Source organism: Lichenostomus cassidix, chromosome 1Ab (assembly GCF_008360975.1).
Source record: "Lichenostomus cassidix isolate B80296 chromosome 1Ab, HeHo_3.0, whole genome shotgun sequence".
In the NCBI taxonomy this organism is placed as follows: Eukaryota; Metazoa; Chordata; class Aves; order Passeriformes; family Meliphagidae; genus Lichenostomus; species Lichenostomus cassidix.
In genome coordinates, this window is record NC_139481.1 from 3058891 (window position 1) to 3184041 (window position 125151).

Consider the following 125151-nt stretch of genomic DNA (forward strand, 5'->3'; position numbering starts at 1 on the left):
CAGCTGTTTGAAGGGACAAACACTCCAGTTCTGGATGGGAGGAAAAGGAAACAGAGGCAGCAGAGTGGTTGTGAGGAGCCAAGGCAGCTTTTCTCCCTGCCTTGTCAAAATGTGATTTACAGGCACACCTCCTTCACTCTGCACATCCTGTGGCCACAAATCTCTCCTGTTCATTGGGAAGGCAATATGTGGGCTGCCTCCCCTAGAAATTAATATGTGGGCTGCCTCCTCTAGAAAAAGCTTCTTTCAACTGAGACACTTCCCAGCTCATTTTAATAAATCATGGCTATAATTACATGCTTTTCTGCTGCATATTTCTGCAATAAAATCTGAATCATTCACTTGCTGGCCTTCTTTGCCATCCAGCTATCATTTTTTGTCTTCCTTCTGAAGCTGCTTGTCCTGCCTGGTTGTTCAAAGAATGCCAATTGCTTTGAACCCTTAATCTAATTCAGATGTTTTTTCCTCATCTTCAGAGCCTCTCCTCCTTCTGTCCATCCCAACAATCCCACTGGTGCCTCCAGGCTCTTTCTGCCATCACTGGGTGCCCTGAGCCAGAAATTCACACTATATTCTATATTCACACTATATTCTATATTCACAGATATTCTGCTGTTGTCCTTCACGGGCTACTTGATGCCCTTAATTCAAGATGAAACCAAAGGATGATGCAGTTTGCAGAAGAATTTAGAAAATCCCTCTGGGAAGCTTTAGCAAGGACTAAATTAAGGAATTAAGGTGCCTTTTTATCTCCACCTTCTGTCCCAGAAATGAGAATTATTAGCATAGCCCAAAGCATGAAGGGCATCATGAAATCTGGGGGAAAAAGTTGCATTTTCCTGTGACCTTAACTCAGTCACACAGGTCAGGCAGCAACAACGAGCTGCTTAAAATAACTTCTAAGCTGAGCTTCCCTGGGTTTGTCCACAGGGGAAAAAAAAAAAGAAAAGGAAAACACCAAACAGCTATATTTCCTCTTCAGAGCTGCTTATTCATTCCAATAAAAAGACAACAGCTAAGCAGCAACAAGCAAGAGCTGAAGAGGAGATAATGCAAGCAGCTTTCTCCAAGGAAAAAACACATGAGCATAAATTTCATCTTCATGAAAACAAAGTTTTTCTCTCCCCAGAGCAGTTCAGTGACCAGGTTTTTGCTGGTCAGATGGGAAATGGGAAATCTCCTCCCCTAAATTGGGGCTGCAATGACCCCAAAGCCCTTGCAGGACCTGTCAGGATTATGGGGAGACTTTGGAATTTCCCGGTTTTGTGGGACAGGAGAATTCTGCTGTCACAAAGCCCCATGAGCTCCTGTCCTGGGATTTAATATACAGGAGTGGAAGGTTTCTGCTGACTTCTGAGTCTTTAATATTCACTTACAGCAGAAAACAGGACTTCTGCTGGAGTCAGGATCAAGAAATTTCGCTCCACTATTTACCCTCCAGTGTTCCAGCAGAATAATCCTTTAGCACCTGGCAGTTTCCTTGGGGTTCCTTGGCTCTGTTGGCACATAATCAGAGCATCTCCCTCGCTTTCCAAAGAGCATTTCTTTCTCTCCAGAGGGCAAACTAACCTGTTCATTTCTTCATTTTCACCCAGTGAGCCATTGAGCCCAGGGAAGAGTCTGTGAGGTGGAAACTCACTGAAGTGCTGGCAGCTATTCCTGCCTGAAGGGTTTGCTGTGTCCCACCTTAGCTGCTGGGCCCACTTTATGTTTTGGATGAGAATTACACCATGCAGGTGCTGTTGGCTTGTTGTCCTCGGGACTGAAAAATAATCAGATTGGCCAGAGAGAAATGGCAAATATTGGCTCGTCAGGCATTTCTCCTCCTCAGCTCCACAATTCCTTTCATTACCAATAAATAAATAATTTTTTAAAAATTAAAAAATAATTTTTTAAAAATATATATAAAAAATAGTGCCAAAATGGGAAAGTAAGCCCTTGTTCCTCCTTCATGCACAGTGAACACGATTTCACTTACCTGCCAAATCCATACAAATACAGATCCCTGTAAGTGTTTTTCCCTCCAGAGTGCAAAGCCACTCACTTTGCCTGGCCTTTGCCACCCAGAAGGATGCAGAGCAAGTGGCAGAGGCTCCATAAAATACAAGTTTTGCCTCACTCTGGAACAGGCACAGCAAGAAGAGCCGGGGAGGAAGAAAGAGCCAATTTGTCTCCTGTCAAATCCCAGGCTGTGCTCTCAGCAATGTGATCAGATCTGGGGCTGGAGGATCAGATTTGGCAGTTCCAATAGAGTCCATCTGCCAGCACTGTAATTGTAAACACAGCCAACATCTGAATACAATAATAATGATGATAAAAAAGTGATGTCACCACAGCCCACACCCACAGGGACAGCTCATTTTTGCTTTGGCTTCAGGAGAAAGCATGATGAGGATGTTTGGGCCAACAGCTTCATTTCAGACAGTGTTTCTGATAATTCTGTCACCACGTTTGTCTCTGGAAAATATTAAACATAAGGGCTCCTTCCTAGATGATCTGCCAGCAGCTTGTTTTTCTCATTTCACCATAAATCTCTTTTATATATACATTGCAAATCGACTGATGCCACACACAGAGCCTGATTTCCCAGAGTTGTACTAGCTTTAGGGTCTTGTAATTCCACAGACTTCAGTGAGTTTTACCAAAATAAAGTTGATTCCTAAACAGAAAGGATATACTATGGATATATTATAATTATATAATATATATAAAAATATAATTATGTAGTTATAAAATTATGAAATATATAATCTATATAAAATATATAATTATATTATGGATATATTATGGACTCACACACATTACTGATGCATCCAACCAGAAATGTTGGTTCAGACAGACACCTGGCACAGATGAGAATTAAATTCACCTCCTACTCCCTTTCACCAGCCTCTGATTTCAGTTGCTTGCAACTCTCAGACATTCAGTGCTCAGGCAGAAATTTCCCCTCTGATATGCTTGCCTCAGGCTAAATATTCTTCAGAGTTCCAGCAAAATTAGCCCAGCCATTTGGAGGATGAATTTCGGGAAAATCACAGTGTTTCACTCATATCAAGAAAGGCTCTGCCTGCCTTGGTTAGAAGTTCTCGAGCTTCAAAACAAGGCTTTCAGACACTGAAGGAAGTTGTGTGGCTTTTTATTTGCTTGAGGGTTTTTTTTGTTTGTTTGGGTTTTGGTTTTTTTTGTTTGGTTTGGGGTTTGTTCTGTTTTTATTTTAATCAACAGCTACCAGCAATGCCAAAAAATCCCTTCTATTGTCTTTGCTTAGGCAAAGCTGCATTAACTTCAGCTGCTCATCTCTAAGGAAATACAGAAAATGCTGCAGAATTATGTACTTCATACATAAACAATCTGTAGAAAACAAAAAAGCAGTGAAATTTAGGCAGGATCAGGCCTTGGGAGTGAAAAGATCTAACTTTAAAGTGAAAAGCCCAGCACCAGTTTAAAGCAGGACCAAAGACCAAGCAGGGATTGTCTGTGATTCTGTGCTGCTGGGGATCACTGTGGCTTCAGACAGAGCAGCAAGAAGCACAGATGTCACCTCTTGGTGACATTTGATAGTGCAGAGAGAGGGAAAAAACCACCTGCACAAGGAAAAGAGTGATGGAGAGGAGCTGAGGCAGGAGGGATGTCTGTGGATCTGATCTTTAAGAATTTTTAGTTTCTATTCCTCATGGATCTGTGGCTTTGGTGTAGTTCTGGGCTTCATATAAAATGCTAAAAAACTCTATTCCCAACATTTTAGCCAAAACAATTCCTCTGAGTGGAAATTCAAGACTTTTGCTACCTCAGAGCCCCAAAATATGTAAACAGTGAACTGGGGGAGCAAACTTAGGGTAACTGACATCATCAGCTGAGGGTGTAAATGGAGAATTAAGACACAATATGCTAAGAGGACAGAACTCAAAAAACATGAAGAGCTCATGACTCAGTGTCCATTTTGGGTGAAGCCTCACTAGGGACCTCTGTTTGCCCTGAATGTACCTAAAGGCTTTAATAAATTAGTCTGTTTTTATTCTCCTAACCCTGTCTGGCCTCTGGTTCAGGTCAGCCCAGCTAAGGCATCAGATCCACTCTTTCCCAGCAGCTAAACCAAAGCTGATCTGCAGAACTCCCTAGCAGGGCAGGTGATCCACCTTCTCCTCTCAGCTGGCCACGAAGAGCAGCAATTCCCAAACCCTGCAGCCCAGTGGTTCACTATAAACCCAAACACACCCTCTGCTCTTCAAACAGGACATTCCACCTTGGCTTACATTCCATTTGTTTAGCTCACCTCGTGCAGAGGAGCTGCTGGCCACTCACTGCAGCCCCTGACAGACGTGGGCTGCAGACCACCCTGCCTGAGAAAACAACTTTGCAGTGCTCTGGCTGCACACTCTGAGCTCCAGTGGAGGTTTCTGCTGGATAGTGTAAATATCTCAGCCATTTTGCTGGCCCCTGGCAGGGGACATATGGTTCCATATGCTGGGAAAGCTGGTTTTTTGGTTCAATCTGCTCCTAAAATTAAGTGGAGGGATTTATACACAAAGCGATGTTAAAAAAATATTAAGGTTGCAGAATCAAGCAGTTGAAAGCCAGGAACTGGCTGACAGTGCTTTGGTCACACAGAAGAGATCTAAATAAATGTGTTTTGATAGCCAGAAAATGTTCTCTGTAAGACAGGCTGGATAAATAGAAATAAAAGGATGAGGCTGGTTTGTTTGGGAACTTGTTAAATCATAATCATCTTTCCAGGCTGTTTCCTCCTCTCCTCCCTAAACTTCTGCCAAATTGCAGCTAGGTTTAGCATGAAGATTTCACAAAAGGTTAATCTCAGCACTTGAGAAGTGAGCAAACTTTGGGCTTCAGAGGTGTTTTCCTTAGATCATTTTGAAGAATGATAATGGTGCAAATTGAGTGCCTTAAATTTACCACACCAAAAAGCTACAGCACTACATCATTCTTCCTGTAATTTTTCTTCCTCTGCAAAGAAGACATAAATCCCTGTGGTGGGTCTGATACACTGTTAGACTTATCAAGGTGAAATCTGATTTCAGCAAGAGGAGGAGGAAAAAAATAGATTTTGGAAGGAATGTGTTTAGGGTTTGCAAACAACCCCACATCCCACTTCCACCCAAAAAGAAGGAGATGGAGGCACTGCTGAGAGCCATCAGAGCTCAGCCTACAAAATCTGGTGACACTTTTCACCCAGATCCTCTCGAGGGGGTGAGCAGGATTTCCAAATCCCAGCCTGGTTAGAAACTTGGAGAGGAAATGAGTGCAGGAGCAGCACAGGTTAAACCTAAAAGGACCAAACTGCAGGACAGCACAGCTTGAGGCAGGGTGGAGGGAGAAGAGAGAGGGTGATTAGTGAAGGATTTAGAGTGGGAAGAAGTCTCAGTGCTACCTGTCAAGTTCTGTCTCTCACCAGTAGAAAATGATGGTTTTTTTCCTCAGGAGCATTTTCCCCAGACAGCAGTGCAGGCAAGATGATAGCTCTGGAGAAAGGCCAGCAGAGTTCAAAGCCCCTAGCTGGAAACCAAAGCAATGCTGACAAGCATTGAGGGGAGATTTATGAGGTCCTGATTGCTAAAAGCATATGTTTGGGATCCAAAAAAGGAACAATTATGCCACCCACACGGTTTGTTCTTTTCTTCTCGGAGGAGTTTGGGTCTGACATGTTGAGATGTAAAACAACCTGAGCACATTTCAGACAGGATTTATGGCATTCCCAGAGTGACAGTTAGTGCCATGGCTTGCAGTTGAGCATTCCATCCAACAAGCCAGCTGTCCCTATAAATGGCACTATTTGGGCTCCAACTTGGTTTTCCTATAACTCAAAGGAACTCCAGTTCTTTCAGCTCCTGATTGTTTATAAGGATGTTTCATGGCACACACACTGAAAAAGTTTTGGTGTTTGAAGGTATCCATTATTGAATACTGCAAAGGAGAGGGAAACTAAACCTGTGCCTGTCACTTCATGCCATCAAACCTAATTAAAAATTGAGCCTTTTGGGAATGACAAATTGACAAATTGCTGACATACAGGATGAAAATCATTTTGATGGCCAGCTGAAATCTGCCTGATATGATCTTCCTAACACCATCACCATTAAATAAAAATTAATATTTTTTTAAATCACGTGTACATCACTCTTGAAGATCACGGGATGAAAAATTACACATTAGCATAACTGTTATCCTCAGGCACAACTGTTAATGGGAAACACGTTTTGCATTTTGTCACAGGTTTATAAATGGTTGTACTCCACTCTTGGATGTTTTTCCTCTGTGGTTGACTCTCCCTGTGCAGAACAGTCCTGCAGGCAGAAATTGCAGAAATGAGTTCTTGCCTGACACAGGCGAGATGAGTTACCTCCTTTGTGCAGCCATTACCTGAACATGTGGGAAGAACAGAGCAGAGATTTCTAGAAGCACAGGAAATCTAATATATAACACAAAAATGTCCCGTGCTAACAATGCTCCTGAGGACAAACCCTTCTGCTGAAAGTCAGATTGCTGTAGATGAAACATCACCTCCTTCCCACAAGTGCAAGGAACAGCACATAAAAATATAAAGCTATTATATATCAAAGGCTGCAAATCAACTTGGCAACTCTTACAACCAAGGCTTGGCCATTCTGAATAAAGGCATTCTGTCATTCCCTGAATTAAATTTAAACAGGACCCAGTGTAAAATCAAAGTAGGAACAGGAGGAAAAAGTGTCCTAGGGTACTGAGAAAGGCCTGTCAGAAAGCTGCCAAAAGGGATGATTGATATAAGTAAAAGCACCAGAAAGCATTAGAGTATTTAGAGGTCTAGGATCTTCTCCTTTCACATACTCCTTCCTTGGGTGCTCAGCTGGCCTAGGGGATCGAGGTGATGGCTGTTGGGATTGTGAGCCTGACTGCCACACAGAATGTCAGCAGAAACCCAAAAACACATTCAAGAGAAAAACAAATCCTTCTTATCCTAAAACCATTAAATCTCTAAATGCTGTTCACCTATAGAATGGTACAGCTGAGGCCAACGTGGAGCAAAACACCAAGACAGAAATATGTAATAAAACTATAGAACTGTCTTTTACTATCAGCTTTTCTGGATTAAAAGCAGCACTTCAACACCATCAGAGAGATTGCACCAATTTGAATAATCACACCTCACAGAGAGCTTTTAGTACTACAAAACTTCGAGCCATAAAATAAATAAACAAAGGAGATTCTTTCAGTGTCACTCCTGTCTCCCTCCTGCTTTCTGGCTCCGGCAGCAAGTCAGGCACATGGTGAAAAAAATATTTCAAGCCAGTGGGTGGCACTCAGCACTACATGCTGGATGTGTTGCTGATAGTTTGAATATATCAGATATTTTTAGGCACTGCAAGCAAGGCAATCAAGTATTGTAATCAAGAGCATACAGAAGCTCAGCTCCATCAGCTCAGTCAGGATTTCAAGGATTCAGGTTTTGCAGCTCTCTCAGTTGATGTGCTGGGATGATACAGGAGTTGCTCCTTGCTTTGGTTTAGCCATTTTCAGCAGAATTTCACAGCCATTTTCGGCAAAATCGTCTTCCTGAGAACTCCCCACTGTGCTCAGCTTAGCAGTTATTTCAATAATATCAGCTTTCTGCCAGGAAATAGAAACTGTGGCTCTAGGTGGAGATATTCAGAGTTACCTGCCGCGGTGAAAATCCCTGGGCTCCGGCGGGTCACAGCGTTTGGGAAATGACACAGAGGTGTTAGAGGGAGGAAGATTACAGAGCAGAGATGTTTTGAAAGGGAGGCAGGAGGGAGGAAGCCTGGGATGCGCTCAGCACCGCGGACAGCAGCCTGGCAGATCAGCCCTGCCCGGGAGTGTCCGGAGATCACCTCCCCTCCTTCCTTCCCTACCTTCCTCCTTCCTTTCCTCTTTCCTTTCCTTTCCTCTTTCCTTTCCTCTTTCCTTTCCCCTTTCCTTTCCTTTCCCCCTCTTTGACTTTTCAGTACATTCCCAAAGAGACAATACATTACACAAATTAACATGACACCGATTATATATTCTAGGAAGCTATTCAGTTTGTATCTGCACCTCTCCTGCAGGGATCTTTGCAGAGTGAGGTCTGATGGCAGAACTGGAGACTGGCAGGCTGTGCATGTCTGTGCTGTTCTGAGCAGTTTCAGGGTCAGCAGTGTGCCTATGCTTTCCCTGACAGTAACACAAAGTAAATTCCTTTCACAGCCCTCAAAAGTCACTATTTCCCTGTCTAGCCTTTTCTCCCTCACCAACATGCTTTGTCTTCTTGGAAAAGAACACGTGGCTCACCACCCATCTCCTTGAAACCTCCAGAGGTCCCTCCATTCACCTGGTTCCCCCTGCTCAGATCTTTTGTCAGAGAGGTACTTCTTTCCTCCTGGAATAATCAGCCACCTGCTTCCCTCAGCAAGCAGCACATCCCAGACACCTGCTGACAGTTCCAGTCCAAACAGCCACTGGTTTCTCCTGCAGCTTCTCCCTTTACACCTTCCTTTCTGTTTGTGATCCACAGAACTCTCCAGTTCATGCTTCAGCTTTTGGCTGCTCTGGGGAAGTGATTTACCCCTGTGATTGGAGCCAAAGCTCCCTGAAACAAGCTGGAGTTAGACACTGCATGCTAGTGGGACTCATGCCTAATGCTTATTGCTTTTGCTGCTCATTTCCTTTCAAAAGCAAAGGCTAATTATCTTCTGCTTGAAGCAGAGCCACTTCATTCCAGATTATTGCCATTATCACCTTTGGAACAAGTCAAGCACCTGCCCTGCTAATGATCTGTGCCCTCACAGGCCAACTGAGCTATTCTGCTACCCTGGAATTCCCCCTGCCCATCCTACAGAAAAAGCAGGACTGGCTGGATAAAACCCTGAGCCATGTTCTCTGATCTCCAAGCTGACTGTGCTTTGGGCAGCAGATTGACTAGGAACCTCCTAAGCTCCCTTCTAACCTGAACTAAATTCTGATTCTAAATCTTCAAGAAGGGATAGTAAAAAAAATCAACAGAAAATCCAGCTCTGTACCATAGTCCTTTGAGGGCTACATTTCCTTTTTTTAGGGCTTTCCTCTAGTTCTAAAAGATAGATCTGGAGCTCAACACCTTCAGTGACTCAGAATGAGAACCTTACATACCTTCAGGTGCTTCTTTTCCAGATTTCCAAACTCTTCCTGCCTTTTTTTCAAGGTCCTACACAACTCTGGTGTTCATAATTATCTTCCAGAGCACTGATGAAATGCTGACTTGAAAGCCCCCCAAGTTTCCTGAAGGCTGAAATATCATTTACTAGGGTTAGAGAACCCACTGTGAAAAGCACCATTAAAAAGCACCAAAAGGTCATGATAAATGGTGCAATTAAGGCAACATAACACACTTTAAATCAGAAGAGCTACAGCTCAGCTCCTGGGCAAGGCAAGTTTATAATTTACCATGGCAAGACAAAGCAAATGCATCAAATTAGTCATGTTTCAGAACCTCTCTTATGCACAAACATCAGCAAAACTGACAACACACTTGCACAAGACCAGCAAACAAGAAGTGGAGACTTTTCTTCTCTAATTACTCTAGGTTACAATCCCCTTGAGTGTTTCTCTTTCCCCTCAAAACAAACCCACTGGGGTTGCACTCTCATCAGCAGAATTCCCCACCCAGCAGGGATGGATCATTTCCCTGAGTTTGCTTCAGAAGGAAGGAGGATTTGCTAGAGGATGACTTCGAGCATCTCATGCCTTAGGAGACAACTCTGGCCATCCCTCACCCTTCTACAAAAACCTAACAAGATAAGCCTCATAATCTAAATTAGGTGCCTCAAATCAGGTACTGTGCTTATTTTTTTTTCCTTATCTCCCCATTAGCATTCCATATCCTGGTGCTCATCTGTATACCTTCAAAGGTCCACAGTTGCTGCTTTTTGCCCTCTATTTTTTCTTCAACCAAAAGGGGGATATTATTAAAATATATATATAATTTTGTATAATATATAAAATTATAATATATATATACATAATAAATATAATATATAAAAATATAAAAATTATAAAAATACTATATGACATTTAAAAATTAGGAAAATGCCGTTGGTACAAAGTTGTGTTGTGAAATAGAAACCATTCACAGAAGGATGAAATGCTTCTCCATGCTTTAATACAACTTCAAAAACTCTTTAGATTATGAATTGTTAGCCTACTGTCAGGCAATCTCCTGCAGAGGAATAAATCACGGGCTCAGGTGTCCCAAAACACAAGTGACCTTGAATGAAAGCCACAAAAATGGCAACAAAACAAACTAGCACACCTCCTTTGACATTAAGTAGCTGCTGCTGTATTTTCCTGCAGCAATACTGTCACGAAGTAAAATCCAGAGTTAAAAGTCAGCTACAGCTCCATACCCAAATCAAAAGTAGAAGCAAATTAAATCTTCCCCTGCTCAAAACTGGAACAGAGCAAAATTATGAATATATAAATTAGGTATTTAACAGTTTATAAACAAAGCAATACTCTTTTTTTCTTGTCATAGTTAGTCTTGGAAGTGTTTGCTTTGTGGTTTCTGTATCTTTTCCAACCTGCAGTACAGTTACAGAATTTCATTATATCAGGATTTGGGCCTTGATTTGGTAACTTGGCCCTGAAGTCAAGTTTTGAGTCAAGTTCTCCTGCATAATTAATCCAGCAGTTTGGAATTAAAGGATTAGCTAATCAAATTGTTTCCTCCTGAAACTGGACAAAAATTGCTCAAAATGTATTTGAAAGCATTTTGCACAAAACTGTATCTGAAGAAAGAAAGAGAATAGTAAGAGAATCTCCTGATCCATGATTTGTGGGAATATCTATGGACAGAAAAATCTAGAAAAATCTATCATTCCACAATCCAGCAGATCACAGCCACAAACCCCCACGAGGTGTGAGAGGAAGACAGAGGAATCCAGAATCACAGTGAAGTGAGAAGATTTTTGCATTTACAAAAAGCAGAAGCTGAAGATCTCAGGCAAGATCCTGACACCCTGGAAGATCACTGCACTGTGAAGCTGCAGGACAGACAGCAAATCGAGAGGCTAACAAAGGCTAATCAGAGCAGACAGAGACAAACACAGCACTCCTTCTGCAGCCAGGCATGATTTGCAACCACAAACAGCTGCTGCTGTGGGTTTTCAGGACGTGTGTTTGATTAGAATATCAATCAGCAAGTGATAGAAAAAACCTCATTAAACAAAAAAAATCAAATGAGCCTTCCCAAGACTTAGGAAGATGCAACCACAGTAAGTGAGGCAGCCTGAGACTGTGCAGAATTCCCTTGGTGACAGAACAGGCAGCCAGGAAAGTTCCTTTAGAGCCTCCAGCCTGGTGGCTCAGACAGCCCTGGGCTCCAAATACTTCCAGATCAGAGCAGCACAACAGGAAAGTTCATTTGCAACCTCTTTCCCTTGGTCCTACCTTTGTGTGACCAGTAAGCCTTTTGATTAACAATGCAATTAGATAAATATTCTCTAACTGAACATCTGGGGTAGCCACTCTTCTCTGCAGTGATTCCCATGCTTGCTGCCCCAGTGAAATCAATATTTGGGGTATTTCTTGTGCACAGACTCTCTCTTGGCCAGGCTGGCTTTTTGTTTTCCTTCCACCACAATGGTGCAGACAGATCCTGTCAGTTTTTCTTCAAAAGAGCAATATAAATGGAGCTAATCACGCTGCTCACCCTGAGCACAATGACGATCTTGTCACACAAAGCAGATTCCATGTCTCTGTTGAATCTCACCTCATGCTGACACATTTCTGAGCAGTCTACACATAGCAAAGGATGGTGAGAACAGGTTCAGTTCAGAGCACAGTCAGAGGCACTGCAGTGCTCTCCAGTTACTCTCCTTGCTCAGTTTTGTTTAACCCTCTGCATCTCCAGGAGGATCCTGGTGGCAGAAAGAACACCAGACTCAGGTAAGCTCTCTCTCTGTGAGGACACAGATCTTCCACAGCACAGCCAAAACTGCTGCTGAGGGCCAAGGATGAGCCCCAGACTGTGCCCAAATCCCTACAAAAAAGTGTAGCCATTTGGCCTCATTCCCACATTCTGCACAACAACCTCCCAGGGCAGGCAGCTGCGAGGGATGTTGTGTAAAAAGGACAGTTTGGAGTATTTATATTTAATAGAAACTGCTTCAGGCACCCTTAGCTGTTGTAGTTGCACATTGTGCCCTACAAGGTGCTGAGAGATAGAAGGCCAATGTGTTTAATAAAAAAGGAAAAAAAACATTATTTATATACTGATATGACCTTTCCATACTCTGTATTTTGCTCGGAATCTCATTTATGTGACTGTGGAGAGTTTTCCTGATGTGCACACAATACCATGTAGCTTGAGCTTTGCCAGAAAAAAAAAATCAGCAGAAAACTGCATGAGGTTGGTTGGAGTCCCAGTTATTTAATCAAACAGGTAATTAAATTACTTAAATTATTCATTTAACATACCTGGCAACAAGAGAAAGCAAACAGTGATCCTATTTCACCCTTGCTGGGGACCAAATGAAACAAATTACCATTTAAAGAGACTGGGAGTTAGAATTCAGGTTAAGAATGTGATTCTAGTTAAAAAATCAACACTGTCAGAGGGCAGCAGGCAGCATTGCAGCCAAATATTTACTTCGGTAACAAATACACTCTTCAGAGGCTGTTAGAAGTGGAAATCACAACCTCCAACCTCACAGCCAACCCAGCATGTTTGTCAATACCTACAGAGGGGATCCCAATCCAAACCTTCACATATCATACAGATGATTCTGCCAGTCATCTGCAGCTCTCTTCCAATCCATCAGGTTCACTTCAAAGCCTCGAGGGGAATTAGCAATTGGGATGTCATTCAGCACCTCGCCGAGAACCAATTTTTTTCTTCAAGAGAGCTTGTCATACCAAGCAACCCACACAAAATACAATTAAACAATGTCACTGCTAGACAGATTAAAATTGCAGCTCAGAAGTGGAACTCGCTGCTACTGAGCAATTTCATAAATTAAGGATGTTCTGGCAGAGCTTCTGTGGAAGGTACTAGCAGTGATCCAACCACCAGGACCCAGCAAATTGCATGGGTAAAATCCTAGCTCCTTTAGAGCCAACAGCCAAACTCCCAGGCACCTCTGCAGAGCCAGAATTTTAATTTCTCATGCCAGCTGCAACACACTGCTCTGCCTTTGGGCAAGCCACACTAATTCAGCCTCCCTAGTTAAAAAATGTGGACCAGTGACCAGTGCTTTTGGAGAGACAGAGTGTGGAGGATACACAGCAGTGAGCAGAGAGTAAAGAGCAAACATTATCCATCAAACAGGTTAATTCAGCAACTCACCATCACAGAAATACTCCACTGATACAAACAGCAGGCTTGCAGCTCCAGCTGGATTCATTTCTTGTCCTGTGGAGGTTTGGTGAAAGTATCTTTTTCATGAATTCCATGCACAGAGGACTGGCCCAAACTCTGGTGCAGATGATTGTCTTCACTGGCTTGGTATTTTGAGAATTGTGTTTGGATGTTGTGCATCAAACATCAGTTATGTTCTTTCACAGCCAATGTGTGTAAGTGAACAGTTGCTTTCACGAGTCAGGGATTAACAAACACACAAATGCTACACAAATGCACATATTAACTCTGCATAACACACACATTTGTTTAAAATTAATTCTCGGATGTTCTTGCAAAAAAATGTTTTATGGCTGTATGAAGAGCAGCTATAAAATGAGATTTGGCTCCTTGGTAGGTGGCATGTTACATTTTTTTAAGAAACATTATTCTTCCCATATAAATGCACAACAGATGTAACATTCGACCTAAGCAATAAGATTTATTACTGTTTTTAAAGCAAATTCAGCACAGCTTTGGAGAACACTGTACAGAATTCTTTAAGCTTGGAAGAGGTTCTTCTTGTCATCAATGCATGCTTTGCATTTGTCAATTCCTGCCCTCAAAGCCAACCCACAGTTTAGTTATTTCAGGTTTTTGTACAAAGGTGATGATCCTGCAATTCAATCTGCTAATGTAGCACCCAGCAGGCTCCCTCCAGTCACAGCAGCCATGGGCTCATCTCTTTGCTTTTAATATCAAAAGAAATCTGCATGGCCTCTTTGGTGTCTTTCTGAGCCCCAAAACATTTCATGTGATTTCTGTCAGGCGTTATTCCAACAGCACATGCAATCAAAAACAAGTGTCACACAAGTGTTTGGCAATGAAAAATAAACATTACAGCTGGGATCAAAGAATGTGTCTTGCTCATATTGTCTTGCATTAATTTTTTTTTGCCTCATGCACTTTTATATAAATATTTATTGGTTTGTACTTTCTTCAGAGGCTATAGTTCTTCTGTTTCCTAAAAATAACCTGCTTATGCATAGTCTTCTCTCTACACATCATGTAAAGAGAATTCTAGCATTAATACACCACTTTCACCTCGTTTTTCTGATATGAACAACTTGCAAACAAAATCGTTTTCTGATCTCAAGTCCAAAGGAACTTGAACTTGCACCAAATTTGGGGCTGCCCAAGCACGTTCTCTTCCCAAATGTAGGCATGAGACAGAGTTCTTGGATGCTTGTCCAAAAGATCTAGGTAACACTGGGAATGCTGCAAAGTGCCAATATTAAGGAATAAATCAGAGAGAGGCTCATCAAACCACAGGCATAAGGCTTTTGAAGTTCTGTACCATCTGTGTTGTCAAATGAGAGTATTCTACAGAGAGAAATGCAACTGATGAATTGCATTGCTTCAAGAAAAAGAGATTTTATAAAAACTGTTGAAGGTTTACCTTTTCAGGTATTTTGAAAACTCCCTGGAATATCCAATTACATTGTAGTTGACAAAAAAAAGAAAAGGAGGGAAGAAAAAGAAAAGTTTCTGGAAACAGGACAGTTAATCATTCATGTTGTCTAACTAAAATCTCAAGACAGACTCTTGCTTTGTAGTAAGAAAAAAAAAATCTCTACTGTCCTACCATCTCTCCTCTCCAATGCAAGATGGAATCTAAAGTCACAAACTGCCAGGCAAAGGGCAAATCCCAAAGCAGAGCATTTCATGGCTCCCTGACACCCCACAGGCAGCCTTGTTCCCTAAAGCAAAGAATCTCACAGTATCATTTTGTGTAACATTCTTTACATATTCTGCCTTACACTCCCAAAGCACATTCATTTCAGTCAGATTGTGCACATGTGGGTTTTAGGGGATTGTTGAGGTTTGGGGTTTTTTAACTTTTTCCTCAGCTTGATATTCTGCACTCTTCCTGGAGCTGGCTATTGTGATTAAAGACTCTGCTTTGTAATGAAAGCAAACCAAGTACTTCAATGCTGAAAAAGAGAGAGCAAAAAGAAGCAGCCAAAACATGTAGTGATTGTTATTTTCCTTTCACGAGTGACAAAACAGCATATGCAGTTCAATACTCAGGATCAGTTAATTTTATCTCGAAAAGCAGCTTTGTAAGTTCACATTTGCTATGATTATAAACCCCATAACACTGATTTCCTGTGTAAAGCCACTGTGGTGCCCATTGGATCATCCTGACACTTTGGGAATGTGGGCACAGGGCAACACAGGTCACCAGTTATCAGCCTTTGTTTTATTTTGCAATACATTCATGATTCTCAGTCCTTCCAATGGCAAGTTGGAATGGCAAAATCAGATTCTCAGTCCTTCCAATGGCAAACACATCATGCTTGGTTGGCAGTGCTGGTATCTGACATTCCATGATTCCCTTGGCTTCAAAGTGAGACAGTAAATGCACATTTGTGTTACTCTCCCTTTAATGTAGTACAAAGCTGGACACAGCTCAGAAAGAAACACCTAAAATCCATTACCTAGTTATGATCATGTACAAACGGGTATTTATCGTGTTAAAAGAGAACCACATGTTAAAGTGGAGGCTAGAGCCCAATAAATCTTTTGGGATGAAAACCCTTTTCAAAAAAAAAGGAATACAATAATTAACATTTGCTTTTGCCAGTAGAAACATTTGCTCATTAATCTTCTGGGAAGGGAAAGGCATTTAACCTTTTTTTTTACATGCCATTCCCTCAGACATCTCTGACCCCACTGCAAAACAGACAACAAAGATTCCCAACTCCACGCTGCTGATTCAACTCTTTGTACAAAACATCTGGATGAAATTTTCTTAGCAGTTGATTTGAAAAGTATACAAGAAGCAGAACTAGGGAGCAGCCACAGTTCAGCTGAGTGACACCAAGATGATGCTGTGCAAAAAGCAGATTTTACCTTGAACACATCAACTCCTAAATATTAGCCTGTGACTGTGCAAGCAACCTCATTAGTGGAAGAAAAATAATTCCATCTTCTCCTCTGCATGTCAGTGTAGAGAAGGCAAATGGGCTTTAAAAGAAACCCAACTTGACAATCTTGTTTCTTTTAATAAAATAATAAAGGGCTTAAACAGTTTACCTGCCTGGTACTTAACTTCAATTGACAGGTAAGAGAGAAGGTGCCCATGCCCTGAACTTCCAAACCCCTTTTCTTAGATTTGTGAAGGATTTCAAAACTTCTGTGTTTTCTGATAAACTCCTCAACAAATTGGAGGTAATGCTTTCCTACTTACTGTCTCAGTCAATAGTCAAAGTGATCTGCAATTTTCCTAACCTGACATTTAAAATAAAGGATATTTATTTTAAATATCCTGGCCCTCTGCTGCTTGAGCTTAAAGAGTCTGTCCAATGCAGCTCAGCAGATTGTTCCCTTTTGGAAATAGACACCCTGGAATTCTCAAAGTTTTCAGCATGTTCAACAGGCCTAAAAGTGAGACATTTTCACTGCTGCTACTAACTAAGTAGCATCAGTGAAAAACCTACAGGAACCAGGGCAATGTTGCTCTGTAGCTGCTGGGGAAAGGAGGGAAAAAAAAAATTTAAAAAAATGAAAGGAAGCAGAGAACAGCCTTAGAGTTTGACACAAAGGTGCAGGAAACAGGAAAGCACAGGGAACCTTCTGCTCCACAGCTGCCAGGCTAGGACAATTCCAGAAGGAAAAGGCAGAAAACTTCTGGCCTTTTCCAGAAGCCAAGGCACAGAGTGCTTCAGATTTACCAGACTCAACTAGAATTACAAAAATCAAAGCTCCAGCACTGCACAGGGCCAGCAGTCTAATTTACTGCAGTTGTGGAAAATTTGATTGGGGTATGGGAGAGATTTTGACTTTTAAACAAATAGATTATCAGTAAAGAAATAGATTATCAGTATGTGTTTAAGATTGCTTGGTAAATATTTCTAAATCATAAAGAAATTAACACAGAGAGACAAAATGTGGTCTAAATGTTTTATCTCCAATCCAAACTTCACATTCTAAAGCACCCCTACTGCTTTTTGCTACAGCTCTGTGATCCCAACAGACCTAAAGGAGAGGCATCTATTCCAATTAGTACTGCTAGCACTGCCTCTCTAAATGAATTTATCCCCAAACATCTCGTTCTACAGAACCCTCTGGGCTGGAAAAGACTTCTAAAATCATCAGGACAACTGTTAACCCCGAGTTCACTGCTAAACTCTGTCCCTAAGTGCCACATCCATGTGTTTTTAACACTTCCAGGGGTGTTGATTCCACCACTTCCCTAGGCAACCTGTTCCAATGTGCGACCATTCCCTCCAGTGAGGAAATTTTTCCTAATATCTGGCAAAACCAGTCCTCAAAATTGAGGAAAAGATCTGTCAGATAAAGGAATTTCAGCATGGGACAAGAATAACCACCTGCAATGCAGACCAGAAATACAATCACAGAAGAAGTAAGTTTGAAGCTGTTCTTCTTCTACCAAAATAAATAAAATATTGGAAACATTTTGTACCATGTTATTCAGTACTACCACTGGAATGGTCATGAATGAATAAAACCAGAAGAGATTATCCCACACATAATCCAAAATTCATCAATAATAGCAGAAATAAGTTGCCATGTAGAACATCTACATGAGAGGGCCACAGCAGTTGTCCAGGCAGGAGCTAATATTGATGTAGATTTAACCACCTGCCAGGCAAGCCATTGTAACTCCATGAGTTGAATTCATATCTAAGAGAAATAATTCAAGACCACTGCATCAAGGGAAAATCTGCCATTCTGTTAAGACCTTTTGACATAACCAGTGTGTGTTTTGCGACTCCAACACCTTCCTCTACTCATTTGGTCTGCACCCAACAGGGAAGGTGGGATGATATTCTGAATCCAGCAATTTGTATGCAACCAACAGACAATTGAACCCAGCAGTAAAAAGCAGGTGATTGGAAAACATGGAACCAAGGCTTACAGTGTATCAAGAAATGTCCTTACACTTAAAAAATTATAATGCACTCCAAAATCCATTTGTTCAGGCAATCCATGTACAACAGAAGGCACTGTTATCCATATGAATCTATCAATTCTGCACAGCAAAAACCTGAGAAGTGCAACTCAATTAGATGCAGCCTGGCCCCTCCTAGCCATTCAGGTTCCTCGAGGACAAACGTTTCCTTTCAGTCCATCAAATTATAAAAACACCACAAGAATTTGTACATTACAGTAGCTGGTTAGAAAGAGCATTCTGGTGGGGGAAGCACACTGCCATTTTCCAGAAAACCTTCAGCAGCATTGAATCACCCTCCCCTATCACTCAGAAGTCACGATGATTTCAAGAAAATGTAATGATGAGATCCTTCCCATTGACCTTTGTCAATCCTTCAGTTGCCACCAGGAGTACTTCCAGCAAAGTTAAATGCTGTGATCAGTCCTTTGTTGTCAAATGTGTAGCCACTTTGTTGTTCTATTGTCTTAGTCTCTAGAATTCAAAGGAAAAGGATATGAAAAACAGTCTACAGAGAACACCTTTGTCGAGAGAATACAGCTCAGCTAAGAATGCAAAGTTATGGAAAAAACTCCCAGCTGAATAAAAATTTCATTCCCTAAATGCAGTGACAGGAATAAATTATACTCAGATTTTCTGTAAAGGCATAAATGTGCACACCTCTACAACAGAGGTGAGAAAATAAGCCTTTACAGAATCAGTCTGTGTTACACTGTTCTGCATTCTTTCTGATTAAATCTGAATTTATTTTCCACTATGCAAGCTTTCTATAGATCTAAAACCTCACACTGACTGCAAAGGCAATGAGAGTGGTTAAAAAGTTACAAAACTGTTAAAACATCATAATTGATAGCAACCTTCATCAAATGCCTGGCTGGCAGGTAGATATTGCCTTAATCTGTCCTTCATTTTAAATGTTAGATTATACAAAACCAGTCCATACCCTGTTCAAACAGCAGCACAAGTCAACGAGAAGTCAATTAATCAGAAGCAACAGTAAACTTACTCTGAATAACACACACTTCCAGGCAAGGAATAATGTAATCATGATATCCTGCTCACGCTTCCTGGAAAATGTTAATTAGCACAGAGGTTGTTGTTACAGTTTGGAAACATTTCCAACATTTCTGCAACAGAACTGGGCCAGGGAAGCGACTGACCTGCGGCGGTTCTGCGGTGCTCTGCTAATGTGTAGATCTCCTGCAGCTGTTTCTTCTGATCCTCGCTCAGGGGGGCAGTCAGGGAGTGGTACCAGGCTGCATCACGGCTCTGCACCGCTGCCAGGACAGGGCAAGGACAGAAAAGGGACAAAAAAATGAACACACGAGTGAATTTCAGAATTTCAATTTCAGAATAGCAAAGCGAAACGCGCGGAATTTCTGGTTGGTTTTAAAGCAGAATCTGCGCTGCAAAACGTTGATCAGTATTCCTGTTGGTTTTCTTTTGCACAGAATTCCCACTCTAACAGAGGTAATCCATTTTTGGGGAACTTAATTACATGCTCTGCTTTCTGAAACAGAAAGTTAGCCATGTGGCCATTATTCATGACAATGCGAATTGAAAATTCTCATTTAAAACTCGTGAAAACTAAAAGCAAGAGGATTAGTCAAACAGGAAAGGGAGAAAATAATTTCTCCATTAACATCTAGAAGGTGACAAATATTTCTCTATATAGGAGTCTCTATTGACCAAGCCCCATTTATTTAGGCTGTGATTGAAAAATTCTGAGGGAGAACGTGAAGAGAATTAAGCTCTGGCTGTATTTCTTGCCATTTGTTTTTTGCAGCACCAGTAAGCCAAAAAATCTTGGGACTAACATCATAAAGCAAGATCACATTTTCCAGTTTCAGTAATCTTAACTATCACTTGTAACAAAGAAAAGGGTTTTTCCCAGTGATGGCCATAAACACCTAGAAGTAATTTAATCATGTTACATCATTCTGCCAACCAGCAAACACCTACTTAGAAGTGCTTGTGTGAAAAACTGGTATTCATCAACACCATTCTCCAGGTCAAGAGGTGTGCTGAACCCTTCAAGAGCAGTCTCTTCCAATGCATCTTCATCCCAGTCGTCATCATCATCATCATCTTCATCCTCTTCCTCTCCACCTCCAGCACTGCCACCTCCTCCTCCAGCATGGTTCTCCTGCATTGCCTGGCTCACCTCATTCGTCTCATCCTCATCACTTGGGATCTCTTCTGCAAAAGCATTGATATGTTTTTGTAAAACAAAGTTTAAAAACTGTAAGGAAAGAATGATTTATGAATTAAAAACAATTCGTAGATCTAGGTTTTTGCTTGACATCCTTCCCCCAAAATCTTCAAAGTTTTGGGAAATGAAGCTGTTGAAACATTTCCTACGTTTAAGATCAGTTAAACTTTTGTTTCTACGCAGACCTGAGGAATGTGAAACTGCCATCTTTTTTCTTCTTTCATTTATGCAGTCATTGTGCAATTACAGGATCCAAAAATTTGGAGGAAATCTCTTCCATGAAGTGGTCCATCCCTCTGCTTTTTAAATTGCAGACAGAGACTTGCACAGAATTCACAAATGAACAAAAAACCATGAGAAAACCATCTGTAGACCAATTGTCTGCCTGCTCTTCTTCAGAGTGTTCCCTCATTTGAACAACTTAAACCAACATGTTAAGTGGTGTTACCTTCTACTCTGCTTATGAAATTATGACCTCCTGAGTTAGGTGCAACTACAACCTGCAATTCTAAATACTTTCTTACTTAAGGAAAAATATTTCTGACTTATAATCAGAAAAAATTAAAAAAAAAAAAAAATTAAAAAAACTTCAATTCCAAACGTGCAGCTCCTCCTGTGTTAGTTTAGAAAGAATAAAGATGAATAAACATGCAGTGAGCAGGGACTGAATCACAGGACAGAGATTTGAAAATTCCTGTGCTCTTTCCATACTGTATTCCTATGTATTGAGAAGAATTCTGTGATTCCATTACAGAACAATCATGTGTGAAATTCGAGTGGATTACATAATCTGCTTACATCCAATCTAATTTTCAGACCTCAAAACATTTATCTCCTACTCCTTGCCAAACAGATTTGCCTGCAATGCTGAGCATAATTCCCTCCCCACAATCCCTTCTGTAAAGCATTTTTTGATGTTTTTTCTCTTCTGGCATACACAGAGGTTAGAGGTCTGTCTGCTCAAGGAACCTCAGATGTCTCAAACCCCACTTTGCAGAACAACTTTGCATTTGGACCAAGAAGATCTGCCAGGATCTCCTTCAAAATTCAACCAAGAAGGTCTTTCAAACAGTTGGGTACTACAAATAGATTGTTTCCAGGAAATAAGAATATATCCAGTGGAGTCCTGGCAAATTCCTGCTGCCTGTGAGAGGACAGAGCATATTTACCTGCAAATTACTCTTAAACCAACACTACCCTTCCACAAAATGTTAGATGTTAACACCTTGAAACGTTTTGACCACACTTTGGGAGGAAAAATCAACTCCTAAGATGGTATTTCAAGCAGCCAGTAAGCCGAGTTATATTTTCAGCAGACTAACGAGTCTTAAAAACAAACTGCAATTTCTTACCCCCTTTAAATTAAATCCAGACAAAATCCACAATGTGAAAAGGGGAGATTTTACCATTATCTTCTGCAAAGTGTTTTTCATCTTTAGCATGCTCCTCGTGTTCTGTGAGCTCTCGGGAGGCGCAGACTTGCTTTAAGCCCAGGAAGAGGAGGAGGATTGAAGGAACAATCTGGGCAGCCACAGCATCCACTGCAGGGGGTCGGTTCTGCAATTCCATTAGGATGCTCAGTCCTATTATACACATCTTTCTGTCGTGGAGGCTGAAAAAAGACACAATAGACAGATTTTCACTGCAAGGATATACAGAGAACATTAAAATCTTGGTGCTGGACGTGGCAGAAGATAATTTCTCAGAGGCTATGTTCAAAGTCTATGTTTAAAACTCCTACCCAAACTATTTTCTTTTTCCTCAATGCAAGTTTCCCACTGGAAAGTACTCATCCAGCAACAACTAAACATCTTTCAAGCACAGGTCAAACTCCTGGAGCAACTTTTTCTGATTACCACATGCAAAATTTGTAATGCTAAATAAATACTGATTAATAATTATGTGGAATATCTTGTCTTTAATAAAGCATTTGATACAGATTATCATTATTAAATAGGATGGAAAATTAATTTGCTGTGGCTTTGATAGCAGTACTGTTTCAGGGATGGAAATTGGCAAAAAGACTATTAATGAAGAGCAATGATAAGAAGGAATGCATTGAATTGCAGGGTGCATTTATGGAGTGCCCCAGGGATAGCTGAAGTTAAATTATTGGAAGTCCATCAGAATGGCTGTATTAGACATATTTCAATATACAATTTCTAATGCTAACTTGAGACACATTGCTAACCCTGGTGAACGCAGAGAAATAATTTCATCTTATCAAGAATAACTGGCAGAATACTCAAACTGGGAACTTGCAAAGGAGTAGACCTCCAGTAAAACAAATAAACTGAAGATAATTGAAGTGAAAGAAATTCACTTCAATTTTATGTGACCATAGTCAGGAAACGAGGTAAGAACCTATGCTCTTAAACATAAGAATTGATTTGCACTTCCAGAAACAGAAATTTCTGCAAACAAGATGGAAAAAAAAATCTCTAACTGCCTCTGCAGATACTCTCTGGTTCTCCTTTACTGGAAACATCAGAAGTATTCAACTTGGAGCTCATATTTCAGTATTCTGCTGTTTGGGGCTTGAGAGGAGCTTGTTTTGTTTGAACTCTTCAATTTGCTGCTGACAGCTTCTGTGCAAGCCTTCTGCAGGACAAGTAGTGCCAGCAGGACCTAGAGAAACCAAACTCCTCCAGAGCTGGTAGAAATTGGCCATTCTCTAACCTCTTGGGATATTTCTATTACTGAATCAGTTTTACTTTGGAATGAAGAGAATACAAGTTGAGAGAGAAATAAGATTGCACCAATAAGATTGCAATAAAGCTAACAGGGGGACAACCAGCTCGATCCACCACTTCAAAAATTGCTATGAAAATATAATTTTTACATGCTCACCATTTCATTACCAAAGCTCCTACACAACATGCTACTGAACTATTATATTCTTGAAGTAACACAAGTGATCCTGCATTACAGCTTTACTAAACTTCAACAAGGTTGGAGCTCCTGAGGGATTTCATGACACCTCCCACGTTGTTAGTCCTGTTAGGATTTACCCAAGTGATTCATTCTCAAGAGTAGCTGACAACAAAAATAAATTATATATGACCATGCAGAACATGATGATCACAGCAGACCTTCCAAGAAAAACAAAGTCAACCAGCATATCAAATGACAAATTTTGTTGAAAAATGCTTGAAAAATGTGCCAAAGTGCAAGCAGGAGAGGAGCATTCCTGTAACCATAATCCTTTCTTTTCAGATGGAATGGGGCACAAAACAGGGCAGACCAGCCAGCCAGGGAGACTGAGATGGAGGAACAGGGCCTGCTTTCACAAAAAAAAAAACCCCATAAATCCCTTACTCCTCTCAGCTGCAATGACTTAGTCCTGCAAGTTGAAAACAAAGTGTTCATTCCAAACCATTTGCACTCATGCTGACACTTTGCAGACCAAAAGCCAAGCTAAAGATAATGCTGCCTACAAATGGAGCATTGCTGTTATCTGGAGAGTTGTACAAAAGAATAAACTTTCTCTACCTCCTCTTTTGCCAGCACTGTCATCCAAGTGTGACCAAAGCTCTGTAATCTTATGCACAAGATTTCTATCCTGCATTTTCACTGCAATTTCATTTCATGAAATTTTTTCAAGACTCAAATGTAAAAAAAAGCCATTTCAGTCACATGGAGCAGAGTAGCTAAAGACTCTTTTTTATTTTTTATCATACATTTGAAAAAGCTACCATTGCTCAATGCCAATTGCAAAATGCAACAGTAAAATGTAAAAAAAAATCTTTGTAATTAATGGCTTAGCTTCATACTAAATTCTCTTTTTGGGACAGCAAATCAAAGCCCTGCTGTTTGAAAGGGAGTCATTACTGGGAAGCAGCCCAAATGACCAAAACCCACAGTGTATTTGTCATGCTCCACTTTAAAGCTGCTGAACAGAGAAGTTGCAGGAATGAACACATGTCTTCAGAATATGCATGTTATTAGAAGGCCCTGCAGGACAGCAGAAATTCAGGCATTGAGCCATCTTTAGTGAACCTGAGCCAGAAGGAGACTTTTCTTTCACCTGCCAGCAGAGACAAACAGCAGGAAAAGCATCTGCCTTGTCTGGAGTTCAATATTCTCCTATGCCCCAGCAGTATTCAGCACCCACAGGACTGAACAAGAGAAACAGTTTTATGTATTTTCATAATGGCAAAGAATGCCTTCAGGACCACTGCTCTGCTATCAAAAGGCTCATTATTTCAGCACCCTTCCATCTGCTCAAGGGAGCCTGGATGTGATTCTCCTCAGCAATTTGCGCTTGGAGATCTGTACTTATTTGCTCAGAAGCACACAATCGTCCTCCCTAACAATCAGGGACTCTGCTTATTCCTCACTGGTTTCTCAAGCCTGGAGTGCTCAACACACAACACACAGCACTGCAATGCACAACTCCAAGCCAAGGCTATTTTTAACAAGCTGTGTGTGGTCTGCATAAGCTGCAGGACCTCTGCTTGCTAACACACTTTCCTCTAATACAACACAAAGGATTTTGAAAACTTTTGTATTTTAAACCAAGCTGAATGTGTTTCAGAGAAAAATCACTAAGCCTTTTCTTTTACTCGTTTGCTGTGCTCCTTTATGTGAGAATCAAGTTTCTTTGTATTACATCAAGCCAGTTCCTGGACAAACTGCAAATAATTAGCCATTTCCTTCTAGTTGTAAAGTTACAACCAACACAAGACTGGGGTTTTATATACAACTCTGAGAAACCTAGGTTTTTAACTGTTTAAGCTCCTATCAAATATATAACCCTATTCAGCTTCTAAAACACCAAAATCATTTATTGAGGGTTTTTTTGAGGCAAGTCAGATTTTCCTTTCACACTAGTTACCACAGAAGGATTTTTAGCATGACAATAAGCATAAATCAAGCAGAAGTCTCACCCAAACTTCAGCTGTCAGGAAAAAGGTAGAAAGCAGTAAGGAAAACAAATGTTTCTGCAAAAGGCTTTTCAGTGTGAAGTTATTGTAGAAAACATTTAGAAACAAATACAATATCCTGTACTATATGAGCACTATCAACATACAACCAGATATGTGATATCCACCCTGACATACTGACCAAGAAAGGGTTTCAAGAATGCCAGATTTTGTTTGCATTTGTCTTTTCCTGTTCAGTAACACCTCTGAATATGGAGCTCCTGTTCAGATGATACCCTTAAGAGTATTAAGGAAACAAATGGTGTCCTAGAAGCAGAGCTGTCCTGAGGAAAAGGAAGGAAGTCCCTTAGAGCATAAAATTCTATAGCAAAAGCTCTATCCTACACCTGGAAGCCACATTCTGAGGACATGGCACAGAAGGAAGAGTGACTTTTAGGCTTAAGCAATATTACAGATAATTATTTCACTGCTGGTAGCAGCAGATCAAAGAGAGAGATTTTTAATCTTCTGCTGCCATTCAAGTGCAGTCTGGGCAGAATGGTAGGCATGACAACCACGTGTTGAACTTTTCATTTTCACAGGCTTTGTCAACTTTTGTCTCAGCTCCAAATACAAGTTTATTTGAACAGCAGTTTCAGTAGCTGATGCTTTCTGAAAAGCAACACAGAAGAGCTGAAAATTAAGCTGTAGCTCACAGTACTGAAGACTGCAGCCTAGCCAGACCCTCAACAACAACAAAACAAAACTCAAGCAGGAAGGAGAGGTAGCTGTTAACTACATCTGACTGCCTGCTTTGCCCTGAAGTGGATCGAAATCTCACAGTCAGACACCACATCTCAGCTGAGAGGCAAGCACTGGACTTCACCTCAGCTCAGCATCAAGCTGCTGCTTTGCTAGGTGATGACAGGCTTTGTTCCCCTTCATTAACTTTACAAATGTTCAGCTCCTGCCTCAGTGCACACCAGTGCAGCACAAACACACTCAGGGGAGGTCAGAGTGACATTTCAGTCCAGGAGTGTGCTAAGGAGTCAATGGCACAATGATAAATATGCAAGTTGATTGTGAAAATCAATTTAAAATCAGAGCGTGGGATTCGCTGGACAGAGTATGTTTTTTTTTAAATTAAATGGAGCTGTTAAAAATAACTTATAAAATATAGAACAGGAAGTATGTATACAGTGTTTCAGATAAAAGGTTAACATGTTGAAAACTTGCTGGTCAGCTCCAAATATTGTAAAAAAAAAAAGAAAAAGAAACTCAATACTTGCCCAAAAAAACAGTCTGTGTCATTCATCCACTGGTTGATGAACTGTGCAGTGATGGGCTCAGGGTTGTGTGGAAATCTGATGTTCTCCAAGGTGTGCAGAAGTAGGTCAGGATTGTAGTAGAGTGCAGCTATGGCAACTTGCAGACACATGGTACGGAGCTCACTCGTTTTAACCCCTCGAGTCAAACGCTCCAGAACTGCCTCCACAAAGAGGGGAATACACTGGGCAGCAGGAAAAAGGAAAAGGGGAAAAAAAAATAAAATAGTCATTAGACACGTGCCAGATTATAGAAAATTAATAGAAATTTTTATAGAAATTATAGAAAATTTTTATAGAAATTATAGAAAATTTATAGAAATTTTTTCTATAAAAAATTTAAATACTAAAAAAAAGCCTCCAATCATATGCTTAAAAATTTTCCCCAAAACAGCTCTTCCCTGAGCTAAAAATTGCAATGTTATTCTGAGCACAGAGCAGGGTATTTGGGGCCATTGGTGGAATTTGTTCTAGCATGTATAAATCCTTTAGGAAAAAACTCAAAGGCATTCTCATCTTTAAAGAAAGATATCAAACAATTTCAAAACTAACAGGCATTAAATATTAAATTACCTGAATCCATAATGTAAGTTTTTCCTAATAAATGTAAAATGATGTTAAATTTCTCATTAAAGTTTGAAATGAGTGAGTTGATTCAGATAAAAGCAAGCATGCACAAATTTCTAAACAATGAAAGAAACATCTACTAAATTCTCCAACTCCAACTGTTTCTCTCAGGAATCACCAATCACTAGAAAGCAATAAAAGGGAAAAGCTGTTCAATAAATCTCACCTGGTCAATACCCCGTCCTTTGCACTGAAGAACAATCACTTCTAGCAGTTTGGCTGCATGGCACTCTGCATCTTCTCCTGCATCTCCTGTCAGTACCTAACGACCAGAATGACAATTTAATTTCTCAGTAGTCACTGACAGCACTGAGAGCAAGTGCTCCTGTACCTGCACACATCCAAAAATCTCTCCACAGCATGTATCTATCTATTCATGTTAAATTTTGTGAGGAGTTAAGACACATAATTCATCTCTACATGACATAAACAAGGATAAGTAGCTGTAGGTGAATTTTTAAATGTAGAGAAATTGCTGTAGTTCTTAAAGAATGTTATATTCTTTACATGTCCTCACTTTCCCTTTTTTAGACAGAAATGTCACCTATAAGGATCACTGATGTTTTCCCCATTCTGTTTCCATTTTTTCACTTCAATTCTAATGGTCACTGGCAGACTAACAGCCTGGCAAAGTGAAGTGCTATGTCTGGGCTAGTTTCTGATTCAGAACAAGATGTGTGCAGTCACTCTGTGCTTAGGCACATAAATATGAAACTGAGTGGTTCCTCCCAGTACTCTCCAACCCCATGCTCACTGGCAATCAAACCTGACAAAGAAGCAAAATCCTCACATTCAAATACATAATTTTTTTACAAATAAGCAGGTAGCTAGATGCCTAAAACTCTACAATGCCCCAAATCTGAGGAGGACTGCAGCATGAGCTCATCTTTTATTATACATGAGAGACTCAGCATAAAAGAGAAACAAGATAAATGTAGGAAGAACTTCAAATGAGTTCACACCTTAGCTGACAAGCAGAGAGTCCAACTGCAGGATACACAACCCAAGGAAATCAGGCTTCATTAATTCCTCTACCTCCCAAAATAGCTCTCCATAGGAGAGAGTCAAGATGAAGAGCAACTTTCTCCCACACAGATCTTTGCATGGAATTTTTTAAAAGCATGTTACTGAAAAAGTGTGAAGGTGCTGGGTGTGCTCAGAACTGAACTGAGACCAAAATTCATTTAGTTCTGAAATGCCTGGGCACCACCTGGGCATGTTCAGGTCACTCTGTTCCTCTGATTGTTAATAATAATGATAATCACAACAGGCAGAATCACAAGCCTTACCTTTTTACACATGGAGTAAATGATTTCTAAATGCTTTGGGTTAGACAGTAAAGTATCAGTGTCAATTGTCACATAATTATGCAAGAGAGGCATCATATCTGCAGAACAGGGAGAGCAAAAGAGAAAATAGTTACAAAAAGTGCTAACCAGAGAGGAGGTAGTCCTGTAAGGGAATTGATTAGCTTAGATTCTTGAATATGGTAGGAAATTCAGACCCTGCAGAAGTCTTTTCTGGAAGAATTCTTCATAAAATGCACCATGCAGGATGTATTCTTGGAAGGGGAACTAGAGTTGGACTCCATTTTAACTAATCAATTTGTAGTTCCACATTAACTTTGAATATTTCAGCTTTCTTTGAGTTCAGGACCCCTAGAACAACTGCTCACACTGACAGATTTGAACATGCTTCTCGTATTTAAATATGCTCCTGCTCCACTCCCACACTGAACAGACAGTCCAGGACTCAAATACATGAGCATTTTAAATCAAGACACTCAATGGAAGTGATCCTCAATAAGGTGGGGGTTAGAGATGAATTCCCAAACAGTGAAAATATCAATAGGACAGAAGTGATGTACCTGCAAAGTATTCAAAGCAATCCTGCTGGAAAACCTCATACAGAACACCTAAAAGTTGCCACATCTGAGGTGAAATCATCTGGCATGTTAAGCTGAAGGCCAAGGACAGAATTTCTTCATAAAACTCTGTAAAAGACAAAAAAAAAAATGGTGCTTTACAAAAGAAATTTAACTTACAAATACCTTGAAATCTGAAACCAAGTCCTGAATCATATAACAACTAGAAGACAGAAATTAGAAACTAAATCATACATAGATAAAAAACCAAATTGTAAAAGGCTCTTTCAGATAGACCTTATTCTGGCTATAGTTACAATAATATGCATAGTTTTCCACTATAAATACACACCAAAAAAAAAAAAATCAGCAGCACATTAAAGACAATGCTTCTAATCAATTTACTGAAAAATATATTATTTTCTCAGCCTTTGTGTGTTTTGAAAGGCCTTCTCACAAAACTGTAGTTTTTAGTGCAGGGTACTGATAAAGCAGTAATTTAATTACAGACCATGTTCATAAGAGACTAATGTAATTGTAGACATTGTCCTTTAACACAATTAGCCAGAATTATAATCAGAACAGCATCTTCTGCTTTTAACCTCCAAAACACAATAGCCAATCTGACTAATGTACAAGGGTAGATGAGGAGAAACAAATCACAATGGAAAAGTAATGACCTTTTTTTCTTTAAAGAAACCCACACACTAAAAGATTAAATTCTCTTCTGGAAGATAGCAATAATTAATTCACATGTTTTTACATCAAAAATTATTCTTTTCTCTTCTAAAAATTATCTCTAAATCATACCTATAACGTGTTTCTGCAAAACAAGGCCAATGATCTGTAAACAAATGCTCTCGAGCTGCTGAGTGATCTGAAATAAAAACACAAAGCAGTTCATTAAAAAAATTAGAAACACAGCAATCAAACAAATGCATTTGACTCATTCAGTATGAGAAGTTCTTCCAAACAAAAAGCCCAGGACAACCTCACCTCCTTGTGATCCTCCACAACTGTCAGGATGGTGTCAATTGTGTGCAAGATGCCCATGGCCATGACTGTTTTGTCCTCTACTTCCTCATATTCCTCACTCTGAAGCACTTTACCAAATATCTCAGCCTGTGAACAAAACCAACCAGCTTGACATTCAAGAGCAAACTCAACATTTCTAATTTGTCACTCAAAAGCAAGGCAGTTAATGCAACAGCAGCAAGGCCTTATCTGCAAGAGCTGTCAGCACTGACAAATACGCTTGCTGCTTTTTAAAGGGGAACAGAGAAAATGAAATCTCCTTTTTTTTTAAGTCTGACTATGTTAAGTCTTTTGAAATGCTAAATAGTTAGAGCTTGGCTGATGAAAACCAGAGACAAAAATCAGTATCTCTAAAAAATCTATAGGTTTTAAAGATGCTTCATACAGAAAAAGCCCATAAACACTGTAAATACCACAGGTGGGCTCCTATAAAGATTATTTTAAACAAGAAGACTATTTAAACTATAAACAGTTCATGAAATGTTTACCAAACTAGGCATGTGCTTCTGACTGGACTGTTATTTTGACTGGATTTTACTATTTCTCTTGATATTCAGCCAATTTATATTGACTGAATTTCACTTTTTCTCTTGCTATTCAGTCAATTTATATTGCCTGAATGTTACTGTTTCTCTTACCAGGTGTTGAGTCATGTCCACAGCAATAGTAGCAACTTCCTGGCTGTACTCATAGATCATTTTCTGGATGACATTTGTCAGATCATCATTTTCTGTCTCTCTGACGATGTGCAGGAGCTCCTGCATCACTGGCCTTACATAAGGCTTCACATATTCCTTGGCTAAAAAAATCAACAGAAACTAGGTGAAATCAAGAATCCATAAACTCAAATATACAGCATCTGCAGACTGCCAGGTAGCTAAACACACTTGAACAAAATGTTTTTTTTTTAATTTGAATTCACTAAAGAAATAAAAAAGCCAAAAAACATATCCAAGGCAATTTTACAGCCCACAGCTAGTAGACAGAGTGTATAAATTGTGTAATATTGAAATGCCAACTACAGCTAAAAACCAGTTTTGAGGGAATTCTTGCTCTCATGTATAAGCAGCTTTCTTCTTGAACATACACACTATTTAACTTCACAAAAGACAACTCAAGACAGGTAGTATTTATTTCATTAAAACAAACATGCTGATTCTAACTTCTTCTATGCCATAAAAACTTCAAGTCAGAGTTCTGAGATGCACACAGTAACAAATGAGCAAGTGAAGCTGCCTAAACACGATGAAATATTCTGAAATCTTTGTCTTTAAATGGCAGAAATGTTTAGATAAACCTGCACCAACTCCTTGCCTCTAATAAAATCAATAGATCAGTGTACAGAGCTGATGAATCACTTCACACACCTTGCTCTTGGTTGCTTATTAAGGTCTGGAGGGCTATGGCTGCTTCTACTTTGACAGGCATTTCCTTATCATCAATCAAGCTCTTCTTTGTCAGCTCTACTGCATTCCTCAAGTTCAGCTCATTGTGAAATTTCAAAGCACTGAATGAATGAAGTACCCAACAGGACTGCAGGGCAAAAAGAGAAGCAAGTTAGGGATTATGGCAATTTTAAGCATTTTTAACTGATTCAAAACCAATGTTAGCTATCTCCCTGTTTGCATGCATTGCTGTTTTTTCCCCACTTAATTATGGTTTATTCATAGATTAAATGTAACAGGTTTTGCACTCAAGCAGTTCTTTATCATCCTTTCCCAAATCCCAATCAATTCAGTATGCACATAATTGGCATTCATAGCTTTGGTCCTTCTGGGGGGAATAAAATCAGGAAAAAAATGATGAAAACTGTTTGTCTCTGACTGATATTGGCACTTGGGGATTTTCTTCAAGCAACACTCAAACTGACATTACCTACTTGTGGAAATTCTGCCTATTCTTCACAGCCATCCAACTACTCTAGTTACTGAGATCTGCTAATGAAAAATGGCCACAATCACTGCTCAGATTCTCAAGTTTGTTTGAAAAGGTAAACAATAATACAACACAGACCTTCCATCAATTCATTTAACTGAAAAATCGTTTTTTAAACCAAAATGATGAAAAACCACCGCACAAGAGCGTTATTTTAAATTTTCCCATGGATTTACTTTATTTCTCTCGTTCACATTCAGAATGAAATCAAACTGCAAAGGAAGGAAGCATGGCAAATACTGGAACTGATGCAAAAATGAACTTACTCGAGCTCTGAGGTACCCCAGGTTTGACATGAACAAGGGAAACACATGATTCTGTAACATCAGCTCCATCTGATCCTTGAAGACACTCTTCTGGTGGAGAAAGGAAAAATTCATTTTAGAGACCATTGATTTTACATACATTTGTCTAGCCCTTTATGCATTTCAAATGTTGGTTTGAAATTTCTGGGAAATTCATTGGGAAATACAGTTATTTGTCTATATAATAAAGGTATCCTCTCACAAAGAGAGCTGGATCCCTCAGCTTGAATAGAACAAACTCAGCCAGCTCAAGAGCTAGAAAACATTTACAAATCCAGTATTTTATACAGAAACAGCTAATGGATTATTTCAATGTGTCGAATTCCAAACATGAGAAATTAAGATTTTAAAGGAGTCTGCAGTGTTTGGGGTTATTACTCTTTTATAATGTGTATTATAACCCCATGTTTCAGAATTGAAAATTTCAAATAGGAACAAAATAATGGAATAAATCCTTTTTCCCCCTCAGGACAGAGAGAAATATGTAAATATGAAACTCTCCTCACAACACAAACAATGTCATCCTCTTTACTGTTATACTCCAGCATGAGAAAGGACATTTACAATCCAAAATAATCTACAAAAATTCTGCAAAAGCTACTGATGTTTCAGTATTTATGATCAGATAACAGATTGGCACATTGATAAAAAAGAAGGTGGTAAATGTTGGTAAGATGTTGGTTGTAATATGAAGACACATTCTGCACAGAGAGACAATTCAGATAAAATATAATAAATGACTTTTAAAAAGAAGTCTCCAGCACAAGGTCACATTCTCACATAAATGTGAAAATGTTTTAACAACTACTTTTGACATGGAGCAAGCCTTTGGACTCCACCATCTACAAAAGCAGCAGGCAAACTGTAATCAAGAATAATTAGAGATAATTTGTATTCAGATTCCAGAAAAACACCCAAAATTCTGAAGATAGTGGAGGAAAGCTCTTTGCTCTTCCCTGCTTTTTTCAAAACTCCCAACTGGCAGATGAAATAAGATTTAAAGCCACACATGGCAGAGTAAAAAAGTTGGAAAGCTAGACAAAATATTCCTGTAAAACGTTAAGTAAACCTTCCCCTGGAAGCAGCAGCAAACTAGTGCAGCCTGTTGGGGAATTTCATAAAGAAACACAGGCAATGCTGCTGATGGAATGAATGTTTGCTTTCTTAACACTTCCATTTTAGTAGTAGAGCAGGAGAGGACCAAGGGAGTGCTCTGGAACAAACAAACAGAGCTTGGGAAAAGCGTGAGAAGAAAAATCTGTGTGTAAAATTGTGATATAAAAACCAGGGAAGAATGTTTTAATATTTTTAAATGTACAGAGTCTCATATTCTGATTGCACATCTCTCTACAGACTGTATAAACATGGCTAAGGGCTAGTCATACTTTATAAAGGAAGAATATTTTATTTTAAATCACTGTTGATTGTAAGAATGGCAAACTTTTTTTATTTCTTTACCTACTTACCTTCAGTAAAATATCTGCTAGGGATCCTATAACATGCAAAGCTCCATCTTTTTTCCTTGGATCAATGTTTGGCTCTGTCAGAATCTGATAGCAATATGCCATCATTTTTGGTAACACCTATGGCAGGACAGAAAACATAAATCTCCTTTTGTCAAATTATTTTAATAGGATTGTTTGAAAAAAATCACATGACATTTGTAAGGAGAAATTTTATCTTGGCCAAAGCAACTGTGAGTTACTAAGTGTAGCATCTTTCCATAGTTAAAATGTAGAGCTTTAGAATTTTCAACTTTTCAGCTAAACTGGTCAAAATTAGATTAATCTCCTTGAAATTTCACATTATAGCAAGTAAGGTATTTTTATTAATGTCTTAAGGCAAATCAAAAAAAGCTGATGAAAAGGCAAAGAGGCTCAAACTGCACCTCTCATCCATCTTCTTCCCCTTAACTTCTTTTCTGGCTTGACTCACACATATATTAAAATACATATGTATGTGTACATATATGTATATAAATATATATCTTTTTGAAGGAGAGCTTGGACTAAAATCTCATCAACTTAATTTGATTTATTGATTTTGGCAGTAGTTTCTAAAGTTGACTAGACTTAGAAAAGTTTCTTGGCAAAACCAACTGTTGAATGTCATTTCCACACCCATTATGTCCTTTTCCAACATGACATTTTGATGGTCTAAATACAAATTATGAAAATGAGAAGGAAGCTCAGTTAACAAGAACTGTTTTGACAATAAAGATCTATTCCAGCCCAGTTTGTATCTGGCAGATGAATCTTAATTCTGCAAGAAGAATTCACATATTATTTATACAAACCATATTTTAATTCTCCCAAAACTGATAGCATTCAGCCAGGAACCATTTGACTATGCAGCAACAAGCAGATTTTTCAAGACTAGCTTTCTGCAGTATCTTCAAATTTAAGGGAAAAATAACATTATCAAGGAAAATCCAAATAAGTAGAAGTGATTGGTTTCATACCTCTTTTCTCTTCTTCGCAGCAGTGTAAAGGAGATTCTGTGCTGCTGTTGTTGTGGATGCATAATCCTCAAATACATCTAAAAAATTGGGGAGAAAAAAGCATAACAAACATTTTCTGAACAATAGATTTTTTATAAACCTTGTTTTTGAGATATCACAAAATCTGGATGAATATATAACTTCCAAACTATTGGCATGGTTGTCTTCACTTCATGGTTAAAGTGTCAGACTCAAGTTTGTATCTCATACCTTATAAAAGCATTTAATTCTTGCTTCCCAAATCCACTGCCACTCTTCATTCCTTAATTAAGAATATGCTATTTATTCATTAGCTCTTTTGAGACCATATATAAGGGATGAAAAATTCTCTTTTTTTAATTAAAACCCCTATAGGAAGAACAACAATACATTCCAGTACCATCTGTATAACATGTGTACACGTTTTTGACTTGATTTTATTAAAACCTCATGGGAAACTTTTGGTACATAAAAACTACTTAGTTCTGGGGTAGTTTTATGTCTGCTGAAAGGTCAAGTTTTTTAGTATCATTCACTGCAAGTAAACCTCCTCTATTCATATTGAAAGTGTAATTTATATATTGGGAAAAAAAAATCTGTGCAGTGAACATGTTCTAATCCAAACATCCCTACACAAACTGAGTTCAACTAAAAGATCTTGAAATGTTCTCTTAAAATGTGACTAAAATTACACCCCAGCTTTTCCTGAAAACTTTAAGATAAAACATCATTAAGAATTACTACCAGACACTGGAATTCCTGTTTCAAATGAAAAAGTGCCTCACTAAACTTCCATTTAATGTACTTTGATACTTGGGTGTTTTTTTACTTTCCATGATACAATCTGAATCTGTATTTAACTGCCTCAGCTACATATAAAAATAAGATTCACTGCTTGCACAGAGAGAACTGAATTCACACACCAAAAATCAAGGATGTTTTTATACCCCAGTGATCAACACTATATCGTAATTAATTTGTTGCATAACAACTCTCCAAGCTTTTTTTTAATTATTCTATGAATATTTAAAATCTGTTTTCACACACGCAAATCCCAAATCAACTAATTAAAATTTCCCAAATGCTGCCAATATATCTCAGTGGTGCCTGGCTTGCAGGAGTTTTCCAGCTAAAATAACTGTACTTTTACAGTTCCCTTCTCCTTTTCAATGACACGACTTTTAATAAATGTAATTATTCACAATGCAGCCTGATGTGTTACTCCCAAGATTTTGCACTGTGTCTTTTGAAAGAATATATATACCTAATTATCCTACAATTTAGTAGTGATAAGTGGCAGAAAAATGCTGAAGGCACTGACAATTTAGGGGAAGAGTAAGTCAGGCCTCTTCTGGTGAAAGTGAGAGCTGCAGGAACCTGCAGACAGCTGGAACATCTGCAACCAGCATTCTGAAATTGGAATTAACAAGGGAGAAAACCAATCTAGCTGGGCTGCTCTGAGCACGTGTGAAGTAGAAAAAAAAACACTTTGAGAGAATCATTTAGTTCAAAGCTATCAGCCAAATGGCCCAAATTTGCTGGACCTGCTTTTAACTACAGATTGGTGAGATCTAAGACACAAATTTTCTTCTTCCTGTTGTTCAAGCCATTGGTGGTGAAGTCAGAGATATTGCAGTGGCCATGCTGATCCCTGAACTGCAGTGCAGTTATGATGAAAGCAAAAAAAGCCAAATTACCAAATTTCATGCGGATATATTCATAGGGATCCTCTTGCCAGAGCTCCTCATCCTCGTCTTTGTAGCACATTAGGGAGAATATCACCTCTTCTGTTATACTCTGATTTTAGAAAAGCCAAATACAAGTAAGTACACATAAAGTCAAATTCCAGTACAGCTTCTCTCCACCACACACTAATTACTAGGCTTACTTTTAAATTCCTTTGAGCAGCACTGTTTTATTTTGTCTAACAGAAACAAATCCACACCATTATAGTTACTTTCCTTTTGAACCAGTCCCAGACAGCAGCAGTAATTATACAATCTGTCTTTATAATCATACATTACCATGCACAAAATATACTTCAGGACATGGTCTGGAAATAGAATATTGCATTCTGCAGAAGCATCTCACCAGTGCAATGCTTAACACAAGAATAGAGTCCTTCCTCTTAAAAGTCATGGAATTAACTAACAACAAAGGGAATCTTATGATATGAAAATGTAAAAGAACATGAAAATTACTTTTCATTTGCTCTTAGTTCACTTATAAAACATGTCCTTAAAAGAGGGTTTAGTTCCTCTTAGGTGAATGTTCTCTTTGTGCACTATCTTTGCACTACATTCAAAAATCTATAGATAATTCTGAACACCAGCAACTAATAAAAGCCAGAACATTCTGACTGTCTAGCAGACTGTAAAAATTAAAATAAAGAACTTATGGAACAGAATATTTGATTGAGTTAACAGTATCTCCAATAAAAGGCAGTGACAAAATTGCAAAACACAACCACATTTGTGTAGAAATGCTATTTTATTTTCCAGACCAATTGCTGAATGATTCATGAAACTTCCTTTAAAACCACAAAACTTGGGGGGCATGTTTTTCAATCTCTCTGATGGCATGCATTGTTTATAACTGGGTTTTATCCACTGACCTGTATGTGTGGCTTCATTTGCTTCCATGTTATAGAGTGAATCACCCCTTGGTTCAGATAATTCAATGTTTGCTGAAGAACACGTGGTGCAACATAGTCTTTTTGCCTGTACTGGTCTAAGATTCTTAAGAGAACCTAAAGAAATGACAAATTGATATTTTAAATGAAGACTGAAAATTCAGTCTCATGCATAAACATGCAGTGCACTTCCTCAGTGAATATACATGAACAGATAAATTAGCTTTACAGCAGATGTTCTAGTATTAGAAATCCCTGTAATGCCTTTGATCCAAAAATCATAAATAATTTAAATATCAAGGTTCTATTCCTGCAAACATTGATGCAGATGTTCACCTTTTCTACTAGCCCTACCATGTGATCATTTGTGATTATAAACCAGAGATATACCTTAATAGTCTCACAGTTTATAGAGGCCTCAGAAAAATTTGGAACAGGCAAGAAAAAGGCACAGTGAGATTTTCAAACTGGTGGTTTTATACCTGCTGAGTGGTGTCTGCATTCATATTTATGTACAGGTGCCTAAAGACAAATTACTTGGAAGGACAGTGATGAGAATGAAAATACTAAACCAGGAGAGAAAAATAGGTTCACCTAAATCTGTGAATCAGAAGAGATGCAAACCCCTTAACTTCAATTGCCTACTGTAGATAATATCACCCAGCTATTACCAACTCTATCACACAAAGCTTTCTTGGTATAAAGGTTTGCTCTACTAAGGAAAAAACAGAGTACAAAGCCACTAATCTGCACTAATAGCAGATGAATTATTAGTAAGTGTAAAGAAGTGGCACATACATGAATAACAATAAAAACCAAGGGCAATGCAGAACAAAATTTTGAGTCATATGCTTTCAGCAGAACAATGCTGCTTCATAATCCTTCAGAACATTACAATAAATTTTATTTTGAATATAGTCCCTTTATTAGGAATACTAAGTCTGATGTTAAGCCTTTTATTTGAGATGCTCCTGGGACAGGAATTGTCTATATCTTATCCAGACTCTAGCACAATGTCAGCACTTACCAACTGATGAATAAGTAACAAAGGCTTAGTAATGTAATATTCACAATAGAATTCTTACTAACTCTGCAAGGAGTCATGACAAATTGCTCTTTAAGAGCCAGAAATTGAAGAAATGTGCAGATTATCCAACACATTTATCTTGAAAGCTAACTGTCCCCCCTGCATATTAAACATAGTTTAATACCTTAACAGACTAACTTTGAGTATTTCAAATTCTAACTGCCCATGGGAGTCTATTTTTCCACTCAGGAGTTAACACATTGAAAGGAATTTAGAACAGATATTAGACTGTTTCCCTTCTCATTTAATCTACAGCCTTACCACAACCATTCCTCTCCTTAGTTTTTCCTGATGGATAAACTATTCTGCTGTCAAACTGTATGGAGAAAAGTAATTTTGTTTAGCAACTTTATCAGAACTGAACTGTCTCCACATACCATGTCAAATACAAATAATTAGCATTTCCTGGCAAAAATAATTTCCTTGCAAACTGAGTTTATGCTGTATTTTCACATAATATGCTTTCCAGGTATAAAACAGTGTTCATTGCTGTTCTCCAGACTAATCTGTTTGTATCTTCCTGAAATAAAACAGAATCACTGGATTACCAGGCCTAAATTTTCTGCACCAAAAGCACTTGGTAAAGACAGCCCTGAAAATACACCTTTCCAGGAAATGAGGCCTCTGCATCAAAACTGTTCCTCTCAGTTGTACCAGGAGTGCTCATACACACTCATAACACCATTTCATCAGCACTTGCCTTTTTTTGAGAATTTTCCTGCAGGGCTTTTTGACCTGCTGAAAAATTGTGTTATTATACCTCAGCTGTATGGAAGTTCTAAAGAACTTCTCAATCACTACAAGGAAAACCTGCCAGACTCTCTTCACTTTTATTTAATGAATGAACTTGGATACAAGCACACTGTTGAAAATTAATACATTTCTTCAGCCAAAATAATGCAATTCATAAAAAATGAACTGTGCTTACCTGCTGTATGCCCACAGCATAGGTTTTCAAAAAGAAGTCTGAGAATTCAAAGTATTCTTTAGTTACATTTCCAGGACTTCCATATCTTCAGAAAGAAAAGGACACAGATATTTACACTGTGAAAGTGTCAGGAAAACACAGTTCTTTCTAAACCATAAAGGACCCTGAGTGGTCTTGCATCAGCAAAGGAAACTTTTACCACAGATTCCTTCTAAGCCATCCTTTCCCATATAACACCTCACTTCCATTTTCTTCTCTTAAATTATCCTAAGATACAATATTATAGTCAATAAACACCCCTGATATTTTCTCACAAGCTTTGTAACTTCCATGTTTACGGATTTCTTTTCAAATCTCTCCCTGCCTTTATATTTGAGAATATAAACATTTGTAGGTTGTTACCTTTCAAAGAGACGAGCTACAATATGCAATGCCCACTTCTTGCATTTCCACCACACCAGCTCTGGTCTGTCATCTTCATCAATTTGCAAAGTCTCCTACAAACAAATAAATTTATTTTAAATGAGTTACATCATTTGTTGAGAGCAATTATGCTTTAAACATTCCTTGTTGAGTAAAATAATATAAACACACAGCATGGACTAAAGCTTTGGTTCTCTTAAATCACCTTAATTAGCCAATCTAATCCATATGTGCAATACCTGCACAATGCCTGTACTTTAATTTTCAAAAATTAAAAAATACAAACTCTCTGACGTATTTGAATACTACATCCCTCCAGCTCAAAAATCCAAGGATAAGAATCCTAAACAGAAATCTTAAAAGAACACTTCAAAAACTTTTGCACTGCCTGTTCCTCACATGCCAGCACACATCAGAGGTCTCTGCAAAGCTAAAACTCACCAGAGGGACATTTCTATCAATGATGGTCCGGAAGATCTCCATCCACTGAGTCATGGTTTGGTTATTCACCAACTGGAGGGGCAATGCATACTGAAACAAGGGAAAAAACAGGGATGAAATACTATTTTTCTCTGTAAGAGGCAGATCTTTGTGCAGTAGTTACATTCTAAGGAAGATGAGGTTTCAGGTAAAATTAAAAGTAATTAGGTTACATATCAATACTACTCTGATTGTATCTCTCTTGGTACAATTTAGGGAGGAATTTCTGAGCAGATACAATTTGAGGAAAGTTCCTTAGTCTGAGAACTTGCCAAATCTGTTTTTCTTCTTCTCAACAGCCCAAGCACCCAGGTACCTTTTAGGACCACAGCAGCACCTGTATTACAGGGTTTGGGCAAACCAATAGCATTTGAGCAAAATGTACTCCTTACTACTATCCAGTAAATCTTACTTCTCTACAAAATCCAAAGCAAAGTGACAATATTCAGGCAAGTTACTGATATGAAAAATAGCACTTTGGTATCTTTTTAATCCTCCATCCATTTCATAACAAACTATTTTAGTTTTCTAACCCCCAGTAAGAATTTTCAGACTGCTCCTTACAAAGGATCTGGTTTTAAGCACTCCCTCACCAAACCCATCCCTGTAAAAGCCAAGATCACCTCCTGAAGTGCATGTGCCTCAATAAATAGTATCTGCCAGATCTTCAGAAGATAATGAGAAAGGCCACCTCCTGAAGTGCAGTATTTGACAATTACACTACAATATCCATTACTGACACTTTCAGAGGCCAAACACACAATCTAGATACCCACACAGTTCATATCAGGCTATGTGCAACTTTATAAAAATAGGAACACTTCTCTAGCAAGCTTACAGATGGAATGTGCAGAAGTACCTACATTCATTAAAAATTTAATCTGGGAGATCATGTGATTGGCTTCAAAGTAGAAAAATCTATAAATATCCTATTTCTATAACAGCTGTTTACTGTACATGACTTTTCCCAGCTATATGGGTATTGTTATTCAATCACACCCCAGTGTACTGAAAAAGGTCCTTGTGCCCAGCAAACTAAAAGTTTGCTTCCCTCTACACAGATGCCAACCTGAACAAGAGCATAGAAGATTTTTAAGATTTGTTTCTGCAGCAGTACAGAGTAATGGGAGTTATCAGGCAGAAGCTGGATCATCTGCTGCTGAATCCGAGGCAAAAATATTTGCATGGCTGCTATGAGAGGATCTCGTTCCTCTGCCTTTTTGTATCTGCAAAGGAAATAAAAAATGTTGGTCCAGGATCTACACACTGGAGATTTTAAGGTCTTTTTCCCACCAACAATTTAATTTCTGTGCCTAAAATAAATAAAAAAATAAAAAACCCCCAGAAAATCACACAATCACTCTCCCTGCCCTCTAACCCACATCTGAACCATTTGTGCAAATTCACTAGAAACACCTATAAACAAAAAAATGGAAAACAACAAATGTTACCTTATACAAGTGCAGTTACTGAGAGGAAGAGCTACAGTTTACCACTGAATTATCACCTCACAGGAGCAAGGACTTGAATTTCTCTGCTGCTCACACCAATGCCAAACCCAAGCTGGGTGCTGAACAAATAGGGGTGAACAACCATTGAAAGGGAAAGACAATTCCTTGCTTTGGAACTGATTCTCTTTCTCCATTTATACTCTTTTTGTGTGGTTTATACATATGTTTCTAACAATAGGAAATTTTTAAAAATGAGTGATAAGCCCCACTGCATTGCTCCTCATTTATGCTTTGTGGATTTAGACTATCAGGAGGATGCTACAGGTAACAATATGCAATAGGAGTATGATAATAACAGCACTAGATTCATGACATAAAAGCAGAATATAATTTGCATTCACACATCTAGAATTTGGGGAATCTTCAAACAAAGGAAGTTATAAACCTAAGGTTTTTTTTACAGCCAGATCAAAAGTACAAAGCCTCAAGAAAAAAAATCTCAGTAAATTCATACAGATTATTGCTGGCAGCTCCACCTTCAATTCACTAATGCTATAAAGATGATGAATATTTTTCATTTATTTGCAGGAAAGGAAGCACATGACAATTATTAATTCCCATTTTCTATCTGAATTCCCTTGTAGAATTGCCAGTGCTCTTAAGAAAGCCATTTTCAGCAATCAGCTCAGACTGAAAGCACCAATTCCTCATCTAGTGATGGACATCAACTCACTCATAAGTCTTCACCAGCTGATAGAGGCACAGGAGGCTCCCAAGCCAACTCCCACTGTTTGGAGACTGCAGGTAATATCCTATCTTGTCCACCACAGCTGTCCAATGGCCAGGGAAGTCATGTTTGATGATAGCACGAAGGCACATGGTCAGCTGGGCTCTGCAGCAGGGGGGAAAAGAAATATAAATTAATAAAGTGGTGGTGTGGTGTTTAAATTAAAGGATAGACCCCAAATTTTGGTTTAGTGGTTAAAATATATATATTATGTCACAAGTATCAGGTATATTTTGACAGCACTAAAAGAGTTTTGGGAAGTAGCAGGGGAAAAGAAAAAATCTGACAGGATTTAACTTCAAAGAAGAAACTCATTTTAGAACATTTTAGCTACTTTTCTCCCTCCCTCTTCCCTCTCAACATGTATCAAGCAGCATTTAGAAAGAGTTACTTGTTCATGAAACGAGTTCCCTTTGTACTTTGAAAATGAATGTTTATACTTGCTTATCAAGCTGAAAGCAACCACAAAAAACACAAATTTGTATGTTTTCCTCAAAGAATAATGGCCTGTGTTATGATCCAAGCCACAGGTTCCTCAAGAAATTACAATTTTCCTGGGATCTTCTAGAACAGCATTTTCTCAACCTCCAAAGCATATAGCAGAGACAATCAGGTAAAAAACATCTCACTATTTCTCTCCTGCCACACACTTTTAGATGTCACTCACAACGGTGAGGCAAGGCAGGAGTGTTGATTGACTAAAGCAAGGTGTGACTAAAAAGCTGAGTAGCACTGAACTGGAAGCTGTGAAGAAATACTTTTAATTCTGCTAAGCAATGAAAAAAAAAGCCTGCAGAAAATATGAGTTCCCATCCTATCAGCAACACTTTGAGGGGTGAACAATTAGAGAATGTAGTGTGTCTGTGAGTCTTTGCCATTCTTCCAGCAAAAAGAGGACAGCAATTCTGCATTCTTTTAACACCTTAAAACCAAGAACACTAATACATATTAAATACTGGGATTACATATCAAAATTGATAAAGCAATTAAGAAAAGGGCTACTAGAAAAGAGAAACCAGATCTTGGACAGCATTTCCCTGAATGGTTAATTCTATACTGCAGACAGCCCTATCTGCCTTGAATCAGCCAAACAGCCAGGCTGTCACTGCAGCAAGTGTTACAAGACACTTGGAACAACACCCTGAGAGGATAAACCACATCCCAGGGCTCTCTGCCAGCCTACTGCATTTCTGAAAAACAAGCATGCAGAGGTAAGTGCAAACAGACTATTATTACTTTTGCAAAAAAAGCACTTGTTTCATCTCCCAAAACATCGATATTCTCACTTTAACAACATCCAGACCGGGAGGTTTGAAAAGCTGAGCAACAGAAACATCTCAGTGCAATGGAAGTACCTCACTAAGTCAGGAGAACGAATGATTCCTTCCACAATGTTATCCCGAATCTGCTGCCGATCATTCTCGTGAATGTTGAAGGGAAAAACTGCTTCTCCAGGGGGAGGTTCTCGGTCTGGCCAGTACTGTGTCACCATGTTCTTCAGGTAAATGGCAGCTAAGGACACACAGTGGGGAAAGAAGAGTTTAATTCTAACACGTATTTTCCAGTGCTCAGCTTGTAGAACAGCTGAAAAGGAAACTGAAAACCACAATCTGAATTCTTAACTATGGGCACTGAGAACAGCTGAGTCAGAAAACCATTTTTCTTAGGATTTCACACAGGAAAAAATGCCTTTTTTCACACCTCAAGCACCTGATCAGAACACAACAGGATAATATTTCCCTCAGCATCTCTCGAGGTACATTCTTTACTACAGCAGGATCCATATGGACATAATATCCTATCATGCTAAACAAGCCAACAAAAATCCACTTATCTGTGTTTTCCCTCATCCCTAAAACAACTACTCAGGCTCAGTGAGTGAAGCTTTGAAAGGCTCCTGTAAACAATTCCTGCACACACAGATGGGACACTCAGCTTGGGGAAATGCCCAGTGTGAAACTGGCACGTGGCCTACCTTCTATTCAGACAGAAATGTTTGTTGTGAATTCCCTAAGCTTTATCTCACTATTAGGATTTCCCATAATCCCTTAGAATTTTTCCCTTCTGCCTCACATGAAAAAACAAGGAAAATAAAGTTAATCTTCAACAGAAAATAAAGCAGCCTTTATGCATGAGTATTGAAATGCCTGTAGGCATTCTGCAGGAAACATAGGAAATATGGTGTGAGGCATTAAAGGAATGTTCTTAATAAACTCTGATGTGTCTGCACACTGTTTTGGTTGATTACTAGCTAGGGTTTTGAAGTATAAATAAGATATCCTTGGGTACAATCATTTTTCTTGGTGATAACAAATTGCAAAGCATGAAAACATGCAGCTTGTAAAATATTTTATAGGAGCCAGAGGAAAAACAGCTCTTTGTCTATGACATGCCAGACAAGTCAGACAAGAAACAGGTCCTGAAAGACCAGCCCAAGACTTTAATCTGCTTTGTCCATTGATCTTGTTGTTATACAAATTCTTGGCTTTTAAAAAATTCCCAGGGAAATCTGTTGGCTTACAAATGTAACTTCAATGTGCTTTTCTACTTTACACCCCATTCTGTTAAAAAAAAATTACATTCTACATAGTTGGGGATTTTCCCCGAATGATACTGAAATGATTAATTTATAAAAATGACCTTATGGAGTTTAGATTAAGCATCAAACTTTACTACAGAATGGACTAACAACGCCATTCAAAGTTGGATTATCTTTGAAAAAACAAAGGCCAGCATGACAAACAGAATATGTCAACACGCCCCAAAGCACTCAGGGGATTAATGGGATCTGTACCAAAAAAAAACCCAGCAGTGCTTCTATGGGAAATGCTGTTCCATAGGATAAAAACAAAGCCATGAATGAAACAGTATTAATTAATTATGTGGTGTGACCTTCCCTCATATCTACTTATAAGTAGTCACCAAGATACAGACTAAATGCATGTGGCTACCCTTGATCTAGGAACTAAAGAGTTATTTCTGTTTTTCAGAAATTTTCATTTTTCCAGGAAGAGAAATTCAAACAGAGAAACACATATTCAAACAAGATACACTTTTCTATTTCTAAATTCACACATCCTGGCGTCATTACCTCTTCACCACCAGGACAAATAATACCTAAGGGTGCTCACTTTGGAGTAGAAATGATGCTTTTTTCACATCACTATCACAGCAATCCAGTAGGGATCACTACACACACAGAAAGTCAAACAGGACTCTACCCTATCCCCATGGCTTTGTCTGACCCTCTTGTAGGAAAGAAACAGCCAAGATAGATCCTTTTCATTTCCTCCTTCACAACAAACCTGAACTGACTTACACTGCAACAGTTCAAGAGTCTGTTCCAATAACAGACTGACTTTCTACTGAAAGAAAATGGAACAAAGGATTTATCTCACCTGCTTGACGCACTGGAAATTCAACTTGATCTGATACTATGATTTGCAGCAGACTTGGAGCAAAGTTGATGATCTTATAGGACTGAAATACACAAACAACACAGTTAGAGAGTCACTGTGCTTAAATAAAACTATTAGCAAATGCTGAATGAGAAATACAAACTAAGGATTTTGCACTGCTTTTGCACTCTGATGATGTATGAAAGGTTTTAGCACTTAGATTTACCCAGATCTGCAGAAATCAAAATGGTTACTTGTAACAGCACATGGGTGGAGTAAGTAATGTGAAAAGGTTCTCAATTAGAGATCAGTGGTAATTAATATTTAAATAATTCTGAGTATACATAACAAAAAGCACTAGAGATCTGTCTTTGAATTATTTAACTTAGCCTCATAAGTAAAATCGATATTGATATGCTTCACCAATACATGTAAATTATTTGCAAAATAGTCTGTGGTAGAACAGCAACAGTGAAGAGATTAAAAAAAAAAATTTAATTGTTTTCAAGTGTAAACAGCATCTGCACTAGCCATATACAACTATCTTTTAACAAACCAGATGTATAGTACATCTCAATAAAAACTGGGGAAACGGTGGGATAAACATTTTCAATTAAAATCAAGTGCAGGCAGAAAACACTTCAAAACCCACAGCCTTCATGGGAACTTTCCAAACCCTCCATCAGCCACACAGCTGAAGAATTTCCAAGAGAAAACAATGCTCAGTGAACTTGTGAGCAAAGCACACCAGATTGAAAAGATGTGACAATGTGATAGCATTATCCTGCTGCCATCCACCAGGCTCCTCCAGCCAGCGATCGCTGACTCAGCCTGCTGCAGTTACTACTAAGCCTTGGCAGCACCAGTGGTTACTGGTAGGTTAGATCTTTCATCCCTTGGATCCATGTGCTTTCTGCTCAAAGAGAGATGGTGCTTGGGGCTAGAGAGCAGCAGATTTCTGTATTTCACCTTTTATAGTAGTTCCTCCCACTAGATTATGCCTGGCAGTTCTGTGGTTGTTCCCAGTAGTGTTTAAAGTACAAGCATAGAACATCCTCCCATAAAAACTGCCTCACTTGAAAGCTGTGAAATAAGAGATCCTTTCTGCCCTTCATGCCCCCAGTTCCTTGATCTAACATTTACATAACGAGGTAAAATCATGTTGCTTTCATGATGCCTAAGTGTACCAGCTGCATGGCGACACTCTCATTTGATAATTTCACCAAATCACTTAACTTTCTGGCCTTCATTTTATTCAGTGTAAAGATAGTGCAATTCTAACCTGCTCTGTGCTCAAAGACTCATTTGATGTTTATAGAGTAATCTGAGATCTGAGATAAAAGCAGTAGTAGCAAATCAAAAGCATACTCTCCTGCAATTTCCTTCTCTATAAACTTTAATTATCCCTAAGAAATGCTCCAAATAAAGTAAAAGCTGTAACATCCAGCACAGGAACTCCACTTATCTACAGACATGCTGAACTGTTTGAAGCACACTGGATTCCAAAGATCACCTTTTAATGATACCTGGAGTGCAAAGCTTGCCCTTCAGTCACTACTGGACAGGATCTGTACAACACTGTGGGTTCTGATGGAGCCACAGCAGACTGCAGCATCCTCCAGCACTCCAACACCATAAGGAAAGTGTGAGAAATCCCAGCAGCACAGAACATCAAGAACATGCATGAACTCTTACTGTCCTTTTTGTTCTCAACCTTGCCTGTATATTCTTCTCAGACCAAATCTACACAGCTCCTACTACTATGAACACACCAATTAAAAATGCAATTCTCTGGGGGGTTGTTTTGTTGGTGATGATTTCCTGCTGTAATACTACCACTACCACATTCAATGTGGACACACTGATAACAACATTATTTCCATTTCCCTGTCCAACCAGTTTTTACTGAATCTACACTAAAATCACTGCTACTTCAGGAAGCTTTCTGGGTACCACTAGTGCTGGTGCACAAGTGCTCTCGCTGAAGTTTTGCCAGGATCTCCACAAACATAGTGATTTGTCCTCCGTGCCAGATCCGCTCAGCAGGTGCCTGCAGTGACAACAGCCCTGTTACACAGATGGAAGGGACAGTGTCCCCAAGGGTTCCAGCTTTACACTCCACCACCACCCCTGAAGAGATGACTGTGCACACTGAATCCTGCTGCTCCCTACTGCTGTCACACCCATCGTTCACATTCTGACACAGCTCTGTTTACTACTCGTTATCGGCAACAAGAAGGCTGCAGAGATCAACAGAGGCTGTGAGCCCATTTTGGAAACAAGACACCCGATTCTGTTGTATTTGTGAAGCTCAAATTACATCCTGCTCACTTGTGCAGCAACAAACCCGCTCAGGAAAACTACATGCTGTTGGCAGTTTTTGGAACAGAGGACTTTTTAAAAAGCTGCATGCAGCAACATTTTTCCTATACCAGCACATTCTCGTTTGTTTAGTTGCCATGCTAATTGTGATCTTGGGAATTGTCCCTTCCCTGCCTTGCTCAGGACATCAGCAAGCAAAGCTGAACAGAACACATGAGTTTTTGTCAAGTGTACACTGTGAACAAGGAAATGGACAAGGAAGAGATCTTGAAGCTGGAGGAGTTCAGCAAGACAGTTCTTTGTATCACTGCAGCTGCACCTGAACAAAGGGAGAGTAGGAATATTGTCAGTGCCACAGAAGGAACACGAAACTGTGTGCTGATTTTGAAGAGCTGTGCCCAGGAGCCACAGGGAGGCACCAGATGGTTGAAATAGACCTTCAGCACAACACAGCACGGTGCTTTGTGCACTTTGTGAGTAATTACACTGCCTAGAACATACACTGTTGTGATTTGGTAAAACTTTTTGTGAAGGTGCTGATCCACTGGGGGATGTGTTCATTTTGAAGGAGAAAGTAAAAGTTGTTGAAAAACAAACTTTCAGTGAGTACTTACGAAGAGCAATTATTTTAAAGCTGCATAAAACACATACTGACTGTTCTTATAGAAACTCAGATCACAGCATTTATGCTAAAAAAGAATCTCATTTAATTTCCACTGGGATTAAGAGGATGGGATACAGCAGTGTGCAGGGCTAACAGCCACACTGGGAGAGGCATTGGGAAGACATAACTGGGTAAATTTACAGCAATGGAGAGGATTTGCACATGACCCATGCATGTTGCTCCATCTGTGCCCACTGTCTCAGGATCTCTGCACTGCAGCTGCACAGCTTTCTGCACTCTCTTCCTTCACCTTTGGCCTGATGTATCCTTTCCTGCCTCACCACCACAGCTCCAGCTTCAAGAGATCAGAGAACACATTGTTTTTTGCCTATTTCCTCTTCCACTTGATTAGGTACAGAACATATGTCACCCAAGTGAGCCTCAGATGGGCCACTGAAAAACATCAACATGAACATCATCACTCGTAAAGAGCTAGAGTACAAGGAGAGGTAAGTAGGAAAAAATATTAACATTTCCCCAAATGCAGCCTACCAGAGCAAAGGCTTTTCACATCTAATGTTCAGATCAGGTTATCACACATGATACACTGAACTGACGTGATGAAGAACTATTCTTGTGTCTTGCTTGCTGTCACATTTAAAGCCCACAACGAGCAACTGCTCCAGAATCACAATTGTCAGGAACCTTCCCACTGTACTGATGGCAACCACAGTGCCTGAGTGCAGAATGGCACTGAGAGGTGATTCCTCCCCTGCAAAACAACAGGACACTCCAGGACAATGGATATCGAAAAGCCAGAAGCCTTCCCCCAGGTTCTGCAAGCCAAGATCATCCTTCTCCACCAGCAGCAAACATCACTCTTTATCTACCTCTGAAATTGCTACACAAAAATTGCTGAAAAAACAGGACGCTGCATCTTTGTTTTCAAAAACAAACACACAGAAGAAATTTGTACCTTGAATTCATGAGCAATTAACTGTTTGCAAAGATTATTTTAAGGCTTAAATGCATTTGATCCAAATACTCAGCCACCTGGTTTACCAAGATTTATTTTCTATTTCTGTGTACTGAAAATGTATATTTAGAAATTCCATCAGCACACTTAGGAATATTTCTGCAGTTGTTAACAGCATTTTCACTCCTGTTTTTCTTACACTGTCAGTCACAGACAGTTGTTAAAGCCAATTAGAACTTCAAAAGACACTTTTTTCTTTCCCTGCTTGTGTGTAAAGGTACAGTGTGGGGAGGGGAAACCACACAGTGTTTTCATACAGAGTGAAAATTAGCTTGTGTAAGAACTACCTGAATTTCCTTCCTCTATGGGTTCTGCTGCCAATTTCATCCATAGAGAATGATACAATCCATGTTTCTTTGATACAATGGAGTGTCAAAGAAACTCCATTTTCCACAGAACTTTTAATCATCCAACTCAACAACCCCATCAAATTGGTCTTTAATACAAACACCTGAGATTTTTTCCTCGAGGTATCCTGAGATGCTCACTGGCACTTTCAGAGTGGCCTTAAGATCTCTGCCTACAGCTCAGCAAAGAAGTGGAAAGATATGGAAGAAAGTCAAACTTTATTCTGGACTCTTCTGCTTTTGGGCAATCTTCTCACACTTCTTCCAGCACTGCTACTCAGTTTCTGTCAAAGCCAAATTATGGAACTCCTACTCAATATTTTAAAAAAACCCAACTGTGTTTCTGCAATTGAGTTCTTCTTTTCCCCTTTGCTACAGGCCAAAGGAATGTGTTACAGCACGTTGAGCCACTGAAGATTAATGCATACAAACTGCATGGAAATCCTATCTGAACTGGAATTGGATATTCAGTAATCAGACAGTGCATTTCACAGCACTCAAAGAACTGGCACAAGAAAGCAGTATATAGCCAGAATATGAATAAATAATCAAACACAGCAAAAGTCATGAGTTCATGAGACAGATGTAACATGAGTAATAATAGCCTGGAACATATATTGACAAACAATGCACAGAACTTGAGTATATTTCTTGGTATGACAACTAACTGTCCTACTAAGTACAGTGTGATTGATAAATATCATCTAGTGTATGCTAATTATGTGACAGAGCTGAACTGAAAAAAGGCAGGGTAGGGGGGCAAAAGAACAAGAGGGGAATGCAAAGATGTGTTCACTTGGAAACCCAAGAGGCTAAAAGGGAAATGACAGCAATTACATGGCATAGACATTGACCTGGCAGGAAATTACTGCTCTCATTTAGCAAGAATCAGATTTCAAATAAATCCCACACTTACAGTTGTGTTCAGATCACAGAGACAAGTGAGGCTTGTTGATGATTTGGAAGTAGCATCAACCAAGGAGACAGATCAGAAAAATCCTGCAAAGAGCTGAGTAATCTTCAGAGCTGCACCAACAAAACCAGAGTGGGGTAAGAGGCCAAAGTACATGGTGAGGTACTCAAGGATGATAGAATTTCTCCCAAAAACCTGAAGTTTCTTAATGAAGAGCAACCATAGAATGAAAGGATAAAAGGACTTTGGTATATTGAGTGGTAAGAAACACGATGTTGGGCACGAAGAAGATAACTGTAGATTTAGTGTTTAATGAGGTTTTAGTGGCACTGAGCACGAGACTTTCTGGAGCACTGCAAACACAAATGACCAGAGCGCATAAGAAAGATTAATTCCAAGAGAAACTAGTGCAGAGAAGAGCTGTGCTCCTATTATTAGATTTCATAAATTCAGTTTTATGATATGGCAAAGGAAATATAGCCTGCTGAGGGTAGAAAAACAGGCCTCTAGAGATCAGCCTTTGACAAATATGTCAGAGAGGGTACCAAGAAACCTGTTCTAGTTAAGAAGGAAGATTGGCACAAATGGATATAAATGGACCATAAACTAATTTTGGCTGAAAATCAACACTTGTTTCTAGCTGCAAGAGGGAGAAAATTCACAAGCAGCCTTCAAAAAGATATAAAAAAGGGGGAAAAAAGGAAGGAATCCTGATTCCATTTCTGAATGCAGTTAGGTGATAATCCAGAAAGCAGACAGCAAATTCACTGATTTAGCTGTATCATTACACAGGTAATATGCATGGTAATATGTGTGTTCACAGGAACATACAGAGGAGAAAAAGCATTTTCAAACATGCTGGGTCTTCCTACAGGTAGAAAAACTTTCATTCCTTTAAACTCCATTCCCCATGCTCTACACTGTAAGCAAACCATGGAGTCAGGACTGTTATGATATTGTTCTAAAGGACTCTCTGTTCTGATACAGCAGTGAGATGTCTCCAGAGAGGCACTGTCTGGGTGGACTAGTAGGGTCAGCCAGACAGAGAGAAGTGAGATTTGTTGATTTGGTAGTAGCATCAACCAAGGAGAAAGACCAGAAAAACCAATCCAAGATCAGAAAAATCCAATCAGAAAACAACCAAGTTTTACCTCAACACCCCCAGGCCTGTCTCAAGAGCAGCATCCCTGTAACTATGGCACAGAAAAAAAGTGAGCCCTGCTCTGTTTGGCCACATCACCACTTCAGGTACTCATTGTCAGAGTTTCTCTTTGGTTGGTGGATTGGCTCCTGTGCCAGAACAAGATAAATGCTAGAGCAGCACCTGGATTGCAGGAGCACAGGGAGATGTCATCACTACCTTCAGATACCCAGTCTGACACGCTGCTTTGAAGTCTCGCTTCAAAAGCACTGCAAAGCTTCAAGATGTCAAAAGTCCCACGTTAAGCAACGTTCCTCAGGAGCACTTTTGTTCCTCTGATCCAAAGAGGATGTCAAACCCAGCACTGCACCTGCACTTTGTGTCAGTCACACACATCATGCCTCACCTAGAAACAGGAAGCCTACACAAAAATAGGTATGTCTTGATTTCAGCAATCATTCTTCCTAAGCTAGAAAAAAAGAAAATGCGTCAAGTATTTAAAAAGAAAAATCTGCATCTCAACCTGTTCTCAATAAGTCTTCTTGCACTCTTGATCTAAAATCCGTGTCTTTCAAGACAATTGCACTATCCATCACTAAACTTAGAACATTTCACAGCTCTCAATCTTAAAATGCTTTCAAGGCTTTTCCTGAGTTTCTCAGTCCTTACTGATGATGTTAAAACGACAGCATGAGGAGCAGGGCCCAGGAACCCAGAGGATGCCTCTTTGTTCTGAACAGAACACTGCAGCAGCAGTAGTTTGTGTTGTTGTTTTGACTCCTGTGCAACAGGCTGCTGACAAATATTTGTCATTTCCCTCTCAGCCCTTAACAGTAGGGATAAAAACAGATACTAATGAATTTTTAAAGCAACTATGCCAAAAATAGGAAAAAGGCTTTGCATCCTTATCTTAATATTCACAAGAGTATTCTCAATGTCCAGCACTTAATCCACTGATTTACTAAAGGAATTTACCAACTGCTAAAGCAAGGATTAGCTATATCTAATTCAGAAGAGTTTTAAGTTGCCTAAATATAAAACTAAGCCGGAGGAGCAATAATTCCTGACAGCCAATTCTCATCGACTGTTCTGATAAAACACCAACACAACCGAAAAACCCCAAGCCCTCCAACAGAATTGGTCAAATATATAAATTGATCAGAGTATAGAGATTAAAGCTTTATTAATGCTGTGCAAGGGAACTTTCTCTTTAAAGTTTGGGGTCATAATTCTGTTCAGTGCATACTGACAGGTTTTTCCCCCAGAGGGTGGCTGGGCACTGGAAGAGGCTCCCCAGGGAAGTGATCCCAGCCTGACAGAGTTCAAGAAGTGTTAGGACGCTGTCAGGCACACGGTGGGATTTTGGGGATGGAGTAAAGGGCCAGCAGTCGGACTGGATGATCCTCACGGGTTCCTTCCGACTCTGCACACTCTGTGATTAACTGCACGCTGCCAGAACAAACGCTGCCCGTGCAATCGAACGCGCCTCGCCGCAAGTTTCACTCGCCACGCCGCCGGACGGGACAGCAGGAGCGTCACTGCCGCCTGTCCCCTGCGAGCGCCAGGGCGCGACCCGCGCGGGCCACGGCAATGTCATCGCTCCCGCAGCCAGCGCAGCGCCCCGGCCGCAGCGAGGGCCGGGCTGCCGCTCACGGGAGCGCCTGCCGCGGGGGGCACAGCGGCGCGGGGACCGCCGGCCGGGGCAGCGAGCCGCCCGTATGCAGCCCCAGTCCATCCCCAGTCCTTCCCGTCCCCACACGGCCCGTCCCGTCCCGTCCCGTCCCCACACGGCCCGGCGCTCCCGCCGCCGAGCAGCGCTGCCCCCCGCCCCTGCCGCCGGGGCCGGGCGCCCCCGTGCCGCGCGGGGCGGCCCCCCGTACCTGGTTCAGCTCGTTCTCGGCGGCGACGCGCAGCTTGGGGTCGATGGTGCCCTTCAGCGCCTGGATGATCCTGTTGGGATCCATCTCGGCTCTCCCCCGCCGGCGGGCAGCGCTGTGCCGGGGCGGCAGGACGCGGAGGAGCCGCCGCTAGCGCCGCCGCCCCCCCGTGCCAGCAGCGCGGGCCCGCGTCCCCCACCCCCCCCGGCCCCTCTCCGCAGCCATTCACCGGTTTGCGACAGCTGGCTATCGGGAAGCGGGCGCTGCTTTACGGCCGCGGCGCCGCCTTCTGGCTTGGGGAAGGGGTCGGCGGAGGTGGCCGCCATGTTGTTGTACGGACGGCGGGCAGCCGGCAGCGCTGGCGGCGGGTGGGGTGTGCAGGCCGGGATTCCATGGCGGCGGCCATGGCGCTGTACGGAACGGCGGGAGGAGCTCGCACCGGGCCCTGCACGGATTGTTTTGAAATTAGGGCTTTAAAATCCCGCTTTTCTTTCTTAACGGTTTACTCTGTTTCTGGAGGTAGCTTTTCATCTTTCGTGCTAGGGTTGGGTGGTGTGTGTTTGTTACCCTGCGAGTCGTTCGCGCAGGAATGAAAAGCGAACAGGGGGAGTGCAGGAGGTGGAGAAGAATTGACATTATTCATGGTTATCCAGGTTCCCCAGGGATGTACTCTGTACAAGAACGACTGGCAACGTACGGGAAGACACAAATTTGCTGTAAGGAGCTTGCTAAAATGCGCAGTTGGGTCACACATCATAATTCCTACTCGGAGCGGGTTTCCTGTGATACTTGTGCTCATCCTTGAGACGAACCTGAAAAGGGTTTGCTCATCTGGATGCTGTTTATGGGTGAAAAGGGAGGGGAGATGCTTACCCCTCGGGTGGTCAGGAATGTACAAACACCACCTCTAACAATTCAAAGCACTTGCCCCATCCTGATTCTCCACCTCTGCTGATATTTCCCCTTCTTAAATCCTAGAACATGCAAGTGAACCAAAGTAAGGTTAGACATCCATGCACGAGTAAGAAAGATGTCTGTCAAAGGTGTAATTCTCAGGTTAGCAGACCATAAAAACCTCATGGATTACAGTTTTGGTGAGCTAAATCCTTTGGTTACTTCCACAGGTGATGTTTTACATAATATTTACAAAGCAGAGATGTGTGATTAACTGGTAGAAAGAACAGAAAGACCAGTTGCTGTGCTCAGGAGGAGTCAAACACAAGGGCAATTACAAGATCATCCCATTATATAGATGCCTGAAGAATACAGTTGGACAATATATCATTTGTTCATTGTAATTACAATCTAAACCAAAATGCTAAAGCAGCTGGCACTATAATGACTTAATAAAAAAAATAAATGTCCCTCAGTAAAATAAACATCCCTTAGTAACTTTGCCTCTGATTAAAAAGGAATCTTGCTGTCACAATAAATTGCACCTTGCTGGCACTTGAAGACCGTGTGCTCTCTTGTGGTTTTCATCATCTTTTGAAGTGTTGCAGAACACCTGATATTATCTTTCCTTTCTCCTGTAATGCAGCTCTACAGCATTTGGCAAGAAATGGTAGGCACTTGCATTCACTTTTCAATTTCCTCTTAAAAGCAGATGAGAGGATGCTCAGTAATCATAAACTACAAACAATAATAATGTAAATATAAAAAGTACATATTAAAAATGGTGATTCTTTGTTGCTTTCCCATTTTGGTTAAGGTAATAAAGTGTCCAGGGAAAACTGCCCATTTTAAAAATCTTGGATTCCATATTACCCAAATTACTTTAGAGTATTTATAGTGGTCTATATCTCTACTTCCTTTTCTCAAATTAGCATGTTATGGACAGTTTAAGAGCAGTTCTGTTTCATTCCATTTCTGAGTATTCAGCTGTGGCAGGTGAACTTTAATTAAATTAACTCATTGAAAGACTTTAGTCTTGTGGAGCTAGTAATGTAAAACATATCAATAAAGAACAAAATGTACTTAAAGGGCATTTTAACATCTTCCTAAAATGTTTTTCAGAATTTTATTGCACTTACCACTTGCACTTGAATTGGTACTTTCAGTGTTGCAAGCATTGTAGACTTACCTGTGTGCTGGGTTTGCTGGATGCCTGACACTTCTTTCTGTACAGCATGAACCTTCAAAGATACTTCAAAGTGACTTAATGAAGTCACACCAGACTTGTTTTGGCACCTGCATGGTAGCAAGGGCAATCTGTTTGAAGTTGGAAGCTGTGAAACCACTTAGCTAAAACCAGCAGCTTTATACCAAGTCTGAATTGTATTCAATTTAGGTTTTTACTTTTATTTAGATAAGCAGATACCTCAGCTGGTTTCCCTTTGCCTAGTTCTGGTTCAGCCTGAGATATACCAGCCAGGCTTGTGCTCTAGCTACTTTAGTACACTCAGATGAAGTGCTTTCTACTGCTAAAACAATTTACTGAAGCTTTAGAAAGGAGAGAGAGCCATTGACCTACCTTCTTACTAGATCATATTACCATTTTAAACATTGAAACTATTTATAGGATTTGCCACTGCAGCTTAGACAAGGACAGACATCATGGCTGTTCTCACACCACAAGAGTGCTGAAGGTTGGTCAAACAGCCCAAGAGCTCTAAGAAAGGGATTTCAGAAATGCTTCCTAGCATTTGTATTCAGGTGTCAACCCCAAATAGCAAGTTCCTCAGCAGCTCTCTGAAATGAGGAGATAACCTGCATTAAAATCTGATCCAAGTCTTATGCAGGAAGGAAGCCATACACATTTATGCTTCATAAAAGTGAATATTAGCTTTAAAATATATTGCAATTGAATAACAGTGTAAACCAGCCCCTTCAGTGACTATTTTCAGGTTTAAGGATTTCAACTACATCACTACTGCATGCTATGACGATGCTAGATTTTGACAGGATTGAAAGAATTAGTCCTAATGAAGTATGTAGCATTGCACTTGTAACTTCTTGACCTTTCAGTTAAAAGGAAAGAAGGTAACTAAATCTCAAATTCATTTTGATCCAGGTAACACTCTGGAAAATGGCATTAAACAAGAACTAAAAGAAATAATCCAAATTAAATACAAATTACCCTAAATTATTGAAACTTGAAGACCAGCTCTGCTTAATATTCATGTATACACCACATCAGGAAAGAGGTCAGTGATGTGTCTTAAAATTAAAACCACGGGCAAGATTAATACTAAAATGCATATTAACTTCTTTTATTGAGGCACAACAAGGCATTGTGAATAGCCCATAATTGAGGCAATCAATAGAGTAGTAAGCTGGACATTAATACAGTTTAAGGTAAGTGCAAACAATATACATTCACAGCTTTATTAGCAAGGCTACATCACAACTGATAAAGTGCCAAATTAGTGCTGATTCAGTACCCCAACTCCATGATTTCACCTTGCAAAACAGGACCACCATTTCCCCCCAATAATGGAACCACATATCCTCTATAAAGTCAGTAGTAAGTGCAAAGCTAGTCCCACCCCCCTCACCAAGGTGTTTGGAGCAGCTCTTTTTGTAAACATCGCACTGGAGTTTAGTCCTGATAAAGGAGGTATCCCGAAAAGGTGGAGTATTTCCAGCTACTTCCATAGATGGCTCCCCGATGCAGACGTAGCCAGATCTGATCTCCCTGGAACAGCTGCAGGACTGCATGGTTACTGGCTGTTTCATGGTCAGGAGCCCCATCATTTGCATATGCTGACACGAGGACCTCTTCATTCTTCATGAGGTTCACGTACAGCGGGACGTTCACAGCCAGCTTCAGCATGTGGAAGATGAACACGTAGGTACCGTTCACCGGGCAGTTGAACCTCCCCAGCTGGATGTCAAAAGTTTCCCCGAGGTTGTTCAGCAACAGGTCGAACACAATGGGCTGGTCCAGAGTTCCAGGGGCCAGGTTGGATGTTCGAGCTGCAGAGAAGGCAACTCTCATCTGCTGTGGGAGAGGGTAGACGTGCACGGGGAGGATGGTGGCAGCCTGGCTCGTCACTGGCATGTCCACAGGGGTGATGCTGCGGGAGTCTCCCTGCCCAGAGTCCCCGCTGTTAAAGGTTTCATTGTCTCGTTCTGGGCTGCTCACCTGAGAGGAGTCACTCCACCCTGCTGTTGAGAACCATTAGCAGTGGTAAGTATTATAACAGGAGGAAACCCTTAAGCCTGCAGGCAGAATCTTAAGCAGCAGATTTATCTTTCAGCCACAGCGAGTTGTCCAAGGACCCCGGTGAGAACATTCTGCCTTACATTCATCACACTTGCATTGAGCACAATGGGACATAACTGAGCTATGAACAATTATTTCTTACACTTCTAAGTAGGAGAGGGCAGCAGGTTGCAATAGTTTTAGCTTTAGCTTGTCACACATTTCAGCTTAAAAAGCATATGCTATCTTCTGAGGGGAAATAAAATGTAATTGCTGAAAAGATAGAGTTAGAGCCAAGTCACCTTCAAGATCTGAATTTTCACTTCACGTTACTCAACACTGTTCTTCTGGAGTTGCATTTCTAGTAGACCTTAAAATATTCTAGCATAATAAAATTAAGTCTGACACACTGGAGTTGCTTAAGTTTTCTGCACCTCACTCCCCCAAAATAAACCTTTCAACCTTTTCAAATATCCAAGTTAAAAGGGTCTAGAATGAAAACATTAATAGATCTGAGAAATCTAAAGCAGTCACACTCAAGTTGCAAACCATTGTTTTTTCCACTGGAAAACACCACCTTAAAACAAACAAAGTAAGTGAAGTTGCTGTGAGATCTTAATGCTAATGAGTACTTCCATCAGCTGTTAATTCACCACAATCTCATATTTAGTTCTCTTGTGAAGTATATTTTATGAACCATCCCTCAGACTGGGATATGACCTGCTTTATCCTAAAGCAGCTTCCAGAATATGCCACAATTTCCCTTTAGTCTCTGAAGTAGTGATCTACAGCTGCTCTTCATCTCACTTCTCACCTGCAGCACAGGAAGTCCAGCTTTACATGGAGTAGGAACAAATAATTTTGTTTCCAACTCTTCAGAACATACACTATTCATGCTTGCCCTCAAACAACTAGCTTCATTTATTTCTTCTTTTCACACTGCTCCCAGGAGCATCCCAGCTGCAATGCCCAAGCATTTGTATGGACCACTGGGGACCTGATATTAGCCTTACCTCTTGAATTTGCTCGAGGACCACTACTTATCCCACCTCGTTTGTAGCACTGCTGGTAATTGACATCCTAAAAGATTAGGAAGAGGGCTTTAAGCAAATCTGAAATCAAGGGAGGCAAATACACTTTTTTGCACAATGAATTCAATCTCTAGAATAGAGAGTGACAGTTCAGAAACAAGATGCAGAGAACTCCTCCCACCAGGAACTCTTGCCTTTTCAGTTCTTTTTTATTTTAGGGTTGTTTTTTTTTTTTGCCAAATCATATTCTCAGCCAGTCCATTTAGGAGCTCATTATTTTACATTGAGGCAACTTTTAAAATAACAAATCAGACTCATACAGTGTGTTATTTACCCTCTGTTTGCATTTCAAAGATTTCTTTCAGACTAAAATCAACCTGTCATACAGAGATGCCATCTGTCTGAACTGACTTATTTCAGCTGCTGTCTACCATTCCACAAAAGAGTTTTGTCTGTGAGACAAAACTAACCTCTAGCTTGTAAGTAATAGTTTATCTGTTAAGATAATGAAAAACTACCATGTTAGAAGATTTGGCTCCTGCACAGGGGAAAGCTACTGGAAATAAAGTCAATACTTACCCTCTGAGAATATGGCATTCCAGCATAATCTCTACCAGGAAACTGTAGCTGGCCATAGTTGCCATTAGTTAATGAAGGTGAACCTCTGTAAGCATCAAAACCTGCTCAAATAAAAGTTGATTATTCTATATTATTCATTGATTCACAGTACAAGTCCAGAATACAACTACAGCTCTTTTTTTGGCAATTATGTACATTAAGTTATGCAGTAACACAGCTATTCTAGAATTTGGAATTGGAGTCTCACTACTCCTATAAACAAATGAATTTCATTAGCAACTCATAACTTACACACTGTGGATGTATCAAAATTACATGTTTAAAAATATTATAGGACCTTCTCCATTGCCTGTGATACTGATGGAATGTCAGACAACAGCTGGAAAACTTTCTAAATCTAGAAATGGGATTTCATGTAGAATTAGGAAACACTTTCTTTTGCTGTTACATACACTGAGATATTACTGTTACATTTAGGTGCTACTATAACATATTGCCTCTTTAGCTTTAATTACCAACTTAAGCTATCATTTAACTAGCCAAGAGGAGCTGTGAGCAATTTCACACCAGACATCAGCAAACCCTGCACTGCTGTTAAGTTAGAACCACAAAACTCATCTGCTATATGTTCCTACAAGGCACTGAGCAGGCTCAGCCCAACAACTGAAGCATCTATCACACACCAAATGCCCTCCCACTTCAAAGGGGAATAGGTCACAACCTGAAGCTGGGAGCTACCAGCAACCTTAATTTAATAGCTGCTTAAAGTCAGCTGAAACTCTCTATAGTACTTCAGCTAGCAGCAAAAGAATAACTGGTCTGCAGAGAGCAAATAAGCCTCCTCTTAAAACTCTTCAGCTGGTTACTCATCTAGAAGGGCTCTTCACTACTAGGAGCCTCTCCCTCATCCTGGTTTCTGCTGGTAATATTAAAGTGAACAGTGCTAAGCAAAAAAAATTACCTTATTTTGGGCAAATGCTGCAAGTGATATGTGAAGAGCAAGATGCCTGCCCAGATTGTCAGCAAGATGCCAAGACAAAGAATTAAGTGGATAAAAAGTTCAGAACAGTGAATGAAATTGCCAACAGAAAAGTCCATATGAGTAATCTAATAATCTATAAGTGAAATTTTCCAGCTTCATCCTTAGGAATGATATGAAATTGCTCTGCCATTTGGCCTGACATCTCAAATACAAGGGACTACAAATCAAAGTCAGAATGAACTTCCTTAAACTCCGCAACAGAGGGCCCCATTCTCTGCACATTGCCCTTCAAGCCTTGTTTTGGCAATTTTCACATACAGAACTTGAATTTAATACCAGGTTGTGTTAAATCACATTCTAGTGTTAGTACTTAGATTTCTTTGAGATGATAGCAAATACAGACATACCTTTGTAGCCACCAGGGGAGCGATAAGAGTTAGGCAACGACCTTCCACCTCTAGCAGATCCTCTGACAGACCCACGACTGTTGAGGTAAGGCTGAGGGGGTCTGGGAATAACATTAGCCTGTGCTGGATAAAAGGCAAGGCTACCATTGCTAACAGGAACAGCTCCATCAGGTTGATAGTTCACTGCTTAAAACAGAAGGCACAGATGAATTCAAAGCTTTTGATAACAGGAGTAAGTTAGCACACAGAGGCAAGGGCAGCATTAGGACATTCAGAGAGCAATTAAGCTGCTCTGAATATTCTGTTCTTCTGTCCCTTCATTACTTCATTTAAGTGATTGGGATCTTTCCCTTTGTTTTGCAGAGTTTAATGCTTGTAAAGCCTACTGCAGACAGCTAAGGCTCTCAGTGAAAGCACCTAATGCATTTAACAAGGGTCACTTGCATAGGTGAGAACAAACCTGCCAGCAGCATGAAATAACCCAATCTAGGTTAAAATCAAGAAACATTTTATCAAGAATTTTCATTGATGAACTAGGTCATCTCAGTATATTGACATCCCCTGAAGCAGTGAGACAAACTCCATCACACCTAGATGGCAATAAGGACTATGGAAAGCAGATATTTGGGTTCAGTCTATTCAATAGACATTCCTACCACATATTAGGCAGTTCAGCTGCAAGCAACATGTATTCAAAAATGCTTTCCACTCACAGAGGTGGTTGAGTGGTTAGCTTTAAATACAAACCTTGCAACCATGATTGTACTTCCACAGGACTATGCTTTATTTCAATCCAAAAAGTTTAAAATTGATCCAGAACACTATAAAACCCTGTGTGAAGTCCGTGCAGAGCCACTGCACAAAGCTAATGAAAAAATTGTGATTTTCCATAAAAGTACAGAAGGCTTATCACCTGTAGTCTCAGTGCTGAGGAGCACTGAGGCTAAACATGCTTTCCTGACTGCTATACTTATACTGCTCTTTTGAGTTCTTAATGTCTCATTGACTTCACATACCATCAATCTGTTTCTAGTCTAAGTCCTGTGAAAATCACTCTGGCAGTAAAACAGCAGTTTTAAATATCCTTGAGACATTTCATTAGTATGAATGCAGATCCCTAGTTGTCACTTTCATCCTAAAGCCTCAAGACATTTAGGGGCCAGTTTCATTTCAAATTTAGTGCCAGCTACACAAATGCACCTGATGTACTACCTGGATGTCAAGTAGGTTGGGTCTGTGTGGAATACAACAGTCAAGACTGGAGGTTCTGTATTCCTCAGACAGAAAACTTATCCCAACTTTCTTACTTAGCATTCAGCAACTCCCAGCACTGACAGCACTACTACCAGAGACCAAATTAATGGCTCCAAATAAGAAATTCATCATTGCTGCAGTTCCAAGTAAAAGATTGTTTGACTGACAAGTATCACTACACATTTGAATTTCCCACCTGCTGGGAAATTCAGGCACATGACACAGTCTGTTCATCTAATGAAGAAACAAGTTTGAGCCAGCCTTTCATCTTCCTAGCAGTTTTGAAATTAGGTTTCCATACCATCAACTACACTAAATTTGATGTATGCCTAATGTTAGACATCTATGGAGCACATGTTGAGAACTGTAGTGAGTTAGGAGAACTCACAGCACATGATAATGAATTAAAATACTATTATAAACTGAAGATACTTAAAGACTACTTGAAACACAGATCTAAGTGCAGTTCTCACCTGAAGACAGAGATTCTTGTGAAAGAGAGGTTTGTTCTGCAACATGAGAAGATTGCAGCTGGCATTGAGGAGGAGTCTGTGTACTTGCTGTGGAGAAACTCTGGTTATATCCTGCTGAAAACGAAGAATCCTCTTTAATTTCCTGGTCTTTACGTGGAGGCAGTGGTGCATTCACTTTAAATACCTACAACATATTTGAAAACAAATGTTAAACACTACCAGCTAAAGTCTCTGCCTAATGCCACCACCCTGCTATGCTGTTTTTTAAAATCATGTGCTTTTTAGCCTATGTTTCTAGAACACCAACTGCTTCTCAGAAATAATCAAAATTATTGTACATCAACCTCTATTAATGTTCTATGTTTGCAGTGAACAACTCAGACTGTGTGGTCTATTGCCTAGACATTGACTACCTATTAACAAGACAGGAAAATGAGCTACTCCAGTCCTACCCAAAACACATTTTCCATGATTGCAGTGGACTGACTCTTACCCTACTGAAGCAAAGAGTATAAAAACCAGCAAGACAAACTCAGGCTTCTGAAAGCTTCTTGTCTTAACAGTGATACAGTTCCAAGGGATTCCCTTCCTCCAATGCAGTCTATTTGAAATCTTTGCCTAAGAACTGCTTAAATACAGCTAACCTTACATTGGGGCACAGCAGTAAATCTGTTGATTTCAGGCCTGATTTCTCCCTCTCAGTTCCTTGGGGCTACTAGGATAACCCAGTATTAACTTTTTTGGGACTGTACAGAGCAAAACCAGGATCTTTGTTCTTAGATGATCCGTTTTAAGCTCTGAAGGCATTGAAGAACCAGAGGCCTAACCTAGATATTATTGTTAAAACAACCTGCACTATTCCACTGCTCCTCAGTGTTAGTCCTGAATGATCAACATTGTCAATTCTGTGTGTTGCACACTTACAGTCTGCATAGCCTGGAAGGGAGCTGCTGTGATTGTGACAGAGCTGCTGCTTGCTGGAGGAGACTGAAAGCTTTGTGCTGGTGGCACTGATGGCATTGGGGTGCTTGAAGTAGGCAATGGTGACTGTGGCTCACTTGGGAGGGGAATAGTTGCCTGGGGAAAGAACAAATGTAATGAAAGGTCACTTGATAATTATCAGGCAGTAACAGAAGCAGTTAATTTGTTCTAAAGCCTAGACTGACAGAAGTCAGCAGTTTCTACAGGATGACATTTGGACATAGTAGAGCTACAAAATAGCTTTTGCTTACAATTTCAAATCTTGCTGTGCATCCTCAGCAAACAGTACTTCTATTGCAGTCTCTGCTGATTAAGTGAAATGTGCCTATGAGCTACTATACATACCATTCTTTGGAATAATATCCCAATAAAGAGACATTAGGTATTTTTCCCCACCACTAAGGACACACAGAATGCTTTCTCTTCCATTTATTAAAAGAAGATTCTTTGGCTGAACTTAGAAATTACTTCTCCTTTCTAGTCAAACGTAGGAAATTTAGGGGGTTTGGGTTTTTTTTTCCCCTTCCCAGCTTAATTATGTTTCAGATTAGAAACAATGCTGAGTTGTGCAGACAAAGTATTAACCAGCATTAGGTCTCAGCTGTGCAGATGGCAAAATGAAGTGTTGATTTAGAACCTCAATATTTATAGGAAGCAGGAGTTAAAAGGAACATGTCCAGAGCCTTACCATTTCAGCAACTTAAATGTTTACCTTACTTGTGATAGCTCACCTGGGCAATTTCAATCTTTTTAGGTATCAATGGCTCAGAAATACGTGAACTTGTCTGATACAGAGGCTGGGAAGTGTATTTCTCATTTTCTTGAGAAAGTGATGTTGATGCCTACAAGAAGCCATAATGCAGTTGCTATTACAAGTAGTACTACAGAGTTCTGGTAAAGGTATGAAACAGCAGTGCAAAAGTTGAAAACAATGGATTTTGAAAGAACTCAACAAACATTAAAAAGCCAAAGTACTAAACAGTCATCTTAACTAAAGTATCAAGTAATTAATTAGCTTTAGGGATTCAGATTTAGATTAGTCTTCTTACACAACTGGCTGTACAAGCAGCCCTGCAAAGTCAGATCATTTTAAGAACAGTAGATTGCTTCAAGCACTTACTTACAGCGAAGTCTGCAACAAACACCTGTCTCACCAAATTAAATAGGAAGATATATCTTATGTGAAGCTTCTGGAAAGCTCTGTTGAACAAGGCTTTGTAAAACCTGCATGTTCTATAGTTAGCTCACACTTGTAATGCTAAGTTTAGGAGTTGCTTAATACTTAAATACAGAGCCCAGGGCTAAAGCCTGGCAATCCTGTGCTCAGCATGTGCACAGCACAGAGCCTCAGACAGCACTGGCATGTGTTTGCACACCAGGAGAGAGCACTGTCACCATTCCCTGCTTGTGCTGGACCAAAACTGACCTACTGCTTTCCCTGGACCAAAACTGACCTACTGCTTTCCCTGGAAAGAAAGAGAGACAGACTTTAGCCAAAGGGACTAGAGATAGGCTGGGCACAAGCAACCCAAATTCCAAAACGTATGTTTGCAAGAAACCTCAGAAAATTCCACTAAATCAGATGTTCTACTTTGGAGCACAGCACAAGCCTTCTGGATGTATATTGAACTGCAAAATTATTGAATTCTTGTCAGCAAAAGGAGTCTTATGGCACTGTAGAAGTGAGAGGAAGTGTCAAGAATTGGGACAAAACTGCTGATTCAAGGGTTAAGCTAGACTAATAGCCCTGTCAAGAGCATTATATTCAGCTATTTCTACTAAGAAATAAAATACTACATGTACAATGTGCTGATAACATATACATCAGCAAAAAAAAAAAAGTAAAAAGCATGGACATTTCCCATTATAATCTACATACTCTGAATTATAGAGTCCAACAGGAAAGAGCCAGCTGTGTTCTTGAACACAGCACCACAATGCACAAGAGATCTTTAAGACAGTGATCTGCATAAATTGAAAATTTTCAGCTCCAAGCACTATTTGAAAGTTATTTGAAGATTTAGCTGCACATAAATACAATCAAGAAAGCAAAGTTTTAGGTCTTGGCTGAACATCAGGAAGTCAGATTCCCGGTATTTCTTCAGGTAGTGCTTGAGAGATCTCAGTGTTTAAATCACACACAGGTTCTGCTCTTTCATGACAATACCCAACCCAATTTCTGCCACCTCTTTGTCACCATTAGAGGGAATATGCTACACTGTAACCAAAGCAAGTATTTAAGCTGCTCACATGTTTTCACAAGAAGGTACACCACACTATCCAGTGAGCATTTTTCATCCCACACCCTCCCTGTGGAACAGAGTGTTGACTTTGCATTCACTCAGTATGAACAAGGCTTTTCCAGCCATCTTTAAGCATCCCAGGTTGTAGCTATACTGCTGCTGTTCTTGCACTCTGTCCCTGCATGTTGTTGAAGAACAGCCATTCAGGAGGGCACCAGCACAGCTTTGTTAGGGGTGTCACACAGATCTGAATGCCAGGGAACCCCAGGGGATGTTACCTGTGGTGTCACCAAGTCATCAGCTTCAGAGCCAGAAAGAGCATGGTCAGCAGATGCCAGGGAGGTGTTTGAACCATGCAGTGCCATGGGTGAAGCAGCAGCCTTGCAAGGAGACAAGAAAGATTTTGAAATGTTTGGTTTCACTAAACTCGTTCTGAGCATGACCAAGTAAACTTCAGAATAAAGCAGGAAGTGGTTTGACCAGTTAGTTTTTTAGGAATTCTTGTTAGGGGTAAGGAAACACATTTAAAAGCAAAAGTCGCAAGGCATGCAAGCACAGTAAGTGAATTTAAGGTTCATTTAACCACAGCTACCAAAGCTTGAAACACCATCTCTGGCATGAGGATCTCAAAGATGAAAACACCAACTATCTAGGAAAGAAACAAAATATTCTGCACACTGCTATTAGCCATGACCTGAATCTAAAGGTTAAATATCCAAACTATTTCACCATGCCTCCAACATTCTTAACTTCAAGAAATTGCAAGCATTTATTGCTGCTTTTCAACCAGAAGTGCAGCCAGCTTTGTCAGCATTTGAGTGATCTTAGACTTGCAAGCTACTACATTCTATGAAATCTGTTACAAAACTACTGACAAGAAAAACAATTCAAGTATAAATCCATGCTGCTAAATAACCTCTATCTGCCTCTTCAAGGCAGTTCTAACTTCAACTTACTTGAAGGGGCTGTTGAAGAAAATCACTCTGACTTGGCAGTTTCTGCTCTTTTGAAGCTGTAAAAATAGAATGCATTAAGCAACATTTACTTTTAAATTCAAACACTACATATAGCTTCAATGTGCAGGGGTTTTTTTAATATTTGGTATATGAAGATACAAATTATTTTTAGCATGTGGACTGCAAATATTTAAACCTAGCATCAGAAAACTACACCAAATTGAAAACTTCAGGTTTTTGGTAAAAGAGGACAGGTATTCAATGATAAAAAAAATTTACTACAGAAGAGACACCCACTTGCCAGATTAAGAAAAAAATAAATTAACTGGGTAATGGAGTTTTAAAGCCCAAGATCCAACCCAGTCTTTTAGCATGGTCTACTTTTTATAATTAAACAAGCTGTCTTCACCAGGCCTACTGATCTACAGCCCAAGCAAACCCTGTTAGTGCTTGCAAAATTTTACATACCATTTACACTTATAGTATCACCTACCTACAGGACTACTTGCTGGAGTAACTGAAGGAGGTTGGGATGAACCAATGGCACTTGGTGAAGCTTTATCAAAATCCAGAATGGACTCCTTTCAAAAAAAGATCACCATTGGGTAGAAAAAAAAAAATTAAACTCTGGATACAAATGAAACATTCTCACTTGACAAGCTGCTGTTAGCTAATTAGAGCTAAATTCATTCATTCAGTGCCAACACACATTGTCAGCACTGTTTTCCCTAACCCAGTAGGAACTGGAGCTCTGTGCTACAGCAGCAGAGAAAAACATACTTGCATGAAGTTGTAAGTCCCTTGTATCTGAGTCATCAGATCCTGAAGTTTTTCCCTTCTCAATACTGGATCTTTTGGAAGAGTTGAAGTAGAGCAAAACTCTGCAGCTGGCTGATGAACAGGTTTAGGCACCTAATAAGGAGAAATTACATTAAATCTAATACTGGAAGCAAGACAAGCTGCCTTATCCAATACACTTCCAGAGCAACCTAGAGGTGTCAGACACTGTGGGCCAAGGAATTCTGTGCTGTTATTGATATATCCTGAATCAAGCTTTCACTTCATCAGAAAAAAAAAGTCAGCCTCCAGTTGTGTTGCTACAACTAGTTAAGCCATAGATTTCAAAGAATGGTTTGGGTTGGAAGAGAGCTTAAAGATTATCTGCTCTTATGTTTGTCTGTGCAGCTAGAGGGAGGCAAATCTGAAGACATTTAGCTGCATTATTTCAACTGGCCCAAATGCTGAGCTACACAGAATTTGTGAAAGTCTTTATTTTCCTACAGAACAACCACCTTTCTAATAGGAGGTTCCTCTTCCAATAGATTGTACAGCAGTGTTGGTGAGTATTTGCATGAAGTCATTGGAGGGCTACATGGCAGAAGGGTAATTGTGTTGTGACAATTGTCACACTAAATCCACAACAAACTGAAGAAGTGCTCTTTGTCCACTTTTAGGACAAGCCTAAGAACACTCCTGCATTTCCTTTTCAACAGTTATCTGAAACTAATCACTAGCCTTTGCAGAAATTCCAGTACCATGCAGAGGGAAGAAGCTTGCAGCACATGATTAACTCTGGAGGTCTCCATTTCTCATATCTATTTGGCCCACATGATAGCTGCTTGGTGGTATGTGAGGAGTTTTACTTTATCCTAGAGCTAAAAGAGCTCATGTTTGTACAGCTCTGCCTTAATTAGAAATTCTGCTGCACAAGCACTACCTGTAACTACCAGTTAACTACAAGTTTATATTGCTATAGTTTCCAATAATGAACAGGAACTAGAGCTTTTGAGGATATAAGTATAGGACAAAAGAGTTGAATAAAGTTAATCTCAGTTATAGATTAAGTTACTGGCAATCTGCATCTTTCTGTCCATCACTTTTACTTCTCACACACTGTCTTAATTTTACAGCTTTCACTGTCATAGCAAATCCATTATGGGTCAAACTGATTCCTGCTTTTGTTACTGTCTTTCTCCTCACTACCAAATTGATTCTGTGTGTTTGAAATTGGGTAGCAGAACCCTTTCACCTTTAAGTCACCTAACTACTCACTTGTACATTAAACAAAAAAAAAAGCCAGAGTCAGAGTGGCAATGTATTAGGGAATCCTGTTAAAGCTGGATTTTTTTAGAGACTGAAGTTCTACTTGCATGCAACACTAACATACACTTCAACCACCTCATTTACTAGTAAAACTTCATTCTGTGATACAGGACTTCAATTCCTCTTTAGGTTTGTTAGCTATGGACTACTAAATGAGGTGGAATGGAGACACCTAAGCTGTAACCAGTGATTGCCAGCTTTGCCATGTAGCTACACATTTAAAATCTGCTTTCTACTCAGAGCAGCATTCGCAGCAGGTATGAATTAACTGACATGCTGGATGACAGCACAAGCCAAACTCTTTTTTCTTTCCCATAGCAAGCCACAAATTCAGCTCCAACCAAGTTTGCTGGTCCACAGGTTGCACAAACATTTAACCAGAACAGTTAAACAGGTCTATTCAACAGCTCACCCTGCTGTCTTAGGCTCAGCTCCTCTGCTATTGCACCTTAAGGTACATTATGTTAAATAAGCATATTTTAATATCTCAAAACAATTTTTAAAAGACCTCAGATCTAGCAGTGAGTTTCAGCTCAGAGAACAGCAGTAGTGACACAGATCTTTTATCTGCCATGACTACATCCTTGCACAAGAGCATTTATAGACTGTCAGAGTTAAACAGATCCAGTTATAGCACTGCATTGCCTCTTCTATATAAGCAAGGGCAAGAGAAAATGTTATTTGAAAGGCTTAACATGATTTTAATTGTTCTTTTTATGCACCTCAAGTCAAAGATGTCTCAAGTTTTTAAAAAAACTGGTTATGGATACTAGTTATGTTAGAGTACACCGTTTTCTACTCATTCAATATACTTCTGATATTAGGATTTCTCAATAGCTACTAAGCAAAAATAAAGTCAGGTAATACTTTCCTCTGGACTATGTAAATCCAAGTTTGAATACTTCAAAATATGCTTTGTTTACTTAATTCATCAGTTCCCCTCCAGTGACCTCACATTCCAGCATTAAATTTAATTTTGCCAATATGCACACACCTGCACACTACTAGGGAGATTCTGAAGCAGTTTGCAAGTTTCTCCAGCAGACTGGAGATCCTCCTTTTTACTCACTGCAGCAAAGATTTCTCAACCACTTAAGCCATCCATCTACCCATCCCATATACAAATAAGAGCCCCACCTCATTAGGAAGCATCTTGCATTTAAGGTATTAGGTAATCTGACACCAGAAACTCCAAGGCACCTTACAAGTGCTTAGTGTCAATTACAGGAATAATGTGCAAAGTTGGGTGCGCAACACCTGTTTGTGCTCAGAGTTACTTAGTGAGAACCAAATTTTCTGCCAGTACCACCACCAGTGGACACAAGATTCTACTCAGCTTGAGTGTAAAGATGGATCAAGCTGAAACACCTTAATCCCCTGTTGTTACCCAGTGCTGCATGTTACATACTCTTTTAATCTCGTGTTCAGCCTTCTGTTTGCGCTCTCGCCTCTAGGCACAAGAACATCCATTTTTCAGTTATGCCAAGTTGAGTGACAAGATACAAGCTTAATCATTTGCCATGAGTACTGATTCCTTGCTACCCCAAGCACAGGTGAGAAAGAAGGCAATGTGACCAAAGGGTAGCAGCCTGCTCAGCTGTAAGCCATGCAATGGCTTTCATTTTATATTTCCAACGCTGTGCTATTGTTAGACTCCCAGGACAGCAGTATGGTTTATGCATTCATCTGGAAATACATATTTAAGCCCCTGTACAGTTGGTATTGCTTGATCTAGACATTAGATCTCTCTTGAATCAGCAGCTATTTTAATCAAAAGCCTAAAAATTACTGAGGTGTTATTTGCATGCAGCCACAAAGTATTTGATCCCTGGATGAGTCATACCTGCTTTGTACTGCTAGCAGTGGACAGAGCCAACAGCTACAGATGAACCAAGTTAATTCTTCTGTCTTATGCATAAAGCAGTTATTCAAGGTTCAAACACAGCAATGCTGTGCTGATGTAAAAAGCAAAGCAGACCATCTTGCTATTCAAATACAAACTTTATCCTCCAGAATTATTTCCCCCAAGACAGAATGAAATGGGAGTCTAAATATTGGCCTACAAAATACACCTCTGCTAACAGGTGGCTTTATTCCAATACACTAATGTCAAAAGCTTATGACAGATAATACTACATATGCCAACTCACTTCTTTGGGTTCCATATCAAACTTCTTTGACCCCATCTGTTCCTTTGGCCCCATACTGGCAGCTGCCCAGGACTTCGGAGGGTTCTGTAACTGCGGTGATGACACTTGCTGCTGCCTGTCAGCTTTTTCCCAAGCCTCTCGAGTCTCCTGCTTCTTTTGTTCTGGCTCCTCCCTAACATGAGCAGCCCAAGCCTTCACAGGCTCCTGCTTCTTTTGCTCTGGCTCTTCCCTAACAGGCACTTCCCATGTTTTCACAGGGTCTGGCTTCTTTTGTTCTGGTTGCTCCCTAGTTTGGGTTACCCATGGTTTTGGAGATTCCTGCTTTTCTTCTGGCTCTTCCTTAACTTGGGTTACCCAAGCTTTTGAGGACTCCTGCTTTTTCTGCTCCTGCTCTTCCCTAACTTTGGTTACCCAGGGCTTAGGTGACTCCTGTTTCTTCTGGTCCTGCTCTTCCCTAACCTTTGCTACCCAGGGTTTGGGAGACTCCTGCTCCTCTCGGACACGTGCTACCCAGGCCTTTGGAGCTTCTGCCTTCTGCTGCTGCTCCTCCTCCACACGGCTCTCCCAGGGCTTTGCAGACTCCCGCTTCAGCTCCTCCTCTTTAACACGAGCTTCCCAAGGCTTTGGAGAATCTGGTCTTTTGAGTTCTTGCTGTCTAACACGAGCTTCCCAAGGCTTTAAGGTCTCTTGTTTCTGCTTCTTTTGCTGCTCTTCAATATCAACAAGCATCTCCCAGGATTTTGGGGGTTCCTGCTTTCTAGCACACTCCGCTTCCCAAGATTTGGGCTCTTCTGGCTTCTTCTTGACAGAGTATTCTGCTTCAGGCAAATAACGCCTGTTGAGAAACTATATAGACCAAAGAAACTTAATGGCTCCCAAGAACACATTTTGCTACTACAGTTCAGGTCAGTTAAATTAGGTCACCCAGCTACTGAAAACTGCTGACTAAAAGCAGAGCCTAGACAGTCTAAGCACTAGTCATAGAAACTATGTGGGCAGCCATGGCTTTATCCTACAACACTGCAGACTAGCTTGGCTTGGCATGCCACAGACAAACAGGGAACAGTGCTGAACAGAACAAGTCAAACCCAGCTGAATGAATCTACTGTCCTTATCCTCAATGCTACCTGATGTTCCTAGGCAGTGACAATATCAAGTTCTATTGTGACTTTTTTATAAAGGTAGCTCTCTTTCTAAGCATCTAAAAAGCTCTGGTACTATATTAGCAGACATTGTGCTAAGTGCCCCAGAATATTAGACCCAGTAACCAAGTATAACCCTCCTTTTTAGTGGAGTTTTAATACTAAAAAGTCATCAGATTCTCAGATTTAGTACCGTTGGACTTAAACTGCAGGCTGTGTTTAGTGTCAGTAAGTCTGAGAGTTCAATGAGGATGTCCTAAGTTTCCTAAATTACCACTTTGTCATGACCAGAAAGTAAATACATGAAGTGAAGAATGCACAAGGCTCACTGGCTGAGATCTTTTCTCTGACTAAACACCAGATAAGAGTCAGGTAACAGTGTTACCAGCAAGTTACCAAAACTTGTTCTAGAGTACACCCTCTAGTGGGATACCTAGGAAACAGGGATTCAGCATTTTAAGAACCAATATTTCCACTTGGGAAAAAGACACCCTTCCCCACCTTTTGAACCAAGTCTAATGAATTCTATGCTACTGACAGTCAAAGCTTGGTATGGCAGTCTGCTGAGCTGCTGAACCAAGTCTACACACCCCTGTGAGCTCAAGTCTGTCTTGGGTTTCCTACTTCCCTGACAAATCAGACTAAGACCAACGTAATTCTCAACCCCACCAATATCAAGCCTACTGCAACAAGCTTAGCTTTTACAGACAGCTTTAGTAGATGTGTATTTTTTCAATTCCACAGTACACAAAAGATTTCCACTCTAGAGGCTGATGCTTTGTTTTATTCAGGAAAGTGCCAGAGCATTAAAGTGCTATACTGCTTCATGTAATCCTGCTGCATTTATCCCAGAATACCCCAGATGCCATAAATTAGGGGTTAGAAATAGGAATGCAACCAAGTCTTTAGTGTTTCCCACATCAAACAACACCTAGATTGCTGTTCAGACTCCCTTTTTAAGTTTAAAAAAGGGCTGCAGAAGAGTATTTATGTGTCTGATAAATCTCAATACTAAAGGTAAGCAATTAACAGTAGAGTATCTTACCTCCTGTGGCTGTATTTCAGACTTCATAAGCTCCATAATGGATTCTAGAGAAAGAATGTTAATTTACTTCAACTGATCAAATGCAGAAGGGCAGATCAAACAGCAGCAACTCTTTAAATCTATTTAAATAGCAGCACTAATTGCTAAACCAGATATTCTGAAAGCTCATCTTGCCATTCAACATGCTATTTGTATGCAAGCTTTTAATTTCTGACTAGGTTTTACAGTTGCAGAAGTTTAGAGTTAAGCAAGAAACATTTTACAGTATTCATAAATTTGTTCTCATAATATGTAACATTCCCCACACCCCAGAGAGTTGCCACATCTTTAACGGGGAGATTTGCTCAGAAGGCAAAAGCATTCTATTACAATGAATTTTCTCTTTTTCTTCTAGCTACATTAGCTAGAATAGGGCTGCTGGCCCTGCAGGTTCCATTTCAGTTATTACATTGCAAGTAAGCTACAGCACAGCATTAGATTTAGCACCAAGCCATGCAAAGCCAGTGCTCAGTTCAAGCCTTTCCCAACACTCATATAAAATTGAACCCTGTAATATTCCACCTGGTTCTTTGACAGGCTCTCCTTTTGACATCTGTCTTGTTTTCTCAGATTTTCTATTTATTTCTTCTTCCAATTCTTTTACTGGCACAGTGGTGTGAGGAGTCGGAATACTTTCAAAGTAGCCAGAGTCGAGAAGTTTGGATAACAGGTCCTTCATATGTTTATCTAAAGAGTAAAAGTCCATGAAGTTAAAACAGGAAAATCTGAAATTAAGCAGTATTCATTCAATATACTCAATATTCAATACTCAATATTCAATAAACATTACAGATTAAGACTCATTGATTCCTCTATATCAATTAAAGTTTCTCTACGTTCACACATCTTACCAAGATGTAGCAACAAAATGTTTTAGTAAAGGAAATTTGAGACTGCTCAATTTAATGCAGTTTGAAAACATCCCAAGGCAAGACTGCAGCTTGTGTTTAAACACACAAGGTAAACCCTGAGCCACCTGGTCTCCCACATGCTTAGAAAGGACTTTGTTCACCATGTGTAAGCCAGCCAGCATTGATACTAAAATCATTAAAACAACCTAACAGCTTTATCTGAAGTCTAGCTTGCGCACAAAGGGATGCAAGGCTGACACTAAAGGGGTAGAGATACTGATAAAAAAAAAAATCTATTCATGTCAACAGATACAAGGCTAAGGTTACCAGCCTGTAACAATCCAAGCTTGCAGTTTGTCTAGAACTACATGGAAAGTTTTAACACCTAGTTGTCAGTTCAGCTATCTGTATGTGCAAGATAAACAGGGCACACTAATGCTCTGGTCTAACAGTTTCAGCATTGTTGTCAGTAACAAATGAAAGATTCCTGCCACAAAGCTGCTTCAAGGTTGGCATAAACACAACAAGCAAGAGCTGTTTCCAATAGGAAAGACACTACAACTCAATTAAGGGCAGTTTCCCCACAAGCAAGTTGTAAATAACACAATGTGTATGCTGGCTTACAACCAGGGATTTTGGAACTATGCCACAAATGGAAGAATATCTGTAGAGTCCCACAGATTTTGGTATGCTTGAAAAGAAAGGACACTTGCATTATATCAAAGAAAAACTGCACTGTGCATGATGAGAAATCCCAGCATGTTCCATTAATGACTGTCCTTCCCTAGTGTGGTATCCTGCACTGTAGAGGTATGAATCTACAATTCCTACAAAGAAAGGAGACTCTTCAGTGCTGTGAGACCTTCAGCCCAGGGCCAATGAAGCTTTGTAGTACATCAGTATATTCCACTAAGCATTTCACAGCTGGGAATGGTTCCAAGCTTAAACCATTTGCACATAACTCTACAAAAGGTTTCCCACTGTTCTGTAAGGTATTCATGCATCAGATTTTGAATTACTACAATCATTATTCCTCAAAAAGATGCTAGCACACTGGTGGAAGTGTAAGACTTTACTGGAAAATGAAAGCATATGGCATTGTGATTGACCTGTACTCAACTGAGCCAGGAACAGCCTTTCATCCTTGGATAATCAAGATGCACACAGCACTTGAAACTGTTTAATTTGGTAGCCTTCCATGTGTATTCAGTGGTTTTAAGATGTTTAATAAGCACACAAATTTTAGATCTTTAAGTTATTTCACTAGATTATACACTCACATGTTGTTCCAACCACAGGTTTCTCACTTCCTTCTAGAAGGTCCCAGAAGTAGAGAGATGATTGTTCCATCTGGTCTTCAACACTAAAACAAATGACAGTTTTACGAGGTAGACACATAGCCAAGATCAAGTACTGCAGTATCCCAATACCCCTCATTTTAGGACACTGACTAATGTCCAGCCTTCCAAACCAAAGCTGCAGACACAGAGTGAATAGTAAGCCCTGAAGTCACCAGAAGCAATTCACCTGTCTGTCTGCACAGGATTTAACCTAGAAAACCTAAGTTCTTTTGTTGGTCAATATAGAGATCCTAGGCACTGTCCCACAAGACTATATGGTTGAACTTCATTGCAAGCCAGGATTCCCAAACAGGGCAACAATTGCTGTTTACTCAGCTGGTCACATTTACTGGATGAACATATTCAGCTCATATGGATGAACATATTCAACCAACAGCTCCTGCCACTTTCAATAACTAGCAGCTACTGAGAAACTTTGTTACAGGTCCAAGATCCACCTCTTCCAGAAAATGGAATTTGCAGTCCACTGATGAAACACAGTATCCCAAAGGAAAGGATTATGCTACTCATAGAAGTAATACTATAAGAGTAAAACTAGAAACAAAGTTACTTTAAAGGGACGAGAGACTCCTGCTGTGTAGCTTTTTATAAAGTTTCGACTTTAGAAAGTAATTTAGGAGTCAAGATTAGGCAAGTCTAGTGTATGGCAAGTCACAGGGATTTTTAGTGCTTAAAAGAATTAGCCTATATTCAAACATGACTTAACCATAGCATTTCAACTTACCACCTAATAGCTATTTATTCCATGTTCAAATGCAATTCTTACTGCACTGCCTTGCCAGACAGGCAGTCATGCTAAGCATGAGCCATGGTGGCACCAGAGCAGTGCCACACAAACACTGAATTCTGACATTCTCTCTGTTGGCAACCTGGTAACACACATGACATTCAGTGCAGAGGTATCAAAATCTTCAGGCTAATTTTTTAAACCACTTGGAAGCTAACAGCATGGGTGCCTCAGGAGCACCATCTTACACTCCTCTGGAATAAAGAAGCACATCTGAAACACCAATGTAAATGGAATAGAGAAGAGTTCTGATTGTACTGCACTTTTCACTTCATAAACAGTGAGACCTCAGGGAAGCAGCACATCCCTGCTTAGGATGGTATTGGACTATCTCACCTCAGTTCCAAAGGGAGACATAAAATAGCAAATTCTGTCTGTAACCTGCACCTCAGGCTGTAATTTCTGCAGCTTTCCTTTAATGAGCCCAGTGAGGTAAATCTGTTCCATTCCTAATCTCAGACTAAAGCAAGTGTGCTGAATAGAATTTTAATTAATGTTCCAAAACACAGTATTTCAAGACACGGCAGTGTCAACCAGAGGACATTTACCACAATGAATGAAGCATACTAATTAGAAAAAAACCCCCTGAACTTACCTCAAGTTCTCATTTCTTTCTGGACATGTCAGCTTTGCAAATCTTATGAGGTAGTCTAGTTCTTTAGAAGGCAAGTATATTGCACCATTCACACCACCTTTGAAATCTTTCTGAACATGCTCTTGAGTGAAGTTCTGCAGCACATACTGCACTTGAAGTATTGTGCGCAGCTTTTTCTTCTCTGCTTCAAGCTTCAATAGACTCTCTCTCCGCTGAGCCTTCTTCTGTGCTTTCAGCAGCTATTTTAAGGCACAAATTCAACAGTTAAACACAATTCAGTGTGTTTAATACTGTTTAGCAACAGGATTCTGGGATAAAACATTGAGCTCTAGTATTGATTAGCCTACAATGAGGGAACCAACTATTAATTTTGGTTAGATAACAGAAGCTCCTGACTCCTTTCAGATACCCAGAGTCTTTAAAGCTCCAGCTTTGGAATAGCTCCCCATTTATCTACTAATTCTCTACACATCTACCTTTCAGTCAAACTGGATACTGGTTGCTTCACTTGTGATATGTCACAATAATTTCTGTTGGCCTGAAACACTCATTAAATAACCAACAAGTCATAGAACACATACAGAATATGCATTCAAGTTTCTCATGTGCTAATAGAACTACCCAGCAGAAACTATCCAAGTAACAGCAGAATTTAAAATGCCTCAGTATGTGTCAAGAGCTATGAAAATTTTCTTCCCTACAACACACTGCAAACGATGAAAGGATGCTTTCAAAAGGATTTTTTGCCAGAATGGCCCCTAGCCTTCCAGTAATGGCAATTGGCTGTAGAATCCATACCAGCAGAAGCAGAGCCAAGTCAAACACAGGGTTAGCCTTTAAATATAGCATAAGTTCAAGAACAAACAAACTGTTAGAAGTAAATTCTGGATTACTAAAAACACCTGCACAAAGATACACTAGGTCACAAGGTACCAGTCCTTCAGTATTCTGTAGGAGGCAGAGAAACAGTGCCAGAGCAGTGACTAATCAGGTTTAGCACCCCTACCACTACCTTGGATCAAATCTTCCATAAGGGCAGAATTTGCTTGAGCCAAGAGACCAGTGCCTCCAAAGACAAAACACTTGCTTACATGAAAACGTATGTTGTGCTTTAAATCCTGAAAAAAACCCTAAATGCAGCACTAAATCTGTGACTTGCCACAATTAGAGACAACTACAGCAGATTAAGTAGCAAACTCCACAAGCTTCAGTTAAATTTCACTGAGGGATGTACTTCTCATTGAAGCCAAATTGATTTAACACCAGCACTTTCCCTCACCAGAAACAGTAAAAAATTCAGTTTGGAAGGGACCTTGAGACATTGTCTAGCCCAGCCTCCAGAAAGGCTACACTGAATCAAGACCAGATTGCTTGGAGCTTTGTGCAGTCATGTGTTGAAGAAATCCAAGGTCAGATTTTACCACTTCCCCAGGCAGCCTGCTTCTAATGCTTAATGATCCACTGAGTGGCCATTTCCCTCACCTCGGGCACAAAGCATCAGCAAAATGGTTAATGGTTTCAAATCTAAGTCAACTGGAGTCATCTCCTGTTACAATATATATATAAATACAAATCCTGTCAATATAGGGAAGAGCATTTATACTTACATCTTGGCTAAGCCCTGAAAAAGTCTTCTGAAGCTCCTTGGCAAATTCCAGGTTGTGTACTACTTCATCATATTTCTCTACTGCCTCCTACAAAGGAACAGATAAAAATGTATTTTTTAAGCTTTGAACTACTGATTGCAACTCAATTCCCTTGCACTTAAATTCTCATTGTGAAGTAGTCATTTAGTGTGTACTTTTCTGAAATTGTAGCTTTTTTAAGATGCTATTTCTGTAGCTGGTACTTTACCTTTAGTTGCAAATTTCATTCACTCATAACTGTCTGAGATGCAGTTCAAAGCCAGCTCACACCACCAGACAGATATCCTACAAGTTTGCCTGCATAGGTCTTGGCAATCAGAGGTAAACAGCTATTTAAAAATCAGACACTGATCTGAAAGCCTGGAAGAAATACAGGAGACAAGTTCAGCACAGATCTTCTACCCTTATGCTTAACTGAATGCCTTCATAGAAAATTTGTACAAACTTCAGGAATATACAAGGCAAGTGATACTTCCAGAAAAAGTCTTTCCAATTTAGCTTCCACAAATGAAGCCATGTTATTGTCTTCACCAATGGCTTTAACCAATATTTTACTAGCTAGTCTTCATAAAGACTAATTGCAGGAGGTTATTAATTGCATTTTGATATACCCTATTTTGAATGAGCCAGTTAATTCCTCTAAGTTTTCTTGACAGCTCTGAAGATAGCAAAATGCTGCAGTTCAGACAGGCTGCCCCTATCTTCATACCACAGGGCATGCCTGGGAAGTACCAAATGTAATTTCAGTTGTTCACATATGCTTTACACTCAGTTTGGTTTATGCTCCTGACATGATATCACAAGTTTTTCTAGAATAGGCCCATCAGTCTAATGTAAAACTCTTTCACAGCAGTGTTAGCATTAAGTGTCTCATCAGTGCAGTGACAAAAGCTTAGCTACTGTCCCAATAAGACCTGGGACATCTGCCAATTCCATATGTGCTCCTAAGCAACTGGAAAACAAGTCCTATGTTCATTTGTTCAATCAGTTGGATTGTTCAATTACTTTAATTCACTTGTGTGGCACACCAGACACTACCAGGACTAAATGCTACTCAGCACAAAGTGCAAGAACTCACCTGGTGGTTTTGGTTGTCTTCACACAATTTACCAAGCAGCTTTGAAGTACTATTTAGCAATTCACTTAGCACTTGAGAGGACAACTTCTAAGGCTCTCGTGCCCACACATGTGAGGAAGACTCACAATTAACACCAACAATTTACCAGTCAGGTTGCAGTAATTGTGCTCTTAACACCACAAATTGCAGAGTAAAACTCCCCACCTGAAAACACCAAGAACAGCTGCCACTGCTCTCATGACAAGCTGTAACTCAGCCCACAGGAAAGCAATGCTTTCTTCTGTTCATACCTGTTATTAACATTCATTAACAGCATGTTGGAAGAACTGAGTACTGTACTGTACTGAGGGAAATCTGCTCAGCTTGCAAAACAGCACAATGCTGCCAGTAGGAGCATTTAACTTGCTGGGAGCTCCACATTTTTGAAACAAATGTTTCCTAAAGTGAGGCTAGGGCACACATTAGGTCTGGCAGGCATGCACCATAAGTAATTACAGCTTAATCCAAATTGCTTGCAAAACAAGTTCATCCCCAGACATGCACTTTTTCTTCCATGTGAGAAAACGAAAATTATGGATTACATCAAGCAATATTAGAGCACTATGGTAATATAAGCAGTTGGTTTCTTTAGGTAAGTGCTAAGCCCTACTGCAGCTTCAATTTGTATATACACCACAAATTTGCATCTGAAAGTTACTAATGCAGTATTTCTGTAGCTTAACCACTAAACAGGGGACTTGACAAGATTATTAATTAAATATTGAGTGTATATGTGCTTCTGCAATAGTCACCTGAACAATCTGACTACTTGTCACTTCACTATGATGACTGAATCTAACTCTTCATTTTAGAAGCCTCAGAAATCCCAGAAACTGGGAGAAAGATACCAAAATTTAAAATGTGAAACCCAGCTAGAAATACTAAAATCTAGTAACCAAGTCAATGCCATTTTCCAAACACTTTCACCTAACAGCTTTTCACAGTCCAGAGCATATATCAAAGTAGTCAATATATTCAAAACTATTCCAACTTACACAACACTTCTAAGTTACCATTTTCCCCTCTTATCCCATTTATGTCAAACTCTTTTACAAATGATTCAGAGTAAGAAAATAGAATTTGTGTTCTCAGACTGCTGCACTGTGATAAAGCTAGCAACCAATGAAATATTTTTCAAACTGGTTCATTAGCAGGATCAGCACTATCACTGAATGTCAGTATCTCTCATCAGAAAATTACTCTTTAGCACGTGTGCACTACACTTTAAAAATGCAACTCCTAGATTACAAGAGCAAAAAACCCTCTGGATTATGTGACACTGCTACTCAGATCTTCTAAAGCTTTCATGTTGCAGAAATTTGGTTTCAGACCTAGAATCCATTCCAGTCCAAGACAAAAAAGCCAACACTGTCAGTTATATTAACACCCACTTGCAACCAACAGCACTGCGCAGACAACAGGCAACTTCAAGTAATACCTGCTAATGAAGAAATCATGAGAACTAATTAGCCACTTCAATTCTTGAGGCTTGGGTTCTAACACTGCACTGCCATAAAGATAAGCTGCACACAGACACCTCATTAAGAAATAGAGGTGCAGGAGCACTGAAGCTGAAAGTCTACAGAGCAAAGATAAACAAGGATCATCTATTACTTTAGGAACAACATGAAGGTTAAAACAGGAGACAGAGTTTGTGGGCTCAACATTCACCCTCATTACAAATAATTTGTTCATTTGGTTTTGTGAAAAATACCTTTACAAGCCTGTAGGCACTGCTTCTGTAAAAACAACACTCATCTCCTTCAGCAATGCATCCCTCCTGACACATCAGAAGGTTTTGAGACCTTCCACTCCTGTATAAAGCAAGCTTACCAACTGGTCTTGATTGAGGGCTTCTCCTTTCTTCAGACGATCTTTGTAGTCTTCTAGTTTGAGCTGCAGAAAATTGAGAGTAAACATTATACAGAAATCAATATAAAAATTAAGTAAGGGGTATGAGTGAAATTGTGTAATATAGAAAATCTCCAACTGCCTCTTGTTTCTGGAGAAATGAACACAAAGTTTTGTTATGGCTTCAATTTGGCCATTTCAGTCTGCAGGACTGTCTACATCCTTTCCCTATTACTGATCTTTCAGTTCTTACTTGCTACTTGTGTTTCATTTAAGAACTAGTAATGCATTGATCCACAACCTTTAAAGGGCTCCAAATGCACTCAATGTCCTTGTTTATGGTAGGCTTGTTTAGCTTTCCCAAGTCAATGCTAGAATTTAGTTATATTATCCTTGAATAATCCTTGTGGTCTCATGCAAAAATTTGGCTTCAGTTATATCAAAAATTTATAGCCCTGTTCCCTAAGAAAGTGGACAAGTGCATTCAGAGAAGAAATAAGATTTACTTCCAATATACTAAAACAGTCTTTAAATGCTGACATAAACAACATAAAACTAAACTATTTGGTATTGCATGCTTCTGTAGGGAAAAGAAAGGTGACTTCACTGCCATAAGCTCAAATACTATTTCATTTGTGTATCTAGAGCTTTACTGACACACTACAAATAGGAGCATAGGACTAGGAACACTTTCTACTCATTTTAGTAAGTCACACTTTCATTTGCTGGTGAGGCCATATTGTCATTCATGTGAAAATCAAAGGTACCAGAGAAATTCACAACAAGAAGCTTCCTTGCACAGAAGTAGACTACAACACAGCATTGTTTAACTACACAAAGAAAACATGCTTGCCTGATGTTATTCAAAATTACAGCCTGATGCATGACATGAGACAGCAGTAATACTGCATCTCCTGCAGGAGGATCAAGTCCCCTAAGCACACAGCCAGATGTCTGAGCTACTCTTCCTCCTCACCCCAAGACACAACTAAAAGCTTTTCAGACATTTAGAGTAGCACAACATCCACACAATGGCTTTACTTGTAATCCTGAGCCAGCACTGAAAGCAACAGCACCATTATTTATCTTACAGAAAATAATGTTTTCTCATTTAAAAACCAAGCACAGAGCCTTCAGTCACCTGCTAATCAACTGAAAAGCCTTAGAATGCAGAAGTCTGACTAGACACACCACAATGTTTTAGGTATATCATTACCTCAGTTATTATTCTTACTAACACTGTTCTGTCCCCCCAGCCTCAGAAAAGCAGAGATCAAAATGAGAGGTCAAGCTTTGGAGGATTTCTGCATAAAAGTTTTCTAGTCACTAACATTTGTCTGTATTTAAAATACATAAGTCAAATATTTACACAAAGTAAAGGGCAGTACATATTTAATATAATCTGACATTTCCACTTCCAGAGGAAACACTTGTAAAATTGGAAATTAGAACTAACAATTTACATCCTAATATTAGATGCATGCAATTGATGAAAGATTTCTGCAAGATCATGTTTAAATCAGATCCAAGTTTGTCCTGAACTAATTCCATCTAGAAAAGTATCTTGAGTTTTAACCAACATACATTTGATCCCTAAATACACACATAAGCTTATCCTAGCTATTTAAAAACCAGAAACAATACGAAATTTTAGTTAAAAAGAAACCAGGTTGACAATCAGCAGTTTAAAGAGACGCAAGAAAACCAAGTCACCTTCTTTTTCTCGATGTTCCTGATCTTGTGTTTGAGGCAGATGAGCCCGTTGTCGATGTAGGTCTCGTACGCCTGGGAAGGAGAGGCCGCCGTGCTCAGCGCGGACTGCAGGGGGCTGGCGGGAGCCGGGCTCTCCCCAGCCGGGGTCACCTGCTGCTTGGCCGCCTTCATCCTCTTCTCCTCCCCTTCCTCCGACCGGCCTGCAGGTGATGATGGGCGATGGAAAGGGGCTTGGGAAAGCTGCACCATTGAAATGGATGGAGCTGCAAGGAAACTCTTTTGTTTAGCTCCCTCACACCCTGCTGCCCTTTGCCGAGTTGCATCTTTTGTTGTCGCATATTCAGAACGTGAAGCCACAAAACTGAGCCTCGGTAAGGACAGCTCACTATTTTTTCCACCCTTCTCCCTCCCTTTCAAAATAACCGTAGCAAGAATTTCAAAGCAGGGCAAACTTCGTATTGTTCGAAGCCTCCCCAGCCATCCAAACACCAAAAATCCTTTACATAGGCAGAATTACACAGCACAGGGGATGATTCCAGAAACCCAATATAGTGACCATATAAAACCAGGCAGGTTTCCTGCACACATCACCCACAGGGGGAAAAAACTGCAAGCAAGCAATTGCAAATCACGCCGCCAGCCTGGGCTGCAGCCTGAATGAAAATTTAGAAGTGGCATTGCCCCTCTCCTTCTCACCTCCATTAAATCGCTTTTACCCTTTCACGACCTCCGCAGCAATCCAGCCGAGAACTTAAAAGCAGTTGAATTTTTTTTTTTTTTTAATGACAAAAGAAAAACGTTCGGTAAAGCAAACAGCCCGCTTAGTTACAACAGCATCATTCTTGATGAGGAGCTGCTCCCTGCCTTCACCCATCCAAAAGATGGTGTAGATACCGGCTGGTATGGGAGGGGCTGTAACCTTGAGCAGAGAGTTTCTGCCAGAGATGCTCGGCCAGCCTCACCTCCAACTCCTTACGGCCACCTGCTCCTGGCGGGCAATGACACCACAATTCTGCCTGCCCGCGGGGAGGCCGCACCGCACCGCACCGCCCCGGCGGGGCTAACCTGCCTTCCCCGGCCGGCCGGGGCCAGCCCGCCACCGCGTCCTTGCCAGGGATGGCCGGGAAGCTCCTCCCGGCGGGAGAAGGGCAAGAGCGGGGAGGAGAGGAGCGGCGGCTCCTTCCTGCCGGGGGATTCACCTCCCTCCCGCTTTCCGCGCTGCGGGAGCCGCGGGCCGCCAGCCCCTCACCGCCAGCCCCTCACCGCCAGGCCCGCTCCCTCTCAGCTCGCTGCCCGCACCCGCTCAGGCCCTCCCCGCTCACCTCGCTGCCCGCACACCGTCAGGCCCGCTCCCGCCTCCCGCTCACCTCGCTCCCGACTCGCTCAGGCCCGCCCCGCCGCCCGCCCCCCGCCTCATATAGCGGCAGGGCGGGGCAGGCCCCGCCGCTCAGCGCCCGCCTCCAATGGCCGCCGCGCCTCACCTGCGCCGGCCTGAGGGCGGCACCGCGGGGCGGCTCCGGCAAGGTCGGCGCGTCCCGCCCGGGCCCGCCCGAGCCCGCGTGGGCAGCAGCTCTGGGCTCCCATCGCCGGGTTCCCATCGCCGGGCGGGCATCCCTGGGAGAGCATCTCTGGGAGGGCATATCTGGGAGGGCATCTAGGGTTCCCATTTCTGGGAGGGTATCATCTCTGGGTTTACATCTCTGAGTTCCATCTCTGATTCCCGTCTCTGGGTTCCCGTCTCTGGGAGGGCATCATCTCTGGTTCCCATCTCTGAGTTCCTATCTCTGGTTCCCATCTCTAGGTTCCTGTCTCTGGGTTCCATCTCTGATTTCCATCTCTGAGTTCCCATCTCTGGGTTCCCGTCTCCGGGAGATCATCTCTGGGTCCCCATCTCTGGGCAGTCATCTGTGGGAGGGCATCTCAGGGTTCTCATCTCCGGGTGGGCATCATCTCTGAGTTCCCATCTCTGGGAGGACACAATCTCTGGGTTCTCATCTCTGGGAGGACACAATCTCTGGGTTCCCATCTCTCTCTGGGTTCCCATCTCTGTGTTCCCATCTCTGGGTTCTCATCTCTGGGAGGACATCATCTCTGGGTTCCCAACTCTCTCTGAGTTTCCATCTCTGGGCTCCCCAGGGCATGAGGGTTCAGTCTCTCTGGTGTGACCTGCTGCTCCTGCAGAAATCTGAGCGATGGCCCTGGAGGAAAACACAGCCCCCAGGAAGCCTTCCCTGCCACCAGCTGGAATCACAGAATGACAGGATGAACTAGGCTGGAAAAGCCCATCAAGTCCAACCTGTGACCTAGCAGCTCCTCATCAACTAAACCGTGGCACTGAGAGCCACATCCAGGCTTTGTTTAAACACATCCAGGGATGGTGACTCCACCACCTCCCTGCCACCAAAGCCCTGTGTCTGATGGGTTAGATCCTAGCAAAGTAATTATAAAATGAATGATCAGCTAATGCATTTATTAATAATAAGGCATAATTAATGTTCATACACCTGGGACTGTTCTGTAAGTCATAATTACTGCTGACTAACTGCTTTATAGTGCACCTTTACAGTTATTTGTATAAGAGAGGAAAATATTGAAAGGCAAATTCATACAAGACAAATCCATATGTAAAACCAAATTATATTTGAACTTCATTTAAAAAAATGGAGAGCAGCTAATTGAGATTAATGTTATATAGATTTATAGTATATATGTGATCTCTAGAGCACTGCAAAAGGAGTGGATTAATGTGACAAGGTCAAGCCCACGGAAATTAGGAAATTCTAGGATTAAACACAGCCCAAATTAATTAGTTTAATGCCTTTTTGCATATCCATTGTGAGATCATCTCTCACCAGATGATCATAGGTTATCACAGCCTTGCACAGAAACTTTTTTTTTGCCTCCATGTTCAATCCTGCCTAACAAACTGGTTCATATTCCTGCTCTTTGTGTGCAACCAGTGCCAGGCACCCTTTCCAATTCCCAGCCAGTTCCAGTCACCTTGCTCACTTCTCACCTCACCTCTAGAATTCTAGATTCTGTTGATTCCTTTCCATCCCTCTCACTTTGCTTTTCTTTTTTTCACTCACTTTCTGTGTTGTCATCAGAAAAATTCTACCAAAATTTTAAACCCTTTCTCAGGTCCTTCTTTTTCAGATTTCTGAGCTCTACACAATCACATTTTTTCCCTCACAGAATCTAATTTTCTTGTCCACCCATTCAGCTGCTGGATCCTGAATGGTTAATTGCTCTGGCTCTGTGTGTTACAGGGGAATTTCTGACATCTCACAAACATGAATCTCAGACTGGCTGTGCCCTGACAACCATGGCCCACGAGTCAGAAATATTTAGGTCTTAAAAATATAACAGCCTGACTTGGTTGAATTTTTTATCCAGTTAATCATCTTAAGTATGGTTCAGATAGTAATGAATTTTCATGTCTTTTATCCCACAACCAATAATCTGACTCCTCCAGAAAAGCTAATGGATTTTTATTATTCCCAGGGAAATGCTAGTGACAGATTTATTTCCTTCTTATTGCCACCTAAACACCTTTGATCTCAGGCTTTTCAGGTGGACCTGTGAAAAATGTTTTCACTCGTGTGTCCCTTTGAATCCTCCTGTGTCCCTTTGAATCCTCCTGTGTCACAGATGCATTCTGGGACTCAATAAAACTTCATTTAAAAGTCTGATTTCAGACCATGGCAGACTATCTCTGCAATTTGGTAGCTTCCTCTGCACCATTACCCAGTAAGTTGTGAGGAAAGGAGCAAAGAGGCCCCACTTTCTGATTTTTTTTCTCATTAGGAAGAAAGGATGAGTGGTAGACAATTGACATTCCTGAAATCTCTCTGTGAACTGAATTGAGGACTCGATTTCTTTGGCTTCATTTTTTCTCTTCTTCAAGTTCTCAGTGATTTAATATGTAAAATGTTGTACACCTGTATGTAATTGAATAAAAAGAGGGGTAAAATTTGTCAAATTTTAAAAATGCTATTGTAAGATTCAGTCAGGAGGGAAAAAAAAATCCAAAATTGTTAGTGAACAAAGCTTGAAGACTGTAGAGATTTTTATTAGCAGTTAGCTTATATCATTCACCTGTGTTCCTGTGAATACTCAAATTTTACATGAAATATGAAATAACATGGTATTTATACGGGGAGGATAATAACAAAAGTTTAACATGCATGGTAAGTACAAATTATAGGGAAAAAACATATCTGTGATACTTTGATAAAGCAGGGAAGTGTTTTCTAAATATGTGCATGCATATGTTTAATTTTATTTTGGCCATTTTATCACAATATAGAACAATATTGGTCACATGAATGCAAATAAACACATTTACGATTTATAGAATCTTAAATCTCCCTGTCTTTCTTGAAGGCCTCCGATGATTCTTTGCAGAAATCAAAATGAAAATCAATTTTGATAATAGTCCTTCATTTTTCTACTTTTAATAAAATCCAGGCTCTTCATTAATTTATATTCTAAAAAGATCTTATCTTGCAACCATTATTTTCTTAGACTCACTAGCAAATAAATTGCTCATAACTCTATCAATATATTTTTTTTTTAAATAGCCATTGACTTTTATCAGAAATAAGACTATTGCTGACAATTTTTGACAGAGCTGAAACCATCCCAACAATTTAATAACTCTCTCAGAGAACAGGAAGCACTTGTCCAGGGATTCTGACAAGTTGGGTCTTAATATTTTTTATACTATTAAAATGAATTCAATATTGCCCATTGATTCCAACTCCTGCCTCATCTAACTCCCATTTTCATTTACTCTCAAGATCTGTTACAAAGAAAGTTCCCTCTTAAAAGGTCTGCACAGAAACTAATCTGGTATTCTCTTACCTTATTAAGTTTTGCCGCAAGAAGGAAGCTTTACACTTGAAACAATTTGATTAAGGAAAATCTAAGTGTGCTTCATACTTTCTGATTAAGTACTTTGCATTTTTATATTGGCTGTGTTGATATAAGTAGAGCCATTCACAGCAGTGTCACAACATGGAACCACAGGGAGTATAAACTGCAGCTGAACCTGCAATTGATTTTTTTAAATTCAGGATCATTAAGACAATACACAAGTTTCATTTTTATTAAAAATTCATATTGAAAAGCATGGGTTTTTTTTTTTTTTGCATTTGCTGGTTTTGCTGCTCACAAGACTTGTGATCTTAGTGGGACTTAGTTCATCATAGTTCATCTTTTTAAAAAGAAGCAGCAAGTGCTTCCTTGAGATAAAAATCAAGACAGCTTTCCAGCACAGGATTAGTATGTTAATGAAAAAGTTACAGGGAAGAACTTTCCTTAGAATATTGATGAATAATTATTTACTCTCTGTATTGTTCATTCATCTAAATATGTAGAATTATGTTTTAAAGGTTATGAATACTGCTCAATTCAGAGATCCTGTTAAAAAAAAAATAGAAAAAAGAAACCCAAAACCTTAGTGTTTCTGCAGCATGTAGCTAAAATCTCCACTTCCAGAAATGCTGAACAACCTGCAGCTCCCTCTGACACCAGTGGGAACCACAATATTTTTATGAAACTTCTGCCCCCCTCAGCTTCACACAAAATGACCTTTCTCGCAGCCAAACAATTATATGATTATTTACTCTGAAATTATATATACAGACTTCAAGTAGAAAAACTACAACAATTTCATGGGCTACTAAACATTCCTAAACTTTTTTTTCATGTTTAGCTGATGTTACTCTTGCTATTAGGAACCCATTCAAGGCAGCAGGTGCAGTGGAATAGAACTAAGAACAAATAATAATAAATAATAATAATTATTAATAGAATTAATAATAAATTAAATTTACTCCAATTTAATTTAACACCATGTTGTGATTTTTTTGCTTGTTGTTTCTTTAGGCTTTTTAAAAGCATACTGGTTAGCTACTAAGTGGTTTGTTAGACTCCCATTAATTGCTCCAGCAAGTACCATAAATGCAGCATTCAGCAATTCAGTTAATTTTATCCAGCACCTTTTATGGGAATCTCATGGTTGTCTGGAAGTTTCCCATCCTGGGAGAGAACATCTGTAATGATGGATAGCATTCTGATGAGGGAGGGAAGTTAAACTAAGCTTTTTAACAATCTGTTGATTCATTTCATCCTGTTCCCATTTTTTTATCCATCCTCCAAATATCCCATTTTCCTCAGGGGGTGTGAGACCTGAATCCAACACTTCATTGCTGCTGCTCCTCTCTCCCAGCCCCGTGCTTCCCTTCTCCATCAGGCAATTACAGAGGGTGAGATGTGCAGCCTGAAGTGGTGTGGAGGAAAGGATGTCTTGAACTCATTATTTGGAGAGAAGTGTAACAACGAACTGTTCGTGATGCTGTCGGAATAACATATGAAATAAATTAAGTGGAACCGACTCGGTCGTTTTGCATATGATAATGGGGAGTTTTGAAGCAATGCTTTCAAAAAATTAGGAAGTTGATTGAAATGATTATGCATTTGGGTTATACCTCATCCATTAATAAGGGAGTTGTGGCAGTGATTTCTAAATAGATAATACACAACAGTGAACTCGTTCACACGCTTTAAAACCCTGATTTGAAAATTTCCCAGTTTGTTGCATAGTCATGAGGCCTGTTACTTGCACATTTAATTTCCTTTGAATCCTTTTAGCCCAGTGAATGATCATAATTAGTACACAAATGTACTGAAGACTGAATCATTTGTTATTTTTATCACTATCAGGACACCAAGGCAGGTAGAAGTGATGATGAATGTTTGGGTTTTTTAAAGCCAAACGTTGTACTTATTCTGTTGGACATAAGTTTTCAACTCACTTGAAACTTTAAATGCATTTACAGCTTACAAGAGATGACAGAAAGATGGTGCTAAAAACAGAAATCTCATTTGGCTTTGTGTTGCCTAGTGGTTGCTCACAACAGCTAGTGTACTCATAAGGGCTGTGGCTGAAAGCAAACAGTAGTGGTCAGCTAATATCCACAACTAATTTGTACGTTTGGTTTGTTGTCTGGTTTTGGTGGGTGCTTTTTGTATTTTTTGTTTGTTTGAGGTTTTTTTAAATGAAAAAAATTAAAATTTAATTTAAAAAAATTAATTTAAAAAACCAATTTTTTTTTAGAAAACCTGAAAAGAAAAAAAAATTAAAATTAGGTGGTAATTAAAGGGGGAGGGGACAGCTTTAAAGTTAGCAAGGGCCTGTGTAAATGTCCCATCTCATGCACATACACATTTAACTTACACTATTGCTACGCTGTAAGTGAGAGAAAAAACTGAAAAAAAAGATGCAATTTTCACTTTTTTTTTGTTGAGACAAAAGCAGAGCTGACAGCATAATCTTAGTACTGTCTTCTCACTAGGTTTAGCCAACAACTTGTCAGTAACTGGCCAAACTCCTCTAAACAAGGAGGCAGGCAATAATTCACACCGTTTAAACTACCATCTCCACTCTCATTGCAGAATAGCCATGGCGGGTGATGGATTGGGTTCCCTGCAGCCACAGAAAGCCTAATCCCTAAAATAAACACTGCCCTTTTCTTTTGGCCAGCTCAGAGGTATGTAATGCCCACAGCAGAAAATCGGCAGAAATCTGCCTCACGGTTCCCAGCTCGCAGCCATTGCTGCTCCTAACCTCAGTCAAGAGTTGTAGGAAACAGTAAAGAGCTCCTGTGAAAGGAGAAGGCATGACTTTGCTGAGATTTTTGCATTAGAAAATCAAAATCAAAATCAAATCTCTCTGCGTATCCAAGCGCCAGAATCATCCTCCAAACCACAGGGCATGACTTCCACCTCCACAACTTCTCCCTAACCTCTCAAAGCTCACATTACACTTTCCAGTAGGGATATTAAATGTGCAATATTTAATTTTAGCTTCCTGTTTTGCCTGCAGGTCCCACTGGGTCTGAGGGATGCACTCAGAGATGTCGCTCGGGGGTGATCGCGTTGAAAGCCGCTTGTCCCCAAGGTGGATCCGAGCTCGGCTGCCTTGTCCCGACCCCTCTCTGTCCCCAGGCTGCCATCCCCATGTCCCCATGTCCCCAGGCAGCCCCGGAGCAGCATCCCGCAGCACAGCGCTGTTCCCAGAGCCGCCAGCAATAGCCGCGGGCTAGCTGTGTAAACCGGCAGAGCTGCTGCGGAGGGGAAGCGCTGCGCTCAGTGCCCTGCTCGGAGGGAAAAGTGCCTGCCCAGCAAACAGCCTGGCTCCATGGAAAATGGGGATACGGGAGAGGGTGAACTCCTGCCCAGCAAACAGCCTGGCTCCAGGGAAAATGGGGATACAGGAGAGGGTGAACTGCCCAGCAATCAGCCTGGCCCCATGGAAAATGGGGATACAGGAGAGGGTGAACTGCCCAGCACACAGCCTGGCCCCATGGAAAATGGGGATACAGGAGAGGGTGAACTGCCCAGCACACAGCCTGGCCCCATGGAAAATGGGGATACAGGAGAGGGTGAATTCCTGCCCAGCAATCAGCCTGGCCCCATGGAAAATGGGAATAGAGGAGAAGGTGAACTGCCCAGCAAAAAGCCTGGCCCCATGGGAAGCAGGAATACAGGAGAGGTAAAGCTCCTGCCCAGCAAACAGCCTGGCTCCATGGAAAGTGGGAATAGAGGAGAAGGTGAACTCCTGCCCAGCAAACAGCCTGGCTCCACGGAAAATGGGAATAGAGGAGGGGGAAAGCTCCTGCCCAGCAAACAGCCTGGCCCCATGGAAAGTGGGAATACAGACGAGGTAAAGCTCCTGCCTCCTGGCTGCTGGCAGGGGTGGTCCAGAAGCACAGCAGACAGCAGATGGTTACTGGATGTGAGCACTGCTGAAAATCTGTTCAGCTCCTGATGTTTCTCAGCTCTCCTTCTATTCCACATCCTCACACATCCCCGTATTCTCTCAGACCCTTCCTAAAAGGCACATTCCTCTCCTGCAATAGGAACATGTGTTATACTGCTGAATGCATTCATTTGCATTCTTTCATTTACAAAACTTACCATTTTCCATTTCTTTTTAAATGGCACGTTTGCTTAGTCTTCGTATGAAATCCGTGTGGACACTCTCTGTTCCCATTTTCCATCTTGATCTTTGCCTTAAACACTCAGCTTGTGCCAGGACTGCCTTCTACCCCCAAAGGTGCAAAATCAGCAGCCAAACCAGGGTGATTCGTTATCACCCAGACTTCAAAAGTGTGTCCAACAGGCTAGACAGAAATGACAGAAACATTAAAAGAGACAAAGCTGACAGAAGAGAGAAAATGAGAGCAGAATCAGATTAAGGAGGTGATGTTACTTAGGAGAGTTAGTATATAATATGAATAGATTTTACACAGTTTTTCTTTCTAGGGTACCTTGACCTCTGTTCGTGATTATTTTAAAATTTCTAGAAGCTCTGTAACTTTAAGATGAAAAATAATAGAAAGGGGGGAAAAAAGGAGTAAAAGGGTTCCTATTTTCCTGTTTTATTTCAGTAAGGCATAAAGGGGGACAATAAATCTGCTGTCCCTTCAGGACATAAGATGGGGTGTTAGCTTGTGAGGAGCCCTTAGTGACTGACTGACCTGTGATGCTTCACCTGCATTCAACCCACTGCATTTTTCCAATTACTTACTGAAGTTTTCTCAAGCAGGTGGAAAACCTCCTCCCACTAGATCAGGACCAACTGCTGTGGAATTCCATGGCCTAATTAAGGCACTGTTAACAAGCAGCAGGAGCACATGGCTGTGAAATCTCATTGGAGTGGAACAGAAGTTGTTCATTGTGGTTACGTAGTGTCTGAGAATCAGCTGTAAAATCCACAGCCCTTGAATCTGCACCTGTTCTCAGGTGAAAGAACAGATCCCTTTGACTCAGTTGCAGTGGCCTGAGCAGGATTTGGATTTTGATATTTACTGGGCTCTGCCAGCAATACATGCCATGCCTCCTGAAAGTCCTGCACTTGGATTTCTTGAAGATAAAAATCACAGAAAGCACACCAGCAGCTATGGAGCAGTGCAGATTGCCAGAGCCTCTCGACGGAGCAGCAAAGCCCACCTACTGATTCGTGACCTGATGTGTGCTCTCCCTGAAGGAGAGTTGAAAAAAGGCTCAAGGTGGATATAAGATCTGTTTCTCTCATGGTAACAGAAGGTGGGGAAGAGGTTGTTGTCCCTTGTCACCTCATTCCAGGCAGAAAGGGAGCTCAGAGATCATAATTTGGAGGCAAATACCCAGGGACCAGGCAGAGCCATCAGGGAGCAGTCACTTCCTGGGTGTCAGAAGGTGAAACACGAGGTGTGGCACTGCCAATCAGCAGGGCATCACACTGTTCCACCGTTTAAATTCTTGGGAACAGACCTGGCAGCAGGGAAGCATCTCTAGCCCAGCTTCTAAGAAAATTGCCTGCCATGTGTGCCAACCTGCAGTGCCCTAGTTTGCAGTGGAGAACAGCCAAGTGGAGAGCTGCTCTGAGAATCTCACAGGGCAGACACATCCTGAGAAGAGCAGCAGATCACCGTGAGCATGGCTGTGGCTCTCACATCACCCACAGAGCTCCAGCAGCAGTGAGTGCAGACAGATGTGTGCATCATCCCCTGAGCTGCTGTCCCTGCTAAGGGATCCTGCTGCCAGCACTTCCTCTGCACCTCTTGGAATCCCCAGCTACTTTTACTGGGCCAAATCTGGTGCCACCTGGCTTGGATGAGACAATGACACTAATTTGCTCAGGCTGCCAACCATAATCATCACTTTTGGTATTGTTTGCCCAGGTAAAACCTTCTTTTTTCTTTGTGTCTAGTAACTCTTTCCTGAGATGAAATTAAAGCAGTTAGAGCCCCAAGTTCACATGGCTGTGAGCAGGGGAGGGCAGGGATGAGCTCTGTGTTCGGTTTTTGTGGCTGGAGAGCAGGGCTGGCTGTGCTGGGGCAGAGAGCCAAGAGCTGCCAGCCATGCCTGAGCCACAGCAACTCACAGCTCCAATCCTGGGGCTGCAGTTGGGTTAGGGACACTGGGATTCTGGCTGGGGATGCCAGGGATGCTGTGACTCCAGCCAGGGATGCTGTAAATCCAGCCAGGGATGCTGTAAATCCAGCCAGGGATACCCAGGATGCTGAGATTCCAGCCAGGGATACCCAGGATGCTGTGACCACAGCTGGGGATGTCAGGGATGCTGTGACTCCAGCCAGGGATGCTGTGACTCCAGCCAGGGATGCCCAGGACACTGTGACCACAGCATGCCAGGGATGCTGTAACTCCAGCCAGTGATGCCCAGGATGCTGAGATTCCAGCCAGGGATGCTGAAACTCCAGCCAGGGACACCCAGGCCACTGACCACAGCCAGCACCGGACACTGCCCACGCCACCCAGCGCCACCTGGCGGCTCTAAACTAAAAGCCTTGCAGTCTTATTTCACTGAAATGATTTTTACAAGAATTTCTGAGCATCGTCACGCTCAGTTTGTAAGGAAACAGCCAGCAGGAATAAATCAGCGTCCCCACTGGAGTCCCAAATAGCCTCTTGCAACAAGCCATGGTGCTTGAGGCTGCAATGTTTTCCCCATTATCTTCTAAGCTCAGTTACTCACCGACAGCTCCCAGCAGAGACTTTGCTTCCCTCCCACCAGTCTGCTGGAGCTGATCCAGCTGACTGTGCCTGCCGTGGGAAGAACACCTCACTCCCCCCTCCAAAAAAAGCCCTGGTCTTGTTCAAATAGAAACGTGGGTTGTCTGGGCTGGGTCCAACACTAAATCTAATTAACAGAAGAACAGAGCTGAAATAAACACAGGAGTTGCTGATTTTCTATATAAGTCTAAATTTATTCATTACCCTAGTAAAAAAAAAAAAAAAGTTTGGATTACAAGTGTCTGAACAGTATAAAAGTACAAAACAGGTTCCATAGATTTCTAATACATTAATACAAAGTGCATGACTACTCATTTTGCATCACTACCGGGAATGGAAGAGGTGGGAGGGACTAGGGGAAGCAGTTGGCGGTTGAAATCTAGCAATAAATAAATAAATACAGAAGAGATGATCCGTAATCAGAGCACATCCTACCACCAACACTGCAGCCTTCTCAGGTGTACAGAAGTCATGATGCTGAAAGCACGAATTCACATGAAATAGGTGTCTGCAAAAACCACGAGGACTCTTGCTCAAGCCCTTGTTAGACATGATCAACCTAGTTATGCCTTTATACAATCAAGTATCCATTTATCTATGGCTGGACTCAGTGGGCTTAGGTCTTTTCCAAGCTGAACAATTCTATTTGGTTGAGGATGAAAGCAAGGTAAGCAGCTTTGTCCTCCCCCTAAGAACCTCAGAGTTTTGGAAAAGCAAAACGAGTCCAAGGAAAGCTCGAAGCTCTAAGGCTGTGATAAGTCAAAGCCCTGTTTCCCCTGATTTTCTGTCTCTCCAGAGGTTGGCTTACCCAACAGGAGAGGAAAAAAGAAAGAAAAAAAAAGCTTTGAGGGTAGAGGCTCCTCTTAAAACCTGCATATCTTTTCCCTATCTATATTTTCATTTGCTAAGTATTCCCGTTTCAGGAACTGAGACTACATGGAAATCCAGTCCTAAACCCTACCCACCACAGTATTATGCCAATGACTCTCACAAAAAAGGAAAGCTTAGAATCATAGAATATGCTGAGTTGAAGGGACCCATCAGGATTGACTCCAACTCCTGGCCCTACACAGGACACCCCAAGAATCACACCATGTAGCAATCCATTGTAGGATATCCCAAAAGAGTAATAGGAAAAAAAAAAAATCCTCCCACCCCCTAAAACCAGGAAAAAAAACCCCCCACACGAAAAGAATTCCCAACTCACACAAGTTAAACCTTCATAAAAAGGAACATGAAGCAACTGGGAGCCAAAACTGCAGCACAGTACTGCAGGAAGCTGCTTCCCCCCTGCAGGCAGAGCAGAGTTTGCAGGAGTGTCACAACCATTTGCACATGAGCTTGTCTGGGAATCTGAGTAGAAAGTATTATCTTTTGATCACATATGCAAACAGAGCTGCCTCGATTCAGCACAGCACCATTCTTAGCAGAACTTTTGCAGATTCTGTATTCACAAAAGCGTTGATCTGGCAGTTGCTTAAACAAACAAATGGGAAAAAAAAAACCCCAACAAAACCCAAACACAGAGAAGCACTGCAGGGGAAAGGTTTCAAAACAGCAATTGTGAATCCAGACCCCAGGCTGCAACCAGATTATGTCCCTGGCCCAGTGCCTGATTTGCTTAGCAAGGGGTTTGGTTCTTTGTCAGGTCCAAAAGCAGGAGGAGTCTTGCTTGTGGTCACATTTCAGCTGCACTGAGCCAGCAGAGAGCAGATACTCAGTTCTGCTTGTCATCTGCACCTCACTTGGGCATCAAGATGTTTCTTGGTCCATCTCTAACCACCAGGGATTACTACACCAAGTAGTGCCTGCTGCTGCCTTAAAACAAAATAACCTCCCATTTGGCTGGGTTCAGCTCTTAGGTGAATTTACCAGTCTGTGGCACAAGGGGGATGAAATATTTGTCTTTGTTATGTCAGTAGTATAGGGTGAAATCTCCACACCTTTAAAAATATATATTTATATAACTAGAGAGGTGACTTATAACATTTCTATGTATTAGTTTATCTTATTGACTCATACGTGTCTAAGAGTGAAATATTTTCTTGGGGGATTTAGGAAGTTTGCCAACCAACTTTTTAAAAAAAAAAAAAAAAAAGGAAAAAACCAAAAAGCCTTACAACCACCGCTTCTTTCCATACAGAAACATGAACTACATATACTTTAATATACAAACCCCATCCTCATATTCCCTTGGGAAGTGAGTGTGGGGGGAAAAAAAAAATTAGACAACCTTGCAGCAGCATTCAGCTTTGCCAAGTGTTCCATAGCATCTTAAATATTATGTACAGTCTTTCTGAAAGGATACAAACCGGCCTCAGAGTTTGTGGACTTGGAGCAGTAAAACCCAAAACAGTCCTAGGGAGTAGTCTTTTGGCAGCATAGCAGGTGTCCAAAGTGAACAGTCACTTTTCTAGGATTTTTCCAGAGAATGGAGAGGATCTGTAGAACCTTCTGCAGCTAGCCAAGGAAGTCACCACTCCTCTTGGGTGGAGATTGCTGGGGATTGTGGTCCTTCTTGCTCTGGCTTTTCAGTGGGAGATTTTTTATTGCTACAGCAAGGTTTGAAGAGATGAGTGTCTATGAGGACTTCTCCAAAACGCCCTTTGTAAATAATTCCACAGCAGACCTTTTGCCTGGAAGAAATGGCAGGGAGACAGATTCTTGGTCTGTTTAGAATATTCGGAATTCACAAACATGCAAAAAGTAAGTCTGACCCCAGACAGTACTGAACCTTCAGCCCAGAGGATAGGGACAAAAAAAAACTGCTCATAAAGAGAAAAAAAGTCTCTGTCTAAATGCACAACACATCTTTGGAGAAGGAAAAAAAAAGAGAGAAAAAACCTAAACACATCTGTACAAAACCAAGTCTCCCACTTTGCTTCCCAGAGAAGTTTCAGCCACACAGCTATCTGGGCTGAGCTAACCTTGGCTACAATGCACTTGCAAACATCATTTGAGAGGAGGCAGCAAAGTCACAACAATTTCAATGGAGCAATTAGCTAAACAAGGGATTACTGTGTCACAACATGCAATAAAAGATAACAAGCTCGTCAGCTCCCAGAAAACCTTGTGGTTTTCCTCCCACTCCAGAATTTTTTTTTTTTTTTTTCCAAATGACTACCATCACAGGTCAACCAAATCAAATGCTGTGTTTTGCTGGCAAACTGAGAGCACTCCTGTATGTAGCAACACGTTGTATCTACAGGGCATAGTTTTAAGAGAAGATAATGACAGACAGGAATATAATCTGCTACTCCCCAAACCAGCAAAAAAATATTTCCCAGCAACTGGATTGGTGTTTAGAGAACTGGAAGGAGATAGGGGAAAACATAAATACATGCTAAAGACAGACAGGTGTTGTATAATGCTCTGTGACTTAAATTATATCCTTAAAACCAAATCCAAATCAACAGCAGCAAATTCCTGCAGCAGAATCAAGCAGTGTGCAGGCAGAGTAAATTTGCTGCTTGCACAGAGTGGATGTTCTGCTGCTTTTTTACCTTTTCCAGTAGGTGAGATCTAGGAAGGAGAACACAGGTGTCCTGCTGGCCCCAGCACTCATCTCTGTGTCAGATCCATCGTCAGACTGGTTGCTGTAGCAGGGTGACTGGGCTGGGGAGGCACTGGAAGTGGTGCTGTGAGCATCAGAATCTGCAGGGCAGAGAATAAATGCCACCATCAGGACATGCAGCCCATGATTTACCCTCTTCCTGACCGTGGATTGGGAGCAGAGACTTTTTTAAATAACAAGAAAAACCTAATGATGAAAACCCATTTATTTCACCAAATAAAGACATGAATCAGTCAGCATTTGTGAAACAGCTCAGAACTGGAGGGAGTCCTTGTCCATGAGGGATGGGAGAGAGATTCTGGATCAGGATTCAGTTCCTGGCTCTCAAACACAGCCCATGCAGGTCATGCTCTGCAATCACTGGGACATCCCTCAGCATAATGGGGGTCTGTGCTCCACACCTTCCCTCTCATCATTCAGGTGAAGTCTTTCAAAGCTCTTCTCACTAGTGCATTTTATTCATATAGATTCTCTCTCTCTCTATGACATATCTAATAAATATATATAGAAAAAATATATATATTATACCTAATAAATATACTATATATATAATATATAAAAATAAATATATATTCTCTCTATATATACTGTATAGATATATCTAGATATATATATATATATATATATATATATACACACACTCTCTCTCTCTCTATATATATTCTCATTGCTGGATCAAGACCAGAAACTACAGACTCCTTAACAGACTCTACTCTCCTACCTTTCAGCTGCCATCTCTAGCAGCTACAGTAACACAATCAGATTAACTACAGCACCTGGGGTGAGGAGATAAAAGCTCCTTGGCTCAGGGCTTTCACTGATTTTTGGAGACTTCTCCTTCTGACTAGGCAGGATAATTCAAAGAGAGAGACACCAAGTCAGCAATAGCTAAGCTGGAAGGTTTGCTTTAGAAGAAAAACCTTAAGTTTTTCTTCTAAAAAGGTTGTGAGAACAGGGAGAGCCCAAAAGTGTGAATGCACCCAACTGAATCTAGAGGGGATTCAGCCCAGCCAGTTCCCAGTGAGCTGTGGTAGGGGAAGCTGAAGTTTATTGCCAAAATCCCTTTGAATCCACTTACTGTGCCGCTTGAATTCCTTCTGCAGTTTGCTGATTTGATTGCTCTTTATTCTGCTTCCAGACAGAGTTTTCATTTTCTTTGGTTTCAGTGTTGTTTTAAGGCTGGGTCCAGCCCTGGCATCTACCACCTAGAACACAGAAAATGCATGTGTGAATTCTTGTGCAGCATGCCCAGATATTGCCTCAGTAGAGAGAACTGTACTGAGTTAGCTACAGGTGTTCAAACCCCATCAGTTAATCCAGGTTAATAATTGCATTTCTGGGCAATGACACTCTAATATTTCATTTAAATCTGGCTAAATCTCAGCCTCTCACAGAGGCTGAGTCCTCAGGAAAATGCAGCAAACTAGTTTAAAAAGCATATTTGGTTCCAGTTTTGCCAGCTTCCCATTTTTGACACATTCAGTTTAGAATCAAATAATTATTTAAGCTAATACAGGTCCAGTTAAGAGAGTCTGCCAAGCATGTACACCCTGGAGTTTTGTTTGTTTTTTTGATATTTTTTTAATAATCAATTTAATGTCTTAGTAAAGCTAATAACCATACTTCTGGCTCCCATTACTATCAAGGCACCCTGGATAAAGACCATTTCATACCCAAAGAATCCTGATCATCCTCCCAGCCCTAGGCCCAGATTGAATACAAAGATGTATCAAAACACAATACAAGAGTGAAAATAGCTGTAAGATATTAGTCATTGTAATTATCTGATTGAAATGAGATTGATTTATGTGTTGTTTGAGCAAATCACCTTGCTTGGGATAAAAAAAGAAAAGCAACCAATTTTGGATAAAGGCCAAACTTGAAATGTTTTGAGCATCTTAAGAGACTTTTGGACAAAGTTATGAGCTTGAGAAAACATGGAGTTACAAGGTGAGTCTGTGACTGCAGCTCAGGCTTGCAAAATCACATTTGCACAGAAGCCAAGTGAAGGCAGGTAGGAGCCACAGAGGAGGAAATACTCCAGGAAGGATTTAGAGATGCTGATGGTGGGAAGGGAGAGTGTGGGTGAAAGAGCAAACCCCAAACCCTTGCCAGCACCTCCCTTCTTCTAGAGTGAGTTTGGGGGTGGAAGAGAAACAAATTACTAACGTGATTCCAGTTTTTTTTGGACCCTGCTGGCAATTTTTTCCATCTCTTCACCAGAAGGACGCAGGCATTGCAAATGTCTCCTGAGCGAGCCTCGTGCAGCCTGGGAGAAACAAAAGCAAAGATCACTTAACAACAGCTCATCAGAGCACACCCCCACTTGGTAACAGCAAAGAAGCATAAAAATTGATGAATAAGAAGGGCTCTGAAATTCTGTTTTTCTGGTTTTACAATTCATATGGGATGCTCAGGCAGTGCCTTTAAAGACCAGGTCTCACTTTTTTCCCAACACTGAAATAAAAAGGTGTCACAATCTGAAAACAACAGTCCCACCACCTGCAGGTTTTGGGGTTTTTCCCCCCCAAAACCAAGACACAGCTCTGGTGGATTGCTTAGTTTGTCTGGAGCAGGAGGAATAATCATGTTATTCCAACGCACCCTTGGGAACAAACATCAAAAGCTTACTCAGGTCTTAACTTTCTCACAGAGCCTCAAGGATGAGTAACAAACACCACCTCACACACTCCCACGTGAGCACAGGATAAGCTTGCAGAAACCCTGGAATGACAGCAATATTTGCTCCCTCTAACAAGCTTTCTTCAGGAATCATCTCCACTGCTAATCCACTCTAAAATAAACATCACAGGGAAACATTGTAGAAATGTTCAGCTATTTAAATAACTATTGAAATAGGAAGACTTGGGATGGTTTATAGATGAATGGGGCAGGCTCAGATAAGCCCTTATTTGCTCAGTGTTTAGTCTGCATTTTTACCTTGGCAAACATATTTCAGATAGCACAACATCAATGGCCCTGGTGCACTGCAAGCTGCTTTAGTGCAGTTAAAAACAACCATGAAAAAAAAAAATGGATCTGCACACAGCCTTTGGCTGCCAAGGACAGTAGTCAAGAAATATGATAAGGAAAACTGTCACCACTGGACTTGTGTAAAAACATCCAAAGTAAACACAAAGCACTCTAAAGTTCACTACACGAAAGGAGTGCTTTTAGAAAAAGCAGGGAAAAGGAAAATACACAAAATTTCAAAGCTGTTCAAAAGCATTTAAAAAAATTGAAAGGTCACAGTAAGTGGTACAAGAAATCTCTACTAATTATAGTTTTATTTACCAATGCTTCCAAGTAACATTACCTAATTGGAAAGCTAATCACTTTCCATCAGAATGGGTTTCCAATGAGAAGTTTTCATAACATGTTGCTATATCCTATTTGAACCAATATTCCTAACAAAGTGCTCTGCATAAAACTGCTAAATATTCACTCACCAGGTTTCACCTAACATTCTTGACTCTTCAGAGCCACAGAAAGCCCCCATGGATCTGCAGGGTTCATTATTCTGTGTAGCTATTTACACCTCTATGGATCCAGTGACAAATCCACTCCCCTCTGCTAACCTAACCCTTCAGGCTTTCAGAGCAAGAAGGACAACACATCACGTTTGCAGCTTAGACATCAATGCCTTAACTGCTGACTGAGGCAAGAATCTTACCCAAAACAATTCTGGAAATCCTTTTCATAACGTTTGCTGTCAGTGAAACGAGAGCTGGAGGACTTAGCTCTGCAAATACAGCAGCCCTCTATACTCCGGTACATCTTCGGTTTGTGAAAGCCAAACATTTTTTCCTCCCAGCTGTAGCCTGTGAAAACAAACAGAAACTGCTGTTAATCAGCACTGTTAGATACTGAAATAAAAAAACCTGCTAGATTAGGGCATGGGGGTTTTTTTATCCCATGTTGCTTCAGAAGAGCAGATGCACCTAGAATGTAGTTGTTAATAAAATTATATAATTAAGAGCTGGAATGTTTAGCAATACCCAGCAGAGGACCCATAACGAGCTCAAATCTACTCTGAGGGTACATTTGAACAGCACAGTGCAGGTGTGTGAATGCAGCTGACCTGGCTAGTGGAAGCCCAGGGCTTGTGGCCAAACAGGCTGCAGGACAAGCCATGGGAACCTGCCCATGGATAAGGAGCTGGCAGCTGAACTCTGGGTCACCAGAACCACCTCCTCACCACCAGTGCTGGCTGCAAACACCCCTGGCAAACTCTGGGAGCGAGTGGGAGTGTTTTAAATGAGCTGCAGTCATAGCCCTGGGCTGTAGGGCAGACATACCTGAAAAGCTGCTCTAAAAACAGCAGGGTGGAGTCCCACCAGCCCTGTCTGCACTGCAGGACCTGCAGCACTGCTCCCTTCTCAGGGCCTGGGGAGCATCCCAGCTCCATGTCAGCACACGCTCTGTCCTCGCCCTCCTGCCTTCCCCACCCTGCTTGCCATGGGAAGGAAATGCAGCTAGGAAAGGAAGGGCAGGCAGCAGAACCCTGCGGCACATCCCAGCATCCCGGGCTGGGAATGCTGCAGCTCTGCTCACACAGACCTTGCTGCTTTGAACCACCAGCTCTGCACACTGTGCCAGCCCAGAGGGCCAAAAATACCCTCCTGTTCTCAGAGATCTTTTCACAAACCTAGGCTGGGGTTTGCTGGCAGAGCAGGTAGCACACAGTGGATCCATTCTCCAGGCAGAAACATTTCAAGTTAGATACTGCAGTCACACCACAAACCCCTTCAACACACACTGAGCCCACCAAGCCAGACTGCTGTTAACACAACCTGACAGGGCACGAGATGCTCTCAGAGCAAACAGGGTTCCCACAGCTCTTCCAAAAACACCAAACCAACAAGGGAGCAGAGCTGGTGCTCTCCTGGCACCGAGCCTGGGCACACAGCAAGTCCTCACAGGCATGCAGCATCTGCCTGAGAGCACAGGGACTGCTCCAAGGTGCTCTCTTTGGAACAGACCCTGCCTGAGGTTTGCCTCAACCACCTGCTGCAAGGAGTGAGCAGCCACCTCTGCTGCTCAGCACACTTCAGGGAATCAGAGAGGGGACAGGTCTCCTCCAGGAGAACAGGTTCCCACTGCTGAGAACTTCTTAAAAAAATGAAAATTATAGCCATGCAAATAAAACAGCATTTCCCTCTCTTTCCTTAACGAAGGCCATATCATTAAATTCTTTTAGAAGTTAACAAAAAGTTACTGAATGACCCAGTAGCTCAGGCAGGACTTTCAGGAGAGAAGAAACTCCATCACTTGTGGGTGAGTATGGTGAGAGGGAATTCTCAGTCCCTTCTGAGTCCCAGGTGCTGCCAAGTCCCAATAACCCAACTCAGGTTACTGGTGAATGTCTGTGGCACACCATCTGTCCCCAGATCTTCCACCTGCAGGAAGGTAAGGCCTGTGATCCTTTTACCCTCCAGTGGGATGGAGAAAAATAATCTGAAATCTTCCATCGACACTGCCAAGACTTGCCACATCATTATGGCAATGAAATATTTTGAAAGGCAGGTTCAGGTGAGGTCAAACATGCTTCCACAACACGACCATACCCAGCCTGGCTGACAGAGATTGTGTGCAATGGGAAAAGATCCTGCACACCTCTGTGGGACCACAGCAAACACCAGGGAACCACCAAGCCTAGTCTGTCCCACACAGAGGTGCAAATACATCCCCCAACCCAGAGGGGAAGATCAAGAGCACAGCAGCACTGCCAAATAAACATGCAGCTTCCCATGAGGACAAATAAAAATTGTATCCAGTATTACTGGCTAATACTCTCACACTAAATCCTTTAAGGAACCCATTTCCAGCTGGAAGGGAACATGTTTACATGTCAGTCTTGCACAGCCAGGACCACCTTGTACCCACTGATGTTGAGGCTCTTTGCAATCACTGCTGCACCAACATTTAGAAAGACACAAGTCAGCTCTCCATAAAGCTTGTCTTGATCTTGTAGAGCCTTTTGATAGCAAAGGACTTGCTCAAGCTGAATGCCAAAGAGATCCTCCACGCCTAGGGGAGATATGAAGAGGATCCTTTCCTTCCCTCCTGTCCCAGCTCATGCTTTCTTCCACAAGCTTGAAGTGCTGAATTATTTTCTTCACATTTACAGCACAAGGAGCTCACCTAGGGCTGCATTCTCCCAGGGTTAACTCGTGCAAATATCCCACAACTCGAGCAAATATCCCCAAATATCCAGCAAAGTCACCCCAAATGCTGCCAGGCTTCTTAGGGGAGGCCAGGAGCAGCTCTGGTAAGTAAAAGGTGTCCCAGTAGGGAGCTGCAGAATGGGCTCATTGAGGGGTGATTAGACTCAGAACTGTTCTCAGCCTCTGCTGGATGTGTAGCAAGTGAATGCACAGCCAAAAATCAGGTCAGTATTCCTGATCTGTGGAGAAAATAAACAACAGTGTCTAGGCAAACCCTGAGTATTTCATTTCTTCAAGAGATGCTCTTGAGGACACTGCTCAACAAGCCTCTGGAGATCTGACAGTGTGCTCACCTGGGAGTTTTTAATCTCCAAACAGCAATTTTAGATCTTGCTTGACTACTCCAATGTTAACTCTGTGGTTTGGTGCTTTTCTTTTAGAAAGTCAAAGGCTAATTGCAGGCACAAGGTTCATCAGTGCTGCCAGACTTCAGCAACAAGAACATCTCGACTGCTACACGGCGAGAAACAACTGTCAACAATGTAGTTTACTTTCTAACCCGGTTTCTTCCAGAAATCCAGACGCTGATAAGATGATCTGCCACCAGCTGCTATTTACACCACAGCAGAACAAGATGCACAGTTTACAATCAACGCTCTGGCCAAGACTGCAAAACACATATATTCCCAAAATATTTTGGTTTGTATCGCCGCAGCCGTTCTCACAGGAGCAGCTTTTCAACGCCAGCCTTCAATAGAAGGGAAACTAGTGCCATCTGTTTCCCACTTGATGAATGGTCAGCAGTGGCATTACCACACATCATGCCTGAATGGGGAAGAGCTAGCAGCAAAACCACAAGTTAAACAGATTTCTCTGACAACTGCATCCAAGCCCAGTTATAAATGGAAGGCGTCAGTCCAGTCACACATTTAATCTCTAAGCAGTTGCCATTTGACCATTATACACTGAATATTCTGTCAGCTGGAGAGCTTAATAGCTAATATGTGCTTAGAAGGAAATATTAAAAATAAAGCTTTTTAAAAGGTTTAACTTGAAAGCTTTGCAATTTAGAGCTCAAATTAGAACTAGGGAGTTAGGCTGCTGGCTATCCCAGCACCTGAATTTTGGCTGGGGAACTTTGCCCATGTGAAATCAGGGACAGATAAAAAAGATGGCAAGTAGAAACTAAGTAACTTGCCTAGAAGCTAAGAAGCATTACACAACATAATTCTGCCCAATCTAAGCATGTTATTAATGCTATTTGTTATTATTTGCCAAATTTAAGCATGTTGTTAAAATATATCAGTAGTTGCACAGGAGTGTAAGGGACAGCTCACCAAAAAAGAATGAAAAATCTCAGCAGAGTGTAATCTGTCATTCTGCAGAAATGGAGATTTAGGGGAAAAGTAATCCTCCTCCCTGGTCTCCTTCTCTGCAGCTTCTCCCTGCAGAAGCTGCTATTCCCTCAAGTTCTGCTTTAGGAACTTGAATGGAGTCAGAAAATTCTCCAGGAAAAATGCTTTCTCCATTCTTCTGCCCTCTCACTTTTGAAAAAAAGCTGCATCAAAAATAGAAACTAGCCTTGCAAAAAAAAAAATATTTTGAAGTCAGGAGGAGAACAGTAAAGTCGTGAAGAGTCAGGGAGAAAAAAGTAAGTGGGAAATAAATAAAAAAAATAAAATCCCCACACCCTGCTTCTTACCTTTGTGAAAGGCTGGTAACAAAGCAGCATGCATCATACGTGTGTGAAAAGGGTTTCAGGTGCTGTTACCTGTCAGGACTAGAATCTGGCGCTTAGTTTTCTTTGCAAAACTTAATTTGACCATCTAAATTAAAAGGAGGCATTGCTTCAGATGCTCATTAGGTTTAAGTCAGGGAGGAACTTCTGAACTCTTTTAGGTTTTAAAGTAAGCTGAGCCACTTTCATTCGCTTCGCCAGATTCCTTCTGCATTCTTTGTGATCACCCAAGAAGAATGAAAACCTTTTATACCAGAAAGGATGGAATTCCTAGAAGACAGGCATGTCTCCCTTTGTAACACAATTACCAGTGGGAATGAACATGCTCACCTGCTCCTTGCAGAGCTGAAAGAGAAACATTCCCTGCAGTTATGGGAGAGCAGAGGCATGCCAGACTGAAATACTCAGTATCCTCCTCTCCTGGGATAATTCACCCTTTGTGCAACCCAAAACTGCCTGTGCCTTTGTCAGAGAGGAGAACAACAATTCGATTTGTCCTTCTGTGATTTTCCTCTAGCCTCCCTGAGGCTGGGCTAGAGAAAAATACCATCCACCCTATATATGTTGATGCAGAGTTCCTGTCAGTAAAAACCTCACAATTGTCGTCCCTACAGAAATTCACTGGAATTAAACAGCACAGCCAAAATTACACATTTTTTTTTTCTTTAAAAGGGGAACTTAACAGATGCCTTAATGCAGAAAGAACATACAGCTTTTGCATCTGCAGAGCATACACCCAGGCACATGCACACACATGAAAAATGCTTCCAGAGCTGTCTAGGGCGCCAGAAGCAGAGCTGCTTGTCTCACAATAAATCCTTGGGCCTGTCCCTCTGCTGAAATAAACTGCAATGCCTCTAGTGAAAATCAACTGTGGGACAGAGAATTGTACCTCAACAGAGGAGCTGATCTATTTCAGAGACTCAACGTAAACATACCTCCCCTGAGTTTACAGGCTGCTGCAAAAAAACTCTTAGAAGAGAAGTTAAAATTGGACGCCTCAAAAAAAAAAAAAACAAAAAAAAACAAAAACAACCCAAAACATTTTAACATGCACAAAACCAGAATGCTCCAAGGATGTTTAGAGACCAATCTAATTGGAGTAATCTGAAAATGCAACTTCAGTAGCTGCAAAAACATCTTTTTACTGTCATTTCTCCCTATAGTTTAAAATAGAGTGATTAATATCCAACAACCATAACCTTGGAATTGTGCATGCTGTACACTCTTCTGGTCCCCTATATCCTCAGATTTTCCTTCCACTTTCCTTCCTCTCTCCACCCAAAAAACTTTACTTGGAGGAAAGATGTATTTGGCCATCACAGCCTGGGAACATCTGAATGTCACAGCAGGCTGTGGAGTTTTCACTTGGTGAGCTGAGCAAAAACCAGAAAAAGGTCAAAACTACATCTTCACAAATATTTCCCCTGACAAAATAAGTAACTCACTCTGTTGCTGGTAGATGTCCACAGCTGCTGTTGTGTGCTCAGTGCTGAACTGACATCTCAACACAATAAATGCACCTGGCAGCAACTATTAAACACGTATGAAAAATCAAATTGGACATTTTTTCCCCATGTTTGAGCCTCCATGGCATGCTGGCTGGGTCATAAACTGTTCCCAGCTACATTTCCAGAAGCAGTCGAGTCATAAAGAAACCGACTCACCTGCTGGATCTTCCCTGGGAAGAAAGTCCCTATTCCATTTAAATGAGAGAACTGAAAGGCTCAGCCACGTGGGTGTTCCTCTGAACTGCCATGTGGTTAGCACTCCACAGGGGATAGGCCAAAGCATGAAAACAATAATCAGCCAGATTTGCATAGGGGGAAACAAAAATTCCAAACCTGTCCCACCTGCAGACATTCCACCTTGAAAGACGACTTTCCCCCTGCCTGAAACTCCTGTTGCATAACTAACAGCAGGCTGAGGCTGAGCAGGAGCCCAGCAGGAAAACTGGGATGTTCTGAACATGTGCAGCTCAGTCTGTGATGCTTATCTGAGCAGTCACCATAGCTGGGATGATGCTGTCTGCAACCACCTGCTCCTCAAAAAGCATCACAGCCCTGAGATGGTGAGACACTGAACAGTTTGGGGGTGTGGTTTTTAGCTGGGATCTTTTTTTTTGTTTGTTTTTAAAGGGGGGAACGTACCTGGATGGGGATTTGAGCAGAAGGGGCAGGAATTATATGGCAGAATAGCTGAAGTGACTCCATTAAAAAGGAGACATTTCTATGTCCATAAGCAGTACTACTGGTCATTTCAGCTGGACTTTGGACTGAGCACATTCTACAGAAATGCAGAGGTTTGGGTTGTGAAATGGAGTCCTGCCTGGGCAATTTTCAGGCCCCAGCTCAGTGGCTTCTTCTTTCTGTTCAAAAGCAAGTGCTACAAGGCGGGGGACAAGGCTGAAGCTGATTGTCAAGCAGGACCACGTCTATGTCATTATAAAAGTACAAATCATCAGGTGTTAGAATCAATGCAAAGCAGAGTTTGGTAACACAGAAAGAGCTGCTCAGCATGAGTAATACAACAGTCACAGTTTTAACTTGATTTTTTTTGCCTCTGAATTTATCATCTTTTTCAACATCTACTAAGAAGTCAGTGATGTTTTCTTCCTAAAGGAAGACTGAATACGCAGGCAATTAGCTCCTTTTGGAGAATGAAGTGAGGAGGAATTTTTCCCAGAGGCTCTAGCACTCAATCCCACCTACTTTCAGTAGGAGCTGGATGCTGCATGCCTGTGGGTGTGTTTGAAAATCCTGACTTGTTACTTGCCAACTCCCCACCACGGACCACAGATCCCAAGAAAGCAGGAATTTACCTGTGTGACAAAGGAGCTGTGTGTCCACTGGTGTCAGCAGAAAGCTTTCCAGTTCATTGTCCGTCCCTACGGTGCAGAGTTTGTGTAATTTGTTATTTGAACAAGCTGTGAACTATGCAGTGGATCTGTCTGTGTGCAGACAGGCGAGAAGGGGTGCACAGAAACACTCTCACCTTTGGGAGCAAAAACACAGCAGTAAAGGAGTTTGCTGAGGAACCATCACCCTCGTCCAAAGAGCTGAACACTTGTCTCCACAGCTGTCAGCCTGCCACCTTCCTGAGCGCCAAATTAAAACTTAGAGTAAAAAAAAAAAAAAGAGCATCGCAGGTTGTGCTCAAGCACAACCACTGCTGCTGCACTTCTGGGCTCAACGCAGGACGCTGGGCCTTCTGCTGCCACGAGGGGATGGTGGCAGAGCTCGGACACGTGTTTGGGGCACAGCATCGGGCAGCATCCCGCACCGGCTGCATCCCACATCAGCTGCCCGCATCCCGCATCAGCTGCCCGCAAAACCCCAGCGCCGGGCGGCAGCTCCCAACTTTTCTGCAATCGTAACATTGACAGAATAACTGAAGTGCGAAGGACAAGGCCCTTTGTAGGACGAAGCGGGGCCGTTCCCGCCAGGAAAGCGCGGCCGGGGGGCTCCGGGGCAGGCGGGATTCGTTGCACGGCCCGAGCGAACAACAGGTTTGGCAGGTCCCTTTAAACCCTCTGGGCTACGCGCAGCCGGATGGTGGCGACCAGAGGCGGCGGCAACTTTTATCCCACCGAAGGGACAGCGCGACGGGGAGCGCTTCCCTGGAGCGAGTTTGAAACAAAACAAGGAAAAACCCCAAACCCTACAGAACAGCGCTAAAAACGCCCGAAGGGGCAGAGTCCCGCCGGGCACCGCGTGGCCCCGGGCACGGCCCCGCTCCCCCCGTTAGCGCCGGCGGCTGGAGCCGGGCGGGCGGCGGCTGGAGCCGGGAACAAAGACCCCCCCGGGGCACACGACCTACTTTCGCGGCGGCCCCGGCGGTCAGGTGGAGCGGCGGGAGCGCACACGCGGGTGGCCGCAGCTCCCCCAGCCCTCCGCGGGGCTCGCCTCGCCGAAAGACGGGTAAAAAATTCAAAATAAATTAGCGGAGCACAGGAAGGGGAAGGCGGCGCGGCGGGGAGGAAAGCCCCGAGCGCGGAGGTGGGCGCTGCCCCGCGCTGCTAACACCGCCCCACCACGCGGTCGCGGAGCTGCCTGCCCATCCGGCCGGGGGGAGCGGCGGGAAGCGCGGATGGAGCGGCGGCCGGCCCGGGGAGCGCTGCCATCCCGTCCCGGAGCGGTACCGGCCGTGCCCCGCCGCCCCCCGCGCTCCCCCCGCGCCGCGCCGGTTCCTCATGGCTCGGCCCTGACGTAATTCAAACATGGCAACAGTTTCACTTCAAAGGGCCGCCGCAGACCTCCCGGCAAGGCGGGCACGCCGCGGAGGGGGCGATGCGGACCCCCGGGGCAGCCCCGGTCCGCCCGGCGGGCTCTGTCCGCCCGCTCGCCCCAGCGCCGTGCGCGCAGCGCGGTGCCGCGCGGAGCCAGCGCGCATCCAAAGTTTCGCCGCGCCGCCAAACTCCTCCAAAACCGGCGGCCAGCCCTTAAAAAACACCGTCCCGAGTGGGACAAGTGTCACCTCGCCGATCCCGACCGCCCCGGGGCCGAGCCCCCGCCGGGAGCGGAGGAGCGCTTTTCCCGGCGCGCCGGGGAGCCGCGCCGCCCGCAGCACATGCGAGCCCTTTGTTTTCCCTGCAGCCGGGCGCTGCCTACGTGCCGCGCCGGGGGCACGCCGGCCGCCCCGCCGCCCCCCGGAGCCCGCCGTTCGAACTTGTTGGCTCCGGGCGCGGGCACACGCCGGCGGGAACGGGAGCCGCCCGAGCTCCGGGAGCGGCAGGACGCCATCGCCGCACGGTCCGCACGCCGCACCGGGCCGGGGGCAGCACGGGGAAGGCCCCACGCCGCGACCCGAGCGACCGACAGCACGTGTCCCGCCAGCCCACGGCCGCGCGTTGTGCCGCTCCGCAGCGCGCACGGGCTCGGAGCCCTCCGCAATCATAACCGAAAACAATAAGAACTGCCCCCCTGTCCCCACGTGAAACACGCGGAGGGAGGGATGGCGGCACCAGCCGGTCCCCTTCCCCTCCGCCACGCCGCTGGCACCAAGTTGTGCGCGGGCGCTACAGGTGTGCGCTGCGGGGCGCGGCGGGGCCGCACCTGCGGCATCCTCCGCTGCGGCGGAGCCACACCGCCCGCGTGGCCAGCCCGGCCCGGGAAAGGAGCCCTGCAGCCCGGCATGGCCAGGCAGCCCGGCTTGCCTAGCCCGCTCCGCACCCTGGGACCGCTCTCGGAGTTGAATCATAGGCAACCGGCTACTTTTTCCTCCTAAAGACTTGGAGATTTAATCGTACTTTGGGGTGGGGAGGGAGAAGGCAGAGTTCTAGGGATGGGTCCGCAACAATGCGGGAGGCGTTTCTCTCCGCTCGCACATCCTTTAAAACTCCACTAACCGAAGGAAAAGCCGGGGGAAGCAGCGCTCACAGAAGCCACACGCGTGTCAAACTGTTTCAAGGCGGCAAAGTCTTTTTGTCGCTGCAGAACTGCGAGCAAACTCCGGGGAGTAACTCGGAATGATCAGAAACCACCGGCTGCTGGAAAAATAAATAAATCCCACCACCGCCGAAAAAAAAAAAAAAGGAACCCACCGAGAGCAAACAAAAAAAAACCCGAACAACAAGCAACAAGCAGCCACAAAAGTCAGTCTGAACCCCCCACTCTCCGTCCCCTGGACTTTGGCTCGCTCCCGCCCGGCAGAAAGGGAAGGCATCACTCACCGCTGCGCCGCGCTGCCACCAACACCCGTGCGGTGCGCGGCGCTCCCGCCGCTGTGCGCGCTCCCGCCTCCCCGCGCTCTGCCGCCGGTGCGCGACCCCGCGGCCCCCCCAGCGCCCCGCCCACCCCGCCCCGAGCCCCGCCCCCGGGGCGCTCTGCGCACGCGCGGTTCCCACGGCCCCGTTCTCCTCAATCGAGCCCCGGCCGGCCGCGCGCGCCCCATTGTCCTTTTAAGGCAAGCCGCGCGGGAAGCGCGGGAAGGGGGCGGCGCGCGCCGGGACGGCGGAGGTGACTTCACGCGCCCCCGCCCCGCCCACCGGCACCAAACCCCGCCCACCGGCACCAAACCCCGCCTACCGGCACCAAACCCCGCCCACCGGCACACCGCCCCGCCCACCGGCGCCCCGCACCTGCCCGCCGCCGGAACTGCCCGAAAACAGCCCAGAAAACAGCCACGGACCGCAAACAGAACCCCGCAAACACAGCCCCGCAAACAGCATCACCGCAAACATAGCCTCCCAAGCAGACAGGGACTCGGAAACACAGCTCCAAAACCAGACACGGACCTGCAAAGAACATCACCGCAAACACAGACCCGCAAACAGCACCACCGCAAACTCAGCCCCGCAGACACGGACCCGCAAACACCGCAAAAACAGACACGGATCCGCAAACACAGCCCCGCAAACACAGAACAGCCCCGCAAACTGCATCACCGCAAATTCAGCCCCGCAAACAGACACGGACCCGCAAACAGAGCCCCCAAAACAGACACGGACCTGCAAAGAACATCATCGCAAGCACAGCTCCGCAAACAGAGACCCGCAACACAACCCCCGCGGGACCGCCCCGCAAACAGAGCACAGCCCCGCAGCATCACCGCAAACACAGCTCCACACACAGACACAGATCCGCAACAGCATCACCGCAAACACAGCTCCGCACGCAAACACGGACCCGCAACAGCATCACCGCAAACACAGCTCCGCACGCAAACACGGACCCGCAACAGCATCACCGCAAACACAGCCCAGCCCCGCAAACAGCATCACCGCAAACACAGCTCCGCAACACAGAACAGCCGCACAGACTCCGCAAACAACATCACCGCAAACACAGCTCAGCCCCGCAAACATCACCGCAAACAACATCACCGCAAACGCAGCCCAGCCCCGCAAACACAGCCCCGCAAACACAGCCCCACGACACCACCCCGGTGTCACTCCCGGTGCCACGCGGTCCCTCCTAGCGCGGCTCCTCCCGCATCCCCTCCGCACCGCGCTCGTTGCCATCGCTGCTCCCCGCACCGAGCCCCGCGGGTGGAGCTTCACAGCCTCCGCCAGCAGCACGGAAAGTTTTTTCCCCTCGCCGGCTTAATTTCAAAGTTCGTTTTCCTTTAAGCGCTCCAAAAAGTCATCGGCGGTTTATGTAATTTTTCCCCGCAGCGTCAGAACGAGTGAATCAAAAAGTCGCGTCATCGCAACCCCGGGGTTCACACACTCTTTTGTGCAATTTTGGGAAAGCTGCTCGGCGAGGCGGCTGGCGGGTTGGGTTGAAGTAGATTTCCCCTGGAAACTGTGTCAGACGGATTAGCATGTGATGAACAAGGTAACACCTAGGGAGTTATGACTTAGCACCATTAAAAAAGCTGCGAGCTGCTCCCTCCCGGGCTGACACTCAAACCCAGCCCAAAGTTGGATTCCCTCATTCTGAACTACTTAAAAGTTAGTAACTTTCCCACAGGATCAGCTGCAGCTCAGGCACAACGTGCAGGTGTTTCTGGATACTCTAAAATATTAAAATAATGCCAATGAATAATGCTATAACAATTTTTTTTCCATAATAGTGGAATCCTGATTTAGGCACAGATTTAGCAACTCTCCAAGAACTCTTGTTGAAATGATCCTTTTGCTTCCATCAGAAGCCTTAGCTAAGCTCTGGGAATTTTCAGGAGAGCAGGACAAGCTGCTTTTCCTTACCTCAGTCTGAGGATCTCACATCTTCTCTCCCTGCTTGCAAATCCATGGTGATTCTACCCCATCTCCTCCCTGAGTGGTGCAAAACCAGTCAGTTTGGGCACAAAGCATGGCAGGAAATCTCCCCAGGAACCCTCCAGGTTATGATGTGAATTTTTTGGGGTTTCTTTTGAACCATCATAGTGCTGCCTTTGTTACCAGTGCTTCCTTCCAGCCTCAGCTAAACCAAATCCCATTCAAGTTGTGAGCCACAGGTGTACCAAATGCCAAATAATTTCTCAAAATATTTTATCATTTTACTGCTTTTAACCAGTCTAGGGAACTCTACCAGCACTTTTGGCAACTTTTGTTTCCATATAACATCTGATTTTATCTGCCTCTTTCTTTTTGAGTGGAGGGAGTGATTCTCTCAGATTTTCTCCCATTATTTCCCCATTTCTGTATTCTAGCACACTTCTCAAGGCCCCTCAGTCCAGCACCACCTAGTATAGCATTTAAATCCCCAAATGAGAATGAAATGGCATTTCCAAGGAGAATTCCCTTACATATCAAGCAGAACCCAGTGGAACAAAATGGAACAAAATGCCAATCAATTCCTGCCCTCGTAACCACCGTGGTAAATATTCACAGAACATCTCAAGGTGAGCTTTGGTTGCAAACAAACCAGGGCCAGGACAACTGCTCCCATATTTATTTCTCAGCTTTGTGCCCTTCTGCTCCAAATCTCACGAGCACAGGGGAGGATTTGAGTTCCCAAACTTGGTGCCACTCCGGCCTGGGAACACCTTGGCCATTCCTGCCCTCTCAGAGGAAAAAAAAACCCAAAAAACCCTCTATCCACAGAATTCCAAATGTTAACAGATAAATGAAAAACCAAACCTTCAGCCTTCATTCTGAAACATCTCTGGTTCCCCTGAAGCTTTTGCTGATGACATTTCAGGGCTGCACTGTAACTCGACAGCAGTTTGAGTTTTCATTTTTGGCTGATAGACATTTTGTAAATAAATAAAACACACTTCAATTGCTAATGAGCTTTCATCAAGGTTTCTCTTGCTCATTCCCCTTGAAAAAGCCACTTATGCTCTCCAAAGCATCAGAAGGACACCTTGTGTGATGTCACTGAGGGGGATGAAAAATAGCCCCAAATTTGGGACAAACCTGGGGGAGTTTAATTTGGAAAATGCAGACACCTGAAATAATTTTATACTACAGGTGAAGCCTCATTTCACAAGGCTCTGCTTTAAGAAATTGAGCATCTTCCTCTCCACTCAGAGCTTGGTGTAAAGGAGGAATATGGGATTTCACTGAGATCCCAGGTGACCTGGAATGTGAGCTTTAGAGCAGAGGATTTATTCTCATCCAGATCAGTTCTGAAAAACACTTATTTTAAGAAAGCATGTGGAAAACAAATGGAAATGTTGCCATTTTCCAGTTGAACTGGTAGCTTCCCTGCCTGGGCTCTTAATTATTTCATCTGGGAAGATAAATTATGTCAATGGTGTAAAAATAAAGCAAACCATGAGGGCTTTTTAAATGTAAAACATTCATGTATCGTCAATGCTGAGGCAGAGGTACTAACACAGAGGAAAAGTAGGGCATTTGCCAGCCAAGATATCTGATCCCATTGTGTTATTTTTCAATATTAATGAATAAGTAAACACAAATAGGCTGCTTGTTGTTAGGTGAAGAGCAGCTGTCAAGACAAATCCCAGCTGTTTCTGCTTTGGGACTTCATAGTAAAATGCTTTTTGTAACTTCAGAAATTTGAATATTTGCTTTGTTGGCTAAATGCTTGGCCAAAAGATTTTGAAAAAAAAAAATTACCAGGAGCCCTTTCAGGAAAAAAAACAACAAAAAGTGGATTGACTTAGAGCTGTAAATAAGGTTTTGCCAAGGAGTACAATTTCAGAGGGAGGTACCATCAGCAAATCAGTTCTTTACCTTCTGCTTGCACCAGTTGCTCCAATAAGTAGCAGCATCTTAATTTTTTTGAAGGTGCAAATGCTCTGAAAACTTGTAGTTCTAAGCAAGCAGGTTAATTAAAAAATGTGATTTTCACCATTTTATGTTTTAAGCCGAAGAACAGATTGCTACAAAGGATGGCAGCAAAGTTTGATGATGATGAAAATCAATATTTTGATATTCATGCTTCCAGAATGAATTACTCAAGGCATGTGGCTCAGAGAGACAGAGCCCTGAACTGGCTTACTGCTAGCAACAAGGCAGATCATTTATAGCCCAGCCTGAGAAATCCATCAGGGCTTAACAGAGAATAACAACCTTCCTGAAGCGTTTTTAATTGACATTTCCAATTCATCGAGAGGAAGATAATTCTCTTAAATTCTTAAGGATTGCTCAAACTCTGTAGCAAAATGACCATTTTCTATGACTGGTTAAACACCTTTAATGCAGCTTCCCGAGTGCTTCTCGTTCCTTTGCAGCACTATTGCTTTCATACCTATTAAAGCCACTAAGACTATTCTGTGGGGATTTCTGTTAAGGGGATTTGAAGACACCATTAAGAAGATCAGCCCTCTCTGCCTGCCAGGCTGTTTCCTGTCAATAAAGTTATCCCACCTCATCCTGTCGTTTGGGGCAGTTCTGAAAAAGGAGATCTGGTTTGGAAACCCAAAAGGGATTTGTCCTCCAAACTGAGACCTCCATCTTTCCCAACAGCATAGGGAGCAATTCCAGATTTTATATTGATGATTTCAGAGTAATCTTTCAGAATAATCTTAAATTAATAACTCCTTTGGAGAGTGTTGTGTAGGTTTGGTCTCAGGTTTGGTCACTTAAGGGACAGAATTTGCTCTTTGAAGTTTCTTGCTGCACCTAAGACTCCTGAGCAGGTACAACCATCTCCTTAATTCCATTTTCTGCTGCATGGCTCTGGACACAGACAGGGCTGGCTGGGAGAACATGAAAAGCAAGGGTGGGTAGCTGGGAGAGCATCCCTGGTGGCTAGAAAGCAATGCTTCAGTGGGACAGCCTTTTTCTCCTGACCTTCTCCTCCCCAGGAATCAAGAAGGTAAATAGGGATGCCCAGGAATGGAAACACCTAGGGAAGTAAACTGGTTTTTGTCTGGAATGTCTGATGTCTGAAATCCTCTGCAGACAGCACAGGGGACAACAGGACTCCTGCCAGGAAGGGTTTTCTTACAGGTGTGTTACTCTGCTAAATAAAAACAAGAAACCTGAGGCAGTTTCCTTCCAGGTTAAAGCATCACCCATTCTTTTTTGGGAAAGGTTTGTCCTCAGTGACACTGCTTCTCCATCTACAGCAGGCAGAATGAAAGGAAAAAAGGCACTTTGAGGAGGAGACAGAATTTCAAATTCCAGACTTTGACTGCAGAAAGCCAAAGAAACTATGGAAAAAAAGTCTCTGTGGGCAGTTTTCACTCAGCCAAAGCCAGGCAGAGGATGCTGATGCTCTCCAGGCTCAGATACAAGTGAAAAGTCTCATGAGGAGATAAAACACTGCTGACCTCCTTGCCGAGCTGCCAAAGACAGACATGGTAATTGCAAGTCTCGTGGTGAGGAAGAAGAGCTGTGGGCAGACTTGGCTAAGCAGGGAAAGGAGGCAGCTGGAGGAGTTGATCCTTGCAGGAAATCTGCAGGATCTGCACTCTGGATCACGAGCTTTGATCAGGCAGCCAAGAACCAGGTGGAAATCTACCTCCAAAATCTGGAGGGAGGAGCTGGAGGCAAAAATTTTTGCAAGGGTAGGAGGGAGTGGAGTTGACTAACAAAGCCACCACATTACAGAGATAACTGCAGATAGCTTAATTGGATTGAATCTGTTAATTGGGCTGCAACAAATCAACCAGATTTGACACTCAACATCCTCTGAAAAACAAGCCAAGGGCAGGTGGAGGAAAAGGGTAGGAGGGGAAAATTCAGCATAAAAGGAGGAGGCAGCAGGATACATCCCCCTTCCTCAGGGCAGAGACATCCCATCCTGAAAAAGAAGGGAAGATAAGAAAAAGGGAAAGAATTTCCAGGAGGAAGTATTCACTCCCAAAGCTGTGTAGATAAGGGGAAGGCAGAGGCAGGATGGGTGAGCTTCAGGCAATATTTGAGCAGATATTGATCACGGGGATCCCCGAAAGCAAGTCGGGTCCCATACTGGATGTTCATGGTCAGGAATGAACCTTACAGGGTGATGAGAGAGAAACCAACCCAAAGCAGGACACACTTGTGCCATCAGTGACATCCCTCAGGTCTGCCAGGCTGCTCAGGTTGCAAACCACAGCAGCAGAGCAGCCAAGGGACCCAGATGGGTACAGCCAGAGGAAGAGGGGTTTGGGTAAAGGTTTGGAGAGGCAGAGGCTGAGTGCTGCATGACCCCTGAGCTCCAGGGGCTCCCAGGGATCTGATGGACATCTCGGGGAAGTTGCTGTGCCTTCACTGTCCCCATGCTGCAGAGATCACCAAGGACACGAGCAGCAGTGCCATGTGCATGCTGGACAGAGGGGAGGAGAGAGGCTGCTGCCCTGCAGCGACAGAGAAAGGGTTTTGCAACTTATTTCCACCTCCAGGAAAAGCGTGTGAAGCCTCTCAGAAAGGAGAGGGCAGGTTTTGAATCGGGAGAGTTTAGGATTTCTGTACCACACACCCTTTACCTGCCAAAGAAGTTTTTTTGGTTAAAACCCAGCTAGGGTTTTGTGTCTTTCTCACTCACTGGGTGTGATTTGGTTTGTCTGTGATTTGGAGCTGTGGGAAGGGAAATATTCCAGCCAGGACTGAGCTCTGCTGAGCAGGCTTGGGAAGCAATGCCCTGCAGCTCCTGGGAAGTGTGAGCATGCTAGGCTGCCTCCTTGAGCAGTGGCATCCCAAAAATTGGCTGGGTAAGAGCAGCCCGCAGGGATGGCCAGGAGGTGCCCTGGGATGGCATTGTTGGGCACTTTTCACAAAACAGCCAAACAAAGTGATTGCTATTTACAGAGTAACAAGCTGGCTGGTCAGAAACATTTCAAAAAACCTGCTTTTCCAAATCCACCCAGCAGTGTGGTTTCTGAGATGCTATTTTCAGCAGGCTGTCAAAACAAATCTCCATCCATAGCTGAACTGACTGACTCTCCTTGTCAGGATGACTACCCTTGGCAGTGGTTGAACCAATCCTAACTCAAGGTTTCAAAAGCAAGAGCAGCATTTACTGGTTGATTTGCATCATCTGGAGGAGGAAGGTGGGAAAACTGGATAGCTCTGGAAGTGACCTCTCGTGCTGATCCCTTTGCCCTGCACATCAGGGCTCAGGATTTGCACTCAGAGCTGGCTGGGGAATCACAAAAAATTAAAATTAAAAAAAAATTCTGAACGAGGGCTAAATCCCTCCTGCTTGGACCAACAGTTGGAGGTTCCAGGCACTTTTTTCTGTGGTATCTTGTGAGCAGCCATGGTCCCAGCCAGAGCCCAGACTGCAGCTCTGGCCAGCGTGGTGTTCCCTCTGCTTCCAGACCCTCGAGGTGTTCCAGGACAGAGAGACACACACATTTAGCCACAAGAAGAAAGCAGGAGGAGTGACTAAACTGCCACCCTCAGGAGTAAAGCTGTCGGTGCTCATCCAGCTGGGAATGTCCAGCTCTTTCCCACTCCTGTCTTTCCCACTCCTGGGTGTGTGGAAGTGCCAAAATGCTTCTCACTGACACAGTCAGGCCAACCTGACCCTCTTACTAAACACATCCTGCTGTAAATTAGAATAAGCAGCCATTCACAGGAGGGCTGCAAAAAAGGAGTTTTGTTAGTGCCATTCTTTAAGGCAGCAGATCTTTCAAGCCTCTTGTATAAGCTGAGGTAAATGAGCTCCCAGCATGCTCCTTCCACTCAGTCAGCATGTAGATGCTGGCTGGGGCACTGGAAACACCATTTTTAGGGTGTCCTGGGGGGCTAAAGTCAGGAGGGATTAGGTTTTGGAAGACAGGAGGAAGCAATCCCTGGGTGTGCAGATTGGTTCTAGTGCAGAGCTAACCCTCTGTTCAGGGGCTGCAGATTGCTCTGAGTGGGTGAAAAGCACCTGATCTAGATTGTGTCAGATAAACCTCAGTAAGAAGGTCCTAAAACACCTGTCAGATTTTATGTCTCATGTTGTTCACCAACAGGGGATGCCCAGGGTGTGGCAGAAAGGGAGAGTGATGGAAAGAATAAATCAAACTGGTAACGACTGCCTGATAATTTCTTCCAGACTGTGCAGTTTGTAAGTCCAAGAGCAGCTTAGTCTGTATGGACTCTTGGTAGTTGTGCCAATCCTGACACAAAGCAACATCTTGGACCAAAGTTTTTCACCAGACACAGAGAGAAAATCTTCTCCCAAATCTACAGCAAGGCAGGAGCTGTGATTTTTGATTTGACCAAGGAACACAACGATGTTTTTGACCCTAGTCTGTTTGCAAGATGGCAACTCAGTAGGATATTTGTGGATCTAATTCTTCGGGACAAATACCTTAAACTGAGATCACAGAATGAGATGAACTCCTAGACAATACAAAGAAAATATGTTTTAAAACATCTGTTCTCACGTGGAACTTTTACAAACCCTTCATGACTTTTTTTCTCCTGCTTTGATGTGTTTTGTCTTCCTATTTCCTTGCTCCTTGTGCTAAGAACACAATGCCCTTGGAGAAATCCTGTTTCACTGCATATTCCACATCTGTGTCTCTGTGCTAACCCCAGAGATGGGCAAAGCACAAGGCAAAGGTGTTCAGACAGCCTTGGCTCCTGCCAGCTCTTTGCCCTCTGCATTTCATGAATTTTTAATTGTACTCCTGTTTGTCCCCAGCTTAAAGCTTTCATGGAGAAAGCCTGGAATTCACTTGATTTGCAGCCATCCACTCCTTCACAAGTTTCATAACAGCCTTTCTGGAGCTTGGGTGCTGCTTGTGCCACAGAACAATGTTTTCATAAACGCTATTTACATTTTTCAGGGTAGCTGGAGGGGTTTTGGTTTTAATTAGCTGAGTAAGAGAGTCATGAGTTATTATTCAGACACCAAAAGAGCTGCAACCATCATCTCCTTACCCATGGCTCCTGTGCCAACACGGGAAAAAATAGCACAGGCCCTTGCAGGCAAATGGTTTTTTAAAAAAGGGGAAGGGGAAATTGATGAACATGTTACAGTGTGCATTGTGCCTGCAGTACTCAATAGCTTTTCCTTACCTTATGAATTGCCTAAGCCAGAGGTAGAAATTCACTTCAGCATTTAGGAGGAGCAAAGGGAGTGCAAGACCTCCTGCCATCCTCCCCCAAGCTGGGCTGGAAATCAGAGAGGTGCTTGTCTGGAAATGCTGAGAACCACTTCAGATGGATTATGGACTCTCTCCTCCCCCATCTCCCTGCTGCTTCCCTCTCCATCCCTTCCCAACCTCATCCCCAGCACAAAGTCACTCAGAGTGCTCAGGAAACCTGGAGGAGTGAAGTCCAAGGGACACAGGGAACCCCAGGAGGCTCTGGGAGGAGCAGCAGCAGCTCAGCTCAGCACATCTCACAGCAGCTTGGCTGATGAACCAGGTGGGTGAGGCATTAGGATTGCAGTGTTTGGGATCACAAACTGCTAGCTCTGCATTCATTTTTGTGTGAAATATTCCCAACATTTTGGATGCTTGCAGGAGCTGCTCCCATTGCAAACAGATTTGACTGCCAGTGTCAAAGGAAAACTTAATTGTGTCACAGGCCAAGTGGAAGATGGATATGTGCAAGTGGAGGATAGATCTGTGCATTCTGCTGGAAAATGCTTCTGATAACGAGAGCCTGGGGTGGCTGTGGAGGGGCAGAAGGGACATGTCTGTGCTGCTGTCCCCTACTGCCAGCTCCTGCTCTGCCCTGCTGAGTGAGGGCTCAGATTTGCCCCCATTTGCTGGGAGGATCTATGCAGAACATCCTGCATTGCCTGATAAGACAAACCCTGCTGCTCACAGCTCTACTCAGAGTCAACAGCAGCAGCCTTCTCAGAGTCCTGCTTGTCACCAATGTCCCCAAGTCCTGCACTCCTCTCTCCCAGCTATCTTAACTGAAGAGATTAACACCAGGCTGGGGAATATCCTCCCTAGCTCAAGCCTGGCCCTGAAACAGAGATAACTGTGCTGAAAATGCTGAGATCACCTAGGAGGAACAATTCTTACGTGCAAGGCTGGAATTATCTTAATAAACATCGTGTGTTGAGAGCAGCAACAACAGGCACTTCATTATTTCCCCAAATAATTGCTTCTCTTCTGTGCACAAACCGAGTTTTGCAGGATACAGAGTTCATGAATGCCTGCCTAAACTCATCAGTTTTAGGAACTTTGACTGACTTCTGCAAGATCAACTTGTATTTGCACTTCCCAGGACACACATTTGAATTGAAGATCAGCTAGTTTATGCCTCAGTTTTTAGCATTGTGCCAGTTAAACACAAATGACTGAGCCCAGGGCAGCTATCCTATTTCTCACTGAACACAGCTACCCACACCACCCTGTCTAGCACGAATTCCTGCTGACATCTGAAATTCTCTTCTTACAAAGTCCATGCTGAGGATGAATGAAATAGCTTCTCTGCTCTACAAGTTTTCCCTAGTTCTCCTGTGTTCCTGTCACCACGAATGGAAACTTTTCCCACAGCTTTAGGAACATGAAAGCTGGGCAGAGCCATGGGGTGGTGTTTCCACTCCCATTCCCTGAATGCAGTTTTTCTTTAAGTCGTTTTATGGGCTGGGGGAGAATGTCCTGTGCACCACACCCATTTCTAGCCAGCTCCACACTATTTATACAGTCAGGAACCACAAACCTTCTGGGGGAATTTGAGATCTCAGGCAAAGCAGTAGCCACAGCAATTCCAGGCTGGAGGGTTCATGTTTTCTGGTTCAATTTAGAGCACATCCCATTCATCTCACGGGGCAATGACAGCTCAGAACTGCATTTGTGCAAGCAGGTGAACCGAATTTGGGTGAGAGCACTGAGCAGAAGAAACAGGATGAGGAGACTTCATGGAAGAACTGACACTAGCTCAAGTACAGAAGCACAGACTCTCTGGGCTGACTTCTCACATAATTTGAAATTAAATCCATGCCTTTACAAACCCCCCACAACAAAACATCACCACAAAGATGATTCTTGGTTGTACTGACTGTTGGAAATCTCTTGCCAGCACTTCACAGGTTTTCCACCCTGCATTTCCTGCTGTGGCTATGATGGATCTGCTGTGATCTGTTTGGGTTTGCAACGAGCAGGGAGAGCTTGTGGGGCAGAGAGGGGACAAGATGAACTTCATGTTAATCATGAATAGCTGTGCCTCCTAGAAGAGCTATGGACTCAAGATGGGAAGGTGAGTTTGCAAAATATCTGTGTCCTCTTCCTCCCTCCAGGTGGGGAATCACTGCCATCCTCACACCACAGCCAAGCAAGGATTTCTGTGCATTCCTGCAGAGCTCAGTCCCACTGTGATTGCAATAATCACTGCATTGTAGCTAGGCAGGAGCAAAGCCTGCTCTTCTGTCTGGACAATTACAAAACTCCCTAACCACACACAGCCTGACAGCCTTGCAAGCCCAGAGCACCACAAACCAACAGGTTTCCCCAATGCCTTTAAACTGGATTTAACCACAAATGAGACCTCAGGGCAATTCTGCCACAGCATCACTGAAAAGCAGCTCTCAGTCACACACCAGGAGAGGCTGCAGGAGCAGCTGCTGACCCTAAAAGGCTGAATAATCTCCCCTGGTGAGGCAGAATGGCTGCAGCAAAGTTCCCCCAGTCTGTAAATCAGCTCCCTACCTGCAGGATGGGTTACAACACAAGCAAACTGCTTCAAGCTCTTAGGGGAAGCCAGGGAGGCTTAAAAATTGCAGCCACATTTTCTGGTCTCTATTGCATGCCTCTGTAAGGAAAAAAAAGGAATTTCTCTTCATATCTAAATTATCAATATATTGTAAAAAAAAATACTTACCTGAGTCCATCACCTTTAGGTTTTACTCTTGTAACCTGTACGCATTTTTTGGATGTGTAAATATATCACAATATATTACTTGGGCACCTTTGAAGGAATGAACTCTATGGGAGTTCTCTCCCCACAAGAAGAAAATAATTTTCCTGGTCACATTCTGACAGGAGAAGTTGGTTCAGAGGCTCTGAGATTCTCTGCAAGTTCTGCAGGGAGGGCAGATGTGCCCTGTGAAGGTTTTTCCTGAAGCTCAGCTCCCCACTGCCACTTCAGCTCTGCAGTGGCTTCAGCAGAGTTTACCAGGAGCAGCCAGCAGATAGCAGAGCTGGACAGCAATTTCCCCTTTCCCTTCCCACCCTGTGCTTATTCACGGCTGATGGAACAGCAGGAGAGAAATCAGGAATGTCAGCAGTGAAATGCTCCCTGCAAGGACAGGAGCCTCAGCTCTGATGGGGTGACAGCCAGGGAAGCACTTTCACTCTTAAATATAAATTTAAAAAATTGCTCAGGTTATTTATAAACTTTTATTTGTATTTATTTATAGCCTGAGTAATTTTTTTATTGAACAACCTTACCTGAAATGCTGGAGAAGAACAAACCAGATCAGTGAGCTACACCCATGGAAGTTTTTTCAGTTTTATTCCATTCCTCCACTGCAGGAAATGTTCCCAGGCTGCATGGCTGGCAGCTCAGTGGAGAGGAAATTATTTGCACTTGCTCACCTGGACAAG

At 42.1% G+C, this 125151-nt stretch overlaps 3 protein-coding genes and 3 long non-coding RNA genes across 17 annotated transcripts in view; 2 read left to right on the forward strand and 4 right to left on the reverse strand.

Moving 5' to 3' along the window:
* LOC146442766 (uncharacterized) overlaps positions 1-13 on the forward strand; it is a 1864-nt gene extending 1851 nt beyond the window's left edge. The window contains exon 3 of the long non-coding RNA XR_014849407.1: positions 1-13. This exon is cut by the window's left edge and continues 51 nt beyond it. This is a non-coding gene — a long non-coding RNA (uncharacterized LOC146442766).
* A 13761-nt stretch (positions 14-13774) lies between these two features.
* IPO8 (importin 8) lies at positions 13775-54563 on the reverse strand. 2 transcript variants are annotated; one of them, XM_085049447.1, is made up of 26 exons: positions 54352-54562; positions 46109-46190; positions 44066-44222; positions 42657-42815; positions 41542-41698; positions 40434-40523; positions 39972-40066; positions 39570-39654; positions 37537-37671; positions 36620-36719; positions 34905-34981; positions 33910-34026; positions 32405-32494; positions 31571-31736; positions 30842-31002; positions 30165-30290; positions 29979-30045; positions 29172-29297; positions 28594-28691; positions 27471-27566; positions 26642-26862; positions 21894-22099; positions 20238-20474; positions 19436-19552; positions 19282-19342; positions 13775-18749 (listed from the first exon to the last, which is right to left on the reverse strand). In XM_085049447.1, the coding sequence occupies exons 1-25, from the start codon at positions 54433-54435 to the stop codon at positions 19320-19322; spliced, it is 3072 nt and encodes a 1023-aa protein (XP_084905573.1). In that variant the 5' UTR covers positions 54436-54562; the 3' UTR covers positions 13775-18749; positions 19282-19319. The 2 variants fall into 2 exon arrangements, with proteins under 2 accessions (XP_084905573.1, XP_084905572.1); XM_085049446.1 differs by lacking the exon at positions 19282-19342 and having other exon boundaries at positions 54352-54563.
* LOC146442768 (uncharacterized) lies at positions 53636-54341 on the reverse strand. The gene is made up of 2 exons (XR_014849457.1): positions 54261-54341; positions 53636-54214 (listed from the first exon to the last, which is right to left on the reverse strand). It is a non-coding gene; the product is annotated as an uncharacterized LOC146442768 (long non-coding RNA).
* Positions 54564-54571: 8 nt separating the features above from the next.
* On the forward strand, positions 54572-55801 carry LOC146442769 (uncharacterized). The gene is made up of 2 exons (XR_014849456.1): positions 54572-55064; positions 55473-55801. It is a non-coding gene; the product is annotated as an uncharacterized LOC146442769 (long non-coding RNA).
* A 1743-nt stretch (positions 55802-57544) lies between these two features.
* On the reverse strand, positions 57545-85274 carry CAPRIN2 (caprin family member 2). Of its 10 annotated transcripts, none has more exons than XM_085049450.1 (21): positions 85169-85274; positions 83802-84064; positions 82071-82133; positions 79082-79168; positions 77475-77713; positions 76012-76094; positions 74403-74567; positions 73842-73885; positions 71655-72500; positions 70913-70954; positions 68182-68313; positions 67895-67982; positions 67402-67457; positions 66724-66825; positions 64934-65044; positions 64146-64298; positions 63222-63405; positions 61495-61680; positions 60106-60206; positions 59509-59575; positions 57545-58458 (listed from the first exon to the last, which is right to left on the reverse strand). In XM_085049450.1, exons 2-21 carry the CDS (start codon positions 84048-84050, stop codon positions 57890-57892), a joined length of 3567 nt encoding a protein of 1188 aa, XP_084905576.1. In that variant the 5' UTR covers positions 84051-84064; positions 85169-85274; the 3' UTR covers positions 57545-57889. The 10 variants fall into 10 exon arrangements, with proteins under 10 accessions (XP_084905576.1, XP_084905579.1, XP_084905577.1 ...); XM_085049453.1 differs by having other exon boundaries at positions 61495-61617; positions 85124-85224; XM_085049451.1 differs by having other exon boundaries at positions 61495-61677; positions 85124-85224.
* Positions 85275-95560: 10286 nt separating this feature from the next.
* On the reverse strand, positions 95561-112625 carry SINHCAF (SIN3-HDAC complex associated factor). 2 transcript variants are annotated; one of them, XM_085049460.1, is made up of 6 exons: positions 112538-112625; positions 102635-102782; positions 101131-101230; positions 100040-100166; positions 98891-99041; positions 95561-98023 (listed from the first exon to the last, which is right to left on the reverse strand). In XM_085049460.1, the coding sequence occupies exons 2-6, from the start codon at positions 102760-102762 to the stop codon at positions 97861-97863; spliced, it is 669 nt and encodes a 222-aa protein (XP_084905586.1). In that variant the 5' UTR covers positions 102763-102782; positions 112538-112625; the 3' UTR covers positions 95561-97860. The 2 variants fall into 2 exon arrangements, with proteins under 2 accessions (XP_084905586.1, XP_084905585.1); XM_085049459.1 differs by lacking the exon at positions 112538-112625 and adding an exon at positions 109688-109862.
* Positions 112626-125151: the final 12526 nt, after the last annotated feature.

Coding starts and splice junctions, on each gene's coding strand:
- IPO8 (XM_085049446.1), bottom strand. CDS start 54,435: ATGGATCCCAACAGGATCATCCAGGCGCTGAAGGGCACCATCGACCCC. Junction 41,699..42,656: donor CAGCTGGTGAAGACTTATGA/GTGAGTTGATGT, acceptor TTTCCTTTGCAG/ATACAAAAAGGCAGAGGAAC. Junction 29,298..29,978: donor TTTGCAGAAACACGTTATAG/GTATGATTTAGA, acceptor TGTCTTTTACAG/AGTTTTATGAAGAAATTCTG.
- CAPRIN2 (XM_085049450.1), bottom strand. CDS start 84,050: ATGGTGCAGCTTTCCCAAGCCCCTTTCCATCGCCCATCATCACCTGCA. Junction 66,826..67,401: donor TTCTTCAACAGCCCCTTCAA/GTAAGTTGAAGT, acceptor TCTCCTTGCAAG/GCTGCTGCTTCACCCATGGC. Junction 59,576..60,105: donor GAATGCCATATTCTCAGAGG/GTAAGTATTGAC, acceptor CTAATCTTTTAG/GATGTCAATTACCAGCAGTG.
- SINHCAF (XM_085049460.1), bottom strand. CDS start 102,762: ATGTTTGGCTTTCACAAACCGAAGATGTACCGGAGTATAGAGGGCTGC. Junction 101,231..102,634: donor GATTTCCAGAATTGTTTTGG/GTAAGATTCTTG, acceptor TGTTTCTCCCAG/GCTGCACGAGGCTCGCTCAG. Junction 98,024..98,890: donor GATCTCACCTACTGGAAAAG/GTAAAAAAGCAG, acceptor CATTTCTTCCAG/GCAAAAGGTCTGCTGTGGAA.